At 41.1% G+C, this 118,768-nt stretch overlaps 8 protein-coding genes across 8 annotated transcripts; 3 read left to right on the top strand and 5 right to left on the bottom strand.

The window, feature by feature from the left end:
• Positions 1–41,426: 41,426 nt before the first annotated feature.
• On the top strand, positions 41,427–44,144 carry cuedc2 (CUE domain containing 2). Its single transcript, XM_070916577.1, has 9 exons — positions 41,427–41,533; positions 42,417–42,499; positions 42,594–42,737; positions 42,859–42,920; positions 43,105–43,238; positions 43,385–43,552; positions 43,655–43,719; positions 43,807–43,867; positions 43,961–44,144. The coding sequence occupies exons 2-9, from the start codon at positions 42,426–42,428 to the stop codon at positions 44,105–44,107; spliced, it is 855 nt and encodes a 284-aa protein (XP_070772678.1). The 5' UTR covers positions 41,427–41,533; positions 42,417–42,425; the 3' UTR covers positions 44,108–44,144.
• Positions 44,145–48,325: 4,181 nt separating this feature from the next.
• On the bottom strand, positions 48,326–54,099 carry hif1an (hypoxia inducible factor 1 subunit alpha inhibitor). Its single transcript, XM_070916150.1, has 8 exons — positions 53,920–54,099; positions 51,045–51,295; positions 50,374–50,522; positions 50,095–50,240; positions 49,654–49,760; positions 48,934–48,997; positions 48,718–48,828; positions 48,326–48,382 (listed from the first exon to the last, which is right to left on the bottom strand). Exons 1-8 carry the CDS (start codon positions 54,097–54,099, stop codon positions 48,326–48,328), a joined length of 1,065 nt encoding a protein of 354 aa, XP_070772251.1.
• Positions 54,100–59,255: 5,156 nt separating this feature from the next.
• Positions 59,256–63,807, bottom strand: wnt8b (wingless-type MMTV integration site family, member 8b). Its single transcript, XM_070915700.1, has 6 exons — positions 63,737–63,807; positions 62,978–63,011; positions 61,987–62,125; positions 61,228–61,353; positions 61,002–61,144; positions 59,256–59,825 (listed from the first exon to the last, which is right to left on the bottom strand). The coding sequence occupies exons 1-6, from the start codon at positions 63,805–63,807 to the stop codon at positions 59,256–59,258; spliced, it is 1,083 nt and encodes a 360-aa protein (XP_070771801.1).
• A 4,359-nt stretch (positions 63,808–68,166) lies between these two features.
• On the bottom strand, positions 68,167–74,046 carry scdb (stearoyl-CoA desaturase b). The gene is made up of 6 exons (XM_070915657.1): positions 73,960–74,046; positions 72,729–72,978; positions 71,730–71,860; positions 70,918–71,123; positions 69,700–69,932; positions 68,167–68,452 (listed from the first exon to the last, which is right to left on the bottom strand). The coding sequence occupies exons 2-6, from the start codon at positions 72,961–72,963 to the stop codon at positions 68,253–68,255; spliced, it is 1,005 nt and encodes a 334-aa protein (XP_070771758.1). The 5' UTR covers positions 72,964–72,978; positions 73,960–74,046; the 3' UTR covers positions 68,167–68,252.
• Positions 74,047–75,794: 1,748 nt separating this feature from the next.
• On the bottom strand, positions 75,795–77,449 carry trmt2b (tRNA methyltransferase 2 homolog B). Its single transcript, XM_070916580.1, has 2 exons — positions 76,592–77,449; positions 75,795–76,418 (listed from the first exon to the last, which is right to left on the bottom strand). Exons 1-2 carry the CDS (start codon positions 77,447–77,449, stop codon positions 75,795–75,797), a joined length of 1,482 nt encoding a protein of 493 aa, XP_070772681.1.
• Positions 77,450–77,677: 228 nt separating this feature from the next.
• Positions 77,678–82,926, top strand: dnajb12a (DnaJ heat shock protein family (Hsp40) member B12a). Its single transcript, XM_070915819.1, has 9 exons — positions 77,678–77,843; positions 78,194–78,371; positions 78,973–79,118; positions 79,214–79,384; positions 80,247–80,326; positions 80,437–80,546; positions 80,643–80,815; positions 81,377–81,519; positions 82,317–82,926. Exons 1-8 carry the CDS (start codon positions 77,711–77,713, stop codon positions 81,496–81,498), a joined length of 1,113 nt encoding a protein of 370 aa, XP_070771920.1. The 5' UTR covers positions 77,678–77,710; the 3' UTR covers positions 81,499–81,519; positions 82,317–82,926.
• Positions 82,927–83,378: 452 nt separating this feature from the next.
• Positions 83,379–84,692, bottom strand: LOC139294425 (DNA damage-inducible transcript 4 protein-like). The gene is made up of 2 exons (XM_070916322.1): positions 84,449–84,692; positions 83,379–84,243 (listed from the first exon to the last, which is right to left on the bottom strand). Exons 1-2 carry the CDS (start codon positions 84,615–84,617, stop codon positions 83,738–83,740), a joined length of 675 nt encoding a protein of 224 aa, XP_070772423.1. The 5' UTR covers positions 84,618–84,692; the 3' UTR covers positions 83,379–83,737.
• A 7,635-nt stretch (positions 84,693–92,327) lies between these two features.
• On the top strand, positions 92,328–117,781 carry spock2 (SPARC (osteonectin), cwcv and kazal like domains proteoglycan 2). Its single transcript, XM_070916213.1, has 11 exons — positions 92,328–92,516; positions 104,402–104,410; positions 104,939–104,984; positions 112,192–112,306; positions 112,676–112,781; positions 113,934–114,042; positions 114,253–114,387; positions 115,235–115,453; positions 115,947–116,009; positions 116,944–117,075; positions 117,636–117,781. The coding sequence occupies exons 1-11, from the start codon at positions 92,328–92,330 to the stop codon at positions 117,779–117,781; spliced, it is 1,269 nt and encodes a 422-aa protein (XP_070772314.1).
• The last annotated feature ends 987 nt before the right edge of the window (positions 117,782–118,768 follow it).

The raw sequence follows: 118,768 nt of genomic DNA, 5'->3' as shown, positions 1-118,768 counted from the left end.
TTATTCCCAGTCACCCATCTCTCCTCTCCCCCGTCTCCACTCTCTCAACTCAATACAACTCTTTAGTGTAAGGCATCCAAGATGAAGTTTACTTTAATTCTACACAAGCAAATACATCCTCTGATACCAGGGTTAACTGTCATTGCTGAGGGCACCAGATAACAGAGAACTGCGGAAACTGCGGCCCTGCTCTTCAGGAGAAGCTATCCTCCACAGATTGCACTTGGGATTTGCCTTTTTCTGTCTACATGTAGCTCAACACATCTGAAAAATGAAACACTGGCGCGGAGTGCAAGCCACCGTCATTCAGGCATTCAAGTCTTTGCTTTAGGAAGCAGAGCACCGCTGAAGGAATGGGTCTTCTGCTGTTGTAAAGATGATACAGGAGACGTGTCATGGACATAAAAAGGATTTCTGATGAAAATCTATACGGAAAGCCTCGTGGCCTCAATCATTGTTCTGTTTCAGTTCTGTTCCAATTCTTTTCGTGCACATGAGAAATAAATTCTTTTATATGTCAGTCGTTGACTTGGTGTCCCCTCATTATTAACCCCATAAGAAAATGATTCAGAGTTCAAGGTTTCCGGGGAGCATTCCTGCTGCTGGTGTATTGATGTTTGGTTTTATGAACAGTCAGGACTACAGGAGGCACTCGTACGGGCTACAGCTCTCAAATATGAAATACATGATAGCTGCAGAGCACGCTGTTTGTGTGTACCAGTGTGTGGATGTCTGTAGAAATATATATTATGATTCCTGTTAAAAGTAGCCTAAGTCTACAATAAAAAGAACAATTGCATTATGTTAACGCATGTGTGTTTGTGTGTGTGGAGGACAGACAGAGAAAGAGAGAAAGAAAGAAGGTTAAAAAAAGAGAAAGAAGGTGAAACAAAGAAGCAGGACAGTTGGGAAGGCAGGAGAGCGTTGCCCCAGCTTCTGACTCCAGTATATTTAATGATGCATCGGTTTCATCCTGCTATACTACACTGCTGCTGCCTCACCTCCTCTCCACACTCTCTGAAACACACAAGCTCAGCCAGTTGTAATTCAATTTCCCTGCTTTCTCTGCCTATTGTTTATTTCATGGATCCCCTGTGAAGCATCAGAAGCTGCTGTTTCTGTCAGCCCCCTAACTGTCCTATGTGTTTGTCATTCAGGCCTTGTTAAAAGAAAAAAAAAACACACACACACACACTATCGCTTCTTCTTCTCCCAGCTGAGAATTCCCAGTGGTAAAATTATTCCATTTAGATGGGAACTTTTTTGTCACTACCCTGTCTAAATTGGCATATCTGGCTCTCTCGTAGAAACCAATAAACTGTGAACCCGGATGCATCTGTCAGTCAAGCTCATCTTTACTTTAGCGGGCCAGATGACAACAACAGGAGAAGAGACACACACCAGCAGAATGGGGCGCACTGATTGGCTCTCATCAGTTAGGCATTACGAAAAGCACCTGTCATCCTCTGGGCTTCTCAAACCCGCGCAGAGAGGCCCTGCCACGGGGGCCAATGGGCCTCGCACAAGATTTACTCAAACACTTCACCCTCATTGTCAACTTGGCTTGGTGATGCCCTACAGCTAGGCCTCTTTGGCATGATTCATGTCAGTCACTGATAATATATACAGTGAAATAAGCCCATTTTAAAGAGCTTCTAGATGGACACAGTCTGAGGCAATCCCTTGCAAAGTTAAAGTTATATACAGACATCAACACATTGCATTCATTTATGTTCATATATATATACATATATTTTAATTGCACTTTTGTATAATCCTGACTACTGAAGCATCTTAAATAAGATCGATGGCCGACATCAGTGGTGGAAAGTAAGTAAAGTTAAGTACACTTTTGAGGTACTACTTTACTTGAGTATGTCCCTTTTATACTACTTTATACTTCTACTCCACTACATTTTGTACTTTATACTTGAATATTGAATATTGTACTTTATACTCCACTACATTTATCTGATAGCTGTAGTTATTTTTCATTAAGATTTTCCATTAAAAATATCATGATAGGCTTATAAAATACAATACAAAAGCAGTGTCTACTCAGGGCCCCCTGTCACATGTTTCAGATGTGTATGAGTTGTTTGTGGTTTTACCAAAGAGACATTTCCCCACTAAAACTTCTCAAATGGCCCCATTTAAATAACTTTTCAAGGCCCAAAGAGGTCAAATATTTATATTCCAATATTTCACAAATAGCAAAGACTAGAGAACAATCCCAAAAATGAATACAAATGTGTGCAGCAGAACTCTGATCTCTCTTCTTTTGCCACCACCTTCTCTCCCAGATTTATCTTCTGACCCTTCAGATTGGGAACCACTGGACTAAACTACCAAACAGTATAAAAAGTAGTTATAACCGGCTGCACCTGGACCAGCTCCTACTGTAAAAGGCTACTTTCATTGATGCATAATATTAACAATCCAATAACGTAATATATGAAAATGTATCACCAGGGGCCAAGTACTTTTACTTTTGATGCTTAAAGTACATTTTGCTGATAATACTTAACTACTTTTACTAACTTAAGAATGCAGGTCTTTTACTTGTATTGGAGTATTTTTATATAGTTGTATTGATACTTTTACTTAAGTAAAGTACTTTTTCCACCAGTTTTCGACAGGGTTTCCTTTGAACAGAATCAACTCTGACAAAGCACTGTGTAAACACCTAAAATTCATTATATAATAATTTCTCTTTGTGTAAACATCCATGACATGACCAGAGAGCAAGACTGGGTGAATCTCGAGGTGTGACGCGAGCGCAGTATTGTTCAGAGACGGGGAGCGGTGGTGGTCTAGCAGTGACGTCCTGTCATCCTGCATGGGAGCCTGTCATCAGCCTCATCATGTGGCTGTCATAGTTGATGCTGGCGAGGGGAGAGGCCAACCCTGCTGTGTCAATCAACGAGCCCTCATTAGAAGCAGCTTTAATTAGTGGCTGCACGGGTGCAGTATTGTTCACAACGCCGCCTTCGTTAACTCTGTTAATCCCAAATGGATTTGGGTTGAGAAGAGGCAGCACTACAGCGGTCCACAAGTACAATATGAAGCTACTTTATGTGTTGCTGGTTGAGAAGAGCTTTTTCTTATGTTGTTTATATCTTGAAAGTGAATATGTTTGTCTTAAATAGATATAAAAATATTGTCCCTGAAAAAGCAACTGCATGTTTATCATCCTGGTTCAAGGATGAAGATTAAAATAAAGGTTTGTGAAAATGACCTTGTGAAAACAAATCCGCATCTCAGAATAAGATTATTTCAGTGTGGCAGGGGAGTCAGAGAGTTCAAGCCCAGTCTCTGATGATCCTGATCCTGACAACAATGATTATGAGGTTATTTTCACTGTCGGCGGGTGAGACCATCCAGGCGACAAGAACATGACTTTGTGATGTTTGTAATGAGTGAGCATTGATTGACTCAACACAGCCTAAAGAGGTTTCCTCCATGTTCAAGCTCAAAGGATGCTCAGGCTCTGTGTGCATCCTGTACTGTAGCATAGTTTGCAATTAGAATAATGAGCAGTTGGAGAGCTGTCTGGAGAAACGCAATTGGTGGGTTTCTCCACCCAGGCCTCATCTGCCAACTATATGCTATTATACCATTCCCATCCCAGTTAGATCAGTCAGCAGTGCAGAGCCATTTCCCTTCAGGAGCTAAATTATCGTTTTGAATGGCCATTGTGTGACACATTGTGTAATTAAGCACTAAATATGCCTCGCTACCTGATTATGTCACTCTCCAAAAGGGATGAGGAGCTGTGGGGCGAGGAATGGTGTTCCTGTGTTTGTGTGGGCACATCAAGTCGTGGGGAGGAATTCGAGGTTGGGGAGGAAGTGTGAAGGAGCGTAACAAAAGGCCAAAATGTGTAAAATGGGGTAGCACTGACCTGCATGCCCCCTTCAAGCTGAGAGAGGGTCTTCTGTCTGACAGAAGCCCAGCCTGAGGGGGGTTGATTTGTGTGAGTCCCAACTGTTTTTGGTAAAACAGTGCAACAAGAGCATCCAGCCCTCTGCAGCTCCAGTAGGACGCAGGAAGAAGAGGAGACGAGGCAAAGAGGGGAGAAAGAAAAGTGGGAGGCCACAATCACCAACCCCCACCACCTCTGACTGGCTACCCACACTGTTTCAGCCCCCCAACACACACACACACACACACACACACACACACACACACACACTGCACACACACTCTCCCCGACGCCTCCACCTCCTCCCCTACCCAACACCCAGTCACTGTCAGGCCAAACACATGATGAATTGCCCTGTCAACAGAATTCATTCAGGGACCAATTAATTCAGCAGAAATGAACTAGAGCCATCAGTCGCTGAAAAACTCAGTGCAAAGAGAGCAAAGTAGCCCCACTTCAGAAAACGAGGAAGCGAGGGAGAGAGGGAGAGAGGGGTGAGTGTGGTGGAGACGAGAGGGCAAGCAAAAGAGAGAGGGAGAAAGAAAGGGAGAGGGAGAGAGAGAGCGTGGTGGAAGTTAGTCTGACAGAAATTGGTCATTTAATGCTTTAGCGCACTGGAGACAGCCCCTGTCATAGACGAAGGCATGGCAGGGGCTCCCCTGGTATTTTATTTATTAATTATCCTATGCAGCGAGGGGCCTTTAACTGTCTCAGTCCAGCCCCGTCAGCCCGACTCCCTGTCATTTTCTCTCCACAAACAGATCCTTTAACACCGTGCTCCAGGTTAATGGAGACAAAGCCAATATCCAACCAACCTTGCCTTCTCCAGCAAATACAGTATTCATCTGTACCTTATCCAGGTAATTATGTCTCAGACGATCTCCTGAATATGTCGTTGGGATGCTAATAAACCACTTTAGAGATGGCGTGCAGTACACGTCTGACCTTTTCAACTCACTGCTTCATGGTGGCTATACCTCCCGAGGAGGGCAGCAATTATTTACACCTTATTGGGAACTGCATGTCATTGGGAATAAACAGTTCCCAATAATTTAATGATGGCTGCATATATTATTCAGGGGAAAAAAACTTATTTATTATTTCCTCATAATTGACTGTTGATATGTAACATGATTCAATGTGAAATCTTTGTTGATAAAAGAAATGCTTTGCCAAGTAGAGCTACCTGTCAGGGGGGATTTTACTCCCATAATTCAAATATTTGTCACCTAAAATGCTCCATCTCTGTTTCCTTAACAGTGTCGACAAAATTCAACCGAAGCGTGCTTGCCAGAAGCTGTTTTGTTGGCGGTGACAAATTAGCAGTGTGAAGGGCGATATCAACACCAGCTAATTAAGGTGTCGTGTGATTTTGGGCTCCAGATCAAGAATCTGCTGATTCATCCCACGGGTGATTATGATGTCCATATGGTCAACGTACAGCGAGCTTCACAGGGAAACACTATCGGCCCGCTGCGGCGCTGGCTTTGCCTAAAGTTTGATCTTGTCTTTTGTGGCGGTGTTGGGTGGTGTTCATCAAGGCTCTGAATTATTAAGGGCCCCTTTTCTTTAGGCCCAGGATCCTCTAGTGGAAAACACAGGATGAGGGGCAGCTGGGAGGCTGCCTGCGACTGGCTACCCCTCTTCTCTGACATCAGGAAGTGAAATTCAACGCTGTTTCCACTGTTGTTCATTGATGGGCTCGTGTACCTTGGATGCCCCCTTCTTAGTGTCACTTGGCTTAAAGGAATTATCACACCTCATGCAACATAAAGGTGATTTTGGGAGAGATGTGAGGTGGTTTTAGTGTCAGATATTGTGGTGTATTTATATCTTGACAATCATTAAAACTATAAATATTCTTTACATTTCTTGTGACCAGTGATGAGTAAATACTCCAGTGTCACCGGGGCCTAATAAACTCATTTCTTCTCCTCTCTCTCTTTCTCATTCCTCTCAATTCAGTCCTTTACTGTAGTGCTTAGCACAGTGAAAATACACCTAATAGACAACACAGGCATACAAGCCAAGTGAACCTGACAAATGGAACAGAAAAGCTAACAGAGAAGAAAGAGGTGCTTAGGCCGACTGTCACAGGTTAAGTGCTTTCCTGATTTCTGTTTACTCACCATGCTTGAAACTTGACTTGTTTTCCTGCAGCTTACTGAAGAGATTCTGTCTGTGAGTCAGCTAGTTGTCCCGAGCAAAATCACTCATTTCACATCAAATTTGGAAGGTGGGAAAAGTTACCAAGTGCAGCTTTTGAGAGTATAATATTGTGGTCAACTAGAGGAAGTATCTTACTTCCATTTAACATGTTTCATTTAACTGAAAAGGCTGTCATGTTTAGTATTTAAAGAGTGCTTGATTCAGCCGGAGGACAGCTTCTTAACTACTGCTGCAGCCCTCTGCCTCTCAACAAACTCCCATGCTACTGCAACAGACAACATGGAAAGACTCTTATATTCTCTGCATATAAAGTGTGAGGAATTAGAAGAGTAGAAGGACAGGAGTGAAACCTACAGAAAGAAACTGCATATGAACAGAGAGGAGATGTGCTGTAGAATATAATTAATTAAATGAGACTAATTAGGAACATGAGAGCAGGTGCCAGGCTATGAGCTGACAGGGAAGACAGCGAGACAACATGCCAGCACAAAGAAAGAAAAGCACAGCCACACACACACACATATGAAAGTGCACAACCCATCACACACACACACACATACACACATACGGACACATATGCACACAAACACACAGCTGCGGTTATGAGGGTGTATCGTGACAGGCACGGGGACAAAACAACTTTCTGCGTTTTGTCATGTGAAACCCCGCAGGAATACTCATGACAGGAAGCAGAGACCCAGGCACCGTGGGGGTCTCTTGCCTTTGTCTCACACACATTCTCTTTATTATTTTGTTCTGCAATGGTGGAAGGAAGTTTGCACAAGCCAAAGAGTTCTCTCTCCCTAATTATTTCAGCACTTGCTCCAGACTGCAAACGGTGTAAATTCACAGACCGTTTTTCCATGTCTCAGACCTCTTAAAATGCTCTTCATTCTAGAGCTGCTTCAACAGGGAACATTTCAATGGATGAATTTAAATTTGATATGCTAGAAATTGATTAGAAAAAGTCCACATTTCTTGTGGGAATAAATACTCTCAACTAGAATACATTGAATGATTTCCTATAGAATCAAACACTATCCAATTATTTTACCAATCAAACTGAATGTCGACAAAAGACACGTAAATTAGAACCTAATCTAACAGGGAAATTAACTTATATATAATTTAAATGTCTCTATATCATTATGCAGATCCAGACATTATTTTATGTTAAAGAGAGCGACTAAAACCTACCTTACCCATTTTCAATCCTAACCTTAACCCCTGTTCCAAAGCTAAATAGATGTAATAGATACATATAATAATAGATAAATCTCATTATTTGCCAAAAATAGAAATCTGTTGTGAATCTACTGTTCATAGGAAATGTCAAAATCATTTGATTGGATTATAGGACTCCCATTGAAGGTAAAATGAAGTAGAGCTGAAATGATTATTTGATTGACAGAATATTAATCGGCAGCTATTTTATCTAATAAAGTAATTTTTCAATCAGAAATACCACATATTTGCTGGTTCTAGCTTCTCAAAAGTGGTGAATTGCTGTTTTTCAATTGTCTTTGGGTTTTGGTTGGACTAAAGAAGCAACACGAAGAGGGGTCATCTTGGACTCTAAGAAATGGTGATCAGGATTTTTTTGAGATTTCATAAACAATTAATCAATTAAATGCAAAAAAATCTCTAGATTACAGAAATCTGTAGACCATATAGCATTTAGCATTGTCCATTTTCTTCACCACTGTGTTCCTTTTGAGAGAAGAAGTGAAAATAGACCAAAAAGCCAACATCGTGCAGAGATGAAAAGAGCGTGCACTTGCTCTCAGTGCCTGGTCTTGACAATGAGGTTAAGTACTTCTTTGCACAGTGCCACAAATAAAAATGTCACTTATCCCAGCCAACTAGAAACCCATGTCAGTGTGCTGCTTCTCCAAAGTAACTTATTGTCAGATTTACAAAGAGCTTCTGCACTGTACAGTAAAACAAAGCTACACACAGACTCGTTTTACCGAGTGTAATGTGGGCCTTTCCATGAACAAAATCAGCTAATTCCTTCACAATTTACCCAGGTACAGGTTACAAATATGACATGCTATGACAATAATGAAGCTCCCTGAGCTTCAAGTGTTTATGATGAATGGAAAATCTGACTGATTTCCTCAGATGGAGTCAAATAACTTGAAAATATTCACATTGTATTAAGGCAATTTGATAAATCACAAATTCTTAAAGACTTCCAACTGGAAAGCAATGATTTCTAAAGCTTAGCAAAAGTAAAATTCCTCTTTTTTTATGTTAGAATTAATGATAGCACAAAAGCAGTTGATTTAGCCATAGTAATACAAAGGGGGAGAACCATTTTGACAGGAAGAACATGATGAAACCTCAGACTTTTCTGCCGTCAATCACAGCCAAACACCAAGGATCTATACCTAACTTTCTTTCTGGAAAACACACAACAGCATCTAGAAGGCTACGTGGTCCTGCAGCCAAGCGGACAGCTCAATATCTAGCATTAGTGCAGCTTGTCAATGCAACACCAAACTCAAGACAGAGAGGGATGGGGGGTGGGGGTGGGGAAGGCTTTTTTAATTATCTGTGGTTGGGTCGGACTGTGCATCATCATTAGAGAGACTAAATAGCAGTGGTCACTGACTCAGGTAGTGGTAAACGGCACAATTAACAAGCTGAGGAGGGAGAACTGTATTCAATTTGAAAGCCTTCTCTCCTAATCCATCTCCAGTGATCAGCAGTGCTGCTGAGCTACGCCCTTTTACATTCAATTATATTAATCAGGTTATTACCCAGCAAAAAGTCAACATTTTAATCAAGAACTGGCAAAGTAGGGCAGGACATTATACCCAGACAGGGCTAAGTGACAGTCAGAAGAGGGGAGTGATGATATTCTAGTGAAGATCATCTTTTAGTCAAATGGCAGAACATGGAAAGGTTTGTAAGTTCTAGATGCATATATTTTGTTATTCATCTGATTTTAAAATGCTCCGTTTTTGTCAGCATTCATGTATCAGTCATCATGTCTACATTTGTGCAAGTCTGAATTAATGTCATCTTTTAGTGGGAACTTCATTAATGTGTACAGCACATATCAAGAATTCAGGCACTTTTTTGGGGGGGGGGTTACGCCTCTCGGGTGCAAATCCTCTCAGATATATAATCTTTGCAGGGGTGCTGTTAGCACAGCAGGTGTGTAAGAAATGTAAAAACACAGCTGCAGGGTTCCCATCCCAATAATATCCTGATAGTCTCAAAATCCTTTGACACGCTCTTTATGGAAACTGTGGAAATACATTCTCTAACACAAGCCATTATTCATGTATGGATGGAAAGAACTTGTCTAAATGTATGTAGAGCTATCCACTGTGGTCAGGTGGGGGATTATTTCATTCACAGCAGAAAAAAGCCAATTTATATGAATATGTGCTTACTGCACAACCAGTTCAAGTTGACTTTGCTGACTGATTGCTGACTGCACACACAAAGTGAATCTAATTTAGTAGAACCTCTGGCTAAGCAGTAGTTTCTCGCCCATTTTCTCCCACTAGCAGGGAAGAAATCAATTCTTGGACATCTATGACATTCAGGAGATGCTTGTCTTGTTTTTATTTTTTATTTTTTTTCCCACACTTCTTTTTGCATTTTGGCTTGTTAGGAGTTCTGTGATGGCTGACCCGGGAATTGGGTTCTGATTAATGGAGGGAAATTCTTGTTGTCCACCCCATAATGAGAGAAGACAGAGGTGAGAACAGCTCAATAGGAGAGATAACCACTCTTTGATCCAATTGGTCATGCAGAACCTAGAGTCACTGCATCGTCAGAAAGTGGACTGTCAAGCTCCTCGCTCCCACTCATAAACTTTGAGAGGGACAAAGAATCTTTGAGACGGATAAGTTTCTTTCACAAATTATAATGTAAAACTAAACCAATTTGAGCTGAAGTTTGTCTTTTTGTTAATAATATAGTTTGCAAACGATAGCAATCTGTCTGCCCTTTGAGCGTATTCTTTCCAGATCACAGCCTGCACACAATTGCAATATAATAATTGACTTCTTACACTCAGTTACACACAAACAGCAGCCCAGAGATATGGCATCTTCACACATTTTCAAAATATTAAACTGTCTAAGTGCCATTTCTGAATCCCCACTAACAAGACCCATCTCAACTTAAGATGTCTTGTTAAATTGAGACCTTGTTCCCCAGTGGACTTAAATGTAAAACATATCTCTACCCTTGACAAGCAATGTTAATCCATTTAGTGTAACGAACTAACATGTCCCTAATTAAAATATGCCTTTTAATGATACATACTGACATCCTGGAAAACACTGTCACGCTTCCCTCCTTTAATACAGAAATATGCTAATTGCTTCAGTAACACTGGTGTTCAAATCCCAAGGCTACCGCCACATCCTGAGGGAGTTGGCGTGTTGGGGTTTTGAAACCTCTGTTCAAAAAAGGAGCCCCTTAAATGTATTGTTTCTTGAAGACTGTTTTGGCCAGCAGAAAATGTTGGGGAGCTTCAGGGAGTGACACTGTTGATTTCCATTCATTTACAGACATTCAATTTACCATTCAGGAACCTCCTGGCCTCACTCTGCACCCCTTCAGTCCACCGCTTCACTTATAGGTGCTGGAGGACAGAACCAGAGCTTCCCCATCCCATCCCATGGCAGTTCATTTAAAACAAATCAGGCTGATTGCTGAGTTGCCACGCTCACAAGGCCCAGGTGATAAAGCAATTAAAGCCCTCTAATTCTTTGGTTCGGAAAGGGCCAGTAGGTAATTAACTATATACAATGAAATCCTTTTGTTACCTCTCGGTTTTCTCCACATTTGATTTTTGTTTCCAGGTGTGTGAGGCTGGTTGTTTGATAGGCAGTAAGGGACAGCTTCATGTGGGTGGGGTCTGCAGCCCTCTGTGACAGGGACACTGGATGAGAGTAGGGCTTTAGTTAATAGGCTCTCTCTGGACAGATGAGGTCCATTAGGAGGTTAATTTAAAAATGAATAGAGGACATGGAGAAAGAAAGAGAGATGGAGACACAGTGAGGGCTAAGCATAGACCACACAGTTCATGGAAAAAGCTAAATATAGAATCAAATACTTATTCCTCTCCAAAGTAATGCCTCTAATTAAGCATGTGATAATTAAATAACCACATATCCAGAGGAACCATTAAAGCAGATTCTCACAAATTACCAAATGAAAACAAGGAAGCCTGCTCCAGACCAGGCACAACTGAACCCTATCACTTGCCATCCAAGAGGCCATTTCTTAAACATTGAAGCATTGTTCAGATGCATGGACTGCAGCCTCTGCCTCCCAATTTCCATTTCTTTCCCCCCTGCAGAAAGGCTGAATCTGATCCGGACCCATTGGTGTGTGGATAATGAAGGGGTTACCAGGAGCTGGGAGAGGCCCAGTAATTCCCCGTACCGGGGGAGTGGGTTTTTGGGTGGGGTTTGGATGAGTACCCCTGCTCTGTGATGCATGCACTCATGTGAGCTTGTGACAGCCTTTACCCAAATCCAAGGCCAGACATAGACGCTGCATGTATTATATAGAGATACAGTACAGAACCCGGCTTCAAACATTTTATTGCTGCAGAAATGCTTTTTTCCATACAAATGGAGCTCACACTGTATACATAAGTATTTGTATTACTTTGATCTTCTGTATATATTAGAAAGGATTGTAGTAGAAAATCATTGCATGTATTTCAGTTACAGTGCAGCTTTTTTTTTTTTTTTTACATTTTACATGTGTCGCAGGATGGATTTGTCTCTGCTTGATGACTCAAACAACTGGTAACATAAACATGAAATTGAAATTAAATGAATGCAAATAAAATCTCAGTCCCTTATATGTAGTGCTGAGCTCATCATCCTTTTTTTTCAGGAGACGTGGGAGTAACCCAGCTCAATCTAAGGTCACAAAAATTTGCATATCATCTGGCAAAATGGTTAGCCAATGTGTGGGCGTCTCCCTGAGGGGGGTCACCTTAAACATCAGTGTTAAGGCACCAAGAGACCCCCATGTACTCCAGGGTTAAGTATCTCCACTTCATTATGATAAAGATGTTAACAACTACCCAACCTACCAACGCTGTCAATAGACACTGAGTCCAGGCTCTATCCAGCCTGACTCGCCCTCTCAGGACCCGGCATGAGCCTTCATCCATCATCTGAATACTCCAGGCCCGAATCATTGCCGATCATTATAGTAACAGAGAGAGAGTCCCGATGATTGGCCGTGATTGTTAGATCACAGGGATCTGAGGGGTGATCCATCACGCTGGGTGGCACGCTAACACCTCTGTGTGATGGGGTTCACCTCTGGGGTCAGGGCCAGGTCAGCCAGAGGAGAGCCCCTCCACAGAGAATACCTCATACAACACTCCCAGTTACCTACCAAAGGCTCCCAAAGTGTAAGGTAAAAAATCAATACTATTTCCCATTTGATTAGTCTAGTTGCATTAGCAACCAGTAACAATATACTGATTTTTCAAAAAAGTTCAGATATTAATTGACCAAGCAAACCCTGAGATTAACTGAATCCTTTACTATCACTTGTACATCAGAAGCACTCTCTCTGCTTCATGACGCAAGATGAGCCACTGACCCCATCCGACTTGTTTCTCAAAACTGGTGCAACACAACACAATAACCCGGGGCTATGTGTTGTCATCCAAATGAGATAAGTTTATTTCCCTAGACCAGCATTTGTTCCATCAGCCTGTAGGGTCGCAGACCACACTAGGAAGCAGTGGGGAGTCCTTCACAGCACCTGCAGCTCTAGCGAGGTGGCCCGCTAGCGAGGAAAGGCTTTGGCCGCTGCCCAAATATCTGCCTGCACCTTCTGTGCAAACGCACGAGCCTTAGGAAACCAGGAGGCAGCAATATTGTGGAACAAATGTCCTCTAATCTCAGCCTGCTGGTCTGAGGTCCTGGGTGGGGCCTCTTAGTTGTCCCATCCAAACAATTTGCTTTTTAGCTCTTAAAGTCTGATCCTGGACGGTGATCTCACAGGACAGTGTTATTGGTGAGTAAACACCTACAGAGGTGTCTCACCGCAGCATCAAGGTCCACCAGCTCCACCAGTATGAGACCTTTTATAGGGACCAGCAGTAATGGAGTGCTCATGATCTATAGGCACTGAAATATAATACAATACAATACAATACCAGCAGACAAGGGCTGCAAAATTGTTGACTTAAACTTATAATGAATAATTAATTAATGAAAGACTGAAATATGATGCAATAATAACACATAGTTTTGAATGACATTGCTAGAAGTTCCTCTGTTAGATGTTTTGTTGTTCTTTTGTTTTTTAGGTGGTCAATCAGAGGTGCTGATGTCGATGGTGTGGTGGTTCCTTTATAATTCTGAACAGTCAAACTGTTTTATCGCTTGTTTTGAAGAGAGAGCATTGTGTGATCGTATCAGAATTTACAACATAAATTCAGCACAAAAATATCAAGCTGTGAGCTAACTTGTCAGTAAATACATTGATGTTATTCAGAACATGGCTTTTTATGAGAAATTATCATTTATGCCCATAATTATGCCCATAATGCCCAGCAAGGCTGAGTGGACTTTTAGAAATAAACATTATGCTCCATCGTTACCTCAAGATATTACCTTTGTGCACATATTTATTCTTAAATATTTGTTTGCAACCTCAGTGTTTGCAGCTAATATAAGCCACTGCAAGAAAAGCAAAGTAATTTATCAGTAATGTCTGGTAAATTATTAGAAGCAAGCTAAGATGCTGGTGAGCCTGTGTCACTGTAAGAGTACTTTTAGTTTTCATTCTTAACAATCTCGGTCTGATATTTAAGGATTAACAGATTCTGTCAGACTTCCTCCTGGGTCCTTCTATCTTTCACTGTATGGTTTTAAGTTCACCATCTTTTATACTTTAAAGTAATTAAATATATTTGATACAGTTGAAGACAAGGCTCTGGAGATAAATGATCCTATAGTATTCACCCATTTTCAAATTTTATCTCCCAGAGAAGTTCCTGCATACAAAGCAAATTCCAGTCCATTCTATCAGTGAACAAGACCTGTGTCTTTTGTAGCCTGGCACACAAGAAGTTGCCCTGTGGAGTGTGTTATTGGAAAATAATATTTGAAATTATTTTCCTGATCACTGGTTTATCTCTTGGAATTCCTCCACCTCCAGTGAAAAGTTCTGCAATTTGAGCAAAACAAACAGAAATGCAGTCATCTACAGTGAGTGGAATTTATTTTTACTGTTCCAAAAACTGATTTTCCATTTCCCATAATCACTTCTAATAGATAACAATTAAACCTTAGAGTGCATGAAAGGAAAAGAGTTTTCTGCTTTCAAATTCACTATTCATGTTGTTCAATGTTCACTTTTTAGCTCAGTAACTTGGGGAGGAGAATATAAAGAGGAGGAGAACACACTGGTCAGAGGGCCAGAAAAAGATCACTTAGCTGATAGTAGTATACATTTCATATATATAGATATGCTTGTTTACTTCAAATTTAGTTCAAAAGAGCAGTTGACTGGGGGTGGAGAGTGTATCTATGGCAACGGTCTGGTCCCCAGCTGTCACGGTGAAGAAGAAGATGGGTGCCATGAGCGAGGAGACCACTTAACCTCAGCTGCTCCTCAGCTTAGGGGAGTCAAGATGCTGCTGAAACCCTTACAGAACCTCACTTAATATGTAGACAATACCCCGCCCCCCCCCCCCCCCCCACCAGACAAAAGATGACTTCAAACCAGCCATGAAAAAAAATACAGAGAGAGAGAGAGAGAGAGAGAGAGAGAGACAGAGCTTTGCAGAGGCTCCTCTTCCTAGAAGTGGAGTTCACTATCAGGAGCTCCAGTACAGCAGATGGATTGTTTAGGGGTACGAGAGGGGGGAAATTGGCAAAAGCTAATTAGATCTGGTTTAACTGGAGAATCTCTTTAATTGTTAACTGTTAAGTTGTGATAGAGGGATGCCATTTTGCAGCAGATTTTTCACTCTGCTGTAACCATCTGCTGGAGTTACATCAAACTACACAGAATGAATACGAAACAAAGTGGTGGAAGCATTCGTATGTTATCTGTGGAGGTTTCTTTAAAAAATGGACGGACTTGATACAGATGCAACTCAGAAATGAACTCAATTTGTCAGATTTCCATCAGGAATTCTCCTAGAAATTCTGTCTAGATATATATTACTTATTATTATATGATACGTACACTTTATAGTTTTTGTCGACATAATGAGGAAATGTTTTTAATGAATGTATCTGCCCAGTCACAAAATGATCATACAGACTGAATCTGCAAAATGTTCAGTGACAACCTTGTAGGTTAGTGACAAAGTATTTTATTTGTTTTTACCACATTTTGTAAGGTTATGTTTTGGTACTCACAGTACTTGATGAATTAAAAAAAATTATGAATTAGCGAAAGACCAGACACTTGGTTACATTTTGAAAAATTTAAATAGAACTTGAAGCACAAGACAGGGCCTGTTTACGTTATTGACCTTTAACCATGTTTTTTTCTTTTACTTAACCAATGTGTTTTGTTGTGTAAACTGAACCACACACAAGATTTAGGAACCCTGGTCTCAGGTATCAGAGTCCTGTACACTTCACTACAACTTGCTTACGGTATAAGTAGTAGCACTCCCTTCACTTGAAAAGGTAAACATAATCCAAGCAGCAACTACGTTTTCCTCAAACGTATTTGGAAAAACAAATTAGCAGTATATAAACTGAATTTCTAGATGACAGAATTATTGGGTTCTTTGTTTTCCACATCCCAAAAGGTTAAAAAAAACAGTATCCACTTTTTTGCCGTGAACACTATCAGTAAATCCTAGCATCACCTTGGACACCAGTGGATTATACACTAAAAGTCGTACACTTATAAAAGCACATCATATATACATATTACATATTCAGGACATGACTTGCCCTAGTTATAATAGCAAAATGGAAAAAAAAACAGCATAATATGCTGTTTTTTTTCTTTACTATATTAGAGTTAAAACATATAGACATAGCCTGTATATCTATATTACTATTCTATTTGCATATATGTGTGTTCCAGAGACATAAAGTCAGAAATTTAAAAACATTTCTTTCCAGCACCAGTTTTAGTTCATTATTAAGATCAAATTAGTCCCAAACCTTAAAATACCTCACTTGAAACTCCTCTGTACTTTAGTGTGGAGGGTTAAATCATAACTTATTATTCCCTCTTCTTCTCTACTAACACAGAAGAGCTTTTGAGCAACATTGTACCTTCAGAAAAAAAAAATGTAAGACCAGATCCAGATCTCTTGATCACACCTGCTGTTCAAAAAGTGAATAATTTGGGGTTCATCAGCTGACAATGTTGGACTGATGGACTTGAGGCTGGAGGGAGGGAGGGAGGGTGGTGGGTGATGGTGAGAGGCAGGGAGGGTGGGTCTGACAGGGTGTCGTCGCGGCTGTGACACGTATTGCCGGTGACAGAGGTTAGGGGGTCAGACAGGAAGGTCTGTTGTTATGAAGGGGAAGCGGACTGCATTGTTCAGCCCTCGCTCCCTCCCTGACTGCGCAGCGATGGCCTAATCAGGCATTGTCGCTGCTGCCCGACATAGACAGCACAAGCTCATTCTGTGTTTTCTCCTTTATCTACCATTGTCTCTTTGTCTGTTCCTGTCTCCATTTCTGTCTCTGCCATCGGTGACACTCTTCTCTCCCATCCCAAAACTCCCCCTCACCTTCCTCCTGCAAGCAATCTTTCTGTCTTTCCATCTCTCCTTACATTTTTTTCTTCTTTTTCTCTCACTCCATCTTTCTAAGCCTATCCCTCTGGCCTACACATATCTCCTCCTGGCTCTCTGTCTGTGCATGCATTTGTGTGTGTGAGTGTGTGTGTGTTTGCCTCAGGCCATCCCCTGGGAGGCTTCACAGGCTTTAGAGGCCAAATGAGGTGTAAGTCTATTAAAAAGGCAATGTGTAGATTCCCAACATCGCATGTCATTCAGGTGCAGTTAATTTCCACTTGATCAACAGTAGATGCGTTGCAGAAGTGAGCACAGAGGGACTGACAGGTCAGTATCAACACATCTACCATCTTCCTGCTTCTCTTCGCAGCCTTACGGGAACCTTTCAGGCCTTTCTATGCTTAAGCTACAGCTGTTACTGAGGTTTCTGTTACAAAAACATTGTAGTACCATATCGCACTGATCACGTGCAGAGGTCTAAACTAATTCCAAACACTGTCAAAGTTTCCACATAAATTCAGAGAATGACGGATTGGTACTGCATCTCTCTGCAGTTCATTTGCAATGGAGATTCTGTTGATAACCATTCAGTGGAAACAGGACAAAACAAGCATGTTTGTAGGCTACACTTAGCCTGCTGTTAGCGTATATGTGCCACAAAATCCCATGAAAGGACAGAGAGATTAAATAGGCCTGTTTATTCATATGAAGATGACAAATGTAGTAAGCTGGAGGAGAACGAAAGGCTCGGAGGACACACTATTCATTATAAGAGCGCCTGTGGGTCATCGTGTTTTTATCTAAATCAGGTCCCAGCCCATTTTGCAAACCACACCACCAGGATAGACGCATGTGTTTCCGTTTAACCTACTTCAGGTGTTCAGGTAGTGTTTTGAATACATGTGCACCCAGAAAGAACATATAAGGAGCACAAATGGCCAATGAAATATGCTGATGTCTCCCACCCCCAAAAAATAACAATAATAGAAATTGCACTATTTTAATTAGATATGAATTATACTCAGAACCTGCTGTGAGTAGCTCTAAGCAGTGTGTGTATTGGGAGCAAAGTGACATGAGAGCAGCGTAACCAGTCTGTCAAAGCTAATTACAGGTGATTCTGAGTGTAGCTTGCACTGCTAAAAAATTTAATTTGCTATTGATTTGATACTTAAATGCTCTACGTCCATTCCTATCATTATAACATGGAAGCGGGGCTGCCAATACGCAAACACCACTGACTCGTCTCAGGGTGACTCCAAAACGCTGTGAGGGAGTTTTTATATACTCAGCACAGAATGAATTCCCAGGATCTCACTTTGCTAAGTCACATATATGGGTCCTTTCTTTAAATACGATATGATATGAAACAAAATTTTGTTTTTCACAATGTGGAAACTTAGTTTACTATAAAAAGTGTTTAAAAAAATATTCAGCATACTGAGAAATTAAGGCAAAACAAACACATTGAACATACAAACAAATACAACATAAACTTCAAATACAATATTGTGTAGAAATGTGCAGGAGGCAGGAGAACTATCGGAGAGACTTGTATGCAGATCCCAGCTTAATTTATCACTCAGCCAAAAAGATTTCTTGTGAATTTTTCTATTAATTACCTAGACTATGAAACCTGGTAATTCATATCTTTTGTGTTTTCAGCAGGTGCGTCTGATTCCTCAACATCTCAGCTACAGTTTGGCTTGTAGCTGCCTGAACTCTGCTGCATTTATCACTCTGCTGGATTTAGCTTCTCCATCTGATCACTGGTAATTAAACACGAGCTACAATACAATTTATGCTCTGCATTGCCAAAGGCAGACTTTAACTTTCATTGCATTGTTTATCATCAAACGTTTTTGTTTCACTGACCAACTACTACATCAAACCTACAAACATGGTGGACATTGATCACAAAACCTGGATAATGTCTGATCACAGTATCCCAGTTTCTATTGGAAAACCGGAATAAGGGCTTATTCTAGTTTTTGGAACCAGGATATGATATTTACATTCGCAACTCCAAAAACCTGATCATAACTGGGATGCTAATGTGGGATCCCATGTACTGTATGACTACTCAGGCATCAACCCATAATAGTGCCAAATGCTGTCATGAGAATGTAAAATGTTCACTTTCAGATTAGTAGACTGAGAAACCACGATGCCTCAGGTTGCTTTCGTACTAAATTTGATTCTTTACTTACTCCTGTGTTAAAGGTTAAGTTGCACCTGAGATTAATCCTTACAGTAAAAGAGTGTCTGACTTGTGCTTCTCCTGTGATGGAATGATGTTTCTAAATAGGAAGATGATTCATACCTACATAAAATCCCCCACCCCTCCCCACAAAAAAAAGAAAATGATTTCATGAATTTTAAAGCCTCATTTTACATGGTACTAAACAAGATAGCAAGATTTGTCGAACCGTGCAGTGATGAGTTGGATGTGGAGGTTTACTGACGTGACTGCAAAGGTAAATTCATTTTTGAAAGTCTGTATGTTTTGATAAAGGTGGGTGAACACAAAAACAGACGCCTGCCATCAAACACAGTATTTTACTGTAAGTGTGCATCAGCCTGCTCTATCTGTGTGCGGTGGCTGAGGGGGGCTGAGGTCAGTTGCACCAGCTCTGACCTCTCTGGGTCCATTTCTCTGACAGACATTTGTCACTCTGCGGAGGGCTGTGTGCCGTAATAGATTATTGACCACCTCAGCAGTCCCATCACTCCACACAGCGCAGATCTCCAACACAGCCACCTTAATCGCCACACAGAAGCCAGAAGAAAAGACAGAGCAACAGCATGAGGAGCACATGTTATGATGAATGAAAAGCTGATACTTTAAACTGAGGTGTTATGTGTTATATTGCATATATGCATGTGAATTATTGTGTCTTTAGGAGTCTGACACCAAAACCTCACAACACACACTAGAATTAAGTAGAATTAAATGTTTTTTAAGAATTGATTCATCTCTAAATTGCTGGACACAAGCAGAGAAATCACTTTAACACTTCAAAATGAACTGCAGCATATTACGGACAGAAATATATTGACAAAGTACACCAGTGTCGAAACAGGCGTTAGTGTAAATGGGCTAAGTCAAAGCCTGTTCCTTTAAAAGACACTGGTCTGTCTCTGATGAATTAGGGGGAAAGTAGGTCTTTCCTCCATATTGTGTGTTTTGTGTTTTGGCACATTCTGGGGTCCTTAATTGTATGATAATTCATCTCGGAGCACTAATTTACCCCCTGCCAGTTGCTTTAAATGTTGGACCATTTTGTGAACCAGCACTCAGAATTAGAAATGAGCCGATGGCTCAAAGACATGTGTCTTCCAGCAAAGGAGCATATTTGTACCCATATTCTTCAGCGTTTTTTCAACATAAGGGCTTTGGGCATATGAGTGCCCATATGTGGTATTTTAGGACAGAACAATACTGTTTTAATGTTTGATGTTGCATGATTTGCCTCTCTTCTCTTTTCCTAAGAAAAGTTTAGTTTAATGTTTTGGCTTTTCACAGTAAGGCATATGTGCTTTGAAAAAATTAGTCAAGATATTTAAAAACACTGGTACACAAAAAGCAAAAATAGCAGGAAACATTGTGCAGCAAATGAGCTTCATTCTCCACTGAAACATAACGTGAACACATAATGATTCACATCCAGTGCAGTGTGATGGTTTTGATGTGGCATGTTGGGTCTGCAATATGTCCCTCTCCAGCAATTCATATAATAACTACCTGCTGTTCAGATTCTTGGGCCCTGTCTGTCATGCAATTGGGGGACATTTAGGCTTATTTCGCCATTGCTTATTTAGCCACGGGAGGCCTATTAATTTCAGCAGGCCCTGTCCTCTCCAGGGGCGATCGCTACCCGCAGCACGCGCGTCCCATTGTTTAGATCCATTTACATCTGTGGTCAATGAATAATGACAGCTCCAACACAGCAAAACACATACTTGCACACAAATGCACAGGAACACAAATAGACACAAGCAGAACACAGATTTCCCAAATGTAGGGTTAACAAAAAAGGAAAATAAAATATCTGGATTGCTTTATCTGTAGAGAATTATGATTAAAAGCTGCATAATGGCAAGCGGAGCTGTAACTTTCCTTTGTGATTCTCCGTCCTGTTAGAAATTCTGCTGCCACGGCTGTTATTTTGGCACCCTCCCAACCATATTTGACCCATTAAATTAGCCACATTGGTTGATATGGTGCCATGCTAATGTTGAGGGTTTCTCTCCATCGGGTGCACAGACTCCTGGCACCCGGTGTTTCACTCTGGCTGTGCTAAAAGAGGCTGTGCCACTGCTACCACACATCATAGAATATTAACCCTTTTCTGTTCCCTGGCAAATGCACCAGATGGCACAGCACAATAACAGCTGTCAATTTCAAGGCAGTGCCTCTTTGGTGGATTTTTCCCCCCTTGCTCTTTGGGATGCTGGGAGGATTTTTTAAGACATAATAAGCGAACTGATGTGCTGTTTCGGATCGTAATGAATCAAATGTTACAGCGGAGCAAGAAGCGTGTTTCCTCCCTGGGAAACTAAAGAGGTGTTACAGAGCGGGTGCAACAGTCAGCTGCAACACACAAACACACGCTTAAACACACACACACAGTGATGGAGCTGTGGAAGAGATCTCGCACATTGAAATGTACGGCGCCAGGTTGAGGTTTCCCCTCCTTCCACCCAAGCGATCGTAGCAGTCATGAGATGAGGTCCCTGGTGCCCCCTCAGCTGCCACTCTAGTTAAATTAAAACTGAGGCCTCCAAATACATTCCTCATTGTGGGCCTAAAGCGCAGGAAAGTTGTATTTGGCCCAAGTGGCGGCTGGGGAATTGTCCCCCTAACCCAGTCCTGTTCGCCTTATTTACATGATAAAAGCTGGAGTCAGGAAGAAGCCACAGGCCCCGGGATGTGGTGGGGTTTTTTTTTTTTTTTTTCATTTATTCATTTCTTTACCAACATCACTTCTCCTTCATCAGAGGCGAGTGACGAAACGATAGTAGCAATTTAGATTTGGTTTTACACAGTCCCTGGAAAACAGGACAGGGAATTGCCTCTGTGCCTGTCACGTGTCTCCACCTACATCTGCCTGAATGAGAAGGAGGGAGAGTGTTTTACATACCCCTGACTGCCCCATCATTTTGTGATTTGCCATTTAGGGCTTTTCCAGTCATGTTTTGAATGGCGCCATTTCTCTTATTCTCAAGAGGACTCAACCTGCTTCAAGATTACAAGAGTATGAAAAGAGTAATATGGATTTTTACCTTAGTCTCTTTTGCAGTTCAATCAACTGACTTTCTTCAGCTGGAGTTATGAAAGGCAGACACAAACTATATAACTGTCACAGAGGTCATCTATCCCTCTCATGCTGTGCTTTGTAACTCAATTTCCCACCTGGCTTGAGCTGAGGGCGACACACAGAAGTCAATTCCAATAGCGACTCCCCAAAGTGCATGTCCAATCGAGAACTCTGCAGTTTAACCTGAACGGACTTCATCAATCGCAGAGTTGAGGTAAATCAATTTTGAATTGACCTAAGTCCCGGCGCTCTGCTCAGGTGACACTGCATTGTCTATACGTGCTGGCTGTCCGCACCTGACTCTGGTAAACGAATCTGACTTAATGACATCACACTGGAGCGTATAACTACCGTGCTTGCTGGCTATCCTCACTCTCATTTGTTCTCACAGAAGTCTTTTATGCCACAGGTTTTCTGGCCCGAGGCTGAGAGGAGAGAAGTGCAGTCAGCAGGAGGTAAAATCCATACACATCTCCTGAGATCTCATCACACTCATCAGTGTAAGAACTCATATAATCCTGCTAATGTCTGCGTGCCTGTCAATAGCAGCTCTCCCTGATACAAAAGTGTCCTAATTAGAAAATGAAAGTGCAAACACACTTTATCTGTCTGTCTGTGTGTGTGATGAGGGAGAGTTGGCGAGAAAAAGAGATGATAAAAAGCTACTTAGGTGGAGAGAACACTGAAACACACACATCATTGAATTTGCATGAGTCAATCGTCTATTTGTAATTTTCATAATTAGCAGTATACCTTTCACATCTACAAACGCCCTCTTCATATCCCCCCTGCCATTTCTCCCGAATGGTATCCTCCCCCTTAAAGATTAATTGAAGCTGGGATAAAACAAAATGGTTCCCAGGGGGTGGCCCACTGTTTGTTATTCATGTGGGTCTGAAAACAGCAACAGTAAATCCTCTAAGTTGTTGTTAAGCTGGGGATATTACCATATGTGTGCCATTTCCATAGACTGACAGCTCCCTCTGGATCAACTGGGGACTATTGATCTTGCAGCACTCCATTTCAAGTTAATTGTGCTTGAAATGAGGTCCACACTCCCAGGCATACCTTTGTTTGAAAGGTGGATATTCATTTTTATTTGGCAGGATGTTGATATCAAAGACACAGGAAATTTTCTATATTTAGTTTATGTTTATCCTGCAGAAGCAGTTCCTCTTGTAGTGATTGGTCAAACAGTCAAACGCTGATAATAGGCTAAAGAACGCTAGCGCTCGGTTTTAGTTGTGTGTTTTTCTCAGTAATGATTGGACAGACATAATGCTCCTCCTACACTGATGAAGTAGGCAATGGGCAGAGGAGGACATCGTTTACATCATGCAGTAGAAAATATCAGCTCTTTTTGTGTTACAGAGAGGGAGTTTAAGTGAAAGTCATGATTTCTTATTGACTTCAGTCATGGAGTGGATGAGCTGGTAGACAGAAACATGCTCTTAATGTTTTGTACACTTTGCACTTATGAGGACACATATATGCATTTATTTTGGATCATAGGCTTATTTTTGGTTAATGTGACCATGCATTTGTGCGCTCACAATTTATTTTATTTAAAGATTTCATGAGATGTTTTATATGAAAGAGCTTGGTGTAGATAGTTAATTTGTATGTAGGTGTTTTTCATAACTGTATTCGTTTTTTATCTGCTGTGTTTGAAGTGAGTGCCTGATCCAGAACAAATTAATTGTATCCGCACACACTGTTTCAAGCTAAGAAAGCAGACTTTCCCAACAACTGGCCAATGCACAAACAAACACTTGAGCCAGTATTTCATCTACTCATTTGCTGTGATTACTAAAAAGCGTAAACAGGGAGCCTTGAAAGCTGCTTATGCAAAGAGTTCTTAGGATTTTTCTTCTCCTAGCCTTGTTCAGTTTTAATTCCTAATCAGAGAGAAATTGCCCCGCAAACTTGTACCAGACTCACAGGAAGGTGAACTTTTCTGCTGGAAAACACTGAAAGTTTCACAGCTTTGTGGCTACTGTACGTACAGTATAATCCCTGTCATGATTAAGTGCAAATCGGATTAGCATATGTGACATATGTGTGTTTTTACAGTTACTTTTGACAGCCCGACAGGAACAGAGTGTGAGAGGTAGACTTCCAAGGAATGAAGCAAAGTACAACCTCATTAAGACAAAAGAGAAAACGGTGAGGTAAGCCCCGCTACGGTGCAAATACTGCCACTCTCACTGATTAAACCTCTCAGTCTCAACTGCATCATAATCCTGCCTGGGACTCATGGAGGCAGATTCTTTAGGAGGAGGAGAGAAAAAAACATCCAGAGAGGTGTCAGTCCCAATCCGAAGACCATCTTGGAATATTCCCATTGCTTGTTCCTCCGAGGCAAAGAGCGCTTTGCAGGGATGAGAAAGGATGCAAATTCTATCTTCCCCAGTAATCACTCCCATACCAGTCTGATGTCCCTGACTGTTGTAGGAACCATATCTGTCAGTAATATCAGAACACAACAAATAAAAGGTGTGTAATGGAGGACATTAGAGGGGCCAGTGCATGGAGGCAGGATTTAATTTGCATGGCAGATTAGCCTTCTAGTTCCACTGGTGGGGCCACAGCCTTGGGGGCAAAGTCACCCCTTTTCTCCTTTCTTCCATCTCTTTTATTCCTTTATTAATAGGATCTAGTGTCTTCAAATCCATTAAGACTATTGAGCAGACCCATATATAATCTGATTTCAAATCCAGCATGAAAATGCTTAACCAGTGGCCCGGGCTCCATGCTGCTTTTCCTCTTCAGGCTACTGGAAGGTCCTGTGAGGGATGAAAGAGATGAGAAGCTTTGAAAACTTTGGACCTGTTCGCTTCCCGTTTACTTCCAATATAACGTTGCTTTCTTTTAACCATGACTACAATCGTTCCCTGTCCTTAACCAAGTGGTTATTATTGTAACCATGACGACGAATGTCCCCAATAACAGTGGTAATTATAAGCCAAACCATGATCTTTCCCTAACCTTAACCAAGTCGTTTTTGTACCTCAACCTAACCAAACCATAACCTTAACCTTTTTCTCTTTGTAGCAGTGATTTGTAACTGTTTTGGGAGGCATTGACAAATTATATCGTCCTGCAGATCAAAAGGGCAGTTACAAACAATACATTTTTCCATTTCATTTCATTAAAGTCATTAAAGTAGGAAGCTTGTTTGAGTATTGTGAAATTTGAGAATCTTGAATCATCCACAAAGTTGATTTTTTTTTTCTGCCAGCCACTGCACGGTCAGTAAAATGTACTGCATGTGCATTTACAAAAGGGCAAAGAATCCCTGAGTGTTGCGTACAAAATAAATACATGTTACATCTTCCGGGCTACGTATTTCCAAATCCCAGTGGAGGAGAGAGAGAGATTGAGAGAGAGAGCGAGAGAGAGAGAGAGAGAGAGAGAGAGAGAGAAAGCACGGCTGGAGGCTTTTTGGTCTTTGCCCTCTGCGCATTGGCCTGACTGGGGCCAAGTTTCGCCTCAGTGCCCCGGCGAGCCTCAGCTTTACACAGGCAGACAAATACACACACACACACATTCACAGCTGGGGTTACCAGTTATTAGACAGCAAGAGGAGAGAGCCAAGTACACACTTTCACAAAATCATGCATTCATAAATACATTTACACACCCTGAACTCTTCCCTCTACAACACGTAGCTGAGTGACATGGAAGCGAGCGGCTTGACAGCTTGAAATGCTGCATAAAAGGTGCAGCGATTACAAATACAGAGGGCTTGTAATGAGCTTCAAGGGCTTTCTGTGTCAAAATGTTATTGAATATATGTTTTTTATGAAAAGGATATTTGATTTCAACATCATCTTTGATAATAAAACTTGAAATATCTCATCTAAGATCATTTTGTCATTTATTCGAGCTGCCTCAAGTGAAATCATCATCTGCGAGTGACTGCAGGGGTGTCTTTTGTATTGACTTTGAAAGTTTGCCTAAGGTCTGCCAAATGCATGATATTCCTCACTATAGGTGCATTATGAATCTTGTGATGTCAACCTTGAATTACATCTGTGCACCCCCCCCCACACACCCCACCTCAATCCACGCCTTATTAACATAGAAGGCAACAGCAGCAGCAACAATGTTTTGCTAACAGTTCATGCATTACTACTCAGGGGAGGGTTAGCACCATGCATCCCTGCATCTCAAACACACACACATGTTCCCCAGTGTGATTCAGTGTAAAAAAAAATAACACAACACTGCTGATCAGAGCTGCTCAGCCCGCCTGCTCTGCACTCGGGGCCCCTGACAGAAGCAGTGATGTTTGAGATGCAAGGAGCCCTGAGTTTGTCCATCACTGATTAGTAAAAACTCCAGCTCTTCCTGCCCAGCTGCACCTGATATGTGCATCTGTGGATGCTGACACAAGCTCTGAACAAGCTTATTTTTACAATAAGACATAAGCGGACGCACACAACGGCACATGTAAACAAAGACACACAAACAAACGTGCACGAGATGCGCGCACACACAGACAAATGCTCTGCAGTGCGCAAGAGCTGTTGTTTAATTTGTAAAACACTGCTCGGCAAGGCTGGAGCAAAGCAGGCAATTAGAGGCTCTTCTTCCTGAGCACTTGACTGTATTCCTTTAACCTTTACACAATGATTTATGTCAAAGGATTTGTCACCTTCGCAGTGGGGCCTTCACACACAGCTTTTCTAAACACACAATAGGGAAAAGGAGGGGAAAAAACTTAAAATCCTCCTGTGAGGATTTTGGAACTTATATAACTCCCAATTATCAAAACTTCTTGCAGCCTTTGCAGGCCTCCCCTCTGTTTGTAAGACTCACAAAATATCTACAGTGCCACTGAAGAGTGTATAATGCCTGTGTGCCCACATGACTGGCGAAAACACTCCTGCTCTTTCTGCCCCGCTGAGTCCTGCTGCATAATGGGGGTCTTGAAGGCTCTGGGCTCAGAGCAGGCCTGCCTAACAAAGCCTTGGTGGCTTGCAGCAGACAGGAGAGTGTGTTTGCGAGCCGGTTGCCAAAAACTAATTTTCAGGAGGTTTTCTGTGGGATGCAGTGGCAGCAGCATGACAGTGTGAGGTTTAGATATCTTGGTGAGCGGGGAGGGCTGGGGTTGAGATATGTAGGTCTTTTGTGAAGGTCCAGAGAGTTGGTTCAAGAAGAGGAAGTTCACAAATTGGTAGCTGAGAATAAATTTCAAAAGTAAGTTAGGTTTGGCATGTTTTTTTCTTCTTTTTTTTTACTTTTTTGTTTGTTTCATTGCAATTTCTACATTTGCACCACTTCATCAAGCAGTTTCTGGAATTAATTTCAGATTAACCGCACTGAGGAATCCACTTTCACCAGTCTGCCAGCTAGTCTCGTATTTATTTCACTCGCTCTGTATCCATCTCTCGTGAGTATTTTTATCCTTTACCCCCTCACCATTCACTTTCCTTCAGTAATGTACCTGTTTACCTATTGGGTGGTCTTGAGCAGGGCTAAACTAAAGCCCCAGTCCCTGCAATCTAAGTGTAGAGTAGCTGCTAATCCGATTTCAGGAAACAGCCAAGCCCCCACCTCCCTACCCAGCAACCCCCCCTTACACCATCCCAGCTTACCCTTTCTCCTCAGAGAGGGAAGGAAATAAAAGAAAAATTAGTGACAGTGAAGAAGCTGGAGGAAGGAACGTTTAAACTGTGAGTTTGGTTATTGGAGTATTTTTCAGCAGGTATAATACTTCAGTACTACATAACCTGGCCCTTTAACAAGGTGTGACACTGAGGACATATTAGCAGCTCACTGACTGGCCTCTCCTCTGAGTCCACTCTGCCCTCTCTGGGACGTTACAGAGGCCAAACATAAAGCAGTGTTTCATGGTGCTGGGGCTTATCTGGCCTCTGAAAGTATGTGAGACATGCCAGGAAACAAAGGATCGTCTCTGCGCCACTAGCAGGGTGAGCATATCCCTTTCACAGGCCACACATCTCCCTGGCTTTATTTATTTGACAGGCTCATGGTGGTTTTCAGTGGAGAGGGTCTGCACCTGGAAAGAGACTGACCAGCACAGCACATGGACCACGGCTGCTGGAGGAGAGGCAGAAACCAGACTCAGTATCAGCCTCCAACATATACGTAGTCTTGAATATGTTATATGCATAAATATGTCATGTTTGTGGTGTAAATCTATTCATTTGAAGCCACAGACATGCTCAATACTTTCTAAACCAAATTTCAACTTCCAGTGTCAAACAAATTTTAGAACACTTAAATGGCCATGGTCTTAAAAATCAGTGCTAAAGACTAAAAATTGTAACAAATAAAAATTCATAAACTCTTTTAAAGGTAACTTCTTATTTGTAGGAATGACTTCTTTACTTATTAAAGGACAACAGTGAAAAACATCCTTAACATAAGTCAAATTAAAAATACAGTAATAGAAATACTCCTGCACTCAAGATTTAACTGAAGTAAAAGTATAAACATATTTGCAGTAAAAGTATAAGTACACATTCTGAAGAATGGCCCCTTATGGACTGTTAAATTATTAATGCTTTGACCTGCAACAAGCATTTTAAGGCATAAAGCATCTTATTTTCTGAGCCTGAATATGTTTTGCAGATAAAACCATATTCTAAAAAAATTAAAATAAGAGAAACGTAGATGTGGAGTATGAGAAAATACGAACACCATGGTAATACTCAAGTAGTCGGTACCTCAACATTTCACACAGAACTTGAGTAAACAGTATGTACTTTTTTTACTTTCCACTGCTGCCCCAAAGACTATAAATTGTAAGAAGGTTATACAAATGCTTCCAACTGCATGACCCATATCTACAGCTTCGTTGTGAGGAGAGAAGTGGGCCAGAGTGACACTATGTGTGGAGGCTGGAGTCAGACTCTGCTTACCCTGAGGAAAGCATGGCCTCAACTGGCCAAACATGAGCAGTACAACTCCCAGCACCTCCCAGCTCCCCCTCTGTTTGTACAGACACCGAGCAGACAGTATGAAACCTATGTAACCTTGCAAATTATGCACACAAAAAAAACCATTTTGATGCATTTATTTCTCAAAACTAATTTTGAAGCAATGAAAAAAAGTGGGATATTAGTGTGGCAGACATGTTGCACTGTGAAGGTGCATAAAGGCAGACAAGACAATGTCACACTACTGACATGAATAAATCTGCTGTAGTAAATTTGACATGATGAAATCCCACAACACATACACACACACACGGTGGTGTTAGGACAGCATTGTGTGTGACATGAGGGGATCGGTGTCACTGTGTCACAGCTGATCCCTGGTGTACTGTCAGACAACAGAGACCCTCAGGGCCCTCCTTTACTGCTGAGAATACAACAGTCCATACGGCATCTGTCGTACCCACTGAAACACAAGCAAGTCTGAGTGTGGGTGTGTGTGTGTCTGTATTTTACATGCATGTCTCTGTGGGCACATTTGTGTGTCTGTTTGTGTGTGCATGTGTGTGTTTTAGGTTGTGCGTTTTGTTGTGCATTTCTGATTCGGCCTAGTGAATCATCTAATTTCATTCAAATGCTTTTCCCATACCCTCATCTGACCTCCTACACCCACCCTACACACTTTCTTCCCTGCTCATCCTAACCTGCCAGCCACCTGCCATTGTGGCTACCTACCTGATAAGGCCCATTCTCCAGAGTTCCTCCCATGTTTATTTGTCCCGTCTTTAACGACAAGTCACTCTGGTTGTAGCCACTGATGACCTTGGTCTAGCACTCCTGCCACAGTAGGATTGCTCCATAAACGGTGAGTAAAGAGTGTCTGTGGGTTAAAAGCCTCCGCTGTCACAAACAAAGGTAAGTAATGGTGACTTGGTTGTGATTGTGGTAGGGCTTCTGTTCTGGTATGACTGTTTCCTCAGGTTCCTTTTAGGCAGAGTGAGGCTTTATTGCCTAATTTAGAGAGATAGCCACTGCTCTAAACCTCTATAAAGGCTAGAGTGAGAATTGAACACCGTATGTAAAAGAGAAAGAATGTGTTTTGTTCCTTCTTTGTTTTTGCAGTATTTGTTTAGTATGGCACCTGTGTTTTGTGTGTTCTTGCAAACCTTTGGTGTCCCAAATGAATTTTTAGTCATGATAGCGGTGTGGTCTAGGGATGGCCTAATCCAGACTGAAATATCTCAACAATTATAGGATCGATTGCCATGGAATTTTGTACAGCCAGTCATGGTCCCCAGAGGATGAATCCTACGGACTTTTTCTCTAGCGCCACCAGCAGATTGACATTTTTGGCTTTTAGTGTAATATAACTTGACAACTACAGGGTGGATTGCCATGCAATTTGGTACATTTGGAACATTTGGAACATTCATGTTCCCCTTAGGATGAATTGCAATAACTTTGGTCCATCATTGGACTATTTCCATCCACATTAACTGTACTTTGTGTTGAGTGCTAATAAGCAAATGTTAGCATGTTAACATGCTAAACAAGGAACATGATAAACAGTATACCTGCTAAACATCAGCATGTTAGCCTGCTTGTTAAAAAAAATCTCCTTCAGTTCTTGACTTGCCAAAATTTAAAGGGCACTATAATAAGGCCATGGTATATTAATGAAAGGGCATATAGTAATAAACACACACACAGTACAGTAAAGTTATGTGGTTAATTTATCAAATCAGCAACATTTTTAAAGCCTTCAAACTCAAACAATGACCAAAGGCTAACCACTTATTTGTTTAACCACTGTGTCTTCATCAGGGCGACTGAGAAAAGTGCTGATCCAACACTTCTATAGTTGCTGTGAAGAGAAGCCTCTTGAGAAGGCACCAAGGAGCTCGGCCCACTCCCTGGGTAGACACAGACCGAATGCTCCAGATTAACTGGTTTTCTTAATGTCTCCTCTCTGGCGAAGTTTCTTTCAGAGGGCTGAGAGGCAAACAGGCCCCGGTGAAAGACTCACTCCCCATTAGTGGAGGTAAATGGCTCTTCTGTGAGCAACCGGTTAAAACAGGGTGGGATAAAGGGCCTCTCCACACGCTTCTTCAGCCAGATTAGAGAGGTGACTCTAGTCTCAAGGATGTAAATGTTTATACGGGCACAGGGGAGCACTCTACCGTAGGAACCTCAGCAGTGTCAGTGTTACGTTTATCATCAAGATTTCACGAGGCTCGTTATGAGCAATGAAACAGCTCATAATAATGCATTTAATTCTACATTCAATCATTTGACATAAAGCTGTTTTGTTTTCAGCTTAAGCTACAACTGTGTTGTTATGACTACTGCTTTAGTATTAAATGTTGGAGGAAATTATCTTATATATGCCATGCAACTCTTTTGGACCTTTAGGTGTTACAACAACTGTCCCAAAATAATTCTTGGAAAACATGGGAATGGAAGAATTTGGCTTGAAGGCTTAATGATTTTGATATTTTTCCCCTATGTGTGGGTTATAAGTTTATAAATGTAAAACAATAACACGCAGTTTTGCATGAGTTGCCAAACTATTACAATAATTTTTTCCCCTCCCAGTTTTTCAACTCAAACTCTTCGTTACTTCTTGAGAGGGGGGAAAAAAAACTGCACCTAATCGCAGGCTCATTGCTTCCTTGCCAGCTACCAGCCCCTGATTGCATTTCAGCCGAGAAGTAAATACTACATGCTCAGTTACCAGGTGAAATCAAGCAGGCAGATGTGTCTGCAGCCTCAGTAGACACTCGCTGGACCCTGCTTCTGTCTACCTGTGCCACAGAGTTTCTAGCCAAGTCAGCTGATCCATGTTGCTGAGTAGGTATATGAGTGTGTGTGTGTGTGTGTGTGAGAGAGAGAGAGAGAGAGAGAGAGAGAGAGAGAGAGAGAGAGAGAGAGAGAGAGAGAGAGAGAGAGAGAGAAACTACGAAAAATGTAGAAATAATTTAGCTGACTTTTTAAGAAATAAACATGGAATATGGGCAATGTAAGGCAATGGATTCCTAAGATCCATGAGGCCAAATTTCAAGTGATTAAATCCACCTCCTTTTAATGAATAAAATAATAACTAAGTAATAATGATAACCCACCCTCTGCAGAATCCATCAGGCCTGTTTGTTATGAAGGGTGCACAAAGGAAGAGAGCAGCAGAGGTATGTTTGCCAGAGAAGGGGTGAGAATACAATAGCCCTCCTTCCAAGGGTCTGTAACCATAGACTCTAATAAAGTCACCGCCTGCAAATAAAGAGCCACTGCACAGCTCGCGTTACAACAACAAGGACGGCATTATACAACTCAGCTCTGTTTTGAAGCACACCACCAAATGTTAGAGAGCAACAAACAGAGAACAATGCACTTTATCAAATATTAATGATTCAGTAATATCTTTATTATTACTATATTATTACTCATTTGTAGAACAGCTGATAATGAATCTATATTATTGATGCTAGTGTTGGATACTTTCATGTGATATTGTATAAGGTTTCGTCTTCCTTAGGAGACTGTTTCTGTGTGATCCATGCTCTGAAAGCTGGTTCACTGACTAAGAAGGACAAAGTCAGTGACTGTGTGAACTTTTACACTCACATGCTGTCAGATCTGAATCAAAGGGGTCTGTCCTAGAAAAATACTCACTATCAGTTATTAACCTCTCCTGACAGACAGATTGGATTGTGTAATTTAAAAGTAAATTAACTGAACTTCTAACTAACAATGCTTTGGATAATTGACATTAACATGTTTAGCATTTAATATTTTTGAAAGAAATAAAAGTAAAGAAAGAGAATGAGGAGCATTAAATGTTAAATTTAATGAAACTTACAAAAATTTGAAAATTGAAATGCATGTTGATAATTAACCTTCAGCACATTGTAACATCAAATTATTAAAACAACAGTAGAGTAATTGTTGTTTCTGTCTATATGACGTTGCAGCAAATATAACTGAATTAGTACTAATGCAAAAAGACTTGTTTGAGGTAAAACACTAAAATGTAACAATGGTGAGATTGACTGGGTTTTCCTTTAAATGATAACTTTCCCTCATAAACACTCTGTATTGTGTCAATAGTCGCATCAGGCCAAAGTTTGAAGGAGCCTCTCTTTGCAAATTTCAGGCCTCCCCGTTGCTAAAGGTTGTGACCCCACTTTTTATTTTTCCCGGGGCTGTTGGGTTAATGAAGTAACAACAAACTGGGCCTGCGGCTAATTTGGAGTGGCACTTCCTGGCCCCTCCTGTCTCTACGAAGACGTATTTCATTTTCTCTTATCTCTGCCTCGGTCATGTGGCTTTCCGCATGGACGCCCATGTCTCCCCCAGTTGCACGACTAATGGAAACTTCGTTAATGTCATTAATCTGCAGACCAGGACATGAACCAAACACGTTTAACCTTTCTGGGCAGGCCTCTGCCACTGAAGCTGAAGTGACTGTCCACACACTCTGTACTTGTGGCTCAGTGTGACGTGTAACGATATGAGATTCTCTTGTCCACATCAATTTAAGCCACTGTGTGGGACTAACATGGGGCTAACATTCAACATAGCAAAGCCTTATACAAAATAAACATTCCAAATGTTTTTAATTGGTCTACTGATACCAAAGTTTCACCAGGAAAAAAATGCTTTCTGAAAGGATTCCTGCGTCTCTCGGTTTACACTGAATATCTATCTCTTCTAATCAGCCTCACTTGAGTGAACGGTGTTTATAAATGACAGCACTCTCACTTCCACCATGCACATTTAAACAATGGTAATGTCAAAAGACTGCTTAATGACTAATCAGGTGGCTGTGATTCATTCCTCATTCAAAGCCCTTATTCACACATTCCACCAGCTCCATGAATGGACACTGTCAGCCCCACATGTCATATACTTTCATTCATAAAGAAGAAAACAGGACAGGGGGAGCAAGGTTGAAAAAAAACCCAGGAATCTCTCTGGTAGGATGGGTAACCCAGGGGACATTTTCTTTTGTGTGGCGCTCAGCTTATGGGGCCAAATGCCAGCAGGCTTACCTCCACACTGTCTGTCTCTGTGTGTCCCCCTTTCCTTTGCACACAGTAATTAGGAGGATCTTAATGGAGAGGGGGTTTATTAGTGTCTGAGGAAGGCTTTAAAAGTCACTTTAATTAAGGGGGATTCTGCAGACAGCTTGTGTGGCGATGTCACCAATTTTATAAAATCCTTGTTTGGGCACAACAGGAAAATAGAAGTGGGTCTTTAAAAGGAAGGGGGAAAAAAGGCTTTCCAGAGGAAGGCCGTCTAGACCTGCGGTCAGAGGCAGAATAGATACTCTGACCCTGGCTGAGCATTAAGATGACGGTCATTATCTGGCAAGAAATTCCACATGTGTGCATACAGGGAGCACACACTCCTCACCTCCCTCGAGAAAAAATCGGCCAAACAAACCACCCGACCCTCTGAAACTGTTTCATTCAAAAGATAACCTCACTGCTAAAATTTTGGGGGGGATTAATTTATTCTCAGCATATCCTATGGCCATTCATGCAGGATATAAAATCCTAGATTATTTCCTGCTTGGTTAACCCGCATCCGGCCAGTCCCTCTCACAAAGCCATTCTAATGTTGCCATTAGTTATGCTCCTCTGGTGGCCAAAAGATTGATCCCAGAGACTTGGAATCCAATAAATGTGTACATGAATGGCAGAGGGAGATAACAGGTTTCCCACAGATAGTGCGAGGGACCGATTAGTGCTGAAACATGATTGGAAAAAGATGATTAATGATATAATATTTGAAAATGACCTCAACATTAAAATCAACATTCAATTCTTAAGTAGTTTTTTTTTTAGATTTTATTTGATGAGGAAAAAAGAAATTTCTTCTCAGTCAAAAAAAAAGGGGAAACTACCATCCAAACGACCGCAAGACAACATGCACTCATAAAAGCTAGTGTTGTGACAGACATCATGGGGCTATAAAAGTAGAGTCTTCCACAATAACTGCAGCTGCTGGGAGCCTACAGAGGGGATCTGATAATGGGCCCAAGGGGAAACGATAGCGTGCTCAGGGACCTGGGATTGTCAGGAAGACAGATAAGAAGACACAGGAACAGGTTATCAGCTAGTTTATGAGGTGTCACTCTGTTCAAACACTCACCTGTTCTGCAGGAAAATCCTAAAATCACAAACAGGCATCCCATTAATTCATGCAGGGATCTTACCGGTATGGATCATACAAAAGTAGACATCTTTTACACCTTTTAAACCAGGTCTCATACACAATTTCTATATTATTTTATATATAATTAGCTCTATTTTGTTAAAAGAAATGAAAAAACATATTTTTGTTTACTATTTACATATGATTATAAAGAAATCAACTGAAAGTAGTACCTACACTCAGACACATCACTGACACCACTCTAAGGGTTAATATAATATCAGGGTTTCCACTGTAAAACCCATGTGACTTTCCGGTTTCAGCCAGTGTGTAAACTGACAAAATGCCTCCCATCTAACACCGTCGAAAATTGATGCTGTCCTTCAAAACAAGTGAAAACAACTCAGAACAGGCTCTTGGGACTAGCTGGGAAATACAGCATGTCCACCCAGAAATGTTTTTTTATTTCTAACAATGTTATAAAAAGACATCGTCAAAGTTAAATGCCTAGAGTTTCTATAGATATAGATATAGATACACATAGATGTCCAACTCTGGCTGGGTAAGTCAGCTGTCACAATGCACACAAACTCCTTAATTGGCTCTAATGATTCAACACTGCAGTGATTTTCTTGTTGTACAAGGTCCCTAAAACACTGAAAAACATACAAGCATGGAAAATTAAAACTGATTAAAACTTGACTTAACTTGATTGAATGCAATACTTATAATTTTGTACAAAGCAATGAATTATTTTGTAATGAATTTGTTTGTTGTTTTGAGTGGACAATACTGTTGAGCAGGGAAACGAAATCAGCTGAAAGAGCAGCTTGACTGAGATTAATGGCGGCTGACCTGGGAGCACACAGAGGTGATGTGCCTTGTGCCACTACTGGACAGGTGCTCTCAAAACACTTCCTGTGTAGGTGGAGAACCGTGGCGTCACCGCACCCTGGGCCTTTCTGAAAGACAGTCAGAACGCAGAGCTTCTGTTGACAATACATTTCAAGGACCCAGACAGCAGCCTTTTATCACTACCTATGAATAGTATTGTACTTGTTTGTTGACAGAATGGATGAGTACAGTGGGTATTTTATTTTTAATGCAAAGAGAATTTGCATTTTCCACAATGAAATCAGTCTAAACAATAAGAGACAATTTCTCTTTTCCAGTGACTTCCTCCACACATGATAACGATCACCACATCATGAATAATTAAAGAGTATTTTGTGTTATCATCTTTAAACAGCTTGTCCATAACACTAACATACAGGGAATGTATGCTTACTGAAATTTGTTAATTGCAAAATATTCTTAAAAACTAAACTTTGTCATATCACTCACAGTGCAATATAGTTTACTTTTACATTAAATAACATAGTTACATGACATGCCTCAATGTGCAGACAACGAAGCTACTAAATCAAAGAGAAATGTTCCTTTCCACTAAAAAATAAATAAACACAGCCCAACTGTAGACTGCTCAACTGCATGGGTACATTCTCCAGATTTTTTATCATTATTCTTTCACCCACATAAATGATCAAAACAAATGACAATCTCTGTGCAAAGAAGAGACGGAGCCCACAAAAGGGAGTCTGACAGCCATTTCCACAACAGATGTTTTTACAGAGGGGTGTCTTCTCTCCGCTGAGCAGTCTCACACATGAGAGACCCCCAAAAGCTTCAGAGAAACGTCCAGAAAACCAACATGTAAATTTGTAACTGCCATGTCTCAGACTACCAGGCCCACGCCAATTTTATTTCTGCAGGGGGAAAAAAAAACAGGAAAAAACGAGAGAGAAAGAGTTATAAAAGCATGTCCAAATATACATATCAGTGTGGGTGATTTAAAAAAGGCGGAGGGATAAAATTAGAACTTCAATACCAGAAAAAGACAACAGACAACATTGTTATGTGTTATCATGAAAAGATAAGTCCCTATTGATCCAGGTTGTGGGCAAAGGCTGCACTATTGACAGGAAGACAGAATGTGTTGGAGGGGCAATATTTCATACATTTGGCCTGTTCACTCCATCACTGTGAGAGGGTGTTTTTCTGGGCTGTATATAATAACACGTGTGCTCTTTATTTCCCTCAGATCAATGGTAATGCGAGGGGGGCCACGCAAGATGGATGCCACAGGCAGGTTAACCTATCGACTGCTGAACAGAGACACACAGACCAAGACAGGGGAGACCAGCCCATTTACTGAGATGAACCTCAGCTAGTTGAGTTTTGAATCGCCCTACTTATTGCACCCATCTGTTGTACCTTAGTATGCCGAACAAAGCTTTTGTTTTTCATCGTTTACTTTCATAGGTTTATCTTCCGAATATTCATCCACAGTGTATTCAAATGTTCTTTTTTTCTCTGTATTAAATATATAATTATGTGTCTGGTTGGGGAAGTTGAAGGGGAGCGAAAAAGTGGCAATGGGCTGCCTGGTGACCACTTCCTGGAGACAGTACAGGAGGCAGACGGGAAGGCAGGCTAGCCCACACAGGTGGCCCGGATCTGGATCAGGTCAGCCGCGCCCTCAGACAACCAGCCAGCTAATCTCATGCTCACGCTCCAAGTCCCTGAAAGTCACTAACCTGCAGCTCTTGATAAAGAAAAAAAAGTCTACGGGTAAAATTTAATTAAAAACATATGCCACTTTGATTTCACAAGTGTTGTTAATACTGTACTTTTGTAAAAATCTGCACAATAACGCTTTGAATCACACGACCTTCAAAACCAAGCAGAGAGAGGTGAAATTATTAGTGAGTCTTAGATTTGATTAAAGATGGGTTATGATTGTGGAAGAGGCCTTATATTGTAAAAGTTTCTATTAATTAAACTGTACTGTGCTTGAATTCACTCTGTAAATGCACCTTTTGTAACACTTTGGAACAGATATGTTAAGTGTTTAAGATTCTTAACTAATTCTCTCTCCAAAATAATGTGCCGATCCCATCTCTGCCGCACAGGTGATTCAACTGTCAGATAATTCTGTGCCTTTCTATTGTGGATTCAATGCTACACATTCGCTAAGAAAATACAATAAAATCTAAATATGAAGTCACTCTGGCTGAACTGCAAATCAAACGTTAATAGAATAATACTGTTCCGACAGACAGCTCTGAGCATTATTGTCTAAAGTTGGGTAAAGGGTAATTAATTTGGCAGTAAATCATGCGGGTGTTTTGGTGACTCTGAGAATTGTAAAATCTTTTTTTTTTTTTTTTTGCTCAGACATCCCTCCCAGCCAACCCCCAGTCCCCATTGTCTGTGTGAAAATGGAAATCTGTGCCACCAGTACAATATCCACATTATGTGCCCTGCCTCAACATTGTTGCATGACATGCTTGATTGTACCCTGGCATATAGGAACAGAAATTAGTTAACATACCATTAGCACATATTTAGGTTTGTCTTCCACTTACATTAATGTGTAATGTATAAAGTTTTAAAATGAGGTCTTCCATGTTTTAACAAAATGCCTCTGAGACATTTGTAGAACAGTCTTGTTCTTATGCCTAAAGGCAGATAAAATGCATTAATTTCCAAATGAATTCCTCTTCATATATGTTGTTTGGACAAATGGACGCTGCCTATTTCAAACACATTACATTAAATACATTTTATAAAAATGTACAAATATATTTAATTATCTATTTTACTGTCACACACATGCACAAAACAATCACAAGGATATGACACCATTTTAACTCAACCATTCTACTTGTGTGTGCCTCCCTCAATGGCAACTGTAAATAATAACTTAGCTTGAGGCTAAAGGTGCAATATGTTCCTTCTTATTAGTGAAGGTGTATGCCATTTGTATATATTGATTTGACTCACTGTGTGAGAGTTCATATGTGATTATACAATGATTATACAACTGAATGTCTGTATGTTACTCAGGATGTTTGTTTCTTGTGATACTGTCTGAGACCAACAACAAAAGAATATTTTAACCTTTATCATTAAATGGCTCCCTCTTCAAAGTGAAGCCAGCAGAGGTATTTGTCCTATATTCATCTTAGTGAAATACAGTCTGAAATTTTCATCTTTTGCAATGTGTTATCATGCATTAATTTAAACATAGCTGGAATTACTGGTTGGATAAGTGCATGAGTGGCTGAGGATGCTTCAGCACTGTCTCCCTCTCTCGCTCAAACAGAAGCAAGGACTACAAACTGCATGGCCACTGCATGCACAAAGATGCGAAGACCTTGCTCATAAAGGCAAATCAGAGAAAACTGACCAAACATAGATGACTGTAGCAATCTGACAGTGAAAATGAAAGATAAATATCTTCCACCACAAAATCAGCTACACTTTCTGATGATAGCAGCTGACCAAATTTAAGCACAAGAATGCTGCGTCTGTACTGGTGAATTATCCTTAGGTGTGTTACAGAATGAATAGGGCTGAGTATTTTATCCCAAGATGCTACAAACTATTGTGGATCTGATATTAGCAATAAATCTCTTTTGTTGATTTCTTTCTACTGGAGGTAAAGAGCAAACCATCTCCCAGAGATGTGGATGAGGTCCTACTGTCACTAATAACTCAATGCTGCCACCTTGTGTTGAGACACCTTTGACTTTAAAAAGAAGAAAAAGGAAACCAGTTTCAGCTTTAGTGGGTCTGTCAACATGAGTTAATATTTACCCCTGACTTCTAAATTGGAAAAAAAACATGATTATACAGGATCCACGGTGGCTTTGAGATCATCCATTTTTGTTTGGGGCTAAATGTGGCAAGAATTTGCTTTGTACATAAAAAGGTGAGTAAATGTTGCCTGAAACTTGAGTCTGTTCGATTTTAATATCAGTGTGAACATATAATTACAGTATATTGATGCTACTCAATAGTATGTGTTATATGTCTTGCAGGCTGTTCTCAGTGTCAGCTGTTAATACACATGGAGAAAACCGAGATGCTCTCCTTTGCTGTAGATTTTACACGCTCTGCCCCGATACCTCAGCCCCACCTGTCTAGCCATGAGCTCAGAGTTGAAACAGAGTTCAGCCAAGTTGAGAATTGTTCTTGCTTGTTTTATCAGTAGCGTGTACCATATTTCCCGATGAAATACTACAGCCGGCAAGAGATACTGCCAAGGGAGCAGGGAAACAATTGAATGGGCATTAATGATTTACAGGTACATATCTGCTATAATACCAACACAGGCGGAGGTAACTGAGAACAGGATCTGATGACATCATTGATGTTGCCTCAGATAACACCTTGATCATCAACTATGTATGGATCTGGCAAAAGATATAAGATAATGTCCAAGTGAGAGTAGACTATTTACTGGCCTAATGTAGGCTAGACCAGTGTTCAGACACTGAGTCAAGAAAACAAAGATGGGTCACAGAAAGCTTCACATGTATTGAGGACAAAGTCTTAATTAAACGTGTTAGCTGTATTCTTAATTGTAATTGCTTAGGTTTTCAGTGGAACATGAGAAAAAATTAAATGGGATCTCCAAGAGATAAATGTTTGATGACAGCTGGAGGACCGGAAAAAGATTTTAACATTTTACAAATGGGTTTTATGACCTTGAACACCACATATTAGGTATGGCATCGCAAGTATGATGTGTGGAATAGCTTAATCACAATGTTGTGACATATGAAATATTGTTGACAAAATAGCAAACTTCTATAATGTGGACAATTGGATGTGGACAATAGCTGCATTTTTAATCATTTTAGTTAATTTCTTTAAGGATAAAACCAAAAAAGAAAGGTAAATTGGGGATGAGAAAGTATTGTAATGTAATCCATGTAATGTAGGGCAGCAACAAACAATCCAAGGTGACCTGTTCAATGTCTTGTTTTGTCCAAACAACAGTCCAAAACCCAAAGATATTCAGTTTGCAATTATATAAAACAGGTAATCCTCATATTGGAGGAGCAGGAACAAGCTAATTCTGGGCATTTTTGCTTGAAAAAATGATTGATCAAAATAGTTGCTGATCAGTCCCTCAGGCTATGTTTAATTTGTGAGGTCTGTATAAATTAAGCAGGTATTGAACACGGCTTCTGTCTCTTTTTCATCATACATCTCTTTTCTTAGTTCCACACAGCATTTAGATCCATGTTAAACAATCAATCCAAACATGTGTCACACATATAGACATTCATAAAATGTAGCTGCACTTGACCCCACTGCTCACAATCAGAGGAAATGACGTGCTGATGTTTTGAATCGTGCGGGCTAACAAGCAGCACGGACAGAAAGCCTGTAAGCACAGCACTGACCAGCCTCCCCGTATACATTTGGGGAAGACTTTGAGCTTCATGTCTCTATAATTTCTCTCACAGTAAGTTTTACTCCATTAAAAGTATCTCCGATACAAATAACCGAGGTTGGTTTGGCATTAAGCGATAAACGTTAGCTCGCAGTTGTTGTTAGCTAACCCATTTAGCTAGCGCTAGTAACAACCTAGCGTTACTGTTATTTCTCTTCATAGGAAGATGAAGGTTAACCATGTTGGTGAATGCACACAGATAATGTTGAGACAATATGACAGGGCGTGGAACAATTGACTGTATGAGGTGGATAATAACACACGGCTGTCCAGTAATGGTTAGCTAATGATAGCCTTAGCTGTGGCGTTACAATATTAACCGTTAATATAACGATAAGATAGCTGATAACTAATGTCCGAGTAGCTGCTAACGCTGGGCAGCAAAACTAACGCTAGCAAGGAGAGTGTGATGCAAAAGCATTGTTTAATGACATTAACGTTAGCTACATGGATATGTAGGGTTACTTTAACATCAATTAACTTACTTTATATAGTGAAGACGTGTCGTTAGCATCCTCAACCATTTTAATGTTGTCGTTGCATCCAGGCTAACTTGACTGGCGATCTTTGTTGAAATTAATCGTGAAGTCTACCAGCTGATAAATTCATGTAGTGTATAGGTCGTGCGTTTAAGTCAATATTGTACACGACTAGCGTCCGCGTAAGATGCTGCAGCGGCAGCAAGCGTTCACAACCAAGCTTTCGTAAGAGAAGCTTTTGTAACATTTGTATGTAAGTCTGAGCTGGTAGTGTACCATATTTGGTACATGGGTGACAACTGTTGTGTATGGTTATTTAAGGTTTGCAGTCACTGCTGCTCATTATAACTGCCATGACCATCTGCTGTACCCCAACTCTTGCACTTTGACTCTGTATTTCCTTTACTGCACTGTAGGAGAACGCAATGGACCTCCACAAAATCATTCACACTGCGCTGCACGAATTTATCCAGACTTACATTCCTGATGCAGATCTCAGGTAAACAATTCCTCAGATTTTGTTTTCCGCATCCTTACAAAAAAGTCCAGTTTAGTCAGTTTTACGGTAACTTGTGTTTTACCCTTTGATGCAGCACACTGGATGATGTTCTTCTGTCTTACATTACTGGAGTCCTGGAGGATCTTGGCTCTCAGCAGAGTGTTGAGGAGAACTTTGACGTGGAGGACTTTGCAGAGATGCTAGAAGCTTACATACCAGGCTTTGCCGATATTGACAGGTAAACAGACAGTCACACTTTTTTCTTTACTCAGATTGTACGGCTGTCTGTGATAAGTAAAACCAGACAACTACATCACTGTCATTTTTTGTTATTGCAAATGCGTTTTTTCATTTTGCAGTGTCAAGGTCTGTGAAATGATGTTCAGCTTGGCTTCAAAACTAGCCACTGCTCGTACCTCAGGTAGTGCTTTTATTATTAGTTCTAATACATATAGTATTGTGTTAGTAGTATTGTGTTTCTTCACAATGTTGACAAATGAGTCATCAAAACTTTAGTGGGCAGTGACACTCATTTTAGATAGGGATGATCAGCCTAAGATTAATACTACAGTGTATTGATGTTCATTTCTTTGTTTCCTTTTTAGCTGATGAAGAAAACGGTGTGCCTAAGGCAAGGACAGGAGAGATTTCATTGAAACTCACCACCCTGCCCAGTGAACCTCCACCAGGAAGAGAAACGCAGTGCCTTAAAACACAGACAGAGGGCGCCACTGCCAAGGTTATCATTTCAGCACACATCAACACATTATTTTCCATTTCTTGATGCGTTTGGAATTTTTCAATTACTATAATTTAATTAATTTTGATGTTGATATGGTTTACATCCATCTGAATTAGAGGTAATATAAATGTGCATATGTCCAGCTACCAGTGTCTGAGTGGGAAACCCAGGAGCAGCACCTGCTGGAGATGTTTCCCAAGTGTAGTCTGTCCGAGGCCCGCAGCGCCCTATCTATTGCCAAAGGAGACATGGAGGAAGCTGTGCGACTTATCATAGAGGGCGATGTCCAACTCAGCCCCACTCCTCTTAATGTGAGTCTCTGCTGCACACAAAAAAGACTGCCACTGTGATTTATGCTGCTGCCTACCTTGGGTATATTAGCTGTCTGATTTGACGATATCCTCTTGCCTCAGGTAAACCATGGGAAGAGTATTTCCTCACTGGCAGATCACAAACTTAAAGAGAGCATCCTTGAGAAGTGAGTAAGATTGCTATAATCCTGTGGAGAGCAGAAGTGGCCTCACTTCTTAGTGTCAGTGTTTATGTCTATGTGTCATCTCCACAGGTACATGCTGGTGGACAGTGAGGATGATAACAAAACACACCGTCCTGTTGCCCCAAAAGATGTAAGTCTCTGGTTATACTCTATATTCACAATGTAGCTTCATCAAATCTGTTTCATGCGATAAAACTTGTGCATTCTGGTGGGATTTTTACAGGCTCCAAAGAAGCTAGTTCGGTACCACGGTAACCAGGTGGTAACCACAAAAGGAGAGCGATATCAACTTGTGAAGAAAGATGAGACCGAGGACATGAAGAAGACATATGTCAACCTCAAGCCTGCACGGAAGTACAGATTCCATTGATGACAAGCACAATACTGTAAGAGCAGCTACTGACAATATTGTTTACACTATTTTTAATGTATTATGTTCATTTATCCTGAATTTGTTAGATTTTTCCCAAGTAAAGGAAGATATTTGTTAGTGTGTCAGTGGCTTATTTACAAAAACTGTTACCATTATATGCCTTGGTTAAAACATTTACAGTGTTTCAGTTGCATCTCTTCCTTGAGGAGCTTTTTGAATTTTGTGTGATATTTTTGTGGGGATGTTGTAACTTTTGTTCTTGTTTGTGCAACAGCCTAACCTATCTACTTGCGCCATCTCAGCAGGTCTGATGTTGCACTGACATTATTATCTTTTTTTTCATTTCTTATTGTTTTTATTTGTATTTACTTTAACTCAGTACAGTATAGATTCATAATTATGACATGGAGTTATAGAGATGAATCAAGTGTCATTTCTGTAAATAAGTTCTAGTGGTGCTGTAGAGTTTCTTCTTGACATTATAAATCTCAACTGCTTTTTTATGTACATATTAAATCATTGATGCCAATTTCATTTAAAGTTCTATTTTTACATCATGCAAGAGTGAAACAGTGCTGTGAAAATGTTTGGTCACACCTTCTGTTTTGGACAGTTTGTTGTGCTACAAAATGGTTTCAAATGAAGCTGACATATAGATTTTGTAATGTACATTTGTACAGCAGGTAGCCACAGCAGTACTCCAGTTTATAGTACTTAAGATACACCTACTGCATTGTTTACGTACAAAGACTAGTCTTACAGTAGTGAATGTCGGCTAAAGAATCTGGCCTGCATGAAACAAGTTAACTGAGTTAGCCGGATAATTTTGTTGAACACATGGTTCTTTTTCTCAGTCCATGTTCCAGATTGGACCAAAATTATCCAGATAACTTTGGATAATGAAGACAGAACCAGCTTTGAATTGTCCTGATAACAGTGAATATTTTGCTAGAAATTAAGTCCACAAGAGGAAGGCCTTATTCCTTATTGGTTTTGAACACTTTCTATCGCACCCCTCAGGGCAAATTAAGGAAGGGTATGTGATAATATGCAAGATTTTACACTATATAAAATCTCTTTTGTTATGTATAATTTCCAAAAACAGAAAGACATGATTCAAAGAAACTGAAACATGATGACCTTGGCTCAAAGCCATCCCAAAGTGCAGCATGCGAGGAAATATTTGTCAGTGACGCAACTAAGTCCTGAGAAAACAAGTGGTGCACTTCTTTTCACACACATTAAATGTCATTTTATTACTGGAAAACACTATAACTCTCAATAAATTGTTAATTTTCTAGCACAACAAATTTAATTCTCAAGGGGTGCACTAACTATTACAGCACTATAATTCCTGGCATCATGAAGTGGAGGACTATGGCTGCCCCCTAAATTTTAGTGACACTTGCCGCTGGAGGACTTGATTTTGAAGTTCATTCCAACAGCATTATCTTTATTTTTGATATAGATGTTTAGATTTGACAAAGTCTCTGATCACGTGTTTCTTGTGAAGAGGCCTGTAGTGTGCTTTCAGGGTCCATTTACATGATGATACGGTCCTCTATCACGACTCCTTTTATCTCATTTGTGTTGTGAATTTTGCTTCGCTTGTGATTGTTGGTTGTGGAATTTTCGATTATGAGTGGATTCTTATTTGATTCTTGTTAGTTGTGTATTAGGATAAATGCGTTGGTCAGGTTTTTTTTTACTAGTATTATACTGATGTTTATTATACTGTTGATTATTTGTGTTCCTGTCTGCATCCATTTGGAGCAGGTATAAGCAATTGTTTTTGATTGGTGATATAATATAGTTTTCCTGAGTGTAGGTGTAACACAATCAAGTGTTGAAAAGATGCATTGTTACTGATACTTGTCATCAGCAGCAATGTTGTCTTTAAAGACTATATGATGATGTTACTGTAGAGCATGGACTGGATTTACTGAAGCTGTTCAGTCACAGCTGAGTGTAAACCTTGCGCTTTGAGAAACCGCTGACGCACAATTTATAGTAAATAAATGCTAATTTTTGTAGATCATTCACAACGTATTCATTGAATTATTATTCACTCGTTACTTAAGATACAAATTCAAAACCATCAAATATTTAAATTCATGGCTTTGTGTGTAAGAAATCACATCTTTCAGCAGTCATTCAGAACTGTAGAACTTTGAAAACAACCTTTTAATCAGAGGAATACGGAGAGCACATACTGTATGTTGAAAACAAAAACAGGCATCCATCATTAGAAACATGCTTCTATCTCCAAGAACACTTGTCAGTTCCACCTTATAAAGCTGTTTAATGCCAGAGTGAAAACAAACATTTTGACGATAAAATAAACATTTTAAAAACCAAGTCCTTGCAACATTTAGTGCCACGCCCTTGTCAAGCAAGGCACATATAGTAAACAGGGTTAACTTAGAAGAGAGAGATGAAACATCAGGTCAATTCTTTTTTTTTTACAGAGGAAGTAGCTCTGTACCATCATTGTGCAATCTGTAAGAAATAGATGTGCACATTATCAGCAATTTAAAGGTTGAACCTTAATCTGACAAAACAAAACCAGTATGTCCCGGTGAATTAAGTACTTGGGTATTCCTATTTTATAGTTCATCACTTACAGATTCATCCAATGTCACAAGCAAACAAAGTTCTCTGAATATGGAGATACCATCTACTGGTATATATGTTGGTTTGGCACATACAGCACAACATATGAAATGATCTTCCCCTTTTGTTTAGTATACATTTTTACAATACTTCGAGAGCACATTAAAGTTCAAAATATGGCTGCATGTAAGTAAAAACAAGTGCATTTTTGAGGATGAACCCACAGTAATCATAAGAACAAGTTTTCAACCGGAATTAGACTTTTGTACACATTGCAGCGTAATTCTATCTCAGATCTGCTGCATTTAATACAACATATTGAATATTTGTATTGTAGCAGGATAGTACATGGACCAGGTAACAATACATCAAGCTTAGCATGAAACTGCAAACTTGACCATTAGATGGTACATTATGTTACACTGCAATGGCTGATACATAAGCTACATCCCAGCAGTCAGCTAGTTGAGTCCATTCAAACATTTTAACATAAATGTATCATTCTAGTTAACCACTTTTACACTCACAACAGTTTCAGCTATCATATTCCCAAGAAAACATCACCTGTAATTACTTTGAGAAGTTTCCCCAAAAACAGTAACTTACAGTAGTTTCTTTTAATTCTTAAAGTTAACTATTAGCAACTAAAATTGCAGTATGTCATTTATCAGTGGTCCCTCAACATTTACTGGTATGCAGAATAGCACATCCAATAAAATCCTTGAAATATAAATCAAACTGCAAGAGCATAAATAAAACACAAAGCAATCACTCAGCTAAAATAACTTAGCTGCAAGCAGTCACATATTCCTTCCTTCCACATCCACACATATTTTTGATCATATTTCATCACAGTTTTTAATTACTGTACTTCTGTGTTTTATTACCGTGCCTATGCTGTCTTCTTTGCAACAGAAAGTTCTTGCTGCTCACTCCCCAAAACCATGTAGGTAGACGTAGCAATAATGTAGATTACATGGATAAATATTTCAAAAACACTTACAAGACCTGTCATCTTTAGAGATATGAACCCAATCAGTTTTAAAGCTGTCTTAGTGATAAAGATGGAGAATACAGTATGATCATTCCACATTTAGTAATCAACCCATTGTTATTACATGTATATAAGAAATGTCCTGTATTTAACTGATGTGTACTGTATATATATATGGAATATCCCTTGATTCATCCATTAGTGGTTAAAATATTGAGGTTGTTCCAAAGGTACCGATCTCAGATAACTTCGACTGACCCGGTGAGCAAATGCACCCAAATACCCATTAGCTTGAATTATGAGAATGTTGAGAAAACACTGGTTCACATAAATATATCTAGACTTAAGCCAAACAAGGCCTCTTCTTCAAAGACTTCTTCAAGTAGGGGGAATTCCCATGAGTTAGTGAGATGTGTCTTCTCTAATTGTTGTCTTTGCAATGACCATGGCACTCGGAGACGACTGAAGCAGAATGGTTTCAAGATGGCCGCTTATTTCCATGCAGTGATACGTAGCTCCAAAGTCAGAATGCACATTACGCACGCAGCAGTCTCACTTTCACACGCAAACAGTTTTCTGAAGCAGTTAACAGTTTTAAGGGTGGGGCTCTAACTGAGATCCTGGTCATATCGTCCCTTGATCATTGTTCTCAGTAAAGGTCCAACCTACAGGGAAAAAAAGCATTCTTGGTTATGATAAGCTTCTTCATAGTGTCAGACATATTACAGTGTTTTACTCATTGTCCCAGACTGCATATATCTTTCCTTTGTACTAAATCAGGTAAGCCATAAATATTCGCAGTAATTGGGTTGCTGGAAGGGTCAGCATGCCCCAGGGATTTCATTTAACAGGTGACCTAAATGTGGATCTGATTTGATGTTCTAGAAACTGGCAGTGCGAAAATGGCAGTGTGACATTCATGTCCGACTTACGCAATCAGTACACTGATGATAGGAAAGAGTTTGTATTGCAAAGAGGATATAAAAGCAAGTGCTTTTACCTCATGTGGGTTTCCAAACGCTTCCCCCAGCATCTTCTCAATATTTCTCATGATAGCCACCTTCTGATGAGCTCGCAGTGGGTATTCTATCCTCTTGGGTGTGGGGGCACCCTGAACAAATGAGTCAAATAGGTGAGTGATCATGACGAAATATGGAGTGTTAATGTTGCAATGCAAATGTTGAAGTAACGGTTGTAAAGACTCAAATATGCATACTTTGTACCAGAAGTTTACAGTGATTGTCACTCCACCATTCAACAGTGATTCAATGTGATGCCACCTGAAGAAAGAAGAAAAACTATAAATAACTAAAGTCATCAAACTCTTTCTGCTGTTCTTGCCCCCAAACTAACTAATATTTAATGTCAGCATCATAAATACAAGTAAGAGATTGTTTGCAGGTAATACACTGTTGTCTTGCACTTTTTCTTAGTGGAGACATATTCATGTCTCCCAAAAATAAATGCCAAAGCAAGGAAATGTAATCACTGGGTGTAGACATTTCAAGTGAGTGCAGTGACAGCTGCCAGGCCAGCTTTTCTTGATCTTGGAGCTTATGTACATGTTTCTGCTTGAAAGCTGCAATTCTGACCAACAGCTTTATTGCAAACAATTTCAACTGCATCAACAGTAACAGTAACAGTAGTTACATTAGACACCACAAATGTCTGCCAATTCTGGGCCAATCAATAAGGCACATTAAACACTCAATAATAATTAAAAAAAAAACATTGATAAATAATTTTCTCGCAGCATCTTGAGCAGTTAAATCAAAGAATATCATACTGAAATGCAGAGAGCATGAAAACACATCTGCTGGCAGTGCATCCAAGAAACTTAATACCCTAGAGATGATCAGCTGATTTAGTGATGGTGATTTCTCAACATAAGTATACATCATTTCTATAAAAAAGACCATACAGAAGCACTTCTTACCAATACATGGGGATGTAGAGCACATCTCCTGGGCCCACAACAGCCTCATAGCCAACAACATTTTTAAAATTGGGAAACTTCTCATAATTGGGGTTATCAAAATCAACCTAAAAATGAGAAATATGGATTAATTACAAAACATGAACATACTGCACATCACACATCTGTCTTTAGTAACTAAAATACATTTAATACCTTCCTACTTTTCTGGAATTTGTTTTAAAATAAGTCTCACTTTCAAAGAATATCAATTTTTCCAAAATGTATGTCCATATTTCAAGTAATCTTAACACTAGCTTCATAATACCTTTCTTTAATGTGTAGACACCATTGTATGACGTGTTTGAGAAGATTCCCTCTTTCTGAGGGGTTTGCTGTGAATTATCTCTACCACTATAGATGACGGTAATGCTATTACTTAAATAATGTTCTATGGCTTACTTGGCTCTGTCTGTCACAGGGGTGATGCACAGGATATGGATAGAGACACTCAAACTGCTCTGGCGGGAACAGGATGCATCTCTTATGGCCTTTGATCTGTGCAAAGAAGTTCTGCTGCTCGTCGTAATGTGCTGGTGTCACATTGCCTATGGTGAGAGAGTATTAATAGAAAATGTGATGTGTGGAAAACATTGAGGAGAATGAAATGTGAGGAGCCACATTATCCTACATTACACAGCAGAAACTGTGAAACTGCATTCCTTTTGCCAGAACGCGTACCCTCCATGCCTATAAGCAGCAGGTTGGACGTCAGTTGTCCCCAGTTTCTCCTGGCTTGCTGCTTGTTGATCCAGTTCCAGTTGAAACCAAGGAAGTCAACAACAATCTTCTTGCCTACTGTGTCATTCAGGGTCTGCTGCAGATATACCCTTGAAGTGCATAAGAAAAGAGAAATGAAAATGTTTGAGCCACTTCGTTCTACCTGAAACAAATCGCAATGTAGCTAACTGCTATAAATGTGTCTGCAGAATATAAGCTTGTGTACAAGGTGCTTCTACTTCAGCAAACTACAAGTGGTAGAAGTAGAAAGTGTCATTCCAAATAACTGTGAGCGTCAGCGAGTTCACTTTAGTAAGTGATCTGTGTGTGTGCTGCCAGGCCAAGTCGGGTCACAGTAATAGGCTTCTTCCCTGATTCTCTTGTATAAATGCTTAGTCAGTCGCTCCTCTTTCCTGTACTGCATTACACTTAATGAGAGAAAATACTCTTCACTGTCAAGCACACCTGCAGCACAATCACATCTTGGTCTGACCCACTTAGGTTACTTGCATGTTTGAGCTTCAAAGGGAGGATTTGGTTTAGATTGAGCATCAGCATAGGCAGAGTTAATATAAACATAACTCACATCATATTCCTGTTCCAACTAAAATATCCTTATAAATATGTCTTACCTCTCCTCTCCTCCCATTTCCTCCGTCATATGCATTTTTTCCACAAATTCAGAGAATTTCATTTCCATTCGTTGTGACTTGGGGACAAAGTTCTCAAAATGAGCCATTTTTTTCTCATCATAGTAGAGGAATTTGTGGTTTTCAGCAATGTACACAGAGAAGTCTCCATTTCCAATGTTCTCCTGGAGGTACGCAATGTCCCATTTGAGAGCTGGGTACACAAGGTTTGTGTCTGTTAAAACCACCGGTTCCTGAAAACAGATAAAGGACATTTCAATACAGTAGTATTACAAAACATTTTACTTTTTATAGTTAAAGTCAATTAGCCTATACACAAGTCTGCACTACAAGACTGTTAAAAGAGTTATACTGGTGGTCCATACTAATATTAAAGTGACTGTAGTATTTTATGATTATGATGATCATGATTATACTGTAGGATTTGTTTTTTCTAAATCTACAGCAGGTGCATAAAACGGCAATTAAACATTTTTCTTTAACATATACTAATGTGGTTCATAAAATAAATTGCTGCATGTGTCACAGTGTTTTTCAGCACAAAATCTAAAATATGTCTGTCTAGAATAACCTTTTAATCAAAAAGGAACAGAAATCCCAGCACACACCCGTGCAGTGCATCCATGGTGCAGTGTATGGCACTGGACCGTCTGAGCTCCGAGGGCTACGTGACTAACTGAACGTAGCCTGGTGGGCGCGCTCCCGTTGCCTGTCTTTCACTGAACCGGCTCTCGGTTTCACTTTCGCCGGGGGACGCGGGGAGTGTGCGGTCCCGAAGACTTAAAATGATATTGGGAAACACAACGCCGTAGACTAACTGTAGTGTGGTCAGTGTTTAAGTTGCCGTTTCTGGCGTAAAGAAACCACCGGTCACACGTGATGCTCTGACACTTCAGATCCGATAACACGCATTGGGTTGACTTTGTGTGTCGTTGTAAATTATAAAAATGTATCCTCACATCTCGATTCGGTCTTGATACGGCTTGCACCGGCGACAGTATGAACAAGCCATATTTGGGCATTTCAACGCTGTTCTCGTCACACTCTCGCACGCGCGCGTATGTGATTGGCCGTTAGGGGAGTTCTAGAATAATAAGGCCATAGAATTCCAATTCTAAAACGAAAAGGAAAAAGATTAAGAGGTCACTCCTAATGTGAGCCATTATATCACTTTTCTTTAGTGTGATGTATTCAGTCATTCAGAGTTCATGCCCAAACAGCTCCTGATGAAAATGACCATGACCTCTCCAATTTCTTCACGCCAAACAAATAACATTCACTTTTACTGGGGCTGAACGATATGCAAAAGAAATCATGATCAATCATGATCCTGCTTTTTGGATATTCCACTTCTTCAGCCCTAAAATTGCAATTTTTTTATTTTACATTACAAATGTGCAATAGTGCAAACCATGCCTACTGTAGAGAATAAAGGGATACATGATGCATGTATGGGTTATTCTACTAACTGACTGATTTTGTTGCCCATCATAACCTATTTTGTCAGCCTATTCCAGTTCACACACCAAGACTTCTTGGAAGCAGACTTTTAAGCACTCAAGAATGGAAAATTGTGCATCTCACAGTAGACATTTTAGTGCAAATTATGAATCTGTGTTAATTTGTTCTCAGTGTTTTGTGTTGTATTATGTAGAGAGCACTCATTCATCAAATCAGCAGGATAAACCACTTCTCAAGAGCTGACTATTGTTAGTGTGCAATAGACTCACCAAAACAGGAACCTGGTCAACTTTAAGAAGTAGATGACACATTTCTATTGCTGTCTACAATAATAATGACTGATAGAAGAGAAAGGTTCAGTTCCTCTAAAGCAGAATCTAATTTGCAAATCTTCTTGGTCTGCATCTGGATGAGACCAGCTTAAATGATCTCCTGAATGTTTCCATTTTGTCTGGAACCACAGACACCAATAAGCATTACTCAGGTGAGCAGGTTCCCTTATCAAAACACAAACTATGACTGTGGCTCATTAATGGAAATAATGACATGGCGTGTACAGTACTAGCAGGCTACCCATTCTGCCCTCTGAGAAATGCAATCATAAGAAAACAAGCAATTTTTTCTCCTAACCAGAAAATGCACCAAGGTACCTGTAAAGTTATCAATGAATATATTGTTTTATCAGCAGTCAGCCTTCACCAGCAGGCTGTCAATGGTAAACTACCTGATGTGACATCACTAATTGGATAACCCTTGAAATTGAATCCCAATGGGCTTTGCAGTTTTATTATGCTGTCATTCCCAAAAGTACAAAAAGCCCACTGATAGCAACCAAAGTCACACTTTTCAAAATATTCACAGTTGAGCTGCTTATTTTAATGAAAAGTACCTTCATCTTGTTACTTACTTTGTAATTCATTGTTACTAATGCATATTTCTAGGCTTAAATCCTTCCAACTGGGAATGCTGGAACTAGGACATTTGGAGCATTTTTGCTTGAACAATGACTTAAATTAATAATACAGTAGCAATACAGCTGCCCAATACGTTTCTGTCAATTGACTAATTGTTTCAGCTCTACATCTCTTAACTTAAGGTTGTTGTGATAGCATCATTACAAATTAAGCTGCTTGACCTCTAAAATTAGGCTGCAATCTGAGTGATGATTTATAATAAAATCGTTCACTCAAGACCAGGTTAAACAAAATTATATACACTATATATTCCCTTTCAATACCTAGCTTTACGTAGATAAAACAATGTACACTAATGACGTTTCCAAGCTGCAGCTTGGTCAAACTGTCATCATAACAGGGTTTGTCTGCAGGTCTACCTTTGCGGTTCTTGCTTTGAACTGATAGGGCAAAGTTTCAGCAAGCTAACTTAGCCGGTTTACCTCATTGTTTATTAGGATCTCTGCTCTGGGGTCCGTATGAGACAGTCTGGGAATGGGCTTGGTTGGGAATGAATATTTTCGGAGCTGAGACTCATCCCAGTCCCTGTTCTGGACGCCGGTGAAAGCGGCGCCGCCTTCGCCCGCCGCCGGGTCAGCCTCCACTACGGTCGCCGCTGCCATGGTCGTCGTCAAGCGCTGATTAGCTGCCTCCGTCCTCCTTACAATGAAACAACCAGACACTGGCTTTTCTTACGGACTCTACCCTGCTAGGCTCCAGAGTCGGCAGCGGGAATATCATGCAACCATTCCCATTCACAGTTATTAAATCAATGAAGGAAATCTGCGCCGTCCTGTGAGTAGTTATCTCTCCCTCCGGTCCTGTTCCGTGCAACGTTAACGTTAAGTGTTTACACACCGTGTTGACAGCCAGAAAACAAACGACACAAACTAAAGCAGTCAGGGAAACACCACGATAATTGCATGCCAATACTATCGGACAGCGACACCTACTGTACTGGAAGATAAAACTCTCATATTGTAATAGTCTGCATCTACCACTAGAGGGCGCTATCGCACTTGTTTTTCTTGCAGTTTTTCAGAAAATTGACCGTCAAACAGAAACATTTACATCTGCGCGGTGAGTGAGCATGATTAAAACTGCATGCAGAGGTTGGAATTTTATAAGAAGACTGAAGTGCAGTTCAAGGTTTTACAAACAAAACACATGAGTTTATAAAATATGATGCATTGTAGATAGATTAAACGACCCAAAAGTTTATAAAGCAGTTTAGATAAGCTCCAACTTGACCAACTACAGTCATTATTTTTTATTTTGTTATATATATTTTTTACTTTTTTCATTTTACATTTTTTGTATTAACAAAAAACAACAATATAATTGTGACACTGGGAGGGGCCATCCTGCACAATAAGTACTTTCATTTTTTGCATCAAGTACACATCGCTGATAATACTTTTACTTTTACTTAAGTAAAATTTTGAATGACTTTTACCTGCAATCAAGTATTTTTATAATGTGATATTGCCACTTTTGTTTAATTAGGTGATCTGAATGTGAATACTTCCTCCACCAGTGCTGGTCTGAACAATATGCTGTACAGTAGGAAGCAATAATGCAGAGTAATGTCATTGATGAAGCGTGATACAGCACACAATGCAATATCTTTTCATCAGACAGGTTGAGAAGTTGTCCCCGCACTCTTCATCTTTCTCTCTATGAAGGATATGGTAATGAAAGACTGAGCAAACACTTTTGAAATCCTGAGACAATATTTAACTATGGTTATCATTGCCTCAGCATTACTGTATTGATCAGTGGGCGATCATTCTTCACGAGATAGCAGTGCACACTGTACCTTGCTCAGTGGACTTTAACAGCTGATGGAGCCTTGCTCTGTTTCGTCAATGTCAGACTGGTATTGAACTAGACAGAGTACATCTTATCAATCACTTTGATCATTGGCACTCTGTATTTCTAAGCTTTTTGTGACAGCTTTTTAAAGCCATAAACAGGCATAATTCTAGCTCAAAAGTACAAAAGCATCTCCTGAACCTTTTGTGAAAAGCTGATACATCTTGTATGTTTTCTCTTGAGTCAGGCTTTATCAGCAGATTTCCACTGCAGGGACTAGTTTGGGCTCCCTGGTGGGTTCCCATGCTCTGTGTTTCCTGTGCAGATCAGTGAGCTGATCCCTCTGATGCTCCTCTCTCCCCCATTCTTTGTAGAAACCCACAGCCAGGAGATCGACCACCCTGGTGAGCCTCAAGAAGCTTGTATCTCAATCCTGCTGATAGCAACAAACACACACACACCACTGCTGTCTTCTCCCCAACAGATGGACTGCTGTCAAAACAAAGAGTCTCTCGAGGAGCTACTGTTGCAATGAAACTGCTTCCTGAGGAGTGAAAGCATCCGATTACTGCTGCAAACACCCAGTTTATTGAGCTTACAGCTAATGGAATAATGATGCAATGCAGGTAACTACAGATTTCAGTTTTGTTAACTACTTTAAGAGCACATGGTGGAAGTCCCACTCATCTGTGTTGGCTTTCTCTCACATTCATACTGACCCTGGCCCCTCTAGGTGTTGTAGGTCCAGAACTCCTAAGCCACAAATCCTATTAGTCAAGAATTCTCTGAAGCATTATAAGTCGTTTTCCCATCTTTTATTGATTGCATTATTATCGCTACCTGAGAGAAATCTGCCCCCTTTGTGTAATTCTTTCTCTGTACTAACTACATGTCAGAGTGCTAAGTTGCAGAACCACAAAAGTATTCATTTAAACAAAACCACTCAATTCCACCTCAAACTAAAACTCAAAATTTGATAACAATTATCTTTTAATGCTGCTGGGACTGTATAGTAAAAACATTTCCACATTTCTATCAATAATCTCCGGTGCTCCCTAAAGAAGTTTAAATCAATCCTTCAAGCTCTGTGAGAAAACATCTGTTTAAAAAGCCCACTCTTCCTCTGTGGTGTCCCCTCTCTCTCTCCGCCACCTCGGGCTCATGTGTTATGGCAAATTGAACATGGCAGGGCCAGCCCAAGAGACGGAAGTTCAGACCCCTCGGTCGGAGGTCGTGTCACTCTCTGGGTGGGGGGAAATTGTGTAGTCTGAGTCACGATCAGCGTCACGTGCAGTTCATCATCGTTTCAGTTCATCTCCCTTTCCTGTTTGAATTTGTGGAGTTGTTCATTTGAGGGAATGACACTGACACAGAGAATGTGAAAAAAAGACAACATGAGAGTAATAGAGACAAAAGATGATAGACATGTTTTTGTGCGTCTGTAATTCAGGTTTTTGCCTCAAACTGTGGTCTCTGGTTGTTCATGTGAATCTCGTAGCCAACTTATAGCAGTCGATGATGTTATGAGCATTAAGAGACACCCGTGATTGGAGACAAATAGAAAAGTATGGCACAGCAGGGTAAAGGCTAAGTGTCACAGTGGTAATCTTGTGCAATGTAAGCATTAATTCACTTTCTTCTCTCTTTTTGAAGCTGAGATGTTGATCTCTGCAGTCCAGCACCTGACGTTGGGTCTCCAGGTTAAGCAGAGTATTATCTTCATACACTGCTGCTGGTGCACAAACGATCTTGACTGAATAAGCAGACGGTGTCACAGGTGTGTCAACCGGCTGAACTTTAAAAACGGCCAAACATGTTTTTCTGTATTTTCTTTCCCACACATTAACTGATTGCTGTGTCAGCAGGCTCTCCTTTTTGTGGGATTATTTTTTACATGTGGGTATAAGTGGGAAAGATCTTCTGCTGAGAGCCAGCCAGTGCACAACAGCATGACTCACGTCATTAACCCAAAGAAAAAGTCCAAATAAGAATCAGATGCATTCTGCACGCCAGGTTTAAAGGACGTCCCAATTATAAATTTGCATTACCTTTTAAAATACAGTGAATGAGCATTTTGACGTGCCTCTGTTGAATTCCCCGTCGCAGTAAATTGCAGAACGTCCACAGAGCCGCGGGGCAAAAGCTTGGTATGCTGGTTCTTTTGTTGGTGAGTGCTGCATGCCAGGCAGAGCAATCCAGCCAGCCCACAGGGGTCACCAGAGGAGGGAGGAGTTTTGATTATGATCATTATTTGGTAAATAAGATGTCAACAAGGTGTTTCCTTGACACTTTATTGAGTAAAAGGAGGAAGGTGCAGAAATGAACGCCCCCTTCTCAATGGGACCTCTAATCTCCTCTTTCATGTCCCATCTCGTCTGAAGGGTTTCGGCTTCGGCTGCCATGTGCTAGTCTGCCTGGGCCTGGCACTTCTTACTTGCAGGTGGGGTGAGTATCCTGGCAAGCATGTGTTTATAAAACCCACTTGTTTGGGCACAATACTTGAACTAACTTCTTTTGAGAGAACAGTGTGAATCTGTGCAAAGCCTTTTCCCAAAGTCCTTTAGAAGGCGACAGCCCATTGAGAGTGGAGAAGAAGGGATTACCTTCCTCGACAGTGGTGCATTTCCGAGAGAGCTGATTAGCTCTGCATTCATTGTTAAATCGACCAAAGGAAGGCCCTAGAGGAGTGAAAGGATCCAAATAGGTGGGCCCAGAAATAAAACAGCCGCAGGAAGCCCTGCACAGGCAACCCAAAGTTTTCCCAACATTTCTTTCCCCCACTCCTAAGGAGGTGCCGCGTGAAAAAGGAGATTAGCATACAAAATTAGAGGCGGGATGATTTTTGAGGGCAACTTGCCTCATGCCCTCCACCCCCACGGCCCTACTCTGTCTGGACAAAGTTAATTAAACTAGTATTAAACAGTAAAGAAACTTCCAAGCGCTTGGGAGTTAGGGGGCTCTTTGAGGATTACCATGATGAGGGAGAGAACGGGAGGTATTTGTTGAGGCGAAATTGAGAAAGGCGTGATGGAACGAAGAGTACGCTAGGAAAGTTCTCTATTCTTGTTGGTTTGCCCCAGTATCCTAACCCCAGTGTGAATAATGTGAAGAGGAAGGCTGCGTGTTACTGCAAACCATCAGGTATTACTGTCTCAAAGAGTACGCTAAAGAAGGAGGACCACTTTCTTCAGACCGAATGATTTATAAGATCGAAGGATTTATTATTATTTCATTACATTTTTAATAGAAAATAAACCACAAAGGCAACTAACAATAAAGTAAAACTAGGAAATGATGTGCAATAAATTAACAATGTACAATACAAAGTGCTTCATTTTATATACAATTAAATACATCAGGAGGGCAGCAAAGGTCAGGGCGAGCCACATGACGGGAGAGCGGACTGTCCCCAAAATATGTCAAAATGTTTCTAAATAGATTCAAAGCGAGATAGTTGAAATAGATGAAGATCACTGCCAGGCTGGCAGTCTCAGGCATTTGTGGGAATACAACCTGACGTGGTCTTGAAAACTGTGACTTTAAAAGCTAATTATGCCAAGAGTCAGATCATCCATCTCTCAAAAACGAATAACCATTGAAGGTTTCCGCGTACGTATGAAAATAAATAAATCACGTTGTGGAGAATTTGGAAGTCAGAGAAATACTCTTCAAATGCCCAGTGACTTTTCAAAATGTTGTAAAAAGTATAAAAATATATCTTAAATACATTTATACCAAATATTCTACAAAGTTGTAAAAACCTTCCCTTCTCATCTTCTCTATCATGTGGCTTTGTGCACATCCCATTAATACAAAATTGACAACAAAGGTGGTCTGAATTTGTATTTCTGCTACATTTCTGTCCAAAACACACACTATCTGAACATGCACAGAGAGTTTGGGTGCTGACAAGAGCTGCAGCGGTACACATATGATGACAGCAGGGGAGAAGTGATGACGATGCTCAGTGCTTCTTCCTCAGTCTAAGGTTCTTCCGGCGGCTACTGGCACTCTCGTTCCTTCCCCTCTGGCCTCCTTTCTTTACACAAAAGTACTTGGTCACTGTCTTCCTGCACTGCTCGCACTTCACCGCGCAGCACCAGTGGAATTTGCAATTACAGCTCGACACCATCTCGGCTTTGCGCTCCTCCACGGCCAGCCCGCACTCTCCGCAGAGCCTCTTGCAGCTCCGCTTCTCCCATTTGCTCAAGTTCTTGCCCTTCTTGAGGCACTCACGGCCCTCTGTGCCTGGCAGGCCCAGGGTGCGGTTTTCCAGGCAGTAATCGGGGGAGTCTTCGAGGTGGACCAACTCCTTGCGAGAGATGGAGCTGAAGGTCTCGGCGATGGCCCCCCGGCTGGCCGCGCTGTTCCCGGCTCCTCGGAGGAGATCCACCTTCAGAGCCCGGTGGTACTTCTCCTTCAAATAGTTCCCCACCTCCCTGAACTCTGGCAGCTGCAGCCAGCAGGTCTGAGTGGTGCAGCTTCCTGACACCCCATGGCATTTACATGTCCTCTGCATGGTCCCCTTCACAGCCTGGAGACACAAGAAAGGAAGGTTCACTTTATTCAAATGTATTTATAGTTTGTGGTTGTGCGTGTGTATATGTAAGTATATATATATGTGTGTGTGTGTGTGTAAAAGACAGGATGTCCATTGTCTCTTGATTGATGTGTTGTCAAATTAACTGATTGTGTTCTCAAAGTTTTCCAGTTTAGTAAAAAAAAAAGGGATGAATACACTGAAAGGAAGAAATTATAGCTTCAAGGTCCGTTGCTGAGTTTCTTTGTCGTCCTCAGTGTTTCCTGACTTTACCCGACACAAAACAGCTGTCAGTTGAAAAGAGACGTTTTCTTTTCGTGAGGAGGGGATGAACTTTCTGTTGAGGTGAGGCTGAATCAAAGTTTCACATCGAGTCCTATTGTCACCCCAGAAGAAATAGGAGTATTTATTTAGCATGTTCATTATCAACATGTTTTCTAGTGTGAGAAGACCCGATGGAGAGTCCCATTGAGTGGAGAAATGAAAAAGGAGTTTTTCTCTCTTTCTATCCCCATTTTTTTCTGTTACAATGATGCTCCAGGTGCCATGGGGATCCTAGGGCCCAACAGGGGGGAGCAAAGGCACCGTAAACAAAGAGCACTTCAGCTGCACGCCTGTGGTCCCCTCAGACTCCCTCGGGGCCAAACAAAGACCAACATAAATGTGGGATCCTTATTGCAAGAATAAAACTAAACACTTATTTTAAAAAGCAGCATAATACAGAATGCTGTGCAATGTCTGGCTCCCCAGGATCTCTAATTAAGCTTGCACCAGCGATCCTGAGATTCTTGAGTTGAGGTATTGTCATAAGGGGCATTCAGCACTGGTAAATAGGCCCTTCTGGTACACCGAACACACTGTTATTATTGGGGACGAGTGGCACCTCACTTATAGCGACGTGAAAGGGATGCTTGGGTGGCACACTCAGTGTAATTCTGAGCAGGGAAGAAAATGATTCAAAAGGTGCTTTACACTCTGCAATCAGTTGGAGGGCCAGGAGAGATTCCCAAAATTTCAACCGAGCCGCCACCCACTTTAAATACTGTATGTTTCAAATTGAGGCATTAAAGTCACATAATTGTACTAAAGGCTCATGTTTGTGAGGTAATTAAGTAGCAATAGCTCGTCATCTCTTTTTGTCAAGTGGATGGAGTGAATCACCTACTGTACCTTGCGTCCAGCCTCGTTATTATGGAGATTCATAGCTGCCCGTGCATCCTGCCCAGTCTCCAAGGCATCGACAAACTGTTTGGAGATGGCCTCGCCAAAGCCGACGTTGTCACTGCAGCCGCCCCAGAGCCAGCCGTGACCACCTAAAAAGAATTAAGTTAAAATCACCCTCTCACATATCAACTGTTGAGGGGTATTCTTGTACAGATTTGGGTGCTTCTCTGACCTCGCTGTCCGTTCCTGCTGTCATCACAGCCGCAGTTGTCAAAGTCTCCAAGACTGCAGTTCCTGGTCAAAGTGTACATGACTCCAGCGGAGCTGATGGCATGAACAAATGCTGTCTCCCGATTTGCTGTCAACAGAGAGACTCATTAACCGCCTTGTCTCATCACGCAGATCACTTGTAGGTTAGGGATGTCATACATTATATTACAATCTCCTTGTCTCAGTAAGTTGCATAACCTGCATAACAAGTTTTAATTATCATATTCCATATTTAGTCCTACTTGTAATGTCGGCTTTACTTTATTAAGCAATGTCGTTCAGGACCGTAAAACCAGTCTTATTGGTAATAATTCTAAACTTTGCCTACATTAAGTTGTATTGCCAGACACATTTGACTCTCTCTTGTGAATCTCTGCTCATTGCTTTCATAAGCTGCAAATAGAGGCAGTGATTCTGGGGGTGTTGTGAAATGGATTAGTGTGTTTGTTTTGCCTCTAGCAACCGTGCCCACTGTAACTATCCCAGAGGGTGGTGAATGTTTTGACTGAGCAAACATCTCTATTTCACAAAGGAAAAAAAGCCCTCCCCTCTAACACAGAGACTTGCAACAAACACAGTTACAAAACACTTTTTAAAGATCTTTGAAAATCCATTAGCCATGTTTCCCCTTTAGAAGTGCAACCTCTCTAAGCATAGCTGCAGTGTAGAGGTGTCTGAGCTGGTGTTCAGGCCGGCTGGTCTCTGGGGACTCTGGACTTACCGCTGCGCAGGCTGCTGTGCGTGGACAGCTGCAGAGCTCGCTCTGGGCAGTTCCAGCGGTCCCATGCAAACTGATATTTGCACTCCTCTATGCCACTCTGAGCTCCTGCTGCCACACTGCTGGAGTAGATCAGGTATGCCTGCAGCAGCAGAGACAGGGGAAATATTAAACCCATAAAATAATGTGCAGGCACCCTACGTCTTGCAACAATGACAGCATGACTTTAGAGGTTCGGATGGTTCTGAAGCATCTGGCATTCATTTGATGCCTGGATACATCCACCTTAGATTATGAAAATCAGTTTTTAATTAGTCTTTGGGGATGACCTGATGCGAAAAATGTGAGCCTGAGCCCAGAACACAGAGATCAGACCGATGCCACTTAAAGAGAGTCAGTGTTCACAGATCCAACCAAGCCTCAGTCTCTTTTACATTTATATCTTCCTACTGGCGTCAAACATATAACAATAAGTCCCTCATGCTTTGGAGATTGAGATTTTCGTAACAAAAACAATGTGAAGTGCATTCAAACATTACAAGACTTTTTAAACTCGCTGTGAATGGGATGAATTGTTGGGCTCTCTTACGCCAGTACTCTCTTTCCTTGGCTTTCGCCCGCCTCTCTGCTGCCTGTTCATACTGTGTGAACGATAATATAACTAATATGTCTCAAGTGGCCTTTGGGGAGATGGAGTACCACCTCTTTCACAGGGGTCCGGCTCACTAATGATGACCACCCACTACAGCAATGCCTGCCCTCGCCTCTTAAAACATTCAACCCGCAGATACACAGAGCCTCTGAATGAGGTCAAGTGTACGAAGGGGGGAAACAAATCACAAAGGGCCAAGAATATCACTGATATATCATTAGTGTCTTGTTGCCTACAGACAGGTACAACAAGCCTGCACAAGACACAGAAGCCATGTTTTCTCTCCCTCTCTCTTTTGGGGAAAAGGGACAGGGAGAAAAGATCAAAAGAAAGTTGGCTTACCTTGGGTCCAGTCATCAAGAAATTATTCACTGACCTGGAAAAGAAGACAGCTTATTCACTCAGGGAAGCTCAGTGTCCTCCACAAATTCCTCTGCTAACATCTCTCATTAGTGCACTTTGTAACATGTTAAACCATGACACCGGTGGGCATCCAAACCTCAGTGAACAACACGCAGTTTGTTAAAAAACATTCCAGAAATGTAAGAATTGAGGGCAATGCTAATGTTATTAGCACTTTGTTACTTGAAATTTTGGGTTGCCAGGTTGTGGAAAATCCCACTGGCTGGTGTTCTAATAAGCCATCAAGTCTGTCTTTATAAATGTTAATAACTGGTTAATAGATGGATTTTGGTCTAGATCATCTGCAGCCCTTTCCTAGAAATAAGTGACCACATGGTATAAATTATTTATTCACCATTAATAAAGCCATTCATTTATAAACCCTTTATAAAAGGTGCCTTATTACAAAGTGATACTGATGAAATGAATAAAATAAATCCAGTTACCTAATTTCCAGTTGTTTAATTAATTGATTTTATTGGTACTGTTATGCCTTTTGAATAATACTCTAACGACTGATGAGAGAAAATATATATATATATAATTGAGGGCTTACAAACAATTTCATACAGACACATAATAAATGCTTGTGTTAGGTGAATTGCCACCGACATGAATGAACTGTTTGGAGATGAACATCATCAGGACTCAAAATAAATCTGAAGGAAATAAAAATAAATCAGAATAGATCCAACTTACCAGCAGCAGTAGGACCTCATGTGCGCCAGGAGGATGAAAATATAATAGAAAACCTCCAAATGCATGAACATCCTGACAGGTGAGGGGGATGGCGGTGACTCTGAGCCCGTTCAAAGCCTGCAGACAGTCAAACGATGGAGAGGAAACTGAGCTACCAGCACATGAAGCTTCACCAGGGCTTCCAAGATTCAAGGAGGGGGCTCTGAAATGGAGCTGCTCTCGTCCCAACAAGAGATTATCTGCTTAATTAAAGATTTTCCCCCTTCTTACTCTCTTGGCCAATCAGAAGTATTGCACCAAGGAGAGACTGAAATGATCAAAAGGGCACCCTGGGCCTTCAGGGCCGGGCAACGGTAGGTTCCCTGCCTCCATTCAAGAGCAAAGGAAGATCTGTTTAATCCTATAGGAAAAGTGTAACACTGATCCCCTGAATTTCTGCTCGGAAAAAAAAGTGTATTTAAACTATCTAACGCGCAGCTGATTGTCGGGATTAGTGGAAGATCGTCCTCTGGATGGCGAATTGTTAGTTTGATAGGAGCACAAAAAAATAGTCCCATACTGTTTGTTCTCGGGGAAGTAATTCATGGTTTCACAAAGGTGTGATTGAATCAATGTTTATCACCATGAAACACCAGGACTATTACTCAGACGGAAGACGACAGCCAGCGATAGCCTCAAACGTGACATTTAACCATTTCATTTCAAATGCCTTATTGCATTTAACAAGATCGGCTATACTTTATTTCTACAAAGGGATCAACTGCAGGTGGATGTAAACTGTTTCTTAGTATAATCATCAGCGATATATGTCATTTACATAGCAGATCTATTATAGTCGCAGAGCTGGATCTGACGAAATGCTGTTTTAGTTTTCCTTTCGGACACCTGCAAATAAGAAAATGACACACACACACATCTAATTACCATAAATCAAATTCAAACGGTGGCTGATACACTTGTATAGGGTCATAATAACGAATCAATATAAATATATAATATAATACATATAATTGGTCGTATAGTCATATTCTGTAGGCTATTAGAGGTTTTGCTCTCTCACATGTTTTCCTACAATATTTGAATCATCTAGCATTTACCACAGGATGACTTTCATTTGTTTAGAAAGAGAGTGATGATCCCCCAACACTAAATAAAAGGTGGATTGGGCCTCGCCATTGATCAGATATGGGAACATTTGCATCACTAATCCAGACGGTCCCTACCTAACACTGGATGAAGGGTTATTCCCCAATAACCCCGTCTGACCCGTAGGACCCTTTCCTTTGGCACAGGCAGCCCTTTAGCAATCTTCTTGTGTGCAAATTAGGATTAGAGAAAAGGTGATTTGGAGGGGGGGGGGGGAGACTTCTGAGGGATGTTTTTGGATTAAGATTTAAAGAGGAATGACAAGTAAAATGAGACAACAGCAGGATCCATCCTGTTGTTTTAGCTTCTTCTTTTTTTAAAGCGTGCAATTAGGTCTTTTTTATCGCGATAAGTCATTTCCCAAGAGCAAAGTATCAGCAAACTTCCATTTTATTTATTTATTTATTTATTCATTTGTTTATTTATTTATTTGCACACATGTAATCGCCTGAGCATGCTGGAATGTGACTCTAACTGGACATGATGGGAATTAATAATGTATATCCCAAACACATTCATCATGTATCTGAATCATTGCAGTGTGCTGAGTTATGACATCAGATCCAGCCAGCAGCAGCAGCAGCAACAAGTTTTCAAGTACCGAGCTAAAAGCGTCAGGCTGACCACAGATCAGTGTCTGAGCTCTCACTGGCAGCGTGACCACACTGAGGTGTTACATGCCGTGAAGAGGATGGCCTGACAGTCAGCAGCCAATGGACAGAGGGCTGATGTCACTGTTGGGGCAACAGAGATCAGCAGTGGTGGGGCCACTAACAGTACATTTGACTGGTGGCGGCTCACTGTAGCAGACTGCAGCATTTTTGGCAGAAAATCACCAATTGCAGCACCCAAAACATTTTTAGTGCTTTCACACAGAGCAGAAGGAGGATGCACTGATAGCTGTTCCTTTGCCATAAAGTAATTCTCCAGCAGAGGGAGCAAGTTCACACATACTTCAGAATGGTTGAAAGATGTGTTGATAACAAACACTAAAGGCTTATTTGTTTTAGCAAATCAGGCTTTAAATACTGGGAGCTGGTGCTTCAACAGACCTGGAACATGGTGACAGGACATTTTGAACTTCCATCAAGACTTACAAACGTGACCACAGTGACAACTAAAAGAATTCAAGAGTCAACATTTAATTCTTGGACACTAAAAGCTGCAAAACAATGAAGCACCGTATCTACCGAAATCTGTCCTCTAAGGATGCCCAAGGAATGTTGAAACAATATCTGCAGATATTTTAAATATGTAGGCTATGTTGGTGTCACAAGTTCAGCCATCTTGCAACAATGTTAGATGGGTGTGAGACAAGTGAGCCAAGCATGAACCGCAGATGCAGATCCCCATCAGTGCAGGCGTGTAGACAGGAGACAAGGCTTTCAATTAACAAGTACAACATGTTCAAAAAACAGGGCAGGGAGTCGCTGTGGCTCAATCAGCAGCAAGATGAAGATAAAAACATTCAGACCTGTTGGACCAACTCATGCTGTCAGTATATAAAAAGCATGTTGTGCAGCAGAAGCACACAACTGACATTAAAGTCCCCAAGCTGTCCATAAGAGTCAAATGCCATATGTCACTATACAGCACTGTATAGTATGTACATATGATTTTTGACTTAGGTTTTATTCTTTGTGCCACACTTGTAAAGCACTCTGTTGCTTTTGAATAGTATTTTCTAGTATAGTTAATATAATAACTTTAGTTACAGTTCATTATCAGTAGTGGTTGTTATTATAGTATCCATGTAGTAAAAATGTAACAGAAATAGTATAGTCATATTTTTTATTCAGTATACGAATAAGGAGTATTACAGAATTCCAACAAAAACAGCAAAACATACTTTGTCACAAGTAGAAAATTTGGTTTATTTACGGTACATACAGTGGGCAAAAACATTCTTTGAAAAAATGTGCCATTTTTTTTAAGGCATTCAAACTTCAAGTTAACACTGTAAAAAATTGTTGCTCTGTAAAAGAGGGGCTGTGACAAATACTACGACAGTATCGTTAATTATATCGCAAAAAGTTTGGATCTTGTTTTAGAGCTAATTATCTGTTTGGTTACACAAAAGTTAAATCATAGTAACCTCTTTTTTAACTGTCCCTCTTTTTCATAATAAATAAGATATTTTAATTTTTGAAGTGTTCCTTAAAAACAGACAGACCCCACAACTACCGTGATTAGACAGGAAATTTAAGCCCTAATTTAGTTCCATAACTTGCACTTCATTTTTTTTTAAACAGGTGTGCAACCCTCGTAAGGCATTTGGGCAAGAGTCCTGACACGTTTTAATAATATCACGCAGCACAAAAGGTAAATGCAGCTCCTATACATGCCTCATTGAACTTATCTGAGGGAGACCTTAAAATCTGAGTGATTTATATATCTGTATTTCAAATGAATACAAAATAAATGCAAATCTTTTCAGATTAATAGAGAGAATTCTGGTTCTATGTTTCAGTCCAGAGGCGTCTACATGAAAAGGGTTATTGATGAAGTCTGTGGCGGCTTCATGACTTAACCAGAGGTATACACTGCGTTACACCAGAGGACGTAATCCTCATTAAGGAGCCCATTGGACAGTTGGAGACAGTGGGTGTGAAAGTATCCCCAAGTAAAACACATATGAACTGTATTCACCCAGGGTTCCTCTGGTATGATAAATGGGGGCAGTTCAGTAGAGTGTTGACTGTCTTGGTGTTGGCCTTGAACACGGCAGCTTATGGTTTAGTAAGACTACTAGCTTACCAAAAGTAAAGAAAACCTTAGCTTAACACAGACAAACAAACATCATGATGAAAGTCTATTCCCTGTGGAATGAAACAAAGCACTACTGACAGAAGTTACAGCGAAAGGCCCTCAATCTTGCCTGCAGAGAAACCTCACTGTTAAGGGTTTCAATAAAGCTTCCAAAGTGCCAAAGACTATCAATAAATAGCACATTAACAAATAAGAGATACAGTAAATTATTCTGTAATCACTGCTTTTACACACTGCTCACACAGACGTGTTTGGTTGTCCTACTGCTGCCAAAAGAGACTTACAGACCCCCCCCCCCATTCTCTTCGTGCCTGTTTTACATTATGGTGAAAAAAGCTGTGCTTGAACATGTAGCCAAGTCGCTGTCTGTGGCTAATAGTCGGTGAGGACACTTCAAAATTCAAAAGAGACCCACACAATTTATGGAAAGGCCTACAACTCTTAAAAAGCCAATATTAGTCTCAGAAGGAGGTTTAACTTATAATCAGAAGCATGGTAATCACCCCCCCCCCCCATCACTGAAATGCTGCTATCCCTGTTGCTACGTCCTTTGTTGGTTCGACACGTCGGTATGAATTGCAGAGTTTGTAGCTCGTGTGACTCAGCCACTTTTGTTGCTGCCGTCACCTGTTCGCTGCATGCGAGCAATGATCATTTCCTTCGACACCCTCTTGGGGTCCTTGGCCAAACCCAGGAAGCACATGGCATCTATAAAGGCAGTGGTGAGATTGAGCTTGCAGCCAAACTCGCTGGTGGCGTAGTCAAAGGGGAATGTGTGATGGTAGTTGTGGAAGCCTTCCCCTGGAAACCAAAAAGACAAACTTTTGAAAAAGTTTTGTCAACATGTGCTATGGCTATAACAGCATGATAACAATCATATGATACATGATGACAAACAGCAGGATGTGACTGATGATGTGATTTGATGCTAAGTGGAGACTTATTTTTGGATTTTAAAATCTTGAAGGCTGACTGTCATGTAATGTAATTTACAAGCTACCAAAATCTGATTTGTTAAATTACTCTTTGTAATCATTATGATGCAGTTTGGTTGTTATGGTAACAATGAAGGTGCACCCACAGCTACCCACAGATATGACAACTACGAATTCCATGGAGCACTGCAGTAGAAAACATCCAGAAGGCAGTGTTTTGTTCCAAGTTGCAGTGACAAAGTATTCTGAATATGCTACAACTTCTGATTCACACCTCTGGTACCCAGCAGTCAACAATCCATGAGTATTTTTGTGCTGATGAACGTTGAGGTTATCGTCAACATAAGTGGAAAATGCTTCCAGAACAAGCAGCTACAGTCTTTACTACTCCATTTACTAAGAATGTGGTTACTACAGCTGCTCTGGGTGCTTAGGAACAAGCGAGCAACATGGAAAAACTGTAACTAATTAAAATGACACAATAGGTGAGACATAAAAGAAGGTGAATACAGACTTGGGAACATAAGTGTTTCCAGTACATTTATTTTCCATTTGCTCTCATGGTTGCTAGAGAGCACTAACTTAGGGTGAAGTACAACAAAAAAGCAATCTTGGTAGATAAAATAGGACGAACAGGGTTATTCTTTTGTAAGACTGCATGGAAATACAGTTGAAAGCAAGAGTTGTGCATTATTGTGCAATCATTAGTTAGCATGTGACTTTAGTGCTGTTTTGCAGCCAACAATAGTCAGCGCTGTTTGCAGCATCATACCCGTGGTGTCAGCCACCACAAATGAAGTCTTGACTCATGAGAAACGATGATACTGAAAATAACATCAACTCTAACACACAGATAGAAAGCTGACCACCTCCAAACTTCAAAGCCAAAACTGGGACAACCAGGACAAAATAAACATCAGCCACTGGATTAGCACACTGTCCCACTACAAATGCCAGAGCCCCACTGTGGTTGACTTAACAAGACAAGCTTGCAACAAGTGATGAAAAGTTCATTCAAATATCCCTCAGGTGCATAAATTAGACAATTATGTAGTCACAATTCAGTATAAGCACTTAAGTAATGAATGAATAATGAACCCGTTGTTTCCTCACCTATGGCACTGAAAGCAACCAGTGGGTTTTCCCTCGGGTTAATGGTCTTGTCATAAGGCCTGCTGCCCCATATGTGCGCAGCGCTGTTGACCAGCCAGGTGGCGTTGAGCATCACAGCGTATCTCAGCAGTCCAGGGACGAAGTATGCCACAGCCAAGGACTCACCCCAGAAGTACCAGGGCACCAACATGGGCACGAGGAAGCAAAGGATCACCACAGAGAGCTTGTAGTGCCTGAAATGAAAGAACAATTTGTATCTCACACAGATCCATTCACACATAATTCAATCTGAGGCCAAATTAAATGAAACTGATTTTTAAGTCATGTAAATAGTCTTTTTACATTAAACTGACATTTAATATCTTTTTGTCTAATGGCAAAAGTCACTCAATACGTCCTATAATCCCACAACACACCCTAAACTGCAGTGAAAAGCAGTATTGTATCTCATGTGTTTGATTTAAACAATTTGATTGATAAAACAACATCAAAATCTGTGCCCATGTCAGGGTAACGGGTCCCATAAAGGCAACACATTTAATCCTACATTGTAATGAAGGCAATTATAAACATATTAACATGATTATCTTCAGACGATGTGCACATTAATTCACTGTACACAGTTGACACGGCCTTCTGAGTGGGTGGATGTTAATCCCCTTTGCCTGAGACAGAAGTGTAAATCTGGGACTGCGTCCAGAAGTGTAGAAGCGCTACACGCGAATGCTGTGATTTGGTCCCTGGTGCAAAAAAGCATCCCTTACCAGTAGATCTGTCACTAAGTGTTATCATTGTCGCTATAACCCCAGACTACAACATCCTGTACAGCTTGGGCCAGAGGGGAAATTACTTTTAAAAACAAGACAAAAAGCAATAAAAAAACCAAATAGATTTGTATGCAACTATTCTGCATTAGCGATATATTCAGTGATAGCATTCAGTGCTAATGCAGGAAGTAAGTGTGACGTTGAAGAAAGATATAATGTAGGCAGTATTAATTTTTGCAGATGAGTTCAACAAGAATGTCCCGTTAATATATAATCCAGGTGGCATTTCGTTTCCTCCAGAAAACATATTGCTAATGCAACATAGCTGCACAGGAGACAAGGTTACTATGAAACAAGGCTAGACTGTGGAAAAAGCCTGCAGTGACAGCAGCTGATTACATGTGGACTCTCGTTCTGGCTGACTAGGATCGGTTTAGTAATGTTTGCTCACCGCCTCTGGAACATGACCACTTTATCTGCCTTCAGGTCTGACAGCTCCAGTTTTCTGCCCTTTTCAACGACGTCAGGATGTTTGCGAACCAGCAGCCAACCAATGTGGGCGAAAAAGAAGCCCCGCGTGGCATTGTGGGGGTCTGCGTCCGTCTCAGAGTACTTGTGGTGGACACGGTGGTCCCTCGCCCACTCGTATATGTCATTCTGCTCACAAAGAGACAGGCAGAAATATAGAGATATATATAGAGAGATATAGATTACGTGAGATAAAAATCAGGCATCGTGTGGTAACAAAACAACAAATACATATCACTCCAATTTTACTGAAATCATACACAATTATAAGACTAAAGGTGACCGCACTTTTGCAGTCAAGGCCCCTCAGCTCTGGAACTCCCTGCCCGAGGATCTGAGGCTTGTTGAATCAGTGACATCTCTTAAGTCACTTCTCAAAACGTATCTTTTCAAAAAAGCCTTTTATTAATTCTAGCACACTGTTTTAGTATTTATCTTTATTGTTCCATTTGATGATTATTTTAATTGTCTGATTTTATTTGCCTCAGTCCTGAACTGTTTTAATCCTGGCTCAACCATGTAGGGCACTTTGTAACTTTGTTTTGAAAAGTTCTGTATAATTAAAGACAAAAAAAATTGCTTTGAATAATACTATTCTAGTCTGGTATCTCAGATTTAAGGTGATGCAGATACATCATTCTGCACGGTGAAGCTCAAACATTACAGTCAACGAACAGCAAATTTATGAGTAGAGGTTGACTTTTAGCAACTGCAAAAACTTTTTTTCTGTGTTACCTGAAAGGCCATGGAGTTGGCGAGAGCAAGGAATACTCGCAGGGGATAAGAAGCCTTATAGGATCTGTGGCTCCATAATCTGTGTGCACCAGCAGTCACACCAAGAGCACTGATGAGGTAGCACACGGCAGCTGGAAGGAAGAGAGGTGGAAAGGACAGATATCTTAGGGGAAACTGTCACCACTACACTGAGATTAATTTTACACCCATGAGAGCAGAGTCACTGGGACACCATGTTCTTTCCATTACACCCAGGCCTCTTTGTTCAGAGAAAAGTCATCTATGTGGGGAGATGGGATTGGTGGGAGCACGCAGGTCTGCCCTCACACTTTTGTTGTTCTAAAACTGCTGAATGTGTTTCTATGTGGAGCCTAGACAAGACTGCCCAGGATTTGAGAACCGGGGGCTTCTGACTGGCAAAGAGCAGTCTGTTGTGGTGCCACGCAGCTCACAATGGGATGTCTATGGGAATGGTGATTGTGCTTTGTCTTCCCCCGGTGAAATAATATGCAGCTCAGCATTGCAAAGAGAGGGGAAAATTATGCAGTGCCAGAGTGGAAACAAAGTTGAGACTGTTCAGGAATTCGAGCCATGCCTCAATAATCTACATATATAGGGCACAATAATAATAACAATAATAATAATAAATACATTCAAGTTATTCAGCAAACAGTTTGGCTTTTACCACTGAAGTCCAAACACTTCTACTTTGGGACATGCTACATAATCAAACAAGCCCAAATAGTTTACATTCAGCCACAGGTTTCAGCTCTTAAAGAAGGGGGCTAAATAGATTTGAATGATGAATGAAAACAACAAGGCCAGAGTGACTCATTCTCCATTATTCCCACAGGCATGACCCCTCAGGCTGTATATACTGTAGTTAGCAGTGATCACACAACATCAGCACATTCTGTTCTCTGAATGTGGCCTACAGGGAGGAAAAAAACAACAAAAGCTGCACTGCTACGCCTGCGACAGTATTTACTAAATACTTACTCCATGCAAGAGTTAAACCCGATGCGGAGGGAAGGAGTATCAGTCCGTAAAGCCCACCGACATGTAGGAGGGTCATCATTATGATATTTCTCCACACCAGCATCCTCGGCGGTTTGGGACCCTCTTTCTCTTTATAGGTGTCGTCAAAAACATCCTCCACCGTCGATGTTTCTGCCATGGCACCTCCGTTCTGCTGCATGCCAGCGTGATGGTTCCTGGTTTCCGTTTTGGTCATTTTGCTGAAGTGGTTCTGTAACAGCAGTGCGCAGTAGGAGGGGGCGAGAGAAAAAAGAGAGAGAGATGTTGCTCAGTTAAATCGGGATGCAGAACCAGAGAGGAAAGTACGGCGGCTGGCTGTGTACATGCAGCGGTCTGCGGTGGTTTAAGTCGAGATCGCGAAGTGGCTGAAAGCGTACCACTCTTGTTCTAGCGGCATGCTTAGTTATGTCACCGTTGGTTCATGGTATTTCGCTGCCGTTCAACTGGTTTATGTTACTTATCTTATCGTTGTGGTACATATAAACGGTATGTAGCCCATGTTACACGGCCATACGTTAAACCACTTCCTACCGCCGGCACATCACAGTAACCTAATGATTACATGCCGCCGCTATGTGCGACTTCACCGGCTTGTCACTCACGTTTCACTACTTTTACCGGTTGTGTGCCCGTCTCATTAATATAATATGCCGTTTCTTAGCGGTATGTCACTATTGTTACACCGGCAGATGTCACTGTGCAACAGGGCAAACCGGTAACTGTGTAAAACCTGTACGTTAGTTGCCACAGTGGTATACTGAGAGATAACCACTTCCTGTATCGTCCTGTAACGTTATTGTCACTGATTTGATGAACGTTATCGTTACTTTTCTGGTGGCTAAGCTAGCCGCATGGTTAGCACGTTGGACAAAGCTTGACTACGCCAGCCATATGCCCATGGTCATGATATCATGTTATTTATTTGATTAAATCTAGTAAACAAATAGTAAACTTCTTACATTCATGTTAGTGGCGCAGCAGCGTGGTGATATGCTGTGTAGGCACAGGTTACAGAGCATATATCACTAGGACTCGTTTCCCGGTGGACATCTGCCAGCTGCCACCACTAGTCAAATACCTTTTATAATTTGCATGTGCCATTCGGAGTCTCTCTAAATATGTCCATTCATCCATTCATCCATTCAAATTCGTTTCAATCAAATGGCTGCTTACCCAGGTTGAGCCTACTCACCGCGTGCTCTCCAACCGCTTTTCACGACACAGGAAGGTACCGGAGATGTAGGTAAAGATGACAAAGTAAAGGTAACACTGATGCGTTTATCCCCGGTTACTGAAGTCCTCTTTTTGTCTATTCAGAGGTCGTTTTAAAGTAATTGGTGGATTGATGCCACAGGCTCTGAATATCCCATTGGCTGTTTATTTAACATCCTCTTTACCACCCTCCTGTTTTTTCTTCACCATCGTGAAGATCATCAGGAGTCAATAGCAGTTGCCCAATCTTTCACAAATGAAGACAGTTGCATATATATGACTTTGCCCTTTACCCCCACTGGCATGTCACTCTTTTCCAAACCAACACAGACACCGTACACTTCAACTGCAATTTTCTTCAGTTAGAAATTTCAAAACAAGTCTAGTCTGACATGGTTATGAACTGCTGCCAAAATATCCCAACTTTTGGTGGATACAGTAAATTTTACCAGTAGAATGCATGATGTTAACATCAGCAGTCAAAAATAGAATAGGCAGAAAGTTTCTTACTGAAAATGAGAAGTAGTAGTTTGTGTCAGATGTGACTATTATACATAATATATTCTTACATAGTCAATAAAACACAAATGGATTGTGAACAAAATATTTTTCTTCCAAATTTATGGTTTAAGTTTTCGAGAACAGAAGCAGGGCAGAGTAAAATATGAGACTGCTCGTTGATATGTAGCCCCCACACCCTGGCAGTGTTGTGGGGGTAAAAAAAGTTTACTTCCCAGTCTTTCTGCTAACCCTGGAACAACATAGATGATTTTGAGTATCATCCCATTACTTCACTCTAGAGATAAAAGAACATCCTATCGGCCAAGGTCGCCTTGTCGCAATGTATGAGCTCACATAAACGGTGGTAACCTCTCAGGAACAAAACTTGGCCACTCATACTGTACTTTCATTGACCTATAGTGAACTGGAATGAATGGCATGGGATGTTACCTTGAGGGATGGCTCCAAAGAAGTTGCAATAGCACCATCTACTGCACAAATATAGCTATTGCAGGGTAGACAAAGAGCTATAGGTTGACTCAAATCTTGTAGCAAAAGGCGAGCTTGTGAGGTATAGTTTGGCTGTGTGAGGCTACATAAGGAAACAAAACTTACTACAGAATCAAATCAACATCTCTTTGACATAGTCTTAACAATGTAAAACTATACTGTTGGCTTGACAAGAGTAGTATTTATTGCAGGGCTTTTGTACTAGATTGCATTTTACAGCCCATCTTCTTTAGTAAAGCACAAGCTGTCAGAGCAGAAGAACAACATCCAACAACACACAGGTGCTTTCAGTCATTCTTGTTAATTAACACTCTGTTTAGGGTATGAATGGAAGAGTGACAGAGCAAATTGTGTACAAATGGTAGTGCCGATTAGTCTATCGGCAGAAAATAGATCGCCAGCAACATTTGCTGGTTCCAATTTTAAAATGTAGGGATTTGCCACTTTTCTTTGTTTATATGACTGTAAATTGAATATATCTTTGAGTTTTGGACTGTTGGTTGGACAAAACAAGCAACTTGAAAACATCACCTTGGGCTCTATTTTCTGATATTTTATACACCAAAAAGGAATTGACAGATTCATCAATAATCGAAATAGTCATTTGTTGCAGCTCTACCACACAGTTCTGAAAGGAGGTCTAATCAAGCAAATAAGTGAAAACACCTGTGTGAAAGAACCAAAGGTGTAAGAGGTCATTACACAAATTTGCATTAGCATACAGTGCATCGTTATTCAACTCCCTATTAGCAACCACAGTTGTTGCTGAAAGGTTGAGACCCACCTCTGAACAAAAAATATTTACTACCTCTCAAAAAGTAGCACCAGTTCACAATGAGGAGTATGTGGGAACATATCCACAGGCACAGCCAGAGTTGGAGAAAAAGCCTCTCCTGTGAGTTTCTTCTGCAGGTCAGGAGCACAACAAAGCTCCCTGAAGTTCCTCATAGCCTCTCCATCCGGTTTACAGGACACGTAGACCAGCCTGCGGATAGCAGGTTGGTTTCGTAAAGCTCGGACCACTCTGTGGTGCAGGCCAGCTCGAGCAGGGTTTACAACAGCTGCCACGAGGCCTCCACCTGCAGAGCTCAACTGAGACATACAGCCAGGAAGCACCACCTCTGCCTTCCCAGGGACAAACTCACAGTTCAGTGCATCATTGAGAGCTGCGTTGTGTCTAGCATCTTCCACTGCCTGTTGTATGAGCTCTATACCAATAATTCTGTCCACTCTGGGCGATATAGTAATGCCGATGGCACCCGTCCCACAGCACACATCTAGAAGAGTACCACCAACTTTTGTTCTTCCTCCACCTTCCCCATGGTTTGGGACGCACAGGTCTCTCACTGTGCCATACAGCACCTCCGCAGCTGCCTGGTTCACCTGAAAAAAGGCATCGGCAGAGATGCGGAACTTGAAGCCCAGCACCTGTGAATGACAAAAGAACAGCAATTAAAAAACAATCAACAAAGTAAACCTTCAACATTGTCTGCTGCAGTCAGACTAGAAATTATGAAGTTGCAATGCTGTAATGTTACAATGTTTGCTGTGTGAAGTCCCTGACAGATTCTCTGTTATTTTACCAAGATGGTGTAGATTACCTCCTTGTGTATATGAGGCTGACCATGCAGGAGCTGGTAGGGGGATTCCTCATGAGTGCAACGAGTCATGGTGCTCTCCTGGAAGAACAGTGAGTCCAGCTGACAGACTGATCCAGACCCCCGTGTGAAGTAATCCACCAGGTCAGCCTTATGAACCGCCACCTCTTCTGGGGTGAGTGTCTGTGGATGGAAGTACACTATAGCCATGGTGCGGCCTTCTGCGTTGGTCCTCACTGTGACCTCTCTCCAGTGACCCCCAGTGTGGAACAGCAGGCAGGGCTCCAGGGAAGAGAGACGGATGAAGTCCTGGTAGCATCTGGCTACCAGTTTGTGCTTCCCCGGCATGTTGAGCAGGTGGTCTCCGTTGACGCAGACAATGTTTCCCTCCCTGCCTGTGCCCATGTAAAATCCAACTGTTTTTCGATTTCCATCCACTCCTCTGTTGACAGAAAATGTAGACTTGTTGCGATAGCCATCCCTCACTGGTGATGGCAGAATAGACAGAACAGGGAACCTGAGTTTACTTCTGACAGGTAATGAGGACTGTGATTGTAAGTCACCTGAAAGATACCCGCAGAGCTGAGACAGTATCCTCTCCTGATGCTTTTGCTTGAGCTCAAGTTGCTCATCATAACTCAGCCTCCACAGAGGGGTGACCACATCAGCCAGCCTTTCATCCCAGGACAGATGATCGGTCCAGGGAGATTTCTTGTGACGTTTTCTCCACTGTTTCTTTGATGGTGGTCTCCTCTGGTCAACTAGAATAGTGTCATTAGATGAAAACAAAAGACGGGTTTGCCTCACAGTGTACAGGATCTTGCGTTTGACTGACCTGCTGAATGTAGCTGCCAAAGCCATTTTGACTTTCAAAGAACAAGCTATTATGGCCGAGGGTGCTAAAGGTTTTAGCTAGTATCACGACGATACGTACGGCTAAATACATAAAATCAACACCACTGACTTAAAACATCAGTGTTTAAAAACGTATTTTCTACCGGGTGTTAATGAAGCGCACGCTGAAGGTTCAATTCAACTGGTGTGACGCGTTATTTATGTGCTAGATAGCTTTACGTCATCTCCGTGCGTCCCGGGGCAAGTAAACATTTCCGCTCTGTCGCGATGGACTCAAACAAGGACGAAGCGGAGCGGTGCATTAAAATAGCCCTAATTGCGGTCAGAAACAACCAATCCGACAAAGCCAGGAAGTTTCTGGAGAAGGCACAGCGCCTGTTTCCGACAGATCAGGCCAAAAGTACGTCGAATAAACGTCTGTTTCGGTAGTGATTTTATGTCGGATGGTGGGCCATCGATGTGAAATCGAATCAGCTAACGTTAGCATAACCGTCTTAACATTACACCAGCTGCTGCCAGGCGACACTGGTAGTTGTAGTTTTTTCAGTCCCCCAACCGCGATTTCTGCAATATATTTGGTTACTTAATGTCTTACATCGGCATGCTTATTCGCATTTTGCATGAACATCCGTGACGTCCTTGCTAGCAGCTACAGCGCTAACCGTTAGCTCACTATGCTAGTGAATTAACTAATTGGGAAGCAGACTCAGGTGGCACCCTTCAATAACTCTTGCTCCACTTTCTTTACAGACTTATTGGAGTCGTTAGCGCAGAACGGAAAGCCTCCAGATGAGAATGGCAGTCCTGTGAACGGAGATGGACCCACTATGAGGCACCGCAGCCACGGAGAGGAGGCTGACAAGTCCGCCCAGGGGGCCACAGACTCAGCCAAACCATACACTGCAGAGCAGCTGGAGGCTGTCAGAAAGTCAGTGCACATGTGGATCTGTTATTTTGTTTTAGCAATAACGTACTACAAACGACACAGTAGAGCTGACTGAATTACGTGACACTCCATGTTTTATTCAGTACCCTGATATCAATCAATAATCTGACGCTCTATCGCATATTCAATCTGTCTTGGGGTGGGGAATGTAGTCTCTGAGAAAATATCTTTATTGTCAGCATGTGATTATCAAGCAGCTAGAAGAACTGGTTGTTCATGTCACTCACTGGAGCAGCCAAATAAATACATTTTAGTTATTCCTTTATTAAGAATGACCGTTTGTATTGCGATGATATGGAAACCACAATATAATAATTTTAATGTATTGAAGGGATTTAAAAACAAGCATTATAATAAATCAACATTGTGTAAACATTTCATCAGTGATATGATAATATGTGAAAATGGCAAAATCAAGTATATAAAATAGATTGAGTGGAATGTAATAATCTCGTATGGTTAGTTGATAAGGGTTTGCGTCTTTTAGTTTATTGAGGTATTTGATGTCACCTGAATTACTTAAGGGTATGTATCTATATGTTGTTTCCAGTGTGTTTCTTTTTGTTGTCATTTTTGACTGCAGGATTAAGAGCTGTAAAGATTATTACCAAATTCTGGGAGTTGAAAAGGCTGCCTCTGAGGAGGATCTTAAAAAGGCTTACAGAAAGCTGGCACTGAAATTTCACCCAGATAAAAATCATGCACCTGGAGCCACAGAGGCATTTAAAGGTAAATGAAAAGCTATCTCCTGTGCTGTTCTATGGAGAACATGCAAATGTAAGCTTACTATGTGCAAATTTGTGGGGGTTTTGTGTGTCTTTCAGCTATCGGTAATGCTTACGCCGTGCTGAGTAACACTGAGAAACGAAGGCAGTATGACCAGTATGGAGAGGAGAGATCACACCCAAGCAGACACAGACACCATCGTGATTTTGAAGCAGATATCTCACCTGAGGACCTCTTCAACATGTTCTTTGGTGGAGGCTTCCCGTCAAGTAAGTCAAGGCCAGATGAATGTAGAGCCAGTCAGGATATTGTTGTACCATGGTGCACTGCTATCAAGCCAGGTTTCTTAACTGTGTTTTGCATAACCTGAGTGTTAATTTAAAGGCCTGTGCTGGTGCCAGTACTATGCCATTACGTACAAATGTTGTGTACCTTACGACTGACAATGTTTCAGAGCATGCCAAAAGTATTTTTGATTGGCTTTCTGCCTTCCAAACAGCAACAGCATTTGGCCAGCAGTCGTTGGGCCTTGTGTCGCCATCACTGGTAGTTTTTGTACTGTGTTTCACACAATGGTCTCTACTCAGCCCTTATCAGCGATCATTCTCTGGTCATAGTCAGTGAGATAGAGCTGTCCTACTGGTTGTTCAGCCTTATAGATCTCCTTTTTTTCATCTTCCACAAGCAAAAAACCACAAGCTTTATAGTGCCATTATCTTATCATTATCATCTTACAAGCATATGACAAGACTTTGATTCACAGTTGCATGAATATGGTTGGCTAGTTGTTTTGTTTGCCTGTGATGTTCATTGAAGGGAAAATACAAATTGCTTAGTAGTTAGCATTTCCTCTATAATTACTACATCCATTTCACTGCAGTGTAATGTAGTGTATACCCTATTTGGAGTGAACAGGCTAAAACCAAAGGTAAAATTGACCAGTCGAACCAAATTTGCTTGACCATCCTTGTTTAAAATGGAACTATAATAATTAGTGAAATCAGCTGTTTGGATTTGATTGGATTAACACCTGCGTACTCTTGGGCCTTGCTTTCACCTGGCTCAGAGTCGCTGCTCTACTGGGTGCCCCATTATGTTTTTTTTAATCTTTATTTTTTTAATTCTTTCTAGGTAACGTACACGTTTACAGAAATGGAAGAATGCACTTTGCACATCATAATAGGCAAGAAAGACGAGAACAACAGAGAGATGTAAGTCCTGTCTGTAATATTTTAATTACACTTGAGTTTTATACCAGCTGATGTACTGTATGATCTGTAATGAAAAGGTAATCAAATGGGTTTTTTTTCTCTCTGGACAGGGAGGTCTGGCTCTGTTTGTCCAGCTGATGCCCATCTTAATCCTCATAATTGTTTCCGCACTCAGCCAGATGATGGTCACCCAGCCTCCCTACAGCCTTAGCTACCGCCCGTAAGTGGTTCGCCACTCAGATAGCTTTCTGAGGTTGTGTGAAAATGTCTCGACATCTGTCTCACTCTCAGTTATTATATCTTCTCTATACATCAGGTCAGCCGGATATATTCACAAAAGGCATACATCAAACCTGAAGGTGCTTTTCTATGTGGGAGACCGTTTCAATGAAGAATTTTCTGGGAATAACCTGAAGAATGTTGAGAGAAGTGTAGAAGAAGACTACATCTCCAACCTCAGAAACAACTGTTGGAAGGAGAAGCAGCAGAGTAAGTTCACAGCAGGGCTGCACCCAACAATTATTTTAATTATTGATTAATGTGCCAGTTACTTTCTCGAATAATCAGTTAATCATTTGGTCAATAAAATATCAGAAAATAGAGAAAAATGCAATATCCAACAGTCCCAAACCCAAAGATATTCAGTTTGCTATCATAAAAGACTAAGAAAATATATAAAATATATAACATTTGTAAGGCTGCAACAAGTGACTTATTTTGCATTTTTTGCTTCAAAATTGTCTTAAATGAAATAAATTGTCAATTGATTGACAATTGATCAATCAATTGTCAACATCATTACCGATTTAATTTTCTTCTGATTAATGAATCAATGCATCATTTTAGCTGTAGTTTACAGTACTGCCACTATATGGTATGCCACCTAGATTTCAGCTGATTTTGGTGTGTTCCTAGTGAATTGAAATAACACCTTTTGAGTTCATTACGACTCCAAAGGAACGATTTAACACTTTAATTGTGTGATTTCATATTTATAGAGTAGCTGATTGAGACCTAGCGTACTGACATACTCTCCCCTTGTACTTTCAGAGGAAGGCTTACTGTATCGTGCTCGTTACTTTGGGGATTCGGAGTTGTACCAAAGGGCGCAGAGAATGGGTACTCCCAGCTGTTCCAGACTATCTGAGATTCAGGTTATGTTGGATGGCTAGAAACCACTTGCACACATACGGGTAAGTTGCCACAAACATCAACAGTGACATTACAGTATAATTGCTACTGTATACAGTACATGAACTGCATGTTTTATCTATCTACAGATCACACACACTATTCATTACAGTTGACAGTTTTCCAAAGCATACCTTATGTTTTTGGATTGATTCCCAACCTTCCAGGCTGCAGTTGCCATTCGTTTGAATTAAATAATTCTCTCCGATATGTAATCCATTACAGCAAGCATTTTATCAGCTTTATTTCTGTCCGTTGACTTGTTGACGCATGTTAATGCAGTTGCAAGCAGGGACTGACACTTGATATTAAAGAGTCAGCTGTGTTGTCTCAGATGTCTGCGTTTCTCAGCAGCACTTTACTACACCAACAAGAAGAGTTTTTAAAACAGGCCCCACTCACAACTGCATTACCATGTGGTGACAGAACTTTGACCAATAAAAAGGTATCAATAACAGCAGCTGATAGGTAATCCATCATAGTGACCCATCTTGAGCAAGGGCCAAGTCTCTGCAAGTTGGTTTTAATACTGAAATCAACTTAAACATATGGCTGCTAGGAAAATCATTTTAAAAAGATTGAAGTTTGAATAGTAGAAGTTAAACTGGCTAAAACGTGCAACATTTTCTTTATGATCTTTTTTTTTTTTCCCACTGTTACTGAGCATTGCCAAGTGACAGTGATAATTAATGATTTTTGTAGACGTTTGTGTGGAGTTTTTTAGCTGTCTGTGCACGTACAAGAATCCAATAAAAGATTATCCTATGTAGAGTAACATTGACTCTTTTGTGTTTCTTAGGTTCGTCTGTACTTGAATCTAATTGGAAGAAATCGGTCGGAGCCCACTCAAGCATATTTCTGCAGCAAACCAAGAGAATCAAAAATGCCTTACGTGCAGTGGGCAGCAGACCTCATCAGGGAACCTCTCTGCAACTTGGTGTAGATTGACTTCCTGTAGAACTGTGAGAAACTTTGAGTTGACTGCTGACATTTTCTTACTCTAGTGTCTTCAGGATGGTGAGAGTCCCCTTGGCATCACAGTGGAAAGTAAGAGCATAGTTGTGTATTTGAATGGTAAACAAAGCTGCTAAGATAAGCTTTCTTTGTCCCAGTCTTTTTTGTTTTCCTTTTAACATTTTGAGAAACCTCATGGCCTTCTCAAAGACAGATGTCTGAGCCACTCACAAGGAAAGTGTGTAATTTTTATAGTTCTTACCAATGTAAATATTCATTTTACTTTTAACAGTGCAGGGTTTATTGAAGTTAATATCATTTACTATAATGTTATGTGGATTTGCTTGTAGCCTGTTGGATCATAAGTATTGAAAATCGTTGCACAAATGAAAGTAAACCATATTTATTAAATTAACATGCTAAAATTGTATGAAAGTTTCTTTAAATAAATTTGTCTGATGGTTGACTCGTGCATATTTTCTCCTTTTATACAAGAATAACAATCTACAGTCATGCTAGCAGCATTGTCACAATGACAATGCTAACATGCTGATGCTGTTGTTTAAAAATTAGCATGCTAACATTTGCTAATAAGTACTGCTGAGGCTTATGGGAATGTCAATTTAACCAAAGTTTTGGACACATTTTGATGTAACATAATTGTCACTGAGGTATGCCACTCAAAACCACAAGTTTGAACATAGTGGTGGTGCTAGAGGAAAAGTTAATAGGATTCAACATCTTCTCTCAACATGGATGTCTACTAAATTTTATAGCAGTCATGCAGGCGCACACTCACTCTTATGTGTGCTTATATGACAAGTCATGATTGATTCCAAGTTAAAGAAAAGTCACAGCAAATGAATAGAAAACAATTTATTTTTCATGTTCTTTAAATCGATAAAAATACAAAAAACACAACTTTCAGTAATATTTGACTATCAAATACATAAGCCATTCCCTTACGGGTGGGACTTTACATTCATAGGAAAGAAACTGACCCATGTGCAAACATGAGTCTTCACAGTTGAGTCACCTGCAACCAGGTGAGTAGCTGCCATGAGACATAAATTGGTTCCAGGAAAACCTTGATACACAAGCAATACACCAACAAAGACATGCGTGCTGTTTGAAGACCATCTTGTCAGTGCTATTCGACATGTGTTGGAGCCATAAGATATTGCCTAAAAAGAGACAATGCTTAAACAGTCTCCTTTCACAGAACATATGAATTCAGTTCAGCTTATCAGGATCATGAGCACTTGGTCAGTAGCACTCCTCAATCAGCAGCTCCCCTGAACAATACAGTTTTCTCTTGATAGCCCTGAAGCTCGTACTCATCCTCAGAGTGTTTTGGTGCCTTGCAGATGTCTGTGGTAACTTGCTACTATTGAAGAGCTTCTGAACCTTTGGCCACAGTCCACTGGACTCGAGCCTCAGCACCAGGGTAACATGAAAGGTCGGGACCAGGGTGGCATCCACCGCTATTTGGTCCACAGTACATAGGGAGCCCTGGTCTCCCCTGTCCACACACAGGTCAATGAGCGCTCCCCTGAGGCCGCAGGGCTCACTGACAGACAGGTGGAGCAGCTCTTGGCTGATATTGTGCAGTAGACAGTCAGGCAAGATGAGTTTGGAGCAGCCCAGGATGTGTGATGCATCGTTGAGACTTTGTGTTATGGAGGCTACAACCTCCGTAGCCAAGGCCTCCTCCAGTGGATAACAGAAGAAACTACTGTCTGATTCTGACAGGGACACATCTGCCACAGATCCTAAACCAAAAGAAAATGGGTTAAAGTCTTGTCTGGTAGTGCAGAACTCAGCCTGCCTCCCTAAACCTCTTTGTGCTTTGTCAGTTCATACTCTCTCTTATAACAAGTGCAAGGCAACAAAATTAAAAATAAAATGCTTTTTGGTTACAATCAACCCAAACAAACGACAATAGAGCGTCCTCAGACAAAAGGCTGCAACACTCACCAGTTTCACTCCTGCTGCACTGATGATCTGCTGTGACCCTCTGATTGCTCCCCTTCAGCTCAGTCAGCCTCTGCAGCAGACTGCCCCAGGACAGCCGCTTTGAACCCCTGTCCTCCGCTGGAGACGGAGGAAAGCTGCCGTCCAGAGAGTGATTGCAAGAAAAAGACATTTTTACAAACAAACAAAAAAGATCCGATTGTAAAAAAAAAAAAAAGTGCAATGGTGTTCTAAAACGTCGGGTCCCCCCTCCTGAGCCAGACCAGCTGGAAAACACACTCTGAAACAATGGAACAAAGCATTAAATACCCAAGCCAGGATGCCCCGCCCACTGTATTTCTTAACCAATGAGGTTTCAGCTCTCTGCCCTGCATGGTAACATTTCTGGTCCCTTTGATGAGGCAAAGGCCAGGCCCCCCGACCCCCAACCACACTTGCGTGCGTACAATTATAAGTTTATCTAAAGTTTCTTGACTGTCAAATATAAAAATAAACGGCCAAACTTACCGGCCAATCAACGCCCATCGCCACAATGCCATGAAACAATAAAGAGACACACACCCTCCGTTTCTGGACAAACAAGACGTGATGAAAGCTGTGGAAAGATTCATTCCCGTCAATGGAAGCTCAAACTGACACGTATCTCACGTAGGCATCGCGTGCGTCTTGAAATGATCGGAAACGCAAGTGCTGACATGAATGTTTGAGCTTTTTCTTCTTAACGAATACATGCAAAGGAGGATTTTCACAATAGCCTGTATTTGAGTTCCAGATACAGTGAATTTACTTTAGTGATCAAAAGACATGTTATCATATATTTAGAAGAGTTAACCCTACTAAATATTTACTTTACTTTAATTACTTTATTTAATTTACTTTACTCTCTTTTCTTGCCAGAGGTTGTTAGATATTTAGGCTACAGGCGTTAATTGTTTAACATTTAGTCAATACATTTGTTAAATGTGTGCTTTGGTTTATTTTGTGTGTGAGAGTGGTGATGGTGGGGGTTGACACGACCATTTTGACCATTTAAATGTTTTTAAGTTTTAAGAAATCTGTTTTCTTATTAGAGAAATTGATTTCCAGAGATTTAGAAAAGTACCAACCCGACCTTTAGGAGTAACTCTTCTGACGCCTGATTTGAAACACGTACACACACAGACCATCCACCATCCCCCCACCCCTAAAAAAAAATCTCCACTCTTGCTCAGGATCTAAGTTGACACCACCATCATCGGTTGTTTAGTCTCCACGTGTTTACAGTAGCCTATATAGTTTTTGTCTGATATTTTAAATTGATATTATTCCATATAGTCTCTGGTGGTCTCCTAGAGCTGAATTATTTCTTTGTGTTTCAGGAGTGATAGTCATGGGAGTAAACGGGCCCATTGAGAGCAATTCAGTGGGTTGCTGGTCAAACGCAGGCAATATAACAGTTTTCAAAATGAATAAGGCTTTCTGCACACTAAAGCTCAGCCCCAGCCCCATTGAACAACATTTATTTGACCACCTCTGCCAGGAAAACAATATCCAACACTGGAAATGCTCTAACTTTCTATAGACCCACTTAACAAAACTTTAAACTTGCAAACTTGTTTATGTAAATGTGGGAATATGACAGCTAGGATATATAGAGATGTATTTAAGGATTTTATTTTATATATACTGTACATGTGGTGGAACAGCCGTGCTGGGTGCGTCCTAAATGGTGTAATACACTGCATATGCAGATGATGGCGCCACTGCGCCATTTCTAAAATACAGATAATGGCGAAGCTCTAAAGAGTGTGGTTAGAGTGCATGTCTGCATGTCAAATGTTCATGCGTGAGCGCACCTATTGTTTTGAGTGGATGTGCCTGTGAACACACAGTCTCTGACATGCTTTCGTCCATGTGCACTTTAATGGTCACAACTGTGTGTTTTTTTCTGCTTCTTTAATGTGTCTCTGCACTCAGCATGTGGATGGGGAATGTATAATTTCACTAAACTTAAGCTTCTCCACTACACTGTTTGGGGTGAAACATTATTTGTGCCATGTCATTGGAAAAAAAGTAAAGTGGAGATGAGGAAATAAAGCGTGACAGGAACTGTGTTTTACAATTCAAACAGGCCTGAGAGAGCTGTTAGGCTGGCCAGCCTCAGGCTATGTAATTCATGTATAATAAATCTACAACCAAATGGATTGTTAAGAATGGATTTCTGGAACAATTTGCTTTAATCTGAGGTGCACTGGTGTGAATCACAAAGAAAAAACCTTCCTGTATTTTTCATTCCAAAGAACAATTTGTTTCAGTAATTGGTGTGAAAAGAACCAGAGCAATTATGAGGCACTTAAAAGGAGAATGCAGTATATTTACACCTGAATTAGCTCAGACACAGCCTCCTTCTCCAGACTCTTTGAATATGCTCACGTTGTTAATTAATTCAGGAAGGGGTAAAAGTGTCCCTGGATTGTGTTTGCTAGGCCGTAGCTATAGCAACAACATACTGGTGTGAGCAGGGTCCATCTCACAGAAGACGGCTGAAATGTTTTGTGTGACAATCTTGGTTGCCTCATGTTTTTATTGTTTGTGATGTGAGAAGTGGGGTGCTGTCAGCCACTCAGACCACACGATTCTAACAAAAGAAGAAATAAAGTATCATCCCATCTCAGCGGTAGAAATCCCTGCATGAAGCCTCTCACTTGCCTGTCATCTGAGCCCTGTGTTTATCTGGAAACCCTTTAGCTCTGAGTGCAGGACTCTCTGTTTGGCTTCGTGCGCCTGCGTCACCTGAAGTTGGAGCTGGGACAGCGTTCCATTTAGGTTTTTGATTTATTGCTGGAGGAAGCAGAACCAGACCTGCACTCTCAAGGGGAGGGTGAGCAGGAGAAACTGTGATGTTTGGCAAGTTTTGCTGAGACGCGCTCTTCTTTATCAAAGCATTAACACTTTACACACCAATTTCAAATGGCCAATATTTTGAATATTAGCTTAATGGAGAGTTGGACGCTTCATTTTTGGCTGACCTTGAATCAGAAATAATAACTCTGTGGGTTTCTTTCAGTTTTGGCACATTAGGGAAAGTGGACAATCACAAAAAAGCACCACTCCAAGAAATGCTAAGCTTAAACCAACTGAAATAGCCCTTTGACACTAATTAACTTTTTAAAATAATGTTTCCAAGAAAACTTAATTCCTATTTCACATTATAAAAAAGAACCAGAGCATTATAGTCAACTGATTGCATGAAAACCGTAGAGTACGAGATTGTTGAGGTGCAAAAGGCATTTAAGACCATATCTCATTAGTTTAACTTGATTCAAAGAAAATTAGCAGAAGATGCAACAAAGGCACACAATTAAACAAGCTATAGAGTTACACTCAATGAATGTACAGTGCATGAAATCAATATTTGCACTTTCTGTGTGGTGTTTTGATGCAGTGTTATTCACCTTTTCTTATGTCTCAAACCACATTGTTTCGTCTTCTACTGATTTCATTTCAGATGTACTTTACTGTACTTGTACTTTATACAGTATTTAAATCTGTCTTTTTTTTCATTGTTTTCAGTGGCAGGATGTGAGAACTGAATACAAGAAAAGGTATTATTGTTGTTTCCCTTCTCTGACTACCAACTTGACATAAAACACCCAAAGGAACTGGATTATTTGTACTTTCCAGTTTGTAATGTCTTGCCCGTGAATGAGCCTCATTATTGATATTGATTTAATGTCATTAGGCGCAGAGGCAGCATTGCTAAGTGATAGGTGCAGGAGTGAGAAAGTCGATGCATACATGATGAACTGTGACCACATGACATCAGACAGAGAAAAGGATCCTGATCATTATTTATAAGTACTCTTACCGTGACTTGTCCCCGAGTGAAGCTATCTCTCATTTTAGAACCATGTGCATTATTTAGCAGTGCTGCCAATGTTGCTTTTTGTGTTTGCTTTTGAATTAAACAAGACTTGTAGGGCTGTTGTGACTGCTATTTGAATCTTATAGTATGCTGGATATCATATTTTCAACATGTAGGAAAACACACTTACACAGCAGCCGCTTAGCTTAGCTTAAAGACTGGACGCAGAGGGAAACAGCTTGCGTGTCCAACAAGCATATTTCCCAAAACTGTTGCTTTAATGCTGTCAATTCAAACTCATATTACATCCATCCATCCATTAACTATATCTGCTTATCCTTAGGAGGGTTGTGGGGGAACTGGAGCCAATCCCTGCTGACATTGGGCAAGAGTTTCACTAATACACTTATCTTAGGGGAGAAATGCATAAAAAAAATTAAAGGGACATAGTTTCATAACTCAACAGGTCCAGTTTTACCTCAGTGTGAAGACAGTCAATTTGTTATACAAGATACAACTTCTAATATTGATCTGGGTGATCTACAGACTATTTTGATAGGATGTGTGTGAAATGTGAAATTGTGTCAATAAAGTGGGAACATAAACAGTGGCAGATTCTGATTGACTTTGATGTGATTGTTTGGATGATGGTAGAGACGCTAGACTCAAAAACATAAATAAATAATGCAGTTTGTTTGACTGCTTGTCTGCAGTGTTTCCTGCGGCGAATCACTGAGGTTTTGTGCTTACCAGGCAGTTAGAAACTGAGAAAACAAGACAAAGAGTCTACAGCCATGCAAGTGGCTATACTTAGGCAGAGCAGTGCTCTCAAGCTAAATGCTAACATCAGCATGCTAACATGCGCACAACGACAATGCTAACATGCAGATGTTTAGACCATGTTCAACATCTTAGCTCAGCATGTTAGCATGCTAACATTTGCTAATTAGCCATAAATACAAAGTACAGCCGAGGCTGATGGGAATGTCATTAGTTTTGCAGGAATTTAGTCATAAATCAAAGTATGCTAGATGAAAGGTCAGGGGGTCACCAAAGTTATTAGAATTTATCCTGAGCAGAACATGACTGGTTGCAATCCATCCAATAGTTGCACGCCACTAGTTCGGCAAAAAAAAATACAGAAAAGCTTTTTTTGTGCCTAAATTGAAACACAAAACGTTACTTGCAAAAACACAATTTAAATATTCGCTAAAGGCATCAGCTCTCACAATTCTGAGGGGCCACGCGCATGGACATGCAGCCTTTGTTTATCTATATGACTTATACTGTTGATATTTCCAAATTTGGGTTGTTAAACATTAAACACAAAGCATTTTTTATAAAGGTAATATTTTTGTTCTTTGCTAAATTTACTGAAATGTACAATTTTAAGTAAATAAAAAATGTAATAGTTAAACAGCCTTCTAATCTGAGCTGTCCCTTTGTAGTCCACCATTGACTCAGACAACCAGAGTGGCCCGTGGCTAACAAGTATTATCTTGTGTCTAGGCATGCAAGGCGCCTGTTGATGACAGAAGCCAACATGTTTTGTTAATGGAAATCATCTCATCTTTACATTTCTCTGCCCTGCAGCCATTCCAGCCATCACAATAAGATTCCCTCCCTTTGCTTCACAAAGCAACAGACCTAGGGAAACCATGCTCACATGACTGACAGGGGAGTATTTTCCCCAGCTTTTATAAGGAGATTACCTGAAACCCCCTATGGCTCTGTGACTCTAGGATTACTCAGCCATTTTCTCTTTAACTGGCTCCAATAAATGAGATGAACATTGTTGGCCTGCCATGTTCCTGCCATCATGTCTCTGGATCCCAGCTCTGTGACTGTCACACCACGTCAGTCTGTGGGTTCATGACCAGGCGTGTGCCTGACTCCCAGTGCAGCAGCCTCAAGGTCTTCACCTAATATGTGCCTTAAAGGATGTCTAATGTTAATCGCACTGCCATTTTGCTTTATTCGGCTTCATTTGACTCACTGCTCTTAGTCTGATTAATGTCACTGAGAATGAAGCAGGCTAATTGCAGCAGCTGCAGAGCACTGTGTTAAAATGCGTCTGTATGACTACACATAGCGTTAGTTTATATCAGGGAGTACAAACTGAGGACAGCGCAGTTCAAATCGGCTGCATTATGCAGATTTATTGTCGCGTGCATAGCTCTGTTGTACAACATGAGCACACTTGTGTCACACTTGCTGTATGTATCAAATATAGGTGGATTAAAACGTGCTTTGTTGCTTTCAAACAGTGATTTTATCACATCCCAATGTCTGCATTGTGTTCAATTTAAACAACTTCCTCTCTCTTTATCTTTGCTCATAAACTTGATTGCGTTCAGCAGGGAGATTAGATGACGCGCCTGTCTCGTGGCTGCCTTTATTAAGAGGGCCTCAAAATGCACTCTTCTCAGGATGAAGTAAAGATGGCATCAGTTAATCCAGCATTTCAATTACAAGATGTCATTCAGCGTGTCTCTCTGGGGACTGGCTGCGACTGCAGCAGGGAGAGATACAGCAGGCAGGGCAGATACAGTCAGATACTGTAACAAATGCTCTGCATCCCAGTAATGTATCAGAAAACACGGCACATTATCTGTGGGCCATCTGAACACGGCAGAACAGAGATCAACAGCAACTTAATCCAGATCCACAAACCTCCACTTTGTGTAGTCTCTTTATCAATCCAGGTAACAGAGCGGCAACACAGACCTCTCTTTTCCTGCTATATGAAGTCTATCCAATTTTAGAGTGAGTTTAGGTAAGTTTCTCTGTTATAGTGGCAGTAAGGGAAGAAGGGCAAGTCATTCTCTTTTATGCGGGGGTGGACATATTGTAATAGAAGTAACACCTATGTAGTCTAATGCAATTAACAATCCAGACATCGCAAGCCAATACAATAGCCCTATAGTTAATACTAACAAATTTGTGAGTCAATAAATGTTAAAATTTGTTTCAGAGGGGTGTTGATTCACCGCATGTGCTAGCAGGAATAGCACATGTGTAATTAATAGTATTAATTATGGCTGCATTGCATTTAGGTGCTCCAGTTCCAGGCCCATGATATTATGCACGGGACTTACTGGGGCACTTAAATGGAACAGAGTCATAATGTTATTAGTTACACCTGTGCTTTTCCTGCTATGACATCTAAAATGTCTGCTGTCATAAAAGGCCTATTTCATACATTAAACAAGGATTTTCAACCGGTCGGGCAGTTTGGACAGCAACACGACATGCAAAAGAAAATAACATCATGGAGCACACAGTGCTGTTGTGGAACTGATTATTAGTTGAGTATTTGTGGCATTAAGGCTTTTTTAATTCAGACTATTGAAATGAGTAGTCAATTAATATACTAGTAGTCAATTAATAAACTATTTTGATAATTGATTTATTGTTTAAATCCATTTTCAAGAAAGAATACCAGACATTCTTCTACTAAGAGGATTTTCTGCTTTCTTTTTAAGTTTTGGACTGTTGGTGACGCAACATGTCATCACCTTGAACTGAAGAAACTGTGATGGGCATTTTTCACAATTTTCTGACAATGTATAGATCAAATGATCAATCAATTAACTGAGAAAATAATCCGCAGTTCACTCGACAATAGAAATAATCCTTAGCTGCAGCCCTAATTCAGACTGCCCCACATACCAAACCAACTGTCCCACCTGAACAAGCCGTGAGTGAGGGTGCAGGGCGTCACGTGACTTTTGAGGGTGCAGCATGTCGACACCAACTTCCAACATTAAAATACAAACAAGTCTGTGACGTATTCAGACAAACATACCAAACAGTGTCACGCAGCTCCAGGATTTACCCTGAGTACTATCATCAAACAGGCTTCTCTCTCTCTCTCTCTCTAGCTCTCTCTAGCTCTCTCTCTCTCTCTCTCCCAGCAGCAGAAGGAGCGTCCTATAGGCTAATCAGTTGGTAGTTTCAGTCCAGCCTCAGCATCCTCCCCCTCCCAGAAGAGGAAAGCCGACAGCCGGTGTGCGCGAGGTGTTTTTGTCCGCTACCATGGTGGAAATTACGGATATCGTGTGCCTTCTCGTCCCGCTGGTGATGCTCGCGGGGTCCACCTTCCAGAGCGACGTGAAGAGCGCCAAGGAGGCGGAAAAAACGGGGAATTTCATGGAAGACGAGCAGTGGCTGTCCACCATTTCACAGTACAGCCGCAAGATCAAGCACTGGAATCGCTTCAGAGACGTAAGTCCGCCGTGTTGATTGAGAGATGCGCGGTAATGCGGTAGGCTGTGAGAAAGATGCGCTGATGGGGAAAACACGCACGGCCATTTAGAAACAGTAATAATAGTTATCACACACTTTCTTAGCCTGATGATACACACAAACTTGGCGCCGTTGTTGGGGCATAGCCCACACTGTAGAAACACACACACACTTTAGAATAAATGTTTAAAAATAATAAAATATTCTAAAATAAACTCTGTACGGTCTATATGTGGGTGGCCAGCATATATATTCAGGACATATATAATGGAATAAGTAGATGGAAATAGAAAATGTATGAGAGATTGTGTTTACAGTTCACAATATGCCTTATTTTGAATCTTTTTGAATCTTCATGTACATGTTTAGCCTGATTTTGTGGTTGTTTTTAAATAATTACTCAAAATATATTGCATATTGTATGTGTAAGGTAAATCGTTGTCCTAATGCCAATCACTGACTGGATGTTTTACTTTTCTGACTTCCTCCTCAAAATTCAGTGATATTAAATTGGAGAGCTTCCATTAGAGGAAACAAGCCTTGCCAGGAATGCTCTACGTCAAAATAAAGTAGTAAACACAAAACGTATATGCTCCTACTCTTGGGCCCTCGTTTAATTATACGCAATTAATGTTTTAGTCCCACTTCCACGGCAGGAGCAGTATAGACCTATTCCATCATACTGCCCTTAATATGGGTTACTTTAGATGTGCTTCCAGACGTGTCCCAGGAGATTTCACAAACAAGAGAATTAAGCAATTAGAGCAGGGGGACGGTGATTGATTGATGTGCATATTCACCTACTGAACAGACTGAACTGGGTTGCAGGGATTGATTAAAGCCTGCAGGGTATGCACGGTGATATATTGCTGTGTCTGTGGATGTATGGACGTAGTTTTGCCTCCAGCTCCGTGAAATGATTACTAATGATCCCAACAGGATTTGGACAATAGTGCAGTTGGATTATGTTCCATATAACTCCTGTTAATTCGTTTTTAATTGATCCTGGGTGGTTACTAGCACTTGATAGGTATCATTATTGGATTTGAAATGTGAGCTTAAGCTTGAGCATCTATATGAGAACAATGCCGTATCTTCTCAGGAGGAGATGGTGAGCCTTTTCTAAATAATAACCATCACAGAGAGGCTGTGGTGTCATTTTTGATCCGCATTCATACGCCTCCTTAAATCACGGGTAATGGGCGTCCCTGAAGAAAAGGTGAAAATTGGTAGCTGCCCCTCCTGGGGACAGATTACTTTGAGTGTGATTACTTAAAGCGAATGTCCTCTGGAACAGTACTTAGAGAAGTAATGAAATTGTGGGCATGGAAAGATTAAGTCAGAATTATTGTGGGATTATAACTCACTGGATGCTGCTATATTTACACAGCCTTGATCCAAAATGTTAGTTAGAACAGCAACTTCACTCTGAATCCAGCACATCGTGATTGGCTGTGCAGCCTTCCAAGAGTGAATAAAAACAGAAACACACGCATGGAAAATGTGGAGCATCCCAAGATATAAACGGTTCAGGGAAAGTGGGATCATCTTCTTAACATTGCTTAAGGGGTTGCCATCCAGAATAAAGATGTCACTTGCTGTGCTTTCCCTTTTTTCCTCAATTTAACATCAAAGCTGCTGTGCAACACAAACAGCCCCTACAGTTCCACACTGTGTCTCTTTCATGATCATTATTCCCAGAGGTGATCATCTTACTATGTATGTGTGTGTGTGTGTGTGTGTGTGTGTGTGTGTGTGTGTGTGTGTGAGAGCTTAAGCACTTGCAGGCGCATAAGCGTGATTTTTGTCAGGGCTGTTGCATCTGTGCGTGATTGTGCGAGTGCGTTAAAGGGCAGGAGTGGTGGTGTCTCTGGTGATGATGATGATGACAGGAGAAACATCAGAGAAGCGAACCACTGAACCTCCCGGGGGAATCGCCAATAGAAACCACTTTGATTTCAGCTTGCTGCCGTAGCAACAGCAGTCTCCGTGTTATGGTGTTGAAATGGAGCATGTATCACTGACGGTTTGATGACTCTATACCCATCACCAGTCCTGCTTCAGGGTGGAGAAATAAGTGGAATAATCCGTTAATAGGATTTTTTTCTATCATTCAAACTGTAAACTTCTTCAACTGAAACACCATTTCCGTATCCAACTAGTATTTTCTTCATGTTTCTTAATGAGAGCTGCTGAATATTGAGCATAATGAACATTTAATTGGTGTTGCTTCATGTTGGTCTTTGAGCTAAAAACAAATGTGAACTAGAAAATGAGCAGTTCAGTCTCTGGGAATTATTTGGTTAATGTATAAAGGGCTGCCAATGACACAGTTATAGGTATTCAGATTACTTGAATTGATGTTGACTCGCGTGTCCTCTGAGAGTTGGATGTTGAATATTAATCCAACACTGGAAAGCAATAATCAAAGCTGCACAACATGAAAGATGAGCTCTTTCATTCTCCGTTTTAGCGTGTGCGCAAACACGCTCGGACGCACACAAGCCCTCACATGCATAAACACACACAATACATAGGCTGCAGAACACACACTGTAAATATTTCATATTTATTCTCTCACAAAATGTAAAAGCAGACTCAGGATAAGAGGCTCTTTCACTTCCAATAAAAATAGCTCCCCGCACTTCAATTTAATCTATTTCACAGGAAGACAAGGCGATTAGATTTAACAGTTACAGTCAACAAATAATAGAATGGGATACCTTCAATCCTTTAATCTGACAGGTGCACTCAACATTTCATTCCACTAATGCACCAAATCCAGGGGAAAAAAAGAAAACAGGGGAACAGGGAAGGCAGAGTTGTTATTTTAACCCAAAGACTGACATCCTCAGTGTTGTTTCCTCAATTCTTATGAGACATTAGTCACTTTTAGTTCAAATTAAAGCTGGAATAACATGGAATTGTTTATTATATGTGGATTTCTGACAAGAGAGGGTGACCAACCAGAAAGCCCTCACTGATAATGAACCCTCAATGTGGAGTTCAAATCAGAATTGGACAGCTCTATAATAGATGAATAAAAGATGGAGACATACAGTAGCGAGAAAAACATATAATAATAAAAACTCATCTTGCTGTTCATGTACTCATTTATATTTTAAGCACCGTTTTTAAGAACAGCCGCTGAATAAAATTTGTTCGGCACACAGAAATTCAGAGACTCGATTACAGGGACAATTAGAGGTCAACTGGGATCGTCCCACCAGTCGAGGCTCTGTCTATTTTCATTTCAGTATGAAATTAAATGGCTGGAGACTACTGCATGCTATGCATAGCTGATCCAATTTGGTATGTCTACTAAAGGCAAATCAACAGTAAATTCAATTTTTTGCTCAACTTCCCTTGTAAAAATGATACTGTCCATGAAATCGCCAAGCCATGAAATTGGTCTGATGTTTTATTCCTGTTGATTTAAGATAAACTCAGACATGTGCCTAAAAATGGATGATGATTAGGACAGAGCAATACAAGTTCACCCAGGAGGTGGCTGTTTATTGTCGGCATCCATCACGCATGCCAGTATGAACATGGCAGAATGGGCTCAGTGCTTCTGCTTCCCATCCAGCACTGTCTGTGCCTGGTAAATCCTTATCTTAAAAACGCATGCCTCCACAATCAGGCAGCTCTGGACCACCCTGTGCCAATCCTGCCTGCACCTGTTATCCATTCAATTCATTTTTTAAGGAACTGAAAACACTCATTGCCAGCACAAAAACATTAGATCCCTTGTGGATGCCGATGGATTAAATATGCAGGTTCTGGCAGTCTGGCAAGAACATTTGACGGGAAGTTCACGTTCACCTTAGCTGCTTATACTCTGCTGCCTGATTTTACCCTCTCGTCCTCTTAAACTGGCTGCAGTCCAGCAGAATTTTAACACTGATTGTGGGTGCTCCCGTCAGTGCTCCTTTTTTATCATTTCACCATAGCATACAAAACATAATTGTGGATAATGGCGTCTGTTACACTGGAGCCAAATACTCCATTAAAGACTATCCACATGAACAGTGAATTATCATCACTAGCCTTGCGCTCAGCCTGCCGTTCCCATCGCACAGCCGCTCGACTACCCCGTGCTCTCTGATGTTAGAATAGACTGCTACTGAATGATGATAGCAGCTTATCAGAAACCCATTAGTCTATCTAGTCATGCTTTGTTCTGGCATGAGTCCCTTATCATACTCCAGATTCTCTATAACATCCAGAGCTCTGTTGGCAATGCAGATGGAGCACATCTCGAACACCTCCAACAGTTCTGGGGGAGATGGTCTGGTTGTTCAGGGTTTTGGACACTTTGCTGGTGCGCTGTGGGGTGTCTTGGCTGGCTACCAGAGGCCTAGGTGGGCTGTAATTGAGTAGAAGGAAGAAGAAAAAAAAAAAGAAACAGCCTTTCATCGCACGGCTACAGCTGCTTTCCACTGCAGCACTACAGCCACAGCTGAAGGGCACAGGTGCCGCAGAGAGACAGGGAGAGCTTTATTTTTTCAAAGTAGTGAAGAAAGGTGATAAATATCAGATTTCTTAGCAGATACAATCATATACAAAATTTGAATAAAAGCATCTTCATCCAGAAGTCTCTATACAGTTGAAAAAGACAGGTCTCTTAAAGCATCCCTTTGTACAATACTCTTCCTTACAGATGCTAGAAATCCCTGACTGCCAGCAGTTGCATTTCAACATTTCACATGCATGACTTCCCGGAGTGACCTGCTTCTGTGCTGGCTACACCTGGGAGTCGGTATGCCAAATAGGTTGTTTGCTGCAGAGAACATCTGACATCCAGGAATCTGCCTGTAATGAGCTCTTTGTGGGATACTTCCCAAGTCAATGTCCTCCTGTGGTTAGAAAAACCTGTCTATATAGTAAATAGCCCGGTTATTAGCAACAATAAAAGCTCCAAAATAGTTTGAATGGTGTGTGTGATGGTAGTTTGATGATTAACTCTCATTTGAAAATGCACTACGCCTCTTACATTATTATGAAACTGTGTGTGGCTTTTCAGATTCTGTAAGGCAGGATCAATAAATCGAAGTCTTTTCTTTCAAAACTAACAATAACTCTTAAGTGGCAGTGGCTGTCGCTACCGTAAATGTCACCCAAGTGTTATTACCTTTGGGCTTGAGCCAGACTGAGTCACAGTCGGTGTCAGATCAGCTCCCGTAGCTACAGTGGTTGATACAAGAGAGTTTGAAGAGAAAAAGTTAGAAGTGGTCGGAAATAACAGCACAAATCCGGATGTTTTAGCACTTGAGAGTAAGAAAGTGTTCACTGTAATCAAGCTCAGAAAAACATGCACACACATACAGATGCACACATAGAGACCCACAGTGTTCGAAGCGGTGATGTTTGATATGAAAGAAGCTATTAGCTGAGAAGAACTCATGGTCAGAACTAACTCAAGAAATAACATGTCTTTATGGATTTCATTTACTGTCTTAGCAGCTGCCACATATTGAAGCAGTGTCCAAAGGGATGCAGTAAGAGAGATACTCCTTAAAAGAAAAAAAGGAGTTTGGATGGTGGTTCCTTTTTTTACCCTCTCCAAAACCTAAAATACAAGAGCGAAAGTGTAAGGAATGGATTAAACAGTGTGTTTGGTTCTATCCTGCTCAGATTTTTTGGGCATCTTACACTCCAGCTAAGCTTGTTATCCGAGCTAGCGTTGCACTTGCTAAACGGTTAGTCGCCAACCTGAAACCCTTTTTCTCTTGCACCGCTGAAAGTGAATCATACTGTTTGAAAGTACGAACAATAAAGCATGGATCTTTAAAAACTTGCTTGTGCGAGTAAGCTGAGCAGCCAAACAGGGCTTTCCACATAATTGTTATACTCAGACTAACTAACTCTACACTGCAATACCTGGAGAATAGTGTTTCTTAATTTCCAGTGTATAGTACGGTATACAGTAATCATGAGAATCTATTTTTAAGGGATTTTAGCAGCATTAGATATGAGCTTGATGACTTGACTTGTTAGACACCAGAAACGAAAGCCAGTCTTTGCCACAAGACGAGCCAGGTTTCAGCACACTGTTGCTGCTGATCCAGTTGTGACTTTTTTATTCGATTACACTGTTTTAGACTCCCCTGTCTCAAATCATTGGCTGATTCTTATCCTTCTTGTAGCCCCTGCCAAGGCAACTTCATTGATTTTCCATTGTTGTACATGTCTGTTTTTCAGTCGAGCTCTGTGTTTTCGGTGAAGTGGGAAGGTTCTCGTTGTTTATACCAGATTCTCCTGTGAGTTGCAGACTGTTTTCTTATTCCCCGCAGGGCCCTGAGGGGCACAAGGGCTGATTGTATTTATAGATAGTGAATACAGGGCTGGCATGAGTGCACAGAAACTTTGTGGACTAAGTGTGATTTTTATAGCTGTATATGCGTGTGTGCCTGTTGTGTGTGCATGCTGTAAACAACAAAACAACAAAGGATGAAGGAAGAAAGTTTAAGATCTCAACACTGCATCAAAATGTCTGTCAAATTTGGTGAAACTCGTCATTTTTTTGTCCTGTACCTTTGAATATGTGTCCAGTGAAATGGAAAAAGCAATTCACCGTTTACATAATTGAGTGCAATTTTCAGTCAGGTTTTGTATTTGACCTTTCATCCATCCTTTGCTGTCACAGTATTTCTGACGTCACTCATCTCTATTTGAGTGTGAAGAGTGATATTATAGCTTTTCCTGGACGAGGCAGGGGATTGTTATGTAAAATGCACAATATCTATAGTATTATGTGCCCACTAAGTGCAGACGTAAATGAAACCTTTTGTCCACCACCTTTAGTATGAATGAGATTACTCATGTATGAGCCGGCAAGGAGAAGTGCAATACAGACAATATGTCTATTCATCTGTCAAAGTATGTTTTAAGATAGAAATCTATCCGCAAACTGAAGCATAAGAAATGTAAATTATTCATTCTAAATGAGACTTTCAGCAGAGCCAACGCTCTCGGTTATAATTGCCTTTTTTTTGTGCAACCTTGTGCATCTATTATATCACGCACACAATCCGCATTTGGAAGTGCTTAGCTTACATCTGATCTTAGTTAAGTGTGGATACAAATCTGACCACAATCTGGATTTTGCAAGACAGAGAAACACACAATACTATATAGCAGTTGCACATTAAAAAGCATTACAAGTTACAAGTATAGTGTTTTGAAATGTTCAAAAGAAATGAGAGATACTAATGTCTAAACTTCTTATTCCATTTCTCAGGAGAATAGTTTTTCCAAGCTCCGTTTGAACTGAGGGATTTATTAGAAAAAGGAACACTCTGTAATAATGAAGCCAAGCTTTCAGTCACTAGACAGTCTGCGGGGCAAATGTTTGACAAATCTCAAAGCTTATAATGACATCAAATAGGGCACACCTGTGCTTCTACATGCAGGTACACATGGGAAATGCAGTCTACAATTGTGGTCCCCCGAGTTGAAATACATCAAATAGGCTCTGCAGATACAATAATATGGAATATGGAAATACATATGAAAGATTATTCCACCAAACTCCATCAAAAGCGTAATGCTTTTATCAAAGTCTACGTTTAAACCCGCAGGGTGTAGAGAGTGACATTAGAGAGTCTGATGTGTGTATCAAAGGGCAGAGGTTTGGTTTCATGACACAGTGATACAATGGTTTCATGATACAATGAAGTAAAAGAAAAGTATAGAGAGAGAGAGTCACATACATAATTTAACTGTAAATAAAAATATTGTCAATAATGTTAGCAGAATCTTTTATTATCCCTGAATAGTGTCTGCAGGTATTCCATTCAAGCTACATACAGCCCCAACGAATTTCATTATAAGGTAGGCAGCCTAAGAGGCGAAACTCTGAGCAAAAAAAGTCTTAAAGAACTGGACACACCATTCACTGCTGCTCCTTAAGGAAAACAGAAAAAGGAGCACCATTTTGAGTAGTAGGAATACATTTTTTCTTCTTTCCTCTGAGTCGCAACACCTACAATTTATCTTGCGACTCCAAGTAGGAACCGCTGTTCTATATCATTGCTTCATCTCCACCCTTATTTTGTCCCATCGATCTGGTTCTCAAAACTACTAAATCCTGCTTCACCTTTTACTTACTTAGTCCTCCCAGCTCTCTTACATAAGCCTTGCTCTTGACTCTGTCAAGGCCAGGCTCTCTCAGTGTTTGATGCTCTGCCTCTGCTCTGCAATCCTTCAGCATCGGCTCGGAGTCCTGCGTGCACGCAGAAATACAGGAATCAGCAGGCTTGCTTCTCGTGCCCTGCAGCCCAGCGTGCATGAAGATAAGAGGAGAACATATAGGTTGAGAATGTTGTTGAGGGGGTCTTGTTTCATCTCAGGCGTGTCTCATGTGGTCTGTTAACCAAAGCTGAGAGGCTGTGAACAGCAACTGAGTCTTTATGTGAATCTCTAGGTGGGAGGAAGTGATACCATGCTGTATGTAGCATCGCTACTGAACACAACCTCAGGGCAATGTAATTTTTTATTTCTCAGCTTTATTTCATCACATTTGGGGGTTATATTTTGTACTACAACAGCATCCAGCGGAGTTTATCTCAGTAGTGTGCTTAGTGAGTAGTGAGCTCACAAGATTTTCATTGATGTAAAACAAAGCATCAGTACATGAATTTGTCTTGTAAACAAACAAGATAGATGTTTATTGCGCATTTTGAATACTGAACCCACTGCAAGACTCTAATAGTTGTCACTATTTCAAGCTGAAATTAGGATGTTTTGCTGCTTGCTGATCAGCTAATTGATGCTTTCCATCTTAGAGAAATCCTCATTGTAAATGGTCAGCCTCTCAGTGGCCCTCGTCTTTGAAGGGGTTCTTGTATTTGCCTAAGGACCTTTCGTTGCCGTCAGAAATGACTGGGAAAAGGATGAAAAAGGGGAACTCAGCAGCAGAAGTGGTGGGCATGCAGCCTGGCCCTTGATGCTGTCTGGAGGGAGATTACAGCAAGGAGGACCTTGAGTTTAGAGTGGCACTCAGTCTCATCCTGCATAGCAGGTGACTGTCTGATCAAACCCTCTCTAGCCTGCATGTCTACTTCTTTACACGAACATCACACAAGTGTTAAGGAAATACATTTTTTGAGACTCCTCCCAAGAAAAAGGTGCCTAAAGACAACATATGTTTATGTTCAAGTGATACAGGCCATAGTAATTATGAACCTTGTCCGTTGGGCGGGAAGGAGGAAGAAGTGTAATCTTGTAGTAGAGCCACAGAGGGAGCTGGTTGGGGTGGATGTCAACAAAATCTCAGAATTTAAGTCAGGAGATTGCTATTAGTTACCTGCTTACTACCGACACGTTGGTTCCATAACCTTCACCAAGTGGTCATCGTAACTATGACAACAAAGGTCCCCTATCCTTAACAAAGTAGTCACTTTCTGTTCAAGTAGTCAACCAAACCACAATGTTTTCTTGATGCTAACCAGGTGGTTTTTGGTTACACACTCAACTGCCTTGCTTTGTTCAAACCTGAACCACTGTTTTGTTTATCAAGAATAGATAGAAATCAAAATTCTGCATCAGTTCCAACTACAAGGTTGGAACTGGCTTAATGTTTACAGACTAGGACCCCCCTCAATACTTGTTTTTACTCTGCAGCAGCTGAGGCTTTTTCACCTCACTCATAAAAAAGGTTTTGACCACGGAAACACTGTCATACATGAAACCACGGGATTTGGGTCTGTGTGGGCTGACATTGGCTATTGCATGAATTTCATGACCCCTGGTGCTTTCTCGATACAGAGTGTGGTGAGTATATTGTAGCTCTGAGCTGTTCTGCGTGGGTTTGATGTATCCACTGAAGGCAGATGTTAACGTTAATTGTGAGAAAAGGTCAAGTACAAACCTTCATCTGGCAGACGAGCCTGCACAGATCTCCACATGAGCGATATCCCTGTGTCCTTTGTTACTGATGAGGCAGTGGTGCACTCTCACCGAGGATAAACCCCTCCGGATAACCACAGTGAACGCAAAGCACATCTGACAGCTGACATTTACCTAGAAACACCTGTCAGTCACAGACACGACCTGTCAGATAGACACACATACACCCATCAACCAATATCTGTCTTTTACACACTTTCTTCAGTGACACTATGCAGTTCCCCCTGAGCAGAGCCCAATTTTACAGTGGACAGGCTCATCGGGTGGTGATCCTCACCCCGCAGATATGAGGGATTGTGATCTGTCAATCAGTATTGTGGAGCTCGGCAGCAGGGTGAACAGTCTGCCATGTTTGATGCGAAGGGTAAGCCTCCCCGCCATGTTTAGCTAGAGGAGATCTCTCTGATGTTATCGGGTAGATCACAGAGCTCCTGGATACAGCTGAGTGTTTCCAGCTCTCAGCTTGCTTCCTCTAATCACTTCTGTGTAAAAAAAACCTGCAGTCTTTTCTTCAGAATTTTGGTCTGTGAGTCATATTTTCAAGTGATATAACTTCTCTGCTGTGTGCCAAACTTGTCACTGTGCTCTGCGTCTCAGGCTCACTTTCATTGTACACTCAGGAGAATTTATTTCCCCCTGAATACATTTTCTGCAGCCTCTCTTTTATGAAATCATTGATTTCCACTAGTCCTGTCAGCGCAGCAGGACACTTTCCTCATCCGTCCTGGCAGAAACACAAATACAGAAAGGCTGCTAAATAATGCAGGAGCTGAAGCATCAGTAAAAGAGACATGGGAAGCGTCAGATTAATGGCCTGGTCGTAAACTCTGACGTCTTACCCTGCAAATGCGTGACTCCATCAAGCCCAACAAGGTTAAACTACATAACCACCAATCATTCACAAAGCTCAACTGGAGTGTTGAGTTCAAATCCAGACACAAGCCAGTTTACTGGAAGTGATTTCTCTGTCGTTGAGCAGGGGAAATGAGCTCGGCGCTGCAGCAGGTAAAGAATGAGTTGTAGTGCCGTGTGGTAGATTTCAGAGCTCGAGTGTAGTCCTTGCCAGTGATGAAAATATTTACCTCTGCGAAATAAAACTGTGAGGGTCAGAAGAAGAAGGTCCCAGCTTTCATGAAGGCTGCTTATTTCACGTGTTGTGTCAGGATTTGTCAGGAGCTGTTTGGCGCACGCTTCCAGTACAGTAAATGTTTACAGTGATGAGTAAGCATTCGCGAACGAGGGGGTGGGGGTGGGGGGGTGTAATTGTAAAAATCTTGAAATTACTCATGTGATCCAAAAAGCTTTACATCTGTACTGTCTCCTTTGGGATTCCCTTATGTTTAAAGGGAACTGAATGCCCTTACACCAGAAAATTAGGCGGAAAGGGCCATATTGGCAGTATGTGATTTTTCTTCACTCTTTCTATATTTATTTAATATCAAAGGCCCTGATAACGTATTTTCTTAATAAGCCTCTTATTATGAGACAATGAGTGGCCCTCCAACATGCTATTTTCTGACAAAGTTGAAACAGTTTAGGTTATTTCACAGGAGAGATTTTGGTATTTATCTGTTTTTCTTTGCTTTTCTCAGTGGTTTAAATTGGGGTGGGGAAAGGTGATGTCATGTTTTTCCTTGCACCAATCAGAGTTTTGCAACATTTGAATGAAGTGTGATGTGAAAATTGTTTGTTTGTTGTTGCTAGGCCACTGTCAATCAAATCTGACCCACAAAGTCCTGATGAAGCACCTAATCTGAGTTTTGATAGGTAATAGGGATGTTTATTTTAGCCATGAATGTTTCATGTTATAAAGAGAGTTTTCAGGAGCTTTAAAATGAACATGGGACCTTATAATGTCCTTGAATGCAGCTTAACACCCTGAATCTAAAATTACACTTGTCTTCTTCACTAATATTGGCTCTTTTCTCTCCTTTTTGCTGTCATTTCACCAGGAGGTAGAGGTCAGTTCTCTCCAGCCTTTGTACAACATCTTTTTCATTCATGAGCCATTTCCCTGTCTTTTTGTGTGTCTTTATCTCTGCCTCTTCATCCATCTTCTCTCTCTTTTATTTTTTCAAGTCTCCTTCAACTTGCCCATTTTAATTAGAACGATTAATGTTCTAATTAAGTGGGGGTAAAAAAGACAGAGCACTTAAAAGGCAGCTCACCCCCCAATGCCATATGTCTCACATATAGGCGTCGGGTGCAGATTTGTTGGGCTCATTTCCATACAGATGTACAGCCACAGTACATATCCATCTGTCTCTGGTGTGATTCACTTGGCTAATTATCATGCTGCAAGACTAATGTACACATTATAATCAGCGTGCAATGATAATGTAAACTACTTCACTTCTCTATGAAGATGACAGAGTGTTAATATGTCATGTTATCAACAACATTGTGCTCTCAGGCCTGCAGTGTGAATTACGTGGCTCCTCGTTCTCTGCAGCTGCTAAAAAATGATTGTTTTCTTCATGTTTCTGCAGGATGATTATGTCCGTACCTGGGATGAAAATCAAGGCTCTAATGACAGTAAGTCTCACACCATCTCTTCCTCACAGTGTGGTTAAGTCCCTGAATTTTGTTGGTTTTTGCTAGTTTGATATATGGCATCATATTTGTGCCTTAATCCTGAGTGTGCGATGAGACATTTTGAGCAACATGTAAATTATATTTTGAAGAAAAAGAGATTATCATCATGCACTGAATAGTTTTAATAGTTTTTTTGATTCTGTACTCGATAAATTGTAGTTTTAGTTACCTTACCTAGTTTTATTAAGTTCTATTGACGAACATGCAAATCAATTTAATGAGCACTTAATTAGCGTTGTTTGCTGAATTATTCCTTTTGCTCGATAATTTATCAATACATATACAAAATATACCGTAAGATGACGATTATGAGATAAATGCCTGTTTTTAGAGTTTCCTGAGATACTATTAGTTATACTATTATTTTCTCTCTGGGAAGTAAAAGATGGAATACTTCCATTAAAGCACGTTGTAAATCCACAGTTGTGTAGCTTGTTGGAGTAGGTTTTAAGTGCAGTTGCTTCTTCTTTCTGTTTATATCAATCACAGACTAATACACTCTCTTGTTGGGCAGTTTTCAAACTCTTTTTGAGCTCGCTATTATGAAATACCGTTATCGGTGATTCTTGGCTGCTTGACAGATGAGTCCAATCCCGGTCAGTGTCTGCAGTAAAGACGCTTTCAACTCACTCGTCAGGGATTTATTTTTTCTGTGGCAGCAAAACATGTTAAAAAGAATCTCTAGCCTAGCAACTACAAATAACCCATGAGGCAACACGCTCACTCTGTAACACAGATCGCCACAACGCTGGTACTGACTCCATTTAAAGAGTGCATCTGCTGTAGTTAATACGGAAATGTTGGTGAAACAGTCTGTTATAAACGGGTAAGGGATCTTAAAGATAACCTTTAACAACTAGAACGCATACAATATCCACATATCTCAGTCTGAGATCAAAATAAAACTGTAGTAAATCCAAGCAATCCAAAGTGAGCAAGACAAGACCAATGGCATGAAGGTGATGCTAAACCGAGAGCATGACTTATTAATTTGAGTGCACAAATTACTGAATCGTACACAAGAATTGTTTGGGTTTTTTTCTTCCTCCATGACACCTCCCGGTGTCCGTGCTCAAAATGTCTCTTCACGCACTCAGGATTGAAGCACAAATATAATTCCATACATGTTAGCCAAATGAGAAAAAATATGTTTTGGATGTAACTGCCTGGCATGCATGCTGATGCAGTGAAGGTAAAGCCACATGATTTATTGAAACTGGATGTAATTAGCCTGTATTGTGGCCTGTATTTGAACTGTGATGCTCGCCAGGCTGTCAGTGGTTCATCGTATTAGACAGCGTTGCGTATGTTCTGTGTTTGTATTCTGGGGTCAGCCGCTTGCTGTCCACATTTGTAGTGGTTCCTCAGCGAAAAAGGTTGAAAGATGTTAGCGCTCTGTTTCATCTGCTTGAGTGGATCTGATGTGCCTCTCCCAGGAGACGCTAAACATTGGCTCGACTTCAACCCATCACCGCTGCGTTCTGGTTCCTCCTCTCTCTCTTTCTCTGCTGCACTCGAGCGGGAGCTTTGTGTTGAGGCTGACAGTCTGAGGTCTCCTCCTCGACTCCTGCTGCGACTCCAGCCTTAATCGAGCCCCTGCAAGATGAAGTCATGACAGAGTCGTGTCCTCAACCATTGTCGCTTGATTTGCAGCTTAAATGAAGTCAGCTGAATGGCAGAGTCCATTAGCGCAATTTCCAAGGGCTTAATGAAGGACTAATTATGGTTTCCAATGAAAGGCCATAGAGAGAAGTCAATGCAAGAGAAGAGAGTGAAAGAAGGGTGGGAAGTGACTGACATCAATATTATTCCTGCCAACTCCAGGGCCGTCTGGTGATGAGGAAATTGTGGACTAGGGGAAGGAAGCAAGTTGACTAGTGTAGGAGAGTATGATAGGGTGAAAATGAAGCAAGGAAAAGTGAAAGGATGTCTTTGTGCTCTGTTCGTCTGTGAAGAGGAAGGTGTTTGTTCACTAGGAAGAATACAAAGAGGAGGTCATTAGTCTGCAAAAACATGATACGCTGTAATGAGCTGTGTAATGTGTCACATGTTGATACACATCTGAAGTCTTTCAGCAATAAATATATCTTAAACTGTAATTTTCATTTAGAGAAATATAGACCGCATCATCACATGGTAAAGGCACTATGGAGAAACTGCATTTAAACCAGTCCTGGAATTACATTTTTCCAAAAGATATTTCCTCATTTGTATTTTAATGATGGTGGTGGAGAGTGTGGTGTAAATCCAGGCAGAGACTATACAAACCAAGGCAGATTTAGACACAAATTGGTTGCCCCAGACTAATTTTATAATCAGGCCGAATTGCTGCCAGATCACTTGTTGTTTGACTTTCAGTTTGAGGGGGGGTCACAATGCAATATTAATTACCTGATCAACGATCGACTATCTGGCTCTTGGACGATCATTTGGATTTACTGGCATGTCAGAAATTTTGGTCGACTGTCCCACATGGGAAACTACAATCCTACAAACCTTGACCATACCATTGTTGCCGTGTGTAAATATTGCAGAATTTAAAAAACATCGGCATTTGAGGATAAAAAATGTAATTGAACATAATCCTGGATTTCGCGGAATCGTCCAGCATTGGCGTTCTTGTATGGCAGTAGAGTTGAAATAATACACCAACTTTTGTCAACCTGGCCGACATAGATCAGCCTCACAAGTGACATCTCTGTAATGTAGGCGTTCAACTGTGTGTTCAGTTTTTATGGAACTTTAGCAAAGCTTTATATGCTTGCCTTAGGTTGTCAGATGAATTGTACTTTCATTTCACGCAGCGTAAAGCCCTTCATCTATCTATTTCCCTTTTTCTCGTTTTGACACTAGTGTGCTATCTCCCTCCATTGATCTGCCTTCCTTTATGAGTGGCCTAATGAAGCGAAGGAGCAAAAAGAGAAGATTTGTCCCTCTGAGACATCACTGAATCAGTGTGATGTCTTCACTCCCGAGCCTGCAGGCCTCATCTCTCAGCCAGGCAGCCCAGACCACTACGCCGCCGCGCAGAGGAAGACAGAGCTTTTGAACTGTCAACACTCCTAACACACAGGCAGTCAACGGCAACAACAGGCCGAGGTGGAAATTTGCATTCAGGCACCACACTCCACTTGAGCCAGCGCTGTGTGGCTGAGTGAGGGAGAGGTCAGGGTAATTTGCAGCTGATTTCTTTAGTCAATTCATCAATCAGGATGCTGATTGAATCACCTCACCATCAATAAACACTGCAGGAGAACAACCATAATTTGAACTTGTAAGAACAAACAAAGTGTATATGCACACACTCATGCACAAACACACCAACAATCAAGTGTTTGTGCACAGCACTCACAGAAGACCTGATCCTTTTATACATACACTTTCAAGTGTACCTTGGTTTTCCAGAAGCTTATCTCAGCCAGAGAGACCAGATGAATGTTGAATGGACACTTTCTGGCAAATCAATGGTTTCAGATCAATGGCAGACACTAAGGAGATAGGAAAACACGCTGAGTCCACACTCCACAAGGTCTAGAGTTTGATACCTGTTAAGGCTATTGATAGATACTGGTGCTTGAGTAGCTCATACACACACAGACATATGCCAGATTGCCATCAAACGCCTTGCTGGATGTCTACCCACCAGCTCAAAACTCAACGTCAAGATGATCGAGTGACTCGTTTGTTTTTTTGTTGGGAAAATCCTGCCCTTTGTAAGACCTCTCCGCCGCTATTAACACATTTTTACTTCACAACATCCACCAAATCAGATTCTCCCCCCACCAGGGAGTCTGGCCAGCTCTTTGTACATGCTTTACAAATCTTCTGTCTGGACTACTACAATTCTTAACCTCCGAAAACAGCCACTACAATCCTCCAGAGACCACTGCTGCCAGTCTCACCTTCACACTCCACAAATTTGTCCAGTGTCACCCCTTTTTGCTCTCCCTCCTCGGGCCACCTGGGGCTGCTTCTATCAAATTCAAAACCCCACATACAAGGATGTGAAGGGATCGGCATGTATTTAAAACTAATCTTTTTAAGACATGCCTCACATTGTCTTCTTGCTACTGAATCTCCTCTATTCAGCGTTCTCTAATTAAGCTCCAATTTAAATCCTTCACGTTGTATCTAATTGTAGCTTGAATTTTGTTTATTTCCTATATTATCTTTCACTTACACGATCATTCTCTTGACACATGAATCTTTTCAGGAGATTTAAAGCTGCCCTAAAAAGTGTTTATATGTTAATGGCATAGATCCACATTTTGGGAAATATGCTTATTCACTCTCTTGTGAAGAGTTTGTTGAAAAGATCGACGCCAATCGCACGTCTGCTTACACTAAATATAAAGTTAAAGCCACCAGCCATTAGCTAAGCTAAGAATAAAGACTGGACGCAGGGGGAAACAGCTAGCCCACCGACCAGCTCTTTTAAATTTGACTAACACATTGTATATTTCTGTTTAATTAGTATCAACAGAAATGTATAAAAAGCAAGTTGCCAAGTTGCCTGCTGGCGATAGCTTCATATTGAGGGGTATTGATTTACTTATCTAACTCTCAACAAGAAAGTGAATTTCCCAACATGCTCCACATGTCCTTTTGCAATGACTCAAATGATTATGTGTAATTTGAAAGGTTTCACTTGTACTAACAAACCCACAGATTATTACCAACTCTGCAGTTCCCCTCAGCTCCACTGAGCCTTTTAGCATCTTTAGCATTGTTGTGGTTCAGTCTCACAGCCCCCAACTTGTTTCCAGCCACAGTAGTCAGCTGTTTTCAGTGAACCCACTGTATGCTAATGTTTCATGCTGTAGACAGAAAAAGTTAGCTGGTGAACATAGAGCATTTAGCACACAAAACAGAGCTAAAAGGAGAGTGGGTGGACAGAAACACAACTCTAATGCTAATGCTATTTATTTTAATGCTAAAATAAATGCTAACATAGCTCTGTGTCTGCTGGATGTGTAAATGTCAGTGTTGTGTTTTCAGCTTGTTGCACTTTGTAGCCAAAATAACAATGAATGCAGGTTTGTCGCAGTGGGAATTCAAGCTTGTTTTTTGCATTAACTGGACTGACAATTATAGACATGCCAGAGACATGTCGGGCTTCACTGCTACCTAGAAAACAAGATAACACTGATGATATTAGAGACTGAGTTGTAAATAGTAGATAAGAGGGTTGATGATGAGGATGTGGTCTGAGCTCTGCTTCCGTTATCCTCAATCTGCAGGGATAAACCTCATGCAAATCGGGATTGGATTAGACTGAAGCACAGGGAGCCTAATTAGGAGAGGTTTACTGCTGCAGGCATTAGTTTAATACCAAAGGAGAGACTTTCGAAAAGTAAAAATGGAAGTAGATGGGTGCATCGGGGGTTGAACAGAGAAAGAGTGGATGTGACGAGGAAAATAATAAACCCGCCGGCAGAGCAAGAACGAGAATACACAGTGAAGATGTCTGATATGAGGAGAAGACAAAGAAAAGTGAAAAGAGGGAAGAAAAGGAGATTGATAGACATGATTGCACAACGGGGGTTTCAGAAACAGAGAGTGAGAGAGTTCTCAGAAACACCAGATTGAGCTGCAAATCACAGTCAACCCAGAAATGATTCCCGGACCACGGAGAGCCTGTTGCTATGGAAACATCATCATCATAGGCACTGCTTTAATCCGTGGAAGCCTGTTAAGTTAACATGAGGCTCAGGCAGCCACCTTATGCTTCTGTACTCACAACACAAAGCTGTGCCAGCATTGTAGCCACTTGCTACCAACAAGATTTATTTACAAATGTTTTGCTATTAGAAGGCAGGGTTATCTGCTCTCTGTTTGTACGATACCCTTAGCCTAACCCTTCAATGGATGGATTGCAAAATACACCGCTTTGCCTACTTAACCCCCCTACCTACTGTGCTGTATTCCCATTAGTTCCTTAATCTTCTTGTCCTCCTTTGTAAGTATCGTAAGGCTTTAATTGGCTGCTGCACCTTGATTGTGCTGATGCACTGGTGTAAATTAGACGAAGGGGGTGAAACAGCAAACATGCAGCGACAAAAGAGGAGAGAGTTGAGAAAGAGCAAGACAAAGGCAGAGACGGACAGAGAGAAAAGCTGGAAGATGTGTGTGATACTGTACACTGAGATACTCTACACAATCAATGCCAACTGCGATACGTCGCGACCAGAGAATAAGGCTCCGCTGTTGACAGTCTAAATGGATGAGTCTGCATCTGGGCATTAATGCCTCCGAGCCTCACTGTTTCTCAGTCAGTCAGTCAGTCAGTTATACAACCAGCTCAGCCATGACAAGGGGGTGTATTGTTTTGGATTTGCTTCTCAAATCAGATATCTGTCGGTTCGCTTCAGTAATCCTGTGATGTAGGCAGCATTAATGTATTCAGCCACTGGAGAGGACAAGAGAGGAGATCCTAAGCCTGCCTGCTAAATTATAATAGTGCCATAAAACAGGATACAGTAAGAGCAGGGGATTCAAGCACCCCTGCAAATAAGCTGTATCCTGGTGTACTGTACTGATGGATAGTATAGGTGAATAAAGGCTAGGGGATATGAAAAGAATAGAGTGTGACATCCAGGTCGGGCTCCAGGCGGCCTGCTAGGAACAGACAGCTGTGACATATGAGTGTGTGTGGGGTGCTGACACACGGTCTGGCATTAGCTGCTAGCAGAGAGTGTGATGGATGGGGCACAGTGAGCTAGCCATGCCGGCTTTAGCCTACATTGCGAAAAGCACTCATCTTAGCGGGTCACCTAAAGTTTAATATTAAAATTGTACATCGTAATCGTATATATTAAAAACTCAAAACAAGCGCAGCTGTATTAGAAACTAACTAATCTGCTTCATTCTGTTAGAAGGTCTTTTAATTTTCATGTTCAGAAATAAGTTTTCTTTTTCTATCCTCAATAAAACACAAAATGCCTCAAGATGCATTGTTACAGTGCAAGACCAACAGTTCTCGTATACCACTGACTCTCAGGTTATGCTAAGCTAATGGAGGGGAGAGATTTGGGATTTTAGACTGGGAGTGAAAAGGAGAATCATGAGCAGAGACGGACAGAGGAAAGGGTAAATCGTGAAGAGTGAGCATACTACAGCATTCATCTAATTTTCAATTTTTTCCCAGATGTAGACACCACCAAGGACCCTTGTCAAAAGGTTAAGTGCAGCCGACACAAGGTGTGTATCGCCCAGGGCTACCAGAGAGCTGTGTGCGTCAACCGCAAGAAACTTGAACACAGGTGAGGGTGTGTGTAGCCCCTGGGCAAGAACTGACTAACTCCCAAAACACACATAGTCAACAAGCTTCTCTGTTAATACACACTCATATGAGATCAACACAGCCAAGTTTACAGTCAGTGGCTTGATCTCGTCTGGGATGAGTTTCCCTGTCGGCCACAGCGGTAATAATAAAGCTTGTTTGTGCACCAGCGCAGTACGACTGCCTGCTGTTTAATGATAAGCTAATACATTCAGACAACATGGAAAAGGGCTGTTTGCTTCATGTTCAGGTTGGTGCTGCTGTGACTGTACTTTGAATTAGCACAGCAGTTGCTGTCTCAGCTGGACATAGGGGTGGGTGAAGTGTTTGCGTGTCCTCTCCCCTGCAGGCTGAAGCAGCCTGCTCTCAGGTCTCCTGATGGAAACTGTCAGCCCTGTCCCATCTCCTCCACTGGGCCTGTGTGCGGATCAGATGGACACAACTATGCCTCAAAGGTACACTGAAGCAAATACACACCCATAGGGCTGGGCATTAATTCAATATGATCGGTTTATCTACCTTCAGTGGTTTCATGTTTTTAATGATTCAAGCAGATAATAATTAAATGCTTAATTAGTTATAGAGGGTTTTTGTTTCACACATTTGAAGAGTTTTGTCTGATGTAAAGCATAGATACAGTTCATTGCACTGAACACCAGTTTCATCATTTTCGATGTGAATTTGCATATATTTGCAATATTGTGATATACACTTGGTTGCCAGTTTATTAGGAGACCAAAAATGGAGGGAAAACAAAAGTGAATATTGGATGTACATTCGCCAGGTTGCCAGAAATATGACTCCATTCAGAAGACAATGAATTGTTTGCTAACACTATAAACTTGATGAGGTGCCAACATGTCAATCATATATATTTTCTTGGGCTTAATAAATGTAATGAACATGTGCATTTATCTGAAAAGAAAAGAAATGAAGGTAAAAATAATCACTGGTTGTAGGTGGAGGGTGAGAATCACTGGCAGTGGAACTGTACAGCACCCCCCTCGATAAGGAAGTGACAATTATGCCCATGTGTAGATTCAGCATCACATATGTTCTGTATGCATTGTGTTAATAAGAATTGCTAAAATAGTCTTGACATTTATAACCAATGTAGGTTATACTAACAGACAAGTGTTGAAATCTTTGCACTGAAAGATCATACAGTATAGCAATATGTGCAAAATATATTTATTCACAGCTTTGACTTCGTGCTAACATAATGTAATATGCATTGTGGGGTAAATAGTGACATACACCTTGCACATTCAGAGCTGAGCAGCGTGAAGAGACTCTCAGGAGGAAAACCGAGACAAAGAGCCATGATATATGGCCTCAGAAGGACCAATTGGTGGCTTGTGGTGACAGAATCCCATGTTTTTATTGATTTATGCTTTGTCATTTGGATCACTATTCCTGACCTTGTGTGCAAGCAGAGGTTGGAAAGCGCATTCAGGAGCAAGTCTCATATTTGAATTAAGGCGTACAGTCGGTCACCTCATGAATATTTGATCTGTGTTGCAGCAATAACTCATTTTACTTCACCTTTGTGTCCCCTTGTCGATGTCGCCGATGTGTGTGTTAATGCATGTGTGTTTGTGTTGCAGTGCAAGCTGGAGCAGCAGTCGTGTCTTACAGGGAAGGATCTTACCCTGAAGTGTTCGGGTCTGTGTCCTTGTCCAACTGCTGCCCCTACATCCATGGAGAGTAAACATGGTAAGATCGAACATACACCAACACATACAACAAATATAGACAAAAAATAAATATAATTAATTCAGTTGTAATCACTGCAAAGCAACGCTCCCCATCTCTCTGTTTCATTCTGTATCTGTGTCTCACACACAAACAATAGGTATAATAATCATGACAACTTGAATAGGCGCCACAAATATCATGTTCTCCCTCTCCTTCTGGCCACCACAGAGAGCTGTACCGGACAGGACCTGGCTGATCTTGGGGAGCGTCTGAGGGACTGGTTCCAGCTACTGCAGACCAATGCCAAGCAGAACAACAATAGCAAGTCCAGTGCCAGAACCTCTGCAGCCAGCACCACATCAGGTTAGAGCTACTATTTAATGAATCCCGGCATTAAGAGGGACAATACTTTCATGCAGTATACTATAAAAATGTCTAGACAAGTTGTAAAGTCTTTTATTTTTTATTATATCTCAGTATAGATAACGGATGTTGTTTCCCAGGAGCTACTGCTGACATAAAAGTGGACCCTACAGTTCTTGCCGATTTTACACTACACACCTCTGGATGTGTAATGTCCATTGGTGCCTCAAAAGTAAATAAACTGGTGGCCTTTCACATGGCGCTTCCTGGCTCAAGACGCAGCAGCCATGTAAAACAGTAATTGTACCATGCAGTGACTGCAATTGGAAAAGGGACAATAAAATCCTCACAAATTCAGCTTTATGGTTCTGCTGGTGCTGCTTCCGCCTCCATGTTTTCTGCAGCTCTCGCTGGATGGCTCTTGCAACCAATTGCGGTATATCAAACATGTTAAAACAGTTACAAGGTTGGAAACTTTTGGGTGGCTGGATCAAGATAAGATTGCATCACATACAGGAGCATGCTGTGCTTCAAAGTACAAAGCGACAGGAAGTGAGCCTTAGCATCTGTTCACCCTCAAGTTAGTGCCTGATAAGCACCAAGTCCAGGCTGTAAAGTCTGAAGTGGGAGACTCTTGGATGATAATGATAAGTACTAATGCCATTTCCATAGAATAAACCCGTTTTTTGTTGAAACCAGTAACATAAATTAAGAAAATAATAAATAGAGTGGATTTGCATTGGAAACAGGAGATATGTCTGAGCACACTGGCATGGTTTCATTTTCCATTTGTGCAGCTGTCCCCTGATAAAAATGAATGTTTGTTTATCTGTCTTTGTGTTTGCAGTGCTGGACAGGAGCCTGGTGGCCAGCTGTAAGGACTCCATAGGCTGGATGTTTTCCAAGCTGGACACCAATAGCGACCTGTACCTGGACCAGGCTGAGCTGGCTGCCATCAACCTGGACAAGTACGAGGTCTGCATCCGGCCCTTCTTCAACTCCTGTGATTCTTACAGGGACGGCAAGGTCTCCACTGCCGAGTGGTGCCTCTGCTTCTGGAGAGAGAGTGAGTATTCCGGGGAGGATGTGAGGTTCTTGTGCCTGCATGCTGACATATTCCCCTCAAACTTCAAGGCGCTCAGCTGCCCTCAGGTGTTGCCACCTCTTGTGTTTTGTGCTGGTCCGTCACTATTTGTCTTCCTACTCATCCTCCCGCTCCCCTATGGGGTGAAACAGTTACCGCAAGGAGCTAAAAACATTCCTGCTGCTTGTTGACAGCCTGGTTCTCCCACAGCTCTCAGAGATTGCGCCTGTCAGACAACCAGCCAAGCAGAAACTAGGTCTAGGTCCCAAGCTCACACAGTTCTTTGTTTTGGAAGGAAATGCATGGGAATTGATTTTAAAATGTGCAGCAAAATATTGATTTCATTCACAAGAGAATTTACTGTTGACTTTTGATTGTCATTGTCTCTGTTCTATGTCTGATCGTCTGATTGTGCTTAGGAGTGTGCTTTGTCCCTTTATTCTCTCTTGTAAAAATGATTTTCTCTTCTTTTAAGAGCCACCCTGCCTGTCTGAACTCGAGAGGATCCAAGTACTAGACGGCGGCAAGAGAAAGTTTGGTAGGTATCTGACTTCTCGTAAGACCATTTCAACCCAATTGGATCCGTCTTTCCTGGTCGAAAGGGTTTCATCGAGCAGCTGACAAGCAGGAGGCGGGGATTAGTCCCTGATCAGTCTTGTGGATTAGAACTTGATACTGACAGACGGCAAAGGAAAGCAGCCATCAGTGTGTCTTACGTGTATGTGTGAGCGTGTGACTATGTGGATGTGTGTGTGTATTTGTACATGTGTGTGTGTACGCACTGCAGAGTTTGGCTGGCTGACTGGGCTCTGAGTCAGGACTCTCCAAGGACACAGAGCGGCGAGCAGGGGGCACTCTGCCAGCCCGACGCTCAGATGTTCCCTTGAAAGGCTGGACGGACAGTTCTGTTTTTGCCCCCTCTCATTTGCGTCACACTTAATGTTTTTTTCTTTATTTACATAATTATAGAATAAGCCTCTGAAATATTTTACATCATGACAAATCCCTCTATCTCTGAAGAGTGCGCAGTTCACAAGTTATGCCTCAGTGATAAATGCAACTACAGTATGTTGTGCCCTTTACCTGGCTTTCTGCACTCTTATGTGTGAACACAGGCTGTATTTCAGATTCATGTAACAGTTCAGAAATTGAAAACTTTCCAATCTTGTGTCCTCCCTTATCCAATGATGATTAGCTAGCCACCCCACACACACACACCCACACCACCCCAATATGCTGCAATATGTGAACTCAATACTTATTCACCCCTATCTTGCTCCGTGAACATATTTGTATTCATGGAATATGGAATTGGCTGCCACATTTGCTGCATGCATTACATTTTTTACTTGGGCTCGGTGCCATGTGTGATGAGGCATGATTCATGGAGGTTTGGAGGAATTATGCGGTCTGTAAGCTTTTGCTTTACTATACCTGGCTTATTTATTTGTGTTTTTGCATATGAACGCCAGGTCGATTCATCCCCAGCTGCGATGAGGACGGCTACTACAGGAAGCAGCAGTGTGACAGGGGAGAGTGCTGGTGTGTTGACCAAAACGGAGGAGAAGTAGCCGGATCTAGGATTCGTGGCAAGCCAGATTGCGGTAAGTCCCATAGGTTTCAGCTGTTAATATATATGAATAGAATTTGAACTTGAAAGCTGAATGTAGCAAGAAAAAAAAAGCCCTCAAAATGTCCGCTGCGGATTGGCCCACTTCTCCGCAGCACCCCCACATGCATTCTGCACAAGGCTTCCTTTATGTTAAAGGACTGAGGCCCACTGCAACATAACTCACTGCAGGGACCAGTGCCACATTCATGTGTCCGGAGTCATTTGCATTCTAAAGCGCCGCTTGTCGCTGTGAGAAAAGTCTTTCAAGATAAATGAGGGCTGGTTGGACTGAACCTGCGTCTGATAAGAATGGGTCCCCTGGCAAGGTTTAGAAATAGCTATTAAAATCCAGACAAAGTCAAACACACGCCCCTTTTTTTGCCATTGCAGTCAATGTTTTTAAATTGATTTCAGCATTTCTCATTGGTAAAGAAAGGACTCCATCAAAGTTGAGAGGAAGACATGCGGAACAGAATTCATTACAATATACAAAATGGCCACAGTGGATTATTCAACACCCCCCCCGCATGTTTTCTCTCCATCTGTCTACAGATGATGAAATGGCATATTCAGGTGATTTTGGCAGTGGGGTTGGATGGGAAGACGAGGAAGAGAAAGAAGCTGAAGAGACTGCAGAGGAGGCTGAAGAGGAAGAGGGAGAGGTGGGAGAGGTGGATGATGGGGGCTACATCTGGTAAAGGGCCAACATGTTGTCCAACATCTATACAAGAGCATCTTGATGGTCCCAAACACACACACACACACACACATACACACAGATCCTGCAATGAGATGGACGTGGTGAAACTCTCACACTCAGAACAACACTGGCTCATGAAAAAGCGAGGGAGAGGAGGGTTGCACGGGTTGGGAGAGGAAAGATGCATATGTTATGGGAGTATTTAATGTTACAGGATGTTCTTAAAATGGGCAGGGGGAGGGGAAATATCACTATTAGGAAATTAAGGGTCTGGAGTCAAGACTTTTGTCCCTCATACTTGTGAATCTTTGTTCTCTTCTGTTAAATGTCCTTTGAACCATCTTTGAGCAGTTTTTAGCTGATGCATAATGGAGACTTTAAGCAGTTGCAGGTGCTTGTCATGTGCTTGCATAAAAAATGGAGAAAGATTGGGTGCATTTCAATAGTCCAAATTGGCCTCTTTCATCTTTCTGCAGATTAACAACATTTAGATAACTAGTTTTGGTGTTAGGCAGGAAACAGGCGATAAAGAGAGGAAGCCACATTAGAGTGTTGAAAAGCACCCTTTGACTTTACCGTTTTCATGTCATATGCTTCGTCTCATGTGGTGCTCTGTCTCATTCATGACTTATTAAAGTTTCTCACACATCACTCTTTAGCTTGTATATAATGTGTGTAGCAGAAGACAGATTGTCACCTATTAGCCCCGTTATCAATGCCTTGAAAGACTAGCAGAATATACTGCTTTAGTTGACAAGTGTACATCGTATCATAATGTGGATCAATTATTGTGTTTAATAAAAAAAATGAAATAAAATAAACTGGTCTATGTGGCCCGGCTGGCCACCATACATTTGAGTCTGTGCTTTTGTTCTCTCTTCATTCCTTGTCATATCTGAGCATAATCCTTGAGCAGTGGTGTTGTGCAGCATATAGGCAGGTATATGACATTATTTTCAGTAAGTGTTGACCATTCTTAGTACAC

The sequence above is a fragment of the Enoplosus armatus genome, chromosome 12 (assembly GCF_043641665.1).
Source record: "Enoplosus armatus isolate fEnoArm2 chromosome 12, fEnoArm2.hap1, whole genome shotgun sequence".
Classification (NCBI taxonomy): domain Eukaryota; kingdom Metazoa; phylum Chordata; class Actinopteri; order Centrarchiformes; family Enoplosidae; genus Enoplosus; species Enoplosus armatus.
Note: the sequence above shows the minus strand (reverse complement) of the source record. Positions and strands in the feature narration are given on the sequence as shown.

Bases quoted from the DNA above. Each gene is read 5' to 3' on its own strand.
- spock2 (XM_070916213.1), top strand. From the start codon at position 92,328: ATGGTGGAAATTACGGATATCGTGTGCCTTCTCGTCCCGCTGGTGATG. The intron at 112,307-112,675 runs GTGAGGGTGTGT...TCTCCCCTGCAG, and splicing joins CGCAAGAAACTTGAACACAG to GCTGAAGCAGCCTGCTCTCA. The intron at 116,010-116,943 runs GTAGGTATCTGA...TATGAACGCCAG, and splicing joins CGGCGGCAAGAGAAAGTTTG to GTCGATTCATCCCCAGCTGC.
- trmt2b (XM_070916580.1), bottom strand. From the start codon at position 77,449: ATGGCTTTGGCAGCTACATTCAGCAGGTCAGTCAAACGCAAGATCCTG. The intron at 76,419-76,591 runs GTAATCTACACC...TGTCATTCACAG, and splicing joins AGCCTCATATACACAAGGAG to GTGCTGGGCTTCAAGTTCCG.
- cuedc2 (XM_070916577.1), top strand. From the start codon at position 42,426: ATGGACCTCCACAAAATCATTCACACTGCGCTGCACGAATTTATCCAG. The intron at 43,239-43,384 runs GTTATCATTTCA...GCATATGTCCAG, and splicing joins CAGAGGGCGCCACTGCCAAG to CTACCAGTGTCTGAGTGGGA. The intron at 43,553-43,654 runs GTGAGTCTCTGC...CTCTTGCCTCAG, and splicing joins TCAGCCCCACTCCTCTTAAT to GTAAACCATGGGAAGAGTAT.
- hif1an (XM_070916150.1), bottom strand. From the start codon at position 54,099: ATGGCAGCGGCGACCGTAGTGGAGGCTGACCCGGCGGCGGGCGAAGGC. The intron at 48,998-49,653 runs GTAAGAAGTGCT...TTCTTTCTTCAG, and splicing joins CTCTACATCCCCATGTATTG to GTGGCATCACATTGAATCAC. The intron at 48,383-48,717 runs GTAAAAGCACTT...TTTTCCCTGTAG, and splicing joins CGTTTGGAAACCCACATGAG to GTTGGACCTTTACTGAGAAC.
- scdb (XM_070915657.1), bottom strand. From the start codon at position 72,963: ATGACCAAAACGGAAACCAGGAACCATCACGCTGGCATGCAGCAGAAC. The intron at 71,861-72,728 runs GTAAGTATTTAG...TCTTCCTTCCAG, and splicing joins GGGTTTAACTCTTGCATGGA to CTGCCGTGTGCTACCTCATC. The intron at 69,933-70,917 runs GTGAGCAAACAT...CTTTCATTTCAG, and splicing joins GTGGTCATGTTCCAGAGGCG to GCACTACAAGCTCTCTGTGG.
- dnajb12a (XM_070915819.1), top strand. From the start codon at position 77,711: ATGGACTCAAACAAGGACGAAGCGGAGCGGTGCATTAAAATAGCCCTA. The intron at 77,844-78,193 runs GTACGTCGAATA...CTTTCTTTACAG, and splicing joins TCCGACAGATCAGGCCAAAA to ACTTATTGGAGTCGTTAGCG. The intron at 80,327-80,436 runs GTAAGTCCTGTC...CTCTCTGGACAG, and splicing joins GACGAGAACAACAGAGAGAT to GGAGGTCTGGCTCTGTTTGT.
- wnt8b (XM_070915700.1), bottom strand. From the start codon at position 63,807: ATGTTCATGCATTTGGAGGTTTTCTATTATATTTTCATCCTCCTGGCG. The intron at 63,012-63,736 runs GTAAGTTGGATC...CTTCTTTTCCAG, and splicing joins ATGAGGTCCTACTGCTGCTG to GTCAGTGAATAATTTCTTGA. The intron at 61,354-61,986 runs GTAAGTCCAGAG...CTCTGTTGACAG, and splicing joins GCACAGCAGCCTGCGCAGCG to CAAATCGGGAGACAGCATTT.
- LOC139294425 (XM_070916322.1), bottom strand. From the start codon at position 84,617: ATGTCTTTTTCTTGCAATCACTCTCTGGACGGCAGCTTTCCTCCGTCT. The intron at 84,244-84,448 runs GTGAGTGTTGCA...CTTTTGGTTTAG, and splicing joins GTGCAGCAGGAGTGAAACTG to GATCTGTGGCAGATGTGTCC.